The sequence below is a fragment of the Asterias rubens genome, chromosome 14 (assembly GCF_902459465.1).
Source record: "Asterias rubens chromosome 14, eAstRub1.3, whole genome shotgun sequence".
NCBI lineage: Eukaryota > Metazoa > Echinodermata > Asteroidea > Forcipulatida > Asteriidae > Asterias > Asterias rubens.
Genome location: NC_047075.1, coordinates 2,530,920 through 2,648,951, shown reverse-complemented (window position 1 = coordinate 2,648,951; position 118,032 = coordinate 2,530,920). Strand labels below are relative to the sequence as shown.

Genomic DNA, 118,032 nt, shown 5'->3' with positions numbered 1-118,032 from the left:
AATGTTTTGTCTCTCATAATGCCTTTACATTTGTAACTTGTAGATTGAGTCTTTTAGATCTTGCATTGTGCTTTTAGTTTCTTTTTAATTTTTTTTAATTGGGAGACTTTCTGGGACGATAGAGGGCAGCAGACTTACCGGGTAAATCCATTGTTCTCAGAATTATGCGCATGTTCAGAACTACGTAAACAATGGAAATTTACCCGGTATGTCTGCTGCCACCTAGCGTTGGAAAGTCTCCTATTGGGCATGTTTGTGTGTGGCTGACTGTTGATAGATCTATTGTCAGGTATCAATGCAAATCTGAGTCTGCAAGTGTCCACCTCGCAATTTATAGACAATGTGACCGATGTTTACCTTCAAACCGCCCTCTGTTGACAAAACACTGTACACATATGTTTCGCCTGTACTTTCTAGCTTGCTGCCAAAACACAAAGGTTTTGTGCAGCGGTATGCGCGCGAATCATGTTATGGTTTTTGAGTGACGTCAGAGGTCACACTGTCTATAAGCTGACCCCAAGGCGCCATATTTTTTACCGCTGAGGGCGCTCTAAATCATGTTTGTATACTTTCAGGGGTATATTCATTCATACCCAAAACAGTTATTAAAGACTGGAACACATTACCACCACAGACATCTAATCCATCACAGACAATAAGACTTTTAAAGGAGCCGTTATAATCCACCTCTAAAGCAACTTCAAACTACGGTGCAACAAAAGTGACAGAATGTCGATTAAAACTGTGCAGGACGAATCAACAACAAAATGGCGCACTTAATGGCTCTGCTTTCTGCAGAATTCTGCACTTCAGCTGTAAGCATGTAGGCATTGATACCATCAACCTGCTTAGTAGAGCAGAATTGATGCACTACCTTCCCAACTTAAATTTAATAATTGATTAATTGATTGATTGTAGATCCATTACTTGATCAATGATCGATCAATTGATATTTCTTTAGATCGATAAGTGTTTGCCAAATGTTAACTTTGGTTTTTACCTATACACTGATGTGTGTTAGCACTATATATAATCAGTACTTTCCCTGAGTACTGTGAAAAAAATATCACAGGCATATCACTTGGGTGGGATTCGAACCCACTCCCCTTGTAATTCTAGAGCAGCATGTTACCAACTAGACTACCGAGATTGCCCGGCAGCTAGGGGCAGTTCGAATCCTATGTTGCCAAATGGTTAAAATATCTTGACATTTTATTGTTTATTTGTTGCGTGATTTACATACCGATTGCGCATCAGATGAAAATGTGTTTGGAGAAATGGCCTGATGACAAACCTGCCTGTTTTTTTAACGCCACAACAAACATTGTTCAGGTGCAGACAGATTTATGAATTATTATAATTTTTTAATGAATATAAGAAATGTAAGCAGTTGAGTTTTCACCTTCATGTAATATTATCACCTTGATTATTTGTATAATTATGTTTTAATTAAAAAGACCAATGGAGAGTTTTTTGAAATTTATTACGATGAAAAAAAATAATTCACATTGCGATCTACCAACTGAGCCATAGCCCTGATGTCGCAGTCTCAAGGTTACCAGTGAGAAGCCATTTTTAAGTTAATTATTGAGTAATTGGTCCAAAACGTGGTTGTACTTTTACGCGTCTGTACTGTAATGATGACAACTCTATATTCCGTTACCCCTGTGTTTGGACGATCCTATGTCAGAACATGGAGTGTAGGAACATATCGGAACATAAGGGTGTCGGAACATGGGGGTGTCGGAACATATCGGAACATAAGGGTGTCGGAACATGGGGGTGTCGGAACATATCGGAACATAAGGGTGTCGGAACATAGGGGTGTCAGAATGTTTGGCTGTTGGAACATAAGGGATGTCGGAACATAGGGGTGGCGGAACATAGGGATGTTGAATATAGGGGTGTCAGAACGTTGGGGTGTTGGAACATAGGGGTTCAGAAAATATGAGTGTTGGAGCATAGAATGTCGGAACATAGGGGTATTGGGTCATAGGGGTGTCGGCAAATAGGAGTGTCGAAACAGGGGTGTTGGAACATAGGAGTGTACCACTGTATTTTATGTAAAGAGTATATCGATGATTAGTAATGTACCCTGTATTCAGTACTGTAGCTTTTGTCATGTCTCGCTGTACCAAATGAAATACAATTAACAAAATTATGTGCAAGTTTGAATAAAAAATGTGTAAATAAAAAAGTGGTTTTAAATTGTGAACATATATTGATGAAATAAAACTTAACAATCGTTTCATGGATATAAAATATACAACACAACTGAACTTCTCTAATACGTTGCTTTATGTAGTAATTTATTTGGGAGAAAAAAAGAAAACTAATTACCAGTCACAATCAATGTATATGGCATAACATTTTGGCCAGTAACATGTGTAAAATAAGCGAGCTGTTTTTCGTGCTTAAGCACAATTTTTGCTTAAGCAGCTCTATGAAATTGGCCCCCAGTTACAACACTGCCTCTGTGGATCAATGTAACCTTGTTTTGTGGTCTTTTTGAATCGATTAAGAAAACATATTTCCCCATTGAAAAGCACTACGACATTGGTAATTTCGGCAAAAATTACACCGAACTGCTCTAGACCTATTACCCCCTCTGTCGACCTTATCTTATCAGATTGGACTTTGAGCGGCTGTGTACATTCCGCGTCCCGTTGTCCGCCATTACAATCTTTAACCAAAATTCAACTCGTAAATTAATGTTCGCATTTTCTACAAGTATTGTGTCCAGGAGAATGTGAAGACACTTCTGGTTGGTGATTTTTTATTTTATTCGAGAACCGGTAAGTTGAACTAGTTAATTATTTCAAGGCTACTAACCGACTGTTGGTTTAAAATACAAATTCTTGTGCACTCGAGTCATGAACAAGTTTTGAAAAAACGGGCGATTTCATATGTTATTTTAAAAATAAAGATGGATGCGATAGACATAAAAGAGATAATAATGTCTTTGTTTTTTATAATCAATTAGGATTTGTGTGATTGTTTTATAAAAGGTTGTGCATAGCATGTAAGAAAATATGTTCACAGATTTCGGAACAACATGCTAAAGGTATTACGATGATTATGCTGGAAAACTTCCCTGGAAATAATACTATCTACATTTGATAAATATTATTTTATTCGTTTTATATAGCGCTTAATATGAAGTTATCTCTCAACGCTTTATATCGATAACCCGTTGAATTAGTTTTTGATGTAATATTGATCTTATAATAATATGGATTTGTGAATTGAGTAAAACAGTTAGTTAATCCAGAACTCGAAGTTTGAAAAAAGAGAGAAATGGTTCATTCTCTTGGCTCCGATGACCGATTGAGCATCTAACATGTTTCTTATTTCATGTAGGCTAGGCCTACATGTTGTAAAGTTGGTATCATAGGCTGGATTCCACTAAGCAATAATACTCATAAGGATGAGTTCTTACCAGCAATTGTGACACCACACTTTTTATCAATTAAGATGATGAGTTTTATAATTAAGATTGATCTCAGCCTCGTTTTATAGAGATGGTTAAGCGGAAAATATTGCTTAACACCTTTCTGTTAGCAAGCAGAATTAAGCAGGATGCCAGTCGTAAGTTGTACAGTGGGGCACGGTAGTTTCGCTGGTAACCTTGTTGAGCAACATTTTGTTGCACTGAGTTAAAAAAAAAAGGGCTTTAGTCGATTTTCATTTAGGTCAAGGAATGCTATGATGCAAATAAATAACAACTTGATTTTTTTTTTTTTTCATATGCATCGAACCAACACACAGCCTCTTTATACATGTTGTATAAAATAAATTTATACTAGGCATAAAATCAAACTAACTTAAAGGAACACGTTGCCTTGGATCGGTCGAGTTGGTCTATAAAAAGCGTTTGTAACCGTTTGTTACAAAATGCATGTGGTTAGAAATATATTTTAAAAGTAGAATACAATGATCCACACAAATCTGCCTCGAAATTGCGTGGTTTTTATTTGCGAACTAACACGGTCGGCCATTTATGGGAGTCAAAAATTTGACTCCCATAAATGGCCGACCGTGTTAGTCGACGAGGTAAAAAGAAAACCGTGCAATTTCGAGGCATGTTTGTTTGGATCATTGTGTTCTACTTTTAAAATATCTTTCTAACCATATGCATTTTATAACAAACGGTTAAAAACGCTTTTTATAGACCAACTCGACCGGCCCAAGGCAACGTGTTCCTTTAAAAGGAGATCGAGGTGAAATCTAAAAGGAAAATGCACCATCCTACTTTAGATAATCACTCTTAAAATTAATGGCAATCAAAACGTTTGGTTAGAAGCCTAACAGCAGCTTTCGTTAGTATTGATCATTTTGAAAAACATTTCTTTTTGAAGCAATGTGGTTTATGTAGAAGTATCAGCAGTAACGCTTTTCAGATTGGGTCTTCATTTTAAGGATATGATTCTTCACAAGTTAGTTTTATTATATCCATCTACATTTAAATAAGATTAAAACAACCCAACGGTTAAACAAAATCAAAGGTATGTCTATGCTTTGCCTTTAAGTCGTAATAGTCAGAAAGCACACAGAATAACAAAATAGTAGCCATACATAATTTCTTTTTATGAAGTCGTGCAGTTTGATTACACAAGAAAACAATAACAACGATAAGTGCCATGCCGTTAAGTTCTTTATAGTGTTAATCAGTAACCGAGTTGTTGAATTACACAAGCAAACATTCATAGCGCGTATAGACTTCAGTGTGTTATGGACTTCGCGCCAAGTGCAGACTGGTATCACAAACAAACTTAGCCAACAATATTGCGGTTATTCAGGGATCGTGTTCAAATATAGTTTGTTCAAAATTATTACTTGGTAACAAGATCTGTTTAAGTGTAGCCGCCGAATGAAGCCTAGCGTGCAGTCGCGTTTAGGGCTGTCCTTAATGTCCAATTGATGACTCATGATTTTACAAAATAGTGAGCTGTTTAACATGAACAATGTCCCTCCAGGTTTAAAGGCACTCACTTTTTGTTATATTGTCTAATGCCGTATCCTCACTTGATGTGTCCCAACATAGGCTATGCATACAAAACTAACATGTGCAATATTTGGGCTCAATTTTAAATCGAAGTTGCAAGGAAACAAAGAAGAAAAAAAAACACTTAAGTTTTAGGTTTCATGCCCTCAAACTTTGAGGTGAAAATTAACTCTTTCTCTATAAGTACATTACTTCAAATGGTTTCGTATGTTTTATAGTCAGTAGCTCCCCAGTGCTCTGTACAAATTAGTTAATGGTCAATGACTGGTCGGGAGTATACCCCCCCCCCTTTAATCTATGATATTTAAGTCTTGTTGTTGTTGCTTGGCTAGCACTATTATAGGAAAACAAATGGAAGGGTATTAGATTAGGGACACATTGATTTGATATCAATAAGCTTGCATACAAAAAACATCTTTGGTTTTTTCCCCCGGCAGGTTATACTAAAGAGGCAGCCATGTTGCGCTGGATTGCTGCCGTTATTTTATTGTTTTCAGTCGTCGGTAAGTAGCCTAGTCATGCTGAAGTAAAAGAACAACAACTTTGGATTTAAATGTAATCAGTTGAGGGGCCTTGAACCTCACCACTGCCTCCAAGAATAGAAGCAGTGTTTATTCATTCAAAAAACATCAACCAGTCGCTGAGCGCTTCACAGTATAAACATTGGTCTAAAAACATAAACACAAAACCATTAGCACTGCAGTGATAAGAAAGTTTTAAACTCTACCAACATACAAATATCGTCCTTTATTTAATTGTAAAAAGTTGAAACTTCTTCCCGACCCGATGCTACCATGAGAAATAACTTCATGGTTCTACACTTAAAATATACATCGTGCACAGTTTCAATTTCCACTATAACCAGCCTCGTATTATCGTATACCATTGACAGTGCGCCGTATCACCCGCTGCATCCGCGATCAAGCAACCATCCCGGGAAAGAAAACAAAATGGCGCGTCGAGATCGTGCACCGATGAGAACGAGGTTGTCCACTAACATTCTTTTCATGTATTCTCTTTATTTGAATGTATACAGTTGAGGGGGTCGAACCTCAGCATGATCTATACTGCTACCACTGTGCCGCCAACCCTTACTGTGAACCCAGAGACCCATCGGATCCGTCCAAAGTCATGTCAGTGACGTCAGAGAGCGAAGGTGTCTACCTCGTGAAGTGCAAAGGAATTTGCTATGTAAGTTTTATACCCATTTCCAGAGCCGTACATTTTTGAAAGAGTTGCGACAACTTGTGATTTGAAGTAATTTGTGATCCAAGGATAATAATGCATGAGTTGCGGCGCAAACAGAATGCCAGACTACTACACATTGAATTGTGCTTAGTTTGGACCGATGTGTGTCCATAAATCATGTGACCAAAGAAATCTGGTCCCTACATGCATGTCGCAACTCTCTTAATACATCCTTTTGACAAGGGGTTCTTGACTTGGGCAGCTTCATAGAGCCCCCTTCTCAAGCGACTGGAAGGGGAGACCACGCACCCTCGTGGCTTCATCACCACCCGACTCGCGAGAGTGGTCTACCCTTCTAGTCGTTCGGGATCGCAACTCTACGAAGCTGTCCAAGCCAGACTGGGCCTTGACTAAAAGTCTACTCCATATACACGGCTCTGCCCATTTCTCTTAAAAGCCTGCCCGTATCTTAGACTACATCCCAAATCTGTTGACGGTAACTATTGTTTGCTCACTCTCAAAATATTTTCATATTCCCCAGGATCGTCGCCTGAGGCACACGGTCTACGGTGAGACGCTGGTCTATCGCGGCTGCTACGAGAGGGAAACCGACTGCGTCCCTGGTTGCTTTGGTAACCCCGAACACCAGGATTGCGTCAGATGCTGCAACAAAAACATGTGCAACAGTGCACGCGCCGTGACCTTTAGTCTTCCAGTTGTTCTCCTGTGTTGGGTGGCGTCTAAACTTTGCCGCCAGTGATGAAATCAGAACTTTAAAATAATATTCGTAAACTATGAAAACTACACAAATAACAGTGAACATGGCGGTGAGCGAACAATGTTACACGTGGTTTACCGCAAAGAGTTAAAACTCTTTGAGTTTTAGGCTAAATCGTTCAGGGGCCAATTTCATAGCGCAGCTAAGCACACAAATTTGCTTAGCATGAAATGTTGGCCTCGATAAAAACAGAATTGCCAACCAAATTTCCACGTGGTTTTTAGGATAAACAAACAACAGCTGAATACAATTAACAAGTAATATGCAACAAATGGAAATGTGGTTGGTAATCCTGTTTTTATCAAGGAAGACATTTCATGCTCAGCAAATTTGTGTGCTTAGCAGCGCTATGACATTGGGCCCTGGTTGGGTGGATCAATTGCCAAGTAATTTCTATTGTTTCCATCGTTCTGATCACGAGCACATAACCAAAAACAATGGATTTACCTGTAAGTCTGCTGCCACCTGGCGCAAAAGTCACACAAGTACCGCGTAAAATAATTTTACTTTTTTTTGGGGGGGGGGGGTACCAGGCGTCTATAGGTTAATCACGTACTATATTATGTTGTTTTTTAAATAGTTTTTTATATAGTGGTGTAACTTTTATTAGCTTTGCTTTTATTTTAGAGTTACACATTGAAGTGTTTCTCTTTTTTCCCGTCGCCTTTAATGTGACGGGTTGTCCACACTCTTCAGTTTGCTTATCACAAAGTTATTTCGATCCTTAGCTTGCAAAAGTTATAATCTTCAACATTATACTTTGATTATGTAAATACTTATGATTAACGATAGGCTACAGCTTGTAGATTTGATTTAGTTGTCATCTTTCTTGGACCATCAGTTAGCATAGAATCAGCAACTAGCATTTTACCAGACCGGTGAAAAAAAAAAAAGCTTTGTAAAAAATAAGAATACAAATCTAAAAGTTTTCCCTTGAACGTATTTTAATGGTTTGTTATAAAATGATGATGTGACTTGTGTGTAAAAAGCATTACTTTGTCTACGCGTGCAAATGGAAAATTAGTTGTAACTTATTATTCTGGTGATTTTTAAACTAAAAACTCCATTATTATATCAAATGGAATGGGGGATGGGGCGGGGGGGCGGAGGGGGTGTTTATATGCATGATTGGGGAATGTTTTTTTTTTTTTCCAAATGTGATTAAACTTTGATACCAGGTTTTAAACAAATTTGAAATTGTGTTGTGTTGTTTGTTTACAATTTAAATATTTCTTCCTATGCACCAGCCTCTTCTGAAGTAAATATAAACAAGAAAACATGAAGTACATATTTTCTGAATTTGGGGGTCGTGGGTTTGAATCCCACCCGAGCATTCCTGTGTATTTTGGCTTCACACGATTCGCAAAGTATACGTAACAAAGGGTCAATGGGAAGGTCACCCAACATAACAAAAACTAAAATCAAAACAGTGTGGCGTGCCATTTTGAAACTGTCTTGATATTTTACCTGGATATTTTTGTTTCTAAAATCAAACCGATTACTGTTTAAAGCCATTGGACACTTTCGGAACAGAAAAAAAGTTCACAGATTTACAAATAACCTACAGGGTTTACAGAAGGTAATAGTGAAAGACTTCTTTTGAAATATTATTCCATGAAATTCTTTACTTTTTGAGAAAACATTAAAACAATATTATCAATTCTCGATATCGAGATTTACGGATTTATTTTAAACACAATCATGACAAGGCGAAACATGCGGAAACAAGGGAGTGGGTTTTCCCGTTATTTTCTCCCGACTCCGATGACCGATTGAGCCTAAATTTTCGCAGGTTTCTTATTTTATATTTGTGATACACGAAGTGTGGGCCTTTGGAAAATACTGTTTACCGAAAGTGTCCAATGGCTTTAAGGCTATAGCAAAATATCTGTTCTATGAGTTGACTTTGTGCCAAATTCCATGGTTGAGTCATTAAAGACACAATCTCCCCTAATAACACCTCCCCACTTTAAACACGACCGATGGATATGAATAATTTATATTGATATTGTTGTTGTTTATCGGTGGTGGTGGTGGTGGTGGTGGGGGGGGGGGGGGTGTAAAAGAAGCTTTGTATTTGAATGGAGGGGAATGTTAAAGATGCTCCCAATACGTAAACCTTTAAAAAGGTGACATTTGCAGGCGGTCCCTTGATTTAGGGTGTATTTGCAAACAATTCGCAAAACCTTGGAATTTTTCAAGTTGTAACGCATTCCAATCATAGCTCTGAAAGCAAACCGGTCCCTTAATCTTCAACTGTACAATGTTTTATTAATTACATGTCCAGGATTATGATTTAAAACATTAAAAGCAGGCTGAAATTTAGCCAACGGTGAGAATGTAGGCCCGTACAGTTTGTTGTCTTTGTTTGCTTTCAAATTCCATTCAGCAGACGACATCCTCGTCACACACAAGCACAAAAGGGCGGGCGATAATAAACAAATTAAAAGTTAACCATTAACTTACTGGTTACTGGCTGTGGTTGTTACAGCGTTGAAGCGGTCAAAGTTCAGCTTCGTTCCGCCATCTTTTTTTTTTGCTATGTAGTGGTATTTTTGGGGGCTGAGACACCAAGCAGCAACATGAAGAATTTATGCATTCTTGTTTTCTTGTTGATATGTGTGGGTAAGTTATTCAAATAATAAATTGTTTTCTTGTTTATAATTTTAATGAAAAAGGAAGATATAATGTGATATAGTCACTAAAGGCACTGCACACCTTTGGTAAATTGTCAACGCAAAATTGTTTATCTCCTGGTGATCTTAACATATTGCATAAAATAACAACACTCTGTGAACATTTCGGCTCAATTGGTCATCGAAGTACAAGAAAAAATAGTGAAAGAAAAACACCCAGATGCTAGCTAGAGAAAGGCTTCGGACCGGAAGTCTTTCTCAGATTCAAATTATTGTAGTGAGAAACAACCTCTTTGTTAGAAAGCTACGCAGCGAGGGTATTCTCAAATTGTTTTTACACTATACCGATAGTTCTCTATTGCTTGTTACCTGTAAGTTTTTATGCTTGCCTGATGTGTATTTTGAGTAATTACCTAACGTGTCCAGGGGGCGATTTTACAGAGAGTTAGGAATGTATAGTCCTAACTTAGGACTAGTCCTAGAAGATGTTAAAACCGTACGGCTAGATAAGACTAGAATTAACCCTTTGTGAAATCCCCCAGTGCATTTAAATTGACTTGATTTGATTTAAAAGTTATAGGTTACGACCGGGTTAAGTTATGCCAGGCTAAGATTTGATACACTTTAGTAAAAACCAAACGTGTCCACTGCATTTAAGCTGAATTGTTTTTAATTTTAAATACTTTAGGTTACTGTCAGGCTAAGTTCTGCTACTCCTGTACTGGGTTTGATGGCTCATCCTGTGGGAGCACGACGTTCTGGGGAGAAGACCCACGAGTTGGAAAGACAGAATGCCCAAGATTCTGCGTGGTAAGTGTAGCCTGATGGCTCCCGACCCCTAGTGAGATTGTTTTTAAAGGAACACGTTGAAAAGGAAAACCACGCAATTTCGAGGCAAACTTGTGTGGATCATTGTATTCTACTTTAAAAACATCTTTCCAACCATATGCATTTTATAACAAACGGTTACAAACGCATTTTTATAGACCAACTCGTCCGATCCAAGGCAACGTGTTCCTTTAAGCTTATCAACATTATTCTTTTTGGTTTTACCCATATACACCGATGTGTGTTTAGCTACCTTCCTGAGTTCTGTGAAAACAAAAATCACTTGCATAAAATACTCGGGTGGGATTTGAAACCACGACCTTTACAATTCAGAGTGGTGTCATATCAACTATACCACCGAGAATGTCTGGCAGCTGGAGGCAGTTCGAATCCTAGGTTTTCGGAGTGCGGTCTCCTTTTTTAAAATATGGTATTGTTATATTTTTATCATTGGGGTCTGGTTTTACACATCTCAATATGACAGTTGTTATACTCATTTGTATTAACCTTGACAGCTCCTGTCCAGCTTGTATCATTGTGTTTAAGTCTACAGATTAATAAAATAAATAAATGAATAATGTACTTTTTACAGAAAGAGATCGGCACGGATGAGCTGACAAAGAGACGCGTCACAACCAGAGGCTGCGCCGGGAACGACTGCAAAGACGGCACGGTAGGGGGGGTTCAGAAATACTGCTGTGAATTCACGGAGTTGTGCAACGGCGCAACCAAGGCGACTACTAGCTTGGCTGTCTTCGCTGCGGCCGCCATCTTTGCTCTGCTGGTCTAGTTTCCGGATGCAGTTCCAGACTGTGTAGTGATAAATGGAGTAAAAAAGGCGGTCAAACCAAGGGCGCAGTTCATTAAGCCCGTAAACACAACAAAAAACTACCTAAACACAGAAAAGAATTGCTGAACATCAATAGTTACCAGCCAAAATAAAATTAAGTTTACATTGTTGTGACGTACTGGTGCCCTATCATCTTTTGCTCAGCAGAAACATAAATGCCAAGCAGCATAGCGGCTTTATGAATTTGGCCCAGCCTGAACTATCTTTGTTGAAGCCGTCATCTTTGCTCTACTTTTCTAGTTTTCGGACGCATTTTTACACGTGTACATTTTTTATTCACTAAAAAGCAGTAGTTAGATGTGCTTTAGCTACGTATGTTACACTCCTTTGGTTTCTGTACGAATTAAAAGGGATCAGCCTTTAGCTTTATTGAAAACATAACAAGAGTTTGGGTTAAAGGCAGTGGACACTATTGGTAATTGCTCAAAATAATTATTAGCATAAAAACTTTCCTGGTGACGAGTAATGGGGAGAGGTTGATGGTATAAAACATTGTGAGAAACGGCTCCCTCTGAAGTGCCATAATTTTCGAGAAAGAATTAATTTTCCACGAATTTGATTTCGAGACCTCAAATTTAGAACTTGAGGTCTCGAAATCAACCATCTAAACGCACGCAACTTGGTGTGACAAGGGTAAAGGCTAGTCTTTTACCAATTACCAATTGTGTCCACTGCCTTTAAGAAAGATTGTTTTGGTCGTCAACTTCATTCATGAAAATCATTTCATTCGTGGGCTTAATTGTTTAATTAAGACTCTTTAAAAACACTGGACACGTTTGGTTATTACTCAAACTTTAAAATAACATGACAACCTATTTGGTTGTAACGTAGTTTTTGAAAAAGAGGTAATTTTTCAATTAAATATTTAAATCTGAGGAAGTCATCTCGTAGAAAAATACGTCATCGAAAAATTGTTGAAACTTATTTTGTAAATACTTGACTCACAGCACATCGAATCTGGATTTGGACTTATTCATTTTGCCAAAATGTCTTCCATTCTTATACACACATGTAATTACTGTAACTAAGTGGAATCGTGTTCCAGGCTTAATAATTAGTTTGGTGTTTTTTGAAGATCTAGACTAATGGGGGCGCTCCATTTTAACTCCGAAAGATGTACGTTTAAAGGCTAGGTCGTACTAATGACATCGACATTTCTTTTAAAAAATTTCTGCGAAATCCTTCTTTGTTAAAAAGAATTATGAATAATAATTTGATATGGAAGTAAGTATCCTGTGAACGAAATGTTCCTCCGGAGTTGATTGGGTCAGTTTAAGTGTATTACGGCAAATTTGAATTTTGTGAATGCTGCGGCTAGATGTTCAGTTTGTACCCATTAACCTATGCGGCACCGTAATGTAGCCCGAGCCCTAAATGTATACCTGACCTAAATGTAGCCCCAGATATATTGTATACAGCTGAAACTTTCACATGTGAATTTTATTGTATCTTTCTTGATAGTGCCTGTAAATCAGCACTACGCTGATCAAAAACAATGAAAGCCATTATACACCTTCGGTACAGAAAAAAAAGTTTTACAAATAATTTTTAGGGTTTACAGAAGGTAATGGTGAAAGACTTCTCTTGAAATACTGTTCCATGAAACGCTTTACTTTTTGAGAAAACATTAAAACAATATAAATTCTCGATAGCGAGAATTACGGATTTATGTGCAGAAACAAGGGTGGGTTTTCCCGTCATTTTCTCCCGGCTCCGATGACCAATTGAGCCTAAATTTTCACAGGTTTGTTGTTTTATATATAAGTTGTGATACACGAAGTGTGGGGCTTTGGACAATACTGTTTACCGAAAGTGTCCAATGGCTTTAAACACGTGTTTTAAGATTTGTAAATTCATAATAGTTTTTTAAAATATATATATTCAATTGGTTATTAATAAACTTTTCACTCTACAAAATTAACAATTTGGCACAAATTTGTACCTCGTTTCAAAACAAAACTAGATCAGTCTACATTTTAGCAACTTTTAATAAAAAAAAAGGCAGCTATAAGAAGTTTAGAGCTATGACTGATTGGTTGAACGTCACGTAAAAGTAAAACCTTTTATTAAACATAGTAAGAATTTGGAAAAAATCTGACAATATGTTATAAAACCAGTTGATGAAAGTGTTTATTTTCTTTAAAAAAATCACAAAAATCCGGTAATTGATCTGTTTATTGACTCCATTCTTGAATTTTTTAAACAGTGCCCTCTTGCGGCTAATTCAAAGGTAGATTTATATAATGTACATTATTTGTTTCACATTTTAAATGACATGAGTGTACATATTATTTCTGATTATTTGATCAACATTTTAATAAAATGAAATAAATACTTATGTGTTTAAAAATTATTTAAAAAACACTTTCCAAAGAATGACCTTTAAAGATGACCTTTACATCCAGAAGTCATCCATATTGACCTCCGTGGTTGACGGGTCACCGGATTTGTTGACCTTTGACCCTTTCTCGTTGGTGTCATTCTTTGTCTTCCGGCGAAGTTTTCTACATTATGAAGAAATCATGAGAAAATGTTTAGTAAGTAATTGCTGGAGCACAAACCACAAACCCTTTTACTTTTGCCGAAAAATGGGAAGTAGTTTTTCAGTCTTATAGGTGTGAAGATGATAAAACAACTTCAACTTCAACTTAGATAGGCCTACTGTAGTACGTTTTTTAAGACTATGAGTGATGGAGAACTAACCAGTCTATATTACTGACTCTACTAAACACCCACAATACTTAATTAGAAAACAGTCCCGAAGGGCAAATAAAAATTAAATTATACTCCTATCTCTATAAGTTCCTCTGCATTGTGAAGATTATAAAATAATATTTAGATGCTGTAGTAAGTTTAGTATAAAGAGCGCTGCAGCACAGTCCATTCTCTATATACCTTTATCATACTGCCTACATCTTGGTCATGTTCCTCGTATCGAATAACAATAATGAATACCACCAATCATTTTGCAAATAGGAACCACACTATTTTGTTATTCCAGCCTCGGTTGGGTAACATTGATATCAAGGGGAGAAATTAAAGATGGCTGTACCGTGATAAAGGTGACCTTATAATGGTGGTTAGCACAATTCAATTCAACGCACATTATTATGTTTCATGTTGACAATGACAACTAAACATACAGTTGAAACGAATAACAATGGGTATGAAAATATGCCACATAATTCAACAATGAAAGGTATAGAGGTTTAACATCGAGTCCTAAAAAAAGGCCAGGCCTACTAAAACCTTTGGGGGAAAGATGTTGGCCTATATAAGGGGGTCATTAACAGGCTTAAGATTATATACACAATTTATTAAGTGATAGTACAAAATACACAAATATTTAAGTGTATATAATTATTTTGCCTAATGACAATGACAATTAAACATACAGTTGAAACGAATAACAATGAGTAAAATGTTAAAAGATGGATGCCACATAATTTTCAACAATAAAGTATACAGAAATTTCATGTCATTTTTGTGGTCAATAGGGGACTTTCGGAACGCTTGGTGGCAGCAGACTTACCAGGTAAATTCCTTACCTAGTAAGTCTGCTGCCACCTAGCGTTTCAAAGTCTCCAAATGTGTCTGTGTGACAGGAGATTCTGCCCCCAATATTTGACAAACTGTGTACAAACTACCTCTGATGGCCCCCTCTTTTGAATCCTCCTCCTCAGCCCATGTTAATTTCCCATTGGGGGACCGAATCTCCGGCGGCAGATTTCCCTGAGACACCGCTTGGCCATGACACTTCCACATGAGTAGGAGTCGGAGTCTTGTCATAAAACCAGTTATTACGTAACTTTCATCCCAAGATTTTAAACTGTACCCCCCCCCCCCAAATACTCACTTGGGGCAGCAGCCACAGAAACACAGAGCATCGCTGATCAAAGCAAACCACTTGTTCAACTCCTTCTTGATTGGCCTAAGACACTTAAAGGTGTCGTCTTGGCAGTACGTCTTGACGAAAACTAGGAGCATTATTCCTGCGGTCACTCCCCCTATTGTACCGCAGAGGGCGTAAAACTTGCCCATGCTGCAAAAAAGGAATACAGGAACATGTAATTGACATTAATTGGTGCAGATCTTCGAATGTCAAAGCTCTCTGAGCGATTTCACTCAAAAGAACACCCACGAGATCAACGGCAATGTAATGCGCAGTCTGGTTTTTCGTACCATAAATGGCTCCCAATATGTTAGGAAAAGATTATTCCTGTGGTCACTCCCCCTATTGTTCGTAAAACTTGCCCTTGCCCACGCTGCAAAGTGAGCATATGTGTAAATAACTATGATAGTTTAAACTAGTTCTTGTTTAGCGCATTTAAACAAATGATAATAATGAATACTCGCGCAGGTATCTGCCAATGTTAAAGCTTGAACTTGCCTAGCCCTATATAGGACTCTTTCTCTGTACACAGGAACAGAGTCACTGTAGTACAAAACGGAAAGTGTAAGGCCGCCAGGGCTAGAACTTGCCCACCATTAAATTTTACAATGTCAGTACATTCTAAAAAAAAAACTAAAAACGAAACACCGGGTCAGAATTGACCGGTTCCGGGTCTTAGAAAACTTGCTAAGCACAAACAATTATTGCTATCAAACCAGAAACTGGTTCCCAGCCGAAACACAATGTTTACATTTGTGTATCAGTGCCCATTCATTTTGTTTACTTAGCAAAGCAATGGAGCTGCTTAAGCACAAAAGTTAAAGATAAATCTTAGCTCTTTGTGATATCGACCCCAAGCCAAATTTCATAAAGCTGTAGGGGACTTTTGGGACGCTTGGTGGCAGCAGACTTACCAGGTAAATTCCATTGTTCACGGCAGTGTGCGCATGCTAAGAGCTACGTAAACAATGAACAGTGGAAATTTACCTGGTAGGTCCGCAGCCACACAGCGTTCCAAAGTCTCCTATTAAGTGGGCCACCAGTCACAATAGTGTAAACTTAATATAATTTTGGCTGGTAACCTTTTTCTGTTAAGCAATATTTCCTTGTGCTTAGTAAGTTTTTGTGTGAAACGGTTCTCAGTTCTCACCTCTCGCCTTTAGCAACTTCAGGATCTTGGCAGCAGGTATGGTAGTCTCCATTCTCATCGGCTCTGTCGTTCACGCAGCATGAGTTATACGTATTCACCGTGCCGTCCGGTAGGGTGTCGGGACAATCGTAACTGTTGCCGGCTGCACCGACTTCTAATTCTGGGTCGATTGGACATGTTGTCGACAGAACTGTAAAATAAAGAAAAAGCACAAAACACACTTCAAAACACCATTCAGAAGTATCGCACAGTACATAAATGAATGTTTGCAGTAATTTAATTTCGAGACCTCAAAATTAGATTTTGAGGTCTCGAAATCAAGCATCTGAAAGCTCACACAACTTCGTGCGACAAAAGTGTTTTTTTTCCCTTAGATTATCTCGCAACTTCGACGACCAATTGAGCTTAAATTTTCACAGGTTTGTTATTTTATGCCTATGTTGAGATATACCAAGTGAGAAGACTGGTCTTAGACAGTTACCAATAGTGTCCGGTGTCTTTAAAAATATGCTTGACGTAAGCGTGGAACCATCCTGCCTTCGTAAGCGGAAATTCTTTGCTTACGATAAGCAGAGCCAAGAAATTTGTGTGGCAGGAGATCTTTTGCCCCCCCCCCCCCGTTTGGCAAACGGTTTACAAAACTCTTCTTAAATAGCGCCCTCTTTTGATTCTCCTACAGCGCATGTGAAACATAAGCCCTTTTCGAAACCACGGCTTCGGCTCCATAAAAAGGCCATAATCTCCGGGGACAGAACTATATACAAACCTTTTTTGGATAGCGCCCTCTTTTGAATCCTCCTCTATCAGCGCATGTTACCTTCCCATACTACTGGGAGATTTCCCCGTGACACCAAAAATAGCATGGATGCAGGAATAGCCCCCTACTTCAATGGTCCAAGAGTTTTTGTTCCCCGGATGAAAAAAAAAAACACCACAAGCTCTGATACTATAATAAATTGGGCATTAGTCGAACCCGCTAGGATAGACCCCTTGCATATAGGCCGAGTTATAGTCGGTCGCGCGATGGTCGGGCGTCGGAAATCTGGACGCGCGATCATAAAAAGACACGGTTTTTAGGCCTCAGTCTTAGGATTGCGCGCAAGAATTCCGTCGCGCGACCGACTATAAACCGGCCTTAACGCTACACTGACGCGCACGTTTTCACGCACAAAGAACACCAATCATTTGCCTCCTTTGACCCAAGTGAGGGCGCTTTTTTACCCAAGTGAGGGCGCTTTTTGAGCGTGTGACGTCACATGCAAGGAGTATCTTAGCGACTTCAAATTTGAGACAGTATTTTGTTGTGTAAAAGTGTCTGACTCTTTTACAAAGCCTTACGGATTCCCAATCGGTCTTTATAGGCATTCAAAGCTGCACAAATTAACTATATGAACGGGACCAGAATAATTCCCCAATCAAGAATGGTGTCAGACTCATTTACAAAGCCCAAGTTCGGATTCCCAATCGGCCATAGGCATTCAAAGCTGTACATATCTCTTTATGAACGTGACAAGATGATCATTCTCCCAATCAAGGATTCAAAGTATCTTGGTGTTGAATAGTAATTATGATTTTGTTACGCGTATTTCAAGTTGCATTAAATTGCATCAAGGCGTCGTGGGTTATCTTATCGGTACCCTTTTTGAGCTTTAGGTATTCCTACAACCATGTCAACCCCTTTGGAGTATGCAGCACCGGAATCCCAATGGGCGCACACGATGCTAATGGGAGACTTTTGGGACGCTTGGTGGCAGCAGACTAACCAGGAAAAATCCATTGTATTCGGTCATGTGCGCACGCTCAGAACTACGTAAACAATGGACATTTACCTAGTTAGTCTGCTGCCACCTAGCGTCCTAAAGTCTCCTATTATACACAACGATGTTTACATTGTCAACACTAAAAGGTACCAGGTGAAAGTAAGAATTGTCCTTCTGAAGGTAATTTCTATTTTATTTACTAATCTAAGGTTTACATACATCAATACCAAGAAAAAAATGTGAATTAAAAGAGAAAATACAATTTCAAAAAGTCTTTTCTTAAACACGCTCATGTTGATTTTTTTTCTGGTAATTTTTTGGCCAATCAGATAAAAACAACAATTCACTGGAGTTTCCAGTCCTCAGATTTAACACTTCATAAATTCAATATTTCAGAAAACAATGTTGCTGTTCGACTGATCTTCAAACTCATATCTTAGAATGTCAGCCTAATGAAGCTACCAACGGCTGTTGTGCACCTAAACAATTACACAATATTTGTACGCACAGATATGTTTTGTATTATAACGAAGGGAATAAAAGGGTACCGACGAGTTCTTAAACGGCCGTTTAAAACCGGCAGTGTCGTTGCCGTGTGATCGCACGGCAAAGACACTGCAATGTTTTGTTAAAAAAAGTTTACAAAAATACATTTATCGACACTTTGACAATTTTAAATACTACTTCATTGGACCATTTGCTTAAAGGCACATTTGCTTAAAGTTTGCTTCACAACACAAATCACAACACTATGCTACTATGATCATAAAATGTCAAAATTACAGTGAAGAACATTCTACAATATGTGATCATTTGCTTAAAGGCACTGGACACAAAACTCAAAATGATTTTTAGCATAAAAACTTACTTGGTAACGAGCTACTGTTGATATGAAACGGTGTTAGAAAAGGCTCCTCTGAAGTAACGTAGTTTCTTTTAATGGCAGTGGACACTATTGGTAATTGTCAAAGACTAGCCTTCACAGTTGGTGTATCTCAACATATACATAAAATAACAAACCTGTGAAAATTTGAGCTCAATCGGTCATCGAACTTGCGAGATACTAATGAAAAAAGAAAAAACACCCTTGTCACACGAAGTTGTGTGCGTTTAGATGGTTGATTTCGAGACCTCAAGTTCTAAATCTGAGGTCTCGAAATCAAAATCATGGAAAATTACTTCTTTCTCGAAAACTATGGCACTTCAGATGGAGCCGTTTCTCACAATGTTTTATACCATCAACCTCTCCCCATTACTCGTTACCAAGTAAGGTTTTATGCTAATAAATATTTTGAGTAATTACCAATAGTGTCCACTGCCTTTAAAAGAGGTAATTTCTCAATCAAATAAGACAATTCTTTAGGCCTGAAGCCCTTTATTATGCATCTGAAAGCACACACATTGTGCAGCGTTGGTGTTTTTTCTTTAACTATTCTCTTGCAACTTCGATAAACAATTGAGTCAACTTTGACAATTACCAAAGGTGTCCAATGCTTTAAATAGCACAAGCAATTTTGAGATCTACAAAAAGCATGTTCGATCTTCCATTCAACAATTAAGCAGATAAAAGTTTTCAAAATTCAAAACAAAATCGCTGACCGCTTGAAAGGTTTGAAACAAACTTCTACCTAAATTTGCTTCACAACACAAATCACAACACTTGGTAAAGCTATAACACCCATTACAAGTATTCTGCCTGCTCATTGGTTAAGAGCGCGTCACATGACATGTCTTAGTTTTGCTAGACGACGGCCGTGTGATAGTGCGTCGGTTTGCCGTGCGCTAGTCCGAAGACTAACACACGGCGTGCAGTACCCAGACGCCCGTTGCGTGTACGAGAATGATAATTAATATGAAAACATAGTCTGTAACCATTTCGGATTGCACGACACTACATGCAGCACAGTAAAAGTTTTTGCAATCTGTATTCGCGTCGTCCGTGGATTGTAGCATTCAGGTCTGTAACTTAATAATAATAGTACAGTATTTAGAAATGTTTGGGGTGTTATAAAACAAATATTGACTGCTTTTACTCGTGCAATGGTCAAAACGATGACTCCCTCGGTGATCCCCGGAGCGTTCTATTTTCCCTCGGCTTCGCCTCGGGAAAATAGAACGCTCCGGGGATCACCTCGGGAGTCATAGTTTTAACCATAGCACTCGAAGCAGTCAATATTTGTATACTATGATCATAAAATGTCAAATGACAAATTCTAGTGAAGAACATTCTACAATGATAATAAAACAGTCTTTATCTAATGATTTTATATTTCCGACGTTCGTATACTGAATGAAAATCAACTTTAGAATGATGATTTTAAAAATATACCACTGTGAAGGTTTTCGTATTGTCCCTTTTACCACCAACAAACAGTTGGCAGTTCCTTTGTCAAAGACATTTTAGCCTTTTGATTTTTAAGTTTTTCACGTTCACTTTATATAGGAGGTTGTTTTTGGTGCAGTTTTTTTTTATTTTATTTTTTAAACATTGATAATGTTAAACGCAATTAAAAATCCCACCGTTGATGAGTTGTTGATCTATGTACTTTTGTTGGACTAAAACCCCATGTCCACAGATTTATACCAAGCTTACACAGTTTGAAGATAATGATAGCAGAAAGCTTCCCTGAAAATATCAGTTGCTGAGATGCTGTAGTTTTTGAGAAATGAGTAAAACAATATCATGAAAATAATTTTCGCCTCACTGATCAAGAGACGAAAATTATTTAGCATGTAAAAACGTATTTTCATGATATTGTTTTACTAATTTCTCAAAAACTACAGCACCTCAGCATCTAATTCTTCAAGGTTAGCTTTATATTATCACTATCTTCAAATGGTGTAAGTTTAATGTAAATCTATGGCGATGTGTTTTGTGTTACAAAAAGCACCCAAATCCTTTAAGGAGAGTCTCCGGTTATTTCTTTCAGCAGCACAATCAATAACCTTTCCAGTTCAACAAGTCAGTCAATTCATGTCCCATGAACCCTAGGTTAGAGTTCGAGTTGTCGTATTTTCATGCTACATTTCTTGAGGGAGTAATAATCCCCACTCCAGTCATTCCACTTTATTAGTGTCCCTGGTCAATGGGTTGATAGTTACACAACTTGCCGTATTTTCATGCTGCATTTCTTCAGGGAGTATTTATGTCCTTTCCAGCTGAACCATTGTATTCCCAGTCCATATGTCACCTCTCCCTGTGGACTCCTTGACTCGCAACAAAGTCATCAGGGCTATGAGCTCTGCTGGCATTATTCAACTCACAAATACCTCTTATGATGTGATAGTTGAATGATGCACACTGTGGATCCATAGAGCAGTCTCGCCCACAGATCACAGGAGAAGATACAGTCTTCCACTGAAACCCATGATTAAGTAAGGCTCGGTTTTCAGCCAAGTAGAGTGTTTCGATGAACCGTTGTTGACTTGCACTCTGGCAGATTTGTACCACCAAAATCAGAACCAAGATTGTGATCATAACTTCCATGATGAATATTCCTGGAATCTATTTTCAAGTATCAGAGAGAAAATTGTAATTTTCTTTCCCTCTTTACTGTTGGTTGAAAGTTGTCCTGACACTGACAGCTACTCCTTGACACAGACGGATCAAATGAACCAAATCTTTGGTCGCCAACACTTTTAATGCAATAAGCTCCACCCACTGACGTCATCATTCCCACAGCAATGAAATATTAGCAAAACACAGCAAAACCACCCGACCACGTAATAACCTTGGCGACAGATCATGCTAACAAAATCATAGAAAACAGTAAGTCATGGAACCTACTGATTAATTTATAACCACCCACACACATCTGATGATTGCCAAAAGGTGCGAGAACGTATTACTGCTATACAACAGAGTATATTTGTGAGAAAAATATCTTCGCGGTTCCCTGCTTTAGAAAATCATTTGTTATGGACTAATGTGTCAACAGGTTTTATTGTCACTTTTTATGTTCAACTACCCCTGCCAACATGAAAAAAAAACCCATAATACCAAAACGCAGAAGCTACCCACAAAACATGTAAAAACAACTTTAGTTTTGTCCCGGTTGTCTATCTCAAAGGCACTGGACCTGTTTGATAGTTAGTTGTCAAAGACCTTTGTTTTCACTTGGTTTATCCCAACATTTGCATAAAATAACAAACCTGTGAAAATGTGGGTTACCGGGATATTTAACGTGCATCACACAACGCACGGGACCAACAGCTTAACGTCCCCTCCGAAGGACGAGTTAATAATACTGGTTAAGTGGCTTGCTTAAGGACACGAGAGTCATGACCGGGACTCGAACCCACATCCTGCTGATCAGAAACGTCGTACCCGAGCTTGAATCCGGTGATCTAACCCTAACGGCCACAACACGCCACGGGAACATTCTGTTCAATCCAACCATGGCCCAACTCTGGGTAAGAGTTTGAGTTTATTTTACTTGCCGTATTTTCATGCTGCATTTCTTGAGGGAGTAGAAGTGTCCTCTCCAGTGTGTCCACTGTATTCCCTGACTAACAGACACATAACCATGCGGGTAGTATTCACCGTTCAGATTAGCATAAAAGCAACTGGCATACCACCAGCCACCCTTGTATCTCACCGCACAGTTTTGAGCATTGCCATTGTCCTTTGTACTGAATTGACGCCCATTATGAAATGCCATTGAGTCACCTGCTGGACTCTGAGCATCATATGAACCAACATGGAGAGTGTACTTGTCACCTGTAACATTGAACTCACCATAAGAAGACCAAGATTTATTGGACTTCCAATCTTCCATATCTACTCTGAGTCGCCATTGACCCGATCCAGTAAGGTCACGCAGGATATCATTCCCTAACCAGAACTCATTCTGCAGATCACCAAACCCAGATTGGTATTCAGCCCAGGTACGGTCAAAGTTGACAGAGCCATTTTGTCTCCTCTGGAACACGATCCAGCCGCCTCCATCTGTCTCCATATCACAGTAAACCTGTAACCCACTGGTGGTCAGACTTGTAGGAAAGATGGTGTATAAACCATTGATGCGGTAATCAGCTTGATACAACTCCAAACAACTTCTAGTGCTGGGTAGTGAAAACGAAGAAGTGTCCAAGTTGTCATCATAGTAGGCACTCCCTTGAATCGCAACAAAGTCATCAGGGTTGTGAGCTCTGCTGGCATTATTTAACATACAAACATTATTTGTATGATAGTTGAATGATGCACACTGTGGATCCATAGAGCAGTCTCGCCCACAGATCACAGGAGTAGATACAGTCTTCCACTGAAACCCATGATTCAGTAAGGCTCGGTTTTCGGCCAAGTAGAACGTTTCGATAAACCGTCGTTGACTTGCACTCTGGTCGATTTGTACCATCAAACTAAGAGCCAATATTATAATGATCGTAACTTCCATGATGAATGTTTGAAGATTTTCTTTTCGAAAATGTACCAGAGAGAAAATGTTTTTGTCCCCATTAACTGTAGGTGGAAAACTGTCCCGATACTGCAGTTTGTTGTTACTATAGTCTCCCAGATCAAATGAACCAAATCTTTGTTCGCAAACAATTGCATGCATTCAGCTCCACCCAATTACGTCACCGTTTCCACAGCAACGAGATATTAAAACAAAACAGCACCAAATAAAAATAATAAGGCCAGTCTTCTAACTTGTAGATATAAACATATTATGCATATAATAACAAACTTGTGAAATAAGAAGAAACTATAAATAAATAGTAAATCTCTTAGGGTGAGTGTTGGCTCATTAAGAGTCGAAATCGAGGAGCCATCAGTTCGCGCGAGAGCAGTGATCTCGCGAGACTACTATCTCAGCGCGTGGGGCCGATTTAACGACTTGTCCACAAGTCTACGTCCTACGTCGTCGGATAGGGAACTTTACTCATCCCAAGTCATAAAATTAATCCTAAGCTAGGATGATTTTGGTGAACCGTTGCTAATATTGGCAATGATTAGCATACAATTTCATGTTCAGAAGCGAGATGTCCCCAGGGAACATTAAGTGCCTCTCGTCAACCGGCTACCAATAATTGTTGTGGTGATGATTATTTCATTAGGATGAAATTAAAGGAACATTACGAATTGGTTGTTGCTAATAAAACAGTTGCTGGCTGTGTAAGCACTTCATGTAATCCACCATGTACATAAACAAACCTGTATAAGTTTGAGATTGATCAGCCCTGCGGGTCACGAGAAAATAGTGAAAAACCGATTACACATTTTGCACGACATCGATTAACCAAAATTTAATAAAACGCTCACTGAGTGATAAACTCCAAATGGGAAATTGTTTTTATTTATTTCTCAACAAATTTGACATTTCAGACAGAAATATTTCTATCATCATCATTAGACCGATGTTAATCTGTGATCTTAGACGATTTTTGTTTTTTTTAACAAATTATGTTATATTAATAATATTCATTTTTTTTTTTTTTTTTAATGTTCCTTTAATAGATTTGGAAGCCTTTTACCCGGCATCAAAATGCTCAAACTGATTAATCGCCAAAGGAATTAGTATTCGACAGTATCACTATGGTTACATAACAGCACTTGTGTATTTACAAATTGATCGTGTGGTAGTTGGCAAGAGCTAAATTATTTCATGATTAATTATTTCTGGGTTTTTCTTCTTGCGTTGACATATCTCGAAAACGCGACCAACTTTCGAACGCAGGTTGACTTTGTTCCGTACATTTATATAGGATTAAAACAGTCGACTGGTTCCAAATACCAAAGGTATACATTACTTTTAAGTAAAGACACTGTTACAACAATTGCCAATTGACTTCGCAATGCTACTCTAAGTAGTGCAAACGGTTGCCTCAAAAATGGCTTACCCAAAAAACTCCTTGCACGACAAAGGTTTAAATGCACTGGACACCTTTGGTAAATGTCAAAGACAAGTATTCTCACTTGGTGTACCCCAACATAGGCATAAAGTAACAAATCTGTGAAAATGTTGACTAATTTAAATGAGAATAATAAAAAAACACCCTTGTTGCACAATGTGTGTGCTTTGAGATGCCTAAAAAGGCTTCAGGCCTGAAGTCTTTTAACATGTGAGTGAGTAATGACCTCTCTAAAAAAAATACGTTAAGTATGACCCTGCCTTTAAATTTATGACAATGTGTCTTAAAGTTGTGTGCTTTCAGATGCTTGATTTTGAGACCTCAAATTCTAAACCTGAGTTCTCGAAATCAAATTCGTGTAAAATCACTTCTTTCGTAAAAACTACGTTACTTCAGTGGGAGTCGTTTCTCACAATGTTTTATACTACAAACAGCTCTCCACTACCCATTACAAAGTATGGTGTTATGCTAACAATTATTTTGAGTGTTACCAATAGTGTCCAGTGCATGCCTTTAAATGCACCGGACACTGTGACTAACAGCTCCCTCTGAAGTGACGTAGTATTTGAGAAAGATGTCTTTTTCCACTCAAATAATAAAATTATTCAGTTGAAGTTTTTTATTATGCATCTGAAAGCACAAAGTAATGCAACAAGGGTGTTTTTTCTTTCATTATTCTTTTGTAACTTCGTGGACCAATTGAGCCCTAATTTTCACATGTTTGTTATTTAATGTATAAGTGGGGATACAACAGCCGTCGATTTCATAAAGAGTTAGGACTCGTCTTATCCCGAGTTAGCCTAACTTAGGATTAATCTTAAGGTCTGCATGCTACACTGCAGGGTTGGGACTCGTCCTAAGTCATAAGATTAATCCTAAGTCAGGAAGAGTTTTGTGAAATTGACGGCAGTGCCTTTAAGTTATATTTTTTGTTACTCACCCCCAATCGGAAGACTGATCATCAAACACATGAGAAGACAGATTCTCAAAAGTCCCTTCCGTTTTCTCCCGACAGCCATTGTAGTTGTTATCCTTCTCCTAACAACCTGTAGTTCATTTAAAGGAACATTACAGAATTTGCTTGCTAAAAAAAAAAGTTGCTGACAGTGTAAGTACTTTATGTAATCCACCGTTTACATAAACTGACAAACCACCAGGAGAAGTTTGAGATCGATCAGCCATCTAGGTCACGAGAAAATAGTGAAAAACCCATTGCATGACATCGATTCAAAACAAATGATTAAAACGCTCACTGGGCTGTAAACTTCAAACGGGACATTAGTTTTATTAAAAATAAAATTTCTCATCAAATATACTTACAGAAATACATACATTACAACAGTGCATTTGTAAAGCGTCTTTTCATTGAGATCAAAGCGCTGAAAAGAGTCAAACCAAATGAACTAAACTAAAACATCATTTGACCCTGTTAGTTCCATGTAAATCTGTGATCTTAAACGAGTTTTGTTGCTTACCAATTCTGTAATGTTTCTTTAAGATTCCGCACGATATCCAAGGGTTTGGTCCAGCGTCAAAATACACCCCAAGCTGTGTATAAAGTGAAACAAGAAGGGTACTTGACAAAACATTTGAGATATATCGATAGTTAAGACTGGGCTTGGTTGCGTAACGTTTTGAGGCTGGTGCTAAAAGCCAGACACTTCGTGCACCGGGTGCCACACTCTTTCACTTTGCCTAGTTAAGAATTATTCCCAATTGGTGACGGCTTTCACAGATGTGTTTGATAAGCATAATAAACAAGACCTTAGAAAGAAATCAAGAGTGCATGAAATTAATAAGACCATTAACTCAAAGAAGTGGAGATGGGCAGGTCACCTAGCAAGGAGGTATGACAACAGGGGGGCACGCAAAACAACCAATTGGACTCCAAGAAACTGGACAAGAAAAAGAGGGAGACGAAATAGAAGGTGGAGAGATAAACTAAGTACATACAGGGGCATTGCTTTGCAACAAACAGCGCAGGATAGAGTGAGATGGATAATTTGTGAAGAGGCTTTCCTCCAGCAGTGGAGTGAAATAGGCTAGACAGATAAGTAAGATGAGATGGCTTGTTCATAAAAAATAAAAATAAAAAAGTTTCGAAGCGTTTGGAGCTCGTGTTAATGCATTGGTTTAAGGTTTATGGTTACCACTGTAACATTGTAATACCGGCAATAATGTATAATGTTCTCAATCGGTCATCGTTGACTGCAGTTGGTCACAATGCAATGTTGTGCTTAGAGTATTTGGCTTATAAGCGCCAGTCAATACTCTCGCTGATCGGCCATTTTGGATCGATCTGAGATTAACGGCACTGCAACAGGGCACTCTGACAACGGCACAGCTAAACACAAACAACATATCGATTGGTTTGGGACCGTCCGTCTTCATTTACAAGAATGTGTGTGTGTTTCTTAAAGACACTTTACAGTTCTGGATATTGTCAAAGACCACGGCCAAATTTCATAGAGCTGCACAAGCACACATTGTCACATGTACAATTTGTGATTGGTATCCTGCTCATAACTGGAGTTTTAAGCAGTATCTTTTGCTTAAGCACCTCTTTGAAATTGGGCCCAGTTCTCACTTAGTGTGTCTCAACATTATGCTTAAAAATAAAAGGTCTGTGAAAATTTGAACTTAAAGGCAGTAGACACTATTATTGGTAATTACTCAAAATAATTATTAGCATAAAACCTTACTTGGTAACAATAATAGGGAGAGGTTGATGGTATAAAACATGAAGTGACATAGTTTTCCAGAAAGAAATAATTTTCCACGAATTTGATTTCAAGACCTCAGATTTAGAATTTGAGGTCTCAAAATCAAGCATGTGAAAACCATAACGTCGTGTGACAGGTTTGTTTTTATCTTTCATTTATCTCGCAACCTCGACGACCAATTGAGCTCAATTTTTCACAGGTTTGTTTATTTATGCTTATGTTGAGATACACTAAGTGAGAAGACTGGTATTTGACAATTACCAACAGTGTCCAGTGTCTTTAATTGGTCCCCGAAGTTGCAAAAAATGAATGAAAGAAAACACACCCTTGTTGCACATCTGTGCTTTCAAAAGCCTAATAATAGGCTTCAGGCCTGAAGTCTGTTTAATATGTGAAAGAGAAATTACCCCCTTCCTCAGAAACTACGTTACTTTAGAGGGAGTCGCTTCTAACAATGTTTTATACAGCTCTCCATTGCTCGTTACCAAGTAAGTTTGTATGCTAACAGTTATTTTCTTTGAATGTATACCAATAGTGTCCATCCCCAATGCCCTTAATAATATGACTTTGATACCTTTTGTAGATCAAGTATTTGGCTATTACATGAATCCCTACTCACTCTGAATGAAGATGTATGTCATTTATTTTACACGTAGAAGCTTCACAAGCATAGAATTTGTAAATCTCAGCACAAAAGTGAAATGCCTCGCCAATTAACCCAGATTTGGGTCCCAGGGGGGCCAGACCCATTTAAGGGTCAGTTTGACCCGGAATCTGTGTCAACGTGTCCTGAAATCCGAGTCAAAATCCACGCTTTTAACCAAATTTCTGGTAACAATGAGTCCGGGTCACATTGACACGGATTCAGGGTCAAACCAACCCAGAAATGGGTCTGGCCCGCTGGGACCCAAATCCGGGTAAATTTTGACCCGAGTGTAGTGTTCAAAAACCTTACAACATTGCAGTATTAAAATTGATAGAATCGTGGTTAAAATTTCAAAATATATTTGTATTTATTCCTTATTAACCCTGGGGAGACCTCTTAGTGAAACACTGTTTTTTTCAGAGGTGCCCAGCAACTACAAACAACATCAACATTTGAATTTTATTAATATGTTAGATTTTAAACGGTCAAACAATGGCCCGTCGCATGTTATGCCTATAACAATGCACATTAACTATTAGCCATGCACTTAAAGAAGCTATTTTCCCACATTGTTACAAAAGCTTGTAATTTACTTATAGCTTTCGTCTTTTTCATGATTATTCAAATTATATGACATCTGGCCTTTCATCTTTGTTGAAAGGGCAAGGCCATTTCCATTTCATTTCCATTGCGAAGTCTTGAAGCTGTGGAAAACTACTTAAGAGGCACCATGGCCAAGACCTGGGCACAATTTCATAGAGCTGCTTAAGCAAAAAGTATGCTTAAGCAATAAAATAGCTCGCTTATTTTACACATGTTACTGGCCAACATTTCATGCCATATACATTGCTTATGACTAGTATTTAGCTGTTGTTTACTTAGCATAACAATTGAGTGGAGTCTTGGCCGGTAATTTGATTTTACAAGCAATTAATTTTTTGCTTAAGCAAATGTTTTTGCTAAAGCAGCTCTCAGGGCCCAATTTCATAGCGCTGCTTAACGGTAAGCAAATTTGCGTGCTTACTGTAGCAGAAAAAAATGCTTAAGCCTTAGCGTATTCCACAGGTTAGCAGAAAAATTGGGCGGCCATATTGCGTGTTTACCGTAGATTTGCATTGTGACGTCATTTTCGTGCGGTGAGCACCGGAAGGTTAGCATGCCTTTCGTGTGCTTACGGTTAGCAGTGCTATGAAATAGAAATTGCACAGTAAGCACAAAATCGGCCGCTAAGCAGCGCTATGAAATTGGGCCCGGGGCAACATAGGTCATGCCTACCATGTAATTCCAGGCATGAAATTTGACAGTAAAATGACTTTTAATAACAGGGAGTTGGATATTATGATTCCCCAGGGAACAATTAGTGCTTCTCGGAAATGGGTACAGGTATTTTTTAATGGTGATGACTTTTAACAAGGATTATTTTAATACTTTTTAAAGCCTTTTACCAGGCATCAACATGATTATACCGATTATGGATACTATTGGTTATTACTCAAAATAATTGTTAGCATAAAAGCTTACTTGGTAACGAGCAATGGAGAGCTGTTTATAACATAAAACATTGTGAGGAACGGCTCACTCTGAAGTAACGTAATTTTTGAGAAAAGTAATTTCTCACTCAAATAAAATACTTCTCAGCTGAAGCCTTTTATTATACATCTAAAAGCATACAAAGATGATCGCAAATTCGATAACCGATTGAGCCAAAATGTTCACAGGTTAGTTATTTTATGCAATTGGGATACACCACGTGAGAATACTGGTCTTTGACAATTACAATTAGTGTTCAGTGTCTTTAAAGGGAAGGTACACGTTTGGTAATTACTTAAAACAACTTAAAAACTGACTTGGTAACGAGCATTGGAGAGCTGTTGATAGTATAAAACATTGTGGCAAACGACTCCCTCTAAAATAATGAAAGACTTTCTAGCTAGAAGTCTTTTATTCCTATCTGAAAGCACACAAATTCGTCCAAAAAGGGTGTTTTTTCTTTCATCATTTTCTCGCAACTTCGATAACCGATTGAACCCAAATGTTCACAGGTTTGTTATCTTATGCAGTTACGTGAGAATACTGGTATTTGACAATTACCAATAGTGTCCAGTGCCTTTAAACTCCAAGTCATTAGTGTTTGGCGGTATCATCATGATGAAAGAAGATTAATTTTTGTGTTTACAAAATGAGCGTCGTGTTGGCAAGAGCTGAATTATTCATTTTAATCATTAAAGTATTGCTGCGGTCTGCCCACATTGATTAATTGCTATAGTCATTAGTATTTGACAGTTAAAGGATTTTTGGGTACCTTTTCAAAATGTCCATAGATTTACATTAAACTTACAGGGTTTGAAGATAATGAGAGTGGAAAGCTTCCCTTCAAATATTACTTACTGAGGTGCTGTAGTTTTTGAGAAATGAGTAAAACAATGTCATGAAAATACGTTTGTAAAAATGATTAAAATAATTTTCGTCTCATGAGATGAAAATTATTTTCAACTATTTTGAGATGAAAATTATTTTCATGGCATTGTTTTACTAATTTCCCCAAAACTAAAGCACCTCAGCACGTAATGTTTTCAGGGAAGCTTTCTACTATCATTATCTTCAAACTGTGTAAGTTTAGTGTAAATCTGTGGATATTGTGTTTTTTGTCCTACAAAAGTTACATAGACCCTTTAAAGGCACCGGACACGTTTGGTTAAATCCGTCAAAGACCAGTGTTCTTTCTTGGTGTATCCCAACAAAAGTATGGCTCAATTGGTCACCGAAGTTGCAAGAAGAAACATCCGTGTTGCACAACTTTGTGTGCTTAAAAGGCTTCAGCTGAAGTATTTTATTATTTGAGTGAGAAATTACCTCTATCTCAACAAGAACTACAGGAAAGCCGTTTCTCACGATGTTTTTTTTTTTTTTTTTTTTTTTTTTACTATCAAAGCCTCTCCAATGCTCAATACAATGTAAGTTCTTTTGGCTAACAACTAATTTGAGTAATTTCCAATAAGGTCCAGTGTCTTTAATCATGATGAAAGAAAACTGTATTTTCGGTTTACAAAATGATTGTCGTTATATGGCTAATAGGTTTATTATTTTTTATCGTCATTAGCGCTGTCATTGACAAGTGAACCGTGAACGTACTTTCAATTCAATTCAATAGTACTTTCAGTTCAATTCAATAGTTTTTACTATCAAAGCCTCTCCAATGCTCAATACAATGTAAGTTCTTTTGGCTAACAACTATTTTGAGTAATTACCATAAGGTCCAGTGCTTTTAATCATGATGAAAGAAAACTATATTTTCGGTTTACAAAATGATTGTCGTTATAATATGGCTAATAGGTTAATTGTTTCATCGTCATTAGTGCTGTCATTGACAAGTGAACCGTGAATGTACTTTCAATTCAATTCAACATTATTTCTATTCTTTCAAAAACACAGCATTACAGAGTGCATTGCCTCTCTTAATATTCATGCATGATGATCTTTCAAACCCAAAATGACGCCATCGGCGCACACCACGCCACCACCAATACCAGCCACTCGATATCATATGCCCTTTTCGAAACCACGGCTTCGGTTTCAGGCTCCTTTTTCTCGTCTGAAGCCCTGAACGTGTACGCAAAGCACGCGCAGTTGTTAAAACAACCGCGGGCCAAGCTAGCCTGGGCCGAATCTTGAGCCGAATCTGGAGTTACGGGGTCTGGAGCCGAATCTGGAGCCGAAGCCGTGGTTTCGAAAAGTGCCCTAGTTGCATGTGGCTGCGCCGATGGCCTCGTTTTGGGTATATAGAATGGTGACGTCATGCTAGCATATTAAGAGAAGCGTATACATTGTAATAGCAAACATAGTAGTGTGTAGTACAAAGAAAAGAAACAGTATGGAGGCCGGTTTGATAAGCCGAGGCTTGCAGTAATCAGCCCGTAGACAGACAGAGACAAGATAAACGGACAAACAGAGGACGTACGAATACGAACAAAACAACTAACAAACAACAACAACGCTTAATTAACTAAAAATGGAAACCTTTGAGCTACTGTTGTTGCCCAGTTAGACGCCCTATAAGCGGTCGGAGGAAACGCTCACAATATCATGTGTTTGGAGAAAAAAAAGGAACATCCAAATAAAAGTTGATATCTAAGATACGCTTTGGTAAATTCAATGGCAATACTTTATACCTGTTTAGTTCCTTTGCTTTGTTTATTTGCTTTTGTTTACGTATGTCCCCCAATGGCTGCCCATAGGCCTCAGACACTTTGCTTGTCTGTTTGTTTGCTTTTGTTTGTATATTACCTCCCCCTATTGGCCACCAGAAGGGTTCGGAATGTTTGTTTGTTTGTTTGTTTGCCTTGGTTTTTGAATTTTTGGAATTTGTTTCTTTCCCCCAATGGCCAACATTAGAATTAGTCTGATACCCATTTCGTCGAATGGTAATCATCGTTTCTATATTACTGTTGCACACGGTGTATACGACAGAAAAGGTCGACAGTCTTTACTGAACAAATTATATTCAAATATGCCTTGGCAATATTGACTTAAAATGTAGAGAGGGAAGTATATGAAACAATGTCAACCTCGTACGCAGTGTCCTCAAGTTTCATCGATCAGCTTGGATCCTCGTAGAGCAAGGGCTGGAGGACAACAAGTAATTAATACGAGGTTGTTGACTTAAAGGTACTATCAAGGATTGTGCGTATACAAACAATTATTGTTTTTTTTTTGTCTGAAAGCTTGTGAGTAGTGCTGGCTCTGAAAAGAGCCGGTTTATAGAGTCAACATGATATGGCGACTGCGCCTTTAACAAACTGATAATTGGGAACAAATTCAACAACAAGGTAACTTTATTGAGTGGAATCCTGGAGCTAATAACTTCATGGTCGAACGCAATAGAGCTACATACTCAATCAGTGCAACATATCGACGACACCAAGAAGTTGGTTTTGCAGCGACAGAGAGCGCCTCAAATAACCCACTTTTTGATTTTGGGCACCGCAGGGTTAACTTACGAGTTTAAAGCATCATGGTTACTACAAACGGTTACATGGTTACCAAACCCATTGCTTTAACTTTGTGTGTCGCCGTGTACTTTGCAGTGCTGTGGGTTACGGCAGCCTCGTGCGGTGTACTCGTCCGGACCGTAGACCGGCAGGACCCCGCGTCTTTGGGTGATCAAACCGTTGAGGCTTTCAGAAACGCTTGCCGAACGACACGTAAGTTTTTGTTTGAATGGCTGGTACAGATCTGGGAGTTGTAAACTCTATTGATTGTCATACTTTTGTGTGCATTCTCCGTTTTAATATTGGTACCATTTAATGTGTTTTATCGTTGGTAGACGGCACCTTCGAGCCTTTTAGAAACGCCTGCCGAACTACACGTAAGTTTTAATTTTGATTTATGCTAAAGAGCTCCAGGAGTTGTCATATTTTTGTGAACAACAGGCGACTTGGTGATACAGATTATTAAGACACGTCGATACATTATACATAGAAAGTAGACTTGGTGCTAAAAGGTTAGGACAACTCGTCATCGTATTGATATTATTTAATTTTACCTTTAATATCTTTAGCTTGCTCCTTCGCCTCCGAGCCGAAATCAAACAGTTTTAGATTCATCCTGAAGCCTCTGAGCACCTCCTTCAAGTTCCGGATTAACTTCAAAGTGAAAGCGGCCGGCCATGTTGTGCTTTCACTCGGATTGGCCAGGACTCAACAATCCGGTTTTGCCTTTATAGATATAAGGTGAGAAAAAAGTGCCAAAAATGTGTATGATAATACTAATACTAGTGGTTTCTTAAAGGCACAGGACACTATTTGTAATTACTCAAAATAATGTTTTAGCTTAACATACTTACTTGGTGATGAGCAATGGAGAGCTGTTGATAGTTTAAAGGCAGTGGACACTATTGGTAATTGTCAAAGACTAGCCTTCTCACTTGGTGTATCTCAACATATGTATAAAATAACAAACCTGTGCAAATTTGAGCTCAATCGATGATCGAACTTGCGAGATAATAATGAAAGAAAAAAACATCATTGTCACACGAAGTTGTGTGCGTTTAGATGGTTGATTTCGAGACCTCAAGTTCTTAATCTGAGGTCTTGAATTCAAATTCGTGGAAAAATTACTTCTTTCTCGAAAACTATGGCACCTTAGAGGGAGCCGTTTTCACAATGTTTTATACCATCAACCTCTCCCCATTACTCGTAACCAAGAAAGGTTTTATGCTAATAATTCTTTTGAGCAATTACTAATAGTGTCCACTGCCTTTAATGACTCTTCCATTTATTACTATTTTCAGGAGTAGGATCATCCGGTCCAGGGGAAATGAATGCCGGGATTGGGGTATGCTATGACGGATGCCCGTCATCCACTTTCCTGTTCTCACACAATGAAGATGGACTGGTCTCTAGTGATGAATATCGGCCCTTCTGGATCGAGTGGATAGGGGGCGCTATCACGGTGGGCAAAGGGGGACAGAGTCAGGGTTTCACGCTGGCTGACGTCACCGCACATCTAAATGCAACGCCTGATTTTGTGCATGTTGGTATCTCTACTTGGAGCACATACCACGGGGACTGGGTGTTTTATCAATATTGTGAGTAACTATAATAAGCACCATTGACCCCAATCTGTAAGTGAAGTCGTTTCTGAGTTTGTCTCCCGGAGATTTTGTTCCCCATAATGGGAACTCAACACAGGCAGAGGGTTAAGAATGTTACACTATTGTTAAACAATAGTGTATAATTCGTTGGACAGAAAACAACAAACCAATTATTGGATGTATTTAGTTTTGGCTGACAAACAGCGAGGTCGGGGGGAGGGGGGCAAACAGCATAACATAACACACCTGCAAATAAAGTCAAACAGCGCCCTCTTTTTTATCAACAGAAAATTCTCTTTTCTTATTATACCTCATCTATAAGATCTAAAGTAGTACGAAGTAATTTTTTGACTGCCTCAACAACAAATTGATTGCTAATGAAGATATAATCACCAATGAATAACCACCCCGGATAACTTTCCGTATGGCGCCACCACCTTTTCACTCATTTTTACCGAAAAGGATATCTCAATGACGTAAATTAGATACTATATTATTTCATATCAAATGAAAAAGTGGTGGCGCCATACGGAAACTTTTCCATAATGAATGTTCACTCATAAACATTGTAAGTAGAAATGTAAAGCACCAACAGGGTTAGTCTAAAAGTTGTTTAAAATTCTACTGATAAACAATTTAGCATTATCTATTGTAAATGTTGTGTAAATAAATCACGAACGCGCGAAAGATATAATTAAATTGAGGCTCACGATCAAAAACAAAGGAGAACATTGTTTCTTGAATGTATCTTATTTCTGGACCCAGTTTTATTACGCCTTACTTTCCGTATGGCGCCACCACTTTTGTTTACTCATTTTTACAAAAAGGGATGTCTCATTGAGGTAAATTAGGTATTATTTCATATCGAATTCTACCTGCACCTGACACAAATTCCTGTTGCCTAAGTCAACACATGCGCTCACACGCAGTGCGTACATCTTCAACCATTTTGAAGGCTGCACTTTATAAGGAAGAGGAAGAAGAAGAAGAAAAAGTGGTGGCGCCATAAGGAAACTTTTCCCCGACGTATGAAACCCAATGCCACAGCACAACCGAACGTGTAAATAAAAAAAATAGGCTGGTTGCTATCAGGGTCGTACATGAATACACACATGGATACTACAGGGACCAAGACACAAGATGGCAAGCTTATTGAAGAACACAAAAAGCAAGCCTCAAAACAACACGAGAAAAAAAAGAAACTCACCTCTGTCAGTTCTCTCTCCGACAATTCCTTCATGATCAATTCTCAACATGACAGGTCGTAGGCTGTGCTTTCATTCCCTTTTAAAAATAGTGTCCACATACATGATTTACACGACATGTCCAGAGGACATTTCCTGCTTGACACACGTAGTGTTGCTTTCAACCTGTATTTGGTGCATCTATGGGCTTGATGTACAACCCTCGCCTCCTATTGTTTGTCTATTGTGTTCTGGAAATTTCAGGAATTCCTTGTAGGATTTTAGGGACACAGGTCAGAGCACACATTGAGCAAGATTGGGGGGGGGGGGGTCACTTCTGCACAATGGGTGAAGGTTTTGTTAGGGGGGGAATTCTAGTAAATCAAAACGATTGTGAGAATTCAAGTTTACGGAAAATTGTTGTTATGTTTAAAGGGAAACAAATTTAATGCACGATAAGAATCGGTAAACAAACGATGATAGCATTGCATTTATTTTGAAAATGTTTAGTTGCCCGTACGTCTGAAGTTCAGGCAACGTTTTTATCTATGCGTTCTCGCAAATTAACTGAAAATTTGCTGAGTCAATTATCATATCAAGATACGGAAGTGCCGTTGGACACGCCTCCTGCAACAAATTAGAGCGCCCCCTATTGTACAGTATAAACATCTGACACTCTGCGATGGGGATCAGTTCCCGCCATAATGAAGCAATTTTGGCGGGAAAAGTGCAGACGTATCTCGACTGATTTGATTATTAGCGGGATCCGGATACGTGTTTCATTGGGTTAGCGTTGAGTTATTTATTCCGTTGAATGTGTACACAGTTAGAATTGCTATTGAATTAGAATGACCGTGTAAAGGGAGTGCTCAATGAAGCGTCGTTTGCAGGTGTTGTTTTTTTCTAACAGAGCGCTAAAACAATCGAGGAAATCTTGTTGACGGTTTCTTATCATTTCTTATGATAATATTGGTTTCTTATAGTGCTCATATGCGCCACTCATTGACACTCAAGGCGCTTTAACAATCAGTATTTTCATGCAATGTATGTGGGACTACAACAATCTGTTTTTCTAATTCTCTTCTCAACATTCCACAATAGTTAACATTAATGTTTTAAAATGTAAATAATTAAATTCTATAAGTCCTACCAATAACAGCACTGAAGTACCACTGTGAACCACTCTACTACCAACGGCTGTTGTGCACCTAAACAATTACACAATATTTGTACGCACAGATATGTTTTGTATTATAACGAAGGGAATAAAAGGGTAGCGACGAGTTCTTAAACGGCCGTTTAAAACCGGCAGTGTCGTTGCCGTGTGATCGCACGGCAAAGACACTGCAATGTTTTGTTAAAAAAACGTTTACAAAAATACATTTATCGACACTTGACAATTTTAAATACTACTTCATTGGACCATTTGCTTAAAGGCACATTTTGCTTAAAGTTTGCTTCACAACACAAATCACAACACTATGCTACTATGATCATAAAATGTCAAAATTACAGTGAAGAACATTCTACAATATGTGATAACTTTTTATCCCACTGCAATAGTCAAACAGTCCATATCTAATATTTAATGAATTTATATTACCGATGTTTGTATACTGAATGGAAATCAACTTTAGAATGATGGTTATAAAAATATACCGCTGTGAAAGTCTTCGTATTGTCCCTTTTACCACCAACAAACAGTTGGCAGTTCCTTTGTCAAAGACATTCTAGCCTTTTGATTTTTAAGTTCATCTTTCCACGTTGACTTTATATGAATTTGTTTTTGTTGCAGTTTTTGATAACATTTTTTTCTTCCTTAAAAACAAACCCATTGATAATGTTAAACGCGATTAAAAATAATACCGTAGATGTGTTGTTGATCTCTGTGTTCGTAAGGAGAATCTTGGGGCATTTCTCAGCTGCAGCAAAAATAACCTTTCCAGTTCAACAAGTCAATCATTCTTGTCCCGTAATCCCAAGGTTAGAGTTTAAGTTGTCGTATTTTCATGCTGCATTATTTGAGGGAGTAATTAATAATCCCCACTCCAGTCATTCCATTTTATTCCCTGTCCCCGGTCAATGGGTTGATAGTTACAAAACTTGCCGTATTTTCATGCTGCATTTCTTCAGGGAGTCGTGAGCTCCTTTCCACTCGTACCATTGTATTCCCCGTGATGGGCTGACATCTTGGCTTGGATAATATTTACCGTTCAGATGAGAATGAAGGCAGTCATTAAACCACCAGGCACCTTCATAACGCTCGGCACAATTGTAACCAGACCTTGCATCATTATCCTGATCCTTTGTTGTGAATGGTAATCCATTATGATATGTCATTGCATCACCTGCTGTGCTCTGAGCATCATATGAACCAACCTGGAGAGTGTACTTGTTACCGGTAACACTGAACTCATCATAAGAAGCCCAAGCTGTGTTGGACTCCCAATCTTCCATATCTACTCTGAGTCGCCATTGACCTGACCCAGTAAGGTCACGCATGATATCATTCCCCAACCAGAACTCACTCTGCAGATCACCAAACCCAGATTGGTATTCGGCCCAGTTACGATAAAAGTCAACAGAGCCATCTTGTCTCCTCTGGAACACGATCCAGCCGCCTCCATCTGTCTTCATATCACAGTAAACCTGTAACCCACTGGTGGTCAGACTTGTAGGAAAGATGGTGTATAAACCATTAATGCGGTAACCAGCTTGATACAACTCCAGACAACTACTAGTGCTGGGTAGTGAAAATGAAGAAGTGTCCAAGTTGTTATCATAGTAGGCACTCCCTTCACTCGCAACAAAGTCATCAGGGCTGTGAGCTCTGCTGGCATCATTCAACACACAGATACCTCTTATGATGTGATAGTTAAATGATACACACTGTGGATCCATAGAGCAGTCTCGCCCACAGATCACAGGAGAAGATACAGTCTTCCACTGAAACCCATGATTAAGTAAGGCTCGGTTTTCAGCCAAGTAGAGTGTTTCGATGAACCGTTGTTGACTTGCACTCTGGTCGATTTGTACCATCAAACTAAGAGCCAATATTATAATGATCGTAGCTTCCATGATGAATGTTTGAAGATTTTCTTTTCGAAAATGTACCTGAGAGAAAATGTTTTTGTCCCGATTAACTGTAGGTGGAAAACTGTCCCGATACTGCAGTTTGTTGTTACTATAGTCTCCCAGATCAAATGAAGCAAATCTTTGCTCGCAAGCAATTGCATGCATTCAGCTCCACCCAATGACGTCACCGTTTCCACAGCAACGAGATATTAAAACAAAACAGCACCAAATAATAATAATAAGCTTGGCGACAAGTTGTATGGCGAATAGTTATTTGGTGACAAAAGCGTAGAAAACAATGGTGCCTTTCATAAGACATGAGACCTACCGATTATTTAAATACCCGGACACTATTGGTAATTGTCAAAGGCCAGTCTTCTAACTTGTAGATATAAACATATTATGCACATAATAACAAACTTGTGAAATAAGAAGAAACTATAAATAAATAGCAAATCTCTGGCATTATTTGGTCTTTGATAATTACCAAAGGTGTCCACTGTCTTTAAGTTATATTTTTTGTTACCCACCCCTAATCGGAAGACTGGTCATCAAACATATTAGAAGACAGCTTCTCAGAAGTCCTTTCCGTTTTCTCACGGCAGCCATTTTAGTTGTTATCCTTCTCCTAACAACCTGTAGTTCATTTAAAGGAACATTACAGCAGTATTTTTTGCAAAAAAAAAAAAAAAAAAATTGCTAATGACAGTGTAAGCACTTTATGTAATCCACCATACATTAACTGAAAAACCTGTAGAGGTTTGAGGTCGATCGACCATCTGGGTCACGAGAAAAAGTGAAAAGCCGATTACAAGTACACAGTTTGCATGACATCGATGCAAAAATAAAAATTAATAAAACGCTCACTGAGCGATAAACTCCAAAATGGGTGATTACTTTATTTCTCAACAAATATGACTTTTCAGATCGTCGTTTTTCTTTTTTTTTCCTTTAGAAGACGATTTACTGAGCGAAACGTCGAGTTGAAACCAACGTGCTTTTTTTTTACAGAACCACCCCAACTCATTTATCTTGAAAGGGCAAGGCCATTTCCATTTCATTTCCATTGCGAAGCCTTGAAGCTGTGGAAAACAACTTAAGAGGCACCATGGCCAAGACCTGGGCACAATTTCATAGAGCTGCTTAAGCAAAAAGTATGCTTAAGCACGAACATAGCTCGCTTATTTTACACATGTTACTGGCCAACATTTCATGCCATATACATTGCTTATGACTAGTATTTAGCTGTTGTTTACTTAGCATAACAATTGAGTGGAGTCTTGGCCGGTAATTTGATTTTACTAAGCAATGATTTTTTTGCTTAAGCAAATTTTTTTTGCTTAAGCAGCTGTCAGGGCCCAATTTCATAGCGCAGCTTAACGGTAAGCAAATTTGCGTGCTTACTGTAGCAGAAAAAAATGCTTAAGCCTTAGCGTATTCCACAGGTTAGCAGAAAAATTGGGCGGCCATATTGCGTGTTTACCGTAGATTTGCATTGTGACGTCATTTTCGTGCGGTGAGCACCGGAAGGTTAGCATGCCTTTCGTGTGCTTACGATTAGCAGTGCTATGAAATAGAAAATGCACAGTAAGCACAAAATCTGCCAGATTGAGCCAAAATTTTCACAGGTTAGTTATCTTATGCAATTGGGATACACCACGTGAGAATACCGGTCTTTGACAATTCTATAGTGTTCAGTGTCTATAAAGGGAAGGTACACGTTTGGTAATTACTTAAAACAACTTAAAAACTGACTTGGTAACGAGCATTGGAGAGCTGTTGATATTATAAAACATTGTGGCAAACGACTCCCTCTAAAATAATACAAGACTTTCTAGCTAGAAGTCTTTTATTCCTATCTGAAAGCACACAAATTCGTCCAACAAGGGAGTTTTTTCTTTCATCATTTTCTCGCAACTTCGATAACCGATTGAGCCCAAATGTTCACAGGTTTGTTATCTTATGCAGTTACGTGAGAATACTGGTATTTGACAATTACCAATAGTGTCCAGTGCCTTTAAACTCCAAGTCATTAGTGTTTGGCGGTATCATCATGATGAAAGAAGATTAGTTTTTTTGTGTTTACGAAATGAGCGTCGTGTTGGCAAGAGCTAATGTTCCTCCGGTTGTTGATTGGGTCAGTTCATTTGTTTTCGTCATTAGCGCTGTCATTGACAAGTGCACCGTGAATGTACTTTCAACTCAATTCAACATTATTTCTATTCTTTCAAAAACATATGTATCTGAACATATGCATAAAATAACAAACCAGTGACATTTTGAGCTCAATCGGTCATCGAAGTTGCGGGATACTAATAGTGAAAGAAAACAACAACATTGTCACACGAAGTTGTGTACGTTTCGATGGTTGATTTCGAGACCTCAAGTTCTAAATCTGAGGTCTTGAATTCGTGGAAAAATTACTTCTTTCTCGAAAACTATGGCACTTCAGAGGGAGCCGTTTTTCACAATGTTTTATACCATCAACCTCTCCCCATAACTCGTCACCAAGAAAGGTTTTATGCTAATAATTATTTTGAGCAATTACTAAGTGTCCACTGCCTTTAAAGGCTCTTCCATTTACTAACAAACAACAACAACGCTTAATTAACTAAAATGGAAACCTTTGAGCTACTGTTGTTGCCCAGTTATTAGACGCCCTAAGCGGTCGGAGGAAACCCTCACAATATCATGTGTTTGGAGAAAAAAAAGTAACATCCGAATGAAAGTTGATATCTTAGATACGCTTGGGTAAAGTCAATGGCAATACTTTATACCTGTTTAGTTCCTTTGCTTTGTTTATTTGCTTTTGTTACGTATGTCCCCCAATGGCTGCCCATAGGCCTCAGACACTTTGCTTGTCTGTTTGTTTGCTTTTGTTTGTATATTACCTCCCCCTATTGGCCACCAGAAGGGTTCGGAATGTTTGTTTGTTTGTTTGTTTGCCTTGGTTTTTGAATTTTTGGAATTTGTTTCTTTCCCCCAATGGCCAACATTAGAGGTCTGGGGAGGAATTAGTCTGACACCCATTTCGTCGAATGGTAATCATCGTTTCTATATTACTGTTGCACACGGTGTATACGACAGAAAAGGTCGACAGTCTTTACGGAACAAATTATATTCAAATATGCCTTGGCAATATTGACTTAAAATGTAGAGAGGGAAGTATATGAAACAATGTCAACCTCGTACGCAGTGTCCTCAAGTTTCATCGATCAGCTTGGATCCTCGTAGAGCAAGGGCTGGAGGACAACAAGTAATTAATACGAGGTTGTTGACTTAAAGGTACTATCAAGGATTGTGCGTATACAAACAATTATTGTTTTTTTTGTGTCTGAATGCTTGTGAGTAGTGCTGGCTCTGAAAAAGAGCCGGTTTATAGAGTCAACATGATATGGCGACTGCGCCTTTAACAAACTGATAATTGGGAACAAATTCAACAACAAGGTAACTTTATTGAGTGGAATCATAAATAGCTTCATGGTCGAACGCAATAGAGCTACATACTCAATCAGTGCAACATATCGACGACACCAAGAAGTTGGTTTTGCAGCGACAGAGAGCGCCTCAAATAACCCACTTTTTGATTTTGGGCACCGCAGGGTTGACTTACGAGTTTAAAGCATCATGGTTACTACAAACGGTTACATGGTTACCAAACCCATTGCTTTGACTTTGTGTCTCGCCGTGTACTTTGCAGTGCTGTGGGTTACGGCAGCCTCGTGCGGTGTACTCGTCCGGACCGTAGACCGGCAGGACCCCGCGTCTTTGGGTGATCAAACCGTTGAGGCTTTCAGAAACGCTTGCCGAACGACGCGTAAGTTTTTGTTTGAATGGCTGGTACAGAGCTGGGAGTTGTAAACTCTATTGATTGTCATACTTTTGTGTGCATTCTCCATTTTAATATTGGTACCCTTTAATGTGTTTTATCGTTGGTAGACGGCACCTTCGAGCCTTTTAGAAACGCTTGCCGAACTACACGTAAGTTTTAATTTGATTTATGCTAAAGAGCTCCAGGAGTTGTCATATTTTTGTGAAAAAATCATTCAGGCGACTTTGTGATACAGATTATGAAGACACGTCGATACATTATACATAGAAAGTAGACTTGGTGCTAAAAGGTTAGGACAACTCGTCATCTTATTGATATATTTAATTTTACCTTTAATATCTTTAGCTTGCTCCTTCGCCACCGAGCCGAAACCAAACAGTTTTAGATTCATCCTGAAGCCTCTGAGCACCTCCTTCAAGTTCCGGATAAACTTCAAAGTGAAAGCGACCGGCCATGTTGTGCTTTCACTCGGGTTGGCCAGGACTCAACAATCCGGTTTTGCCTTTATAGTTATAGGTGAGAAAAAAGTACCAAAAATGTGTATAATAATACTAATACTAGTGGTTTCTTAAGGGCACTGGACACTATTTGTAATTACTCAAAATAATGTTTTAGCTTAAAAAACTTACTTGGTGATGAGCAATGGAGAGCTGTTGATAGTTTAAAGGCAGTGGACACTATTGGTAATTACTCAAAATAATGTTTAGCTTAAAAAACTTACTTGGTGATGAGCAATGGAGAGCTGTTGATAGTTTAAAACATTCTGAGAAATGGCTCCCCGAAGTAACGTATTTTTTGAGGAGGTAATTTCTCTCTCAAACGTAAAATTCTTCAGGCCTGAAGCCTATTTTAGGTATCTTAAAGCACACACATTAATGTGCACCAGATGGTGTTTGTTTTCTTCTTTCATTATTCCTTTGACCAATTGAGTCCTAATTTGTACAGGGGTGGATTTCACAAAGGTAGTCCTAACTTAGGACTAGTCCTAAGCAATGCTAAGAGATAGGACTGGTCCTAAGTTAGGACCAGTAACTCATCCTTACTTAGGACTGGTCCTATCTCTTAGCATTGTCTAGGACTAGTCCTAAGTTAGGACTACCTTTGTGAAATCCACCCCAGATTATTGTGTAACCTTATGCATAAAGTTGGGATACGCCAAGCCCTGGCGGCCTTACACTTTCGTATTATACTACAGTATCTGTGTACAGCAACATAGGAAGAGTCATGTATAGGGCTAGCATACACCAAGTGAGGATACTGGTCTTTGACAATTACCAAAGGTGTCCAGTGCCTTTGTTCAAGTGAAGTCTTTCCCCTATAGTGGGAAATTAATATGGGCTGAAGGATGATGATTCAAAAGATGCCGCTATCTGAAGTAGTTTGTATACAGTTCGCCATATTGGGGGGGGGGGGGGCACATAATCTCTAGGGGAAAGGCGGGGGGGGGGACACCACAGAATCCCCTGCCACAAGTTTATATATTTATATTTCTCTCAAATTCCTTACTCAGTGCTAGACAGGTATAATATTAAAGGCACTGGACACTACTGGTAATTGTCAAAGACTATAGCCTTCACAGTTGGTGTATCTCAACATATGCATAAAAATAACAAACCTGTGAAATGTTGAGCTCAATCGGTCATCGAAGTTGCGAGATACTAACAATGGAAGAAAACAACAACATTGTCACACGAAGTTGTGTACGTTTCGATGGTTGATTTCGAGACCTCAAGTTCTAAATCTGAGGTCTTGAATTCAAATTCGTGGAAAATTATTTTTTTCTCGAAAACTATGGCACTTCAGAGGGAGCCGTTTTTCACAATGTTTTATACCATCAACCTCTCCCCATTACTCGTCACCAAGAAAGGTTTTATGCTAATAATTATTTTGAGCAATTACCAATAGTGTCTACTGCCTTTAAGTGCTTGTTCACATAAACAACAGTTGAGTAGCTTTTGATACTGGTCTTGTGTACCATTTATTACTATTTTCAGGAGTAGGAATGCCGGGATTGGGGCATGCTATGACGGATGCCCGTCACACACTTTCCTGTTCTCACACAATGAAGATGGACTGGCCTCTAGTGATGAATATCGGCCCTTCTGGATCGAGTGGATAGGGGGCGCTATCACGGTGGGCAAAGGGGGACAGAGTCAGGGTTTCATGCTGGCTGACGTCACCGCACATCTAAATACAATGCCTGATTTTGGCATGTTGGTATCTCTACTTGGAGCACATACCACGGGGACTGGGTGTTTTATCAATATTGTGAGTAACTATAATAAGCACCATTGACCCCAATCTGTAAGTGAAGTCGTTTCTGAGTTTGTTTCCCGGAGATTTTGTTCCCCATAATGGGAATTCAACACAGGCAGAGGGTTAAGAATGTTACACTATTGTTAACAATAGTGTATAATTCGTTGGACAGAAAACAACAAACCAATTATTGGATGTACATGTATTAGTTTTGGCTGACAAACAGCGAGGTCGGGAGGGGGGGGGGGGGGCAAACAGCATAACATACACACCTGCAAATAAAGTCAAACAGCGCCCTCTTTTTTATCAACAGAAAATTCTCTTTTCTTATTATACCTCATCTATAAGATCTAAAGTAGTACGAAGTAATTTTTTGACTGCCTCGACAACAAATTGATTGCTAATGAAGATATAATCACCAATGAATAACTACCCCTAACAAAACTGATACAAAATATTTAATTTCAAGAGGTTTCATCTGACTTTCGTTCATTTATCGAAAACTAAAATAATGAATGTTCACTCGTAAACATGTAAGTAGAAATGTAAAGCACCAACAGGGTTAGTCTTAAAGTTGTTTAAAATTCTACTGATAAACAATTTAGCACTATCTATTGTAAATGTTGTGTAAATAAATCACGAACGCGCGAAAGATATAATAAATTGAGGCTCACGATCAAAAACAAAGGAGAACATTGTTTCCTGAATGTATCTGGACCCAGTTTTATTGCGCTTACTTTCCGTATGGCGCCACCACTTTTTTTTACTCATTTTTACAAAAAGGGATGTCTCATTGAGGTAAATTAGATATTATTTCATATCGAATTCTACCTGCACCTGACACAAATTCCTGTTGCCTAGTCAACACATGCGCTCACACGCAGTGCGTACATCTTCAAACCATTTTGAAGGCTGCACTTTATAAGGAAGAGGAGAAGAAGAAGAACAAGTGGTGGCGCCATAAGAAACTGTTCCCCCGACGTATGAAACCCAATGCCACAGCACAACCGAACGTGTAAATACAAAAAAATAGGCTGGTTGCTATCAGGGTCGTACATGAATACACACATGGATACTACAGGGGACCAAGACACAAGATGGCGAGCTTATTGAAGAACACAAAAATCAGCCTCAAAACAACACGAGAAAAAAAAGAAACTCACCTCTGTCAGTTCTCTCTCCGACAATTCCTGTCATGATCAATTCTCAACATGACAGTCGTGGTCACTTCAAATATCGTAGGCTGTACTTTCATCCCTTTTAAAAATAGTGTCCACAACATGATGTACACGACAGGTCCAGTGACATTTCCTTGCTTGACACACGTAGTGTTGCTTTCTTCACAACCTGTATTTGGTGCATCTATGGCTTGATGTACAACCCTCGCCTCCTATTGTTTGTCTATTGTGTTCTGGGAATTTCAGGAATTCCTTGTAGGATTTTAGGGACACAGGTCAGAGCACACATTGAGCAAGATTGGGGGGGGGGGGTGTCACTTGCTGCACAATGGGTGGAAGGTTTTGTTAGGGGGGGGAATTCTAGTAAATCAAAACGATTGTGAGAATTCAAGTTTACGGAAAATTGTTGTTATGTTTAAAGGGAAACAAATTTAATGCCGATAAGAATCGGTAAACAAACGATGATAGCATTGCATTTATTTTGAAAATGTTTAGTTGCCCGTACGTCTGAAGTTCAGGCAACGTTTTATATCTATGCGTTCTCGCAAATTAACTGAAAATTTGCTGAGTCAATTATCATATCAAGATACGGAAGTGCCGTTGGACACGCCTCCTGCACAAATTAGAGCGCCCCCTATTGTATCAGTATAAACATCTGACACTCTGCGATGGGGATCAGTTCCCGCCATAATGAAGCAATTTTGGCGGGAAAAGTGCAGACGTATCTCGACTGATTTGATTATTAGCGGGATCCGGATACGTGTTTCATTGGGTTAGCGTTGAGTTATTTATTCCGTTGAATGTGTACACAGTTAGAATTGCTATTGAATTAGAATGACCGTGTAAAGGGAGTGCTCAATGAAGCGTCGTTTGCAGGTGTTGTTTTTTTCTAACAGAGCGCTAAAACAATCGAGGAAATCTTGTTGACGGTTTCTTATCATTTCTTATGATAATATTGGTTTCTTATAGTGCTCATATGCGCCACTCATTGACACTCAAGGCGCTTTAACAATCAGTATTTTCATGCAATGTATGTGGGACTACAACAATCTGTTTTTTCTAATTCTCTTCTCAACATTCCACAATAGTTAACATTAATGTTTTAAAATGTAAATAATTAAATTCTATAAGTCCTACCAATACAGCACTGAAGTACCACTGTGAACCACTCTACTACCAACGGCTGTTGTGCACCTAAACAATTACACAATATTTGTACGCACAGATATGTTTGTATTATAACGAAGGGAATAAAAGGGTAGCGACGAGTTCTTAAACGGCCGTTTAAAACCGGCAGTGTCGTTGCCGTGTGATCGCACGGCAAAGACACTGCAATGTTTTGTTAAAAAACGTTTACAAAAATACATTATCGACACTTGACAATTTTAAATACTACTTCATTGGACCATTTGCTTAAAGGCACATTTTGCTTAAAGTTTGCTTCACAACACAAATCACAACACTATGCTACTATGATCATAAAATGTCAAAATTACAGTGAAGAACATTCTACAATATGTGATAACTTTTTATCCCACTGCAATAGTCAAACAGTCCATATCTAATATTTAATGAATTTATATTACCGATGTTTGTATACTGAATGGAAATCAACTTTAGAATGATGGTTATAAAAATATACCGCTGTGAAAGTCTTCGTATTGTCCCTTTTACCACCAACAAACAGTTGGCAGTTCCTTTGTCAAAGACATTCTAGCCTTTTGATTTTAAGTTCATCTTTCCACGTTGACTTTATATGAATTTGTTTTTGTTGCAGTTTTTGATAACATTTTTTTCTTCCTTAAAAACAAACCCATTGATAATGTTAAACGCGATTAAAAATAATACCGTAGATGTGTTGTTGATCTCTGTGTTCGTAAGGAGAATCTTGGGGCATTTCTCAGCTGCAGCAAAAATAACCTTTCCAGTTCAACAAGTCAATCATTCTTGTCCCGTAATCCCAAGGTTAGAGTTTAAGTTGTCGTATTTTCATGCTGCATTATTTGAGGGAGTAATTAATAATCCCCACTCCAGTCATTCCATTTTATTCCCTGTCCCCGGTCAATGGGTTGATAGTTACAAAACTTGCCGTATTTTCATGCTGCATTTCTTCAGGGAGTCGTGAGCTCCTTTCCACTCGTACCATTGTATTCCCCGTGATGGGCTGACATCTTGGCTTGGATAATATTTACCGTTCAGATGAGAATGAAGGCAGTCATTAACCACCAGGCACCTTCATAACGCTCGGCACAATTGTAACCAGACCTTGCATCATTATCCTGATCCTTGTTGTGAATGGTAATCCATTATGATATGTCATTGCATCACCTGCTGTGCTCTGAGCATCATATGAACCAACCTGGAGAGTGTACTTGTTACCGGTAACACTGAACTCATCATAAGAAGCCCAAGCTGTGTTGGACTCCCAATCTTCCATATCTACTCTGAGTCGCCATTGACCTGACCAGTAAGGTCACGCATGATATCATTCCCCAACCAGAACTCACTCTGCAGATCACCAAACCCAGATTGGTATTCGGCCCAGTTACGATAAAAGTCAACAGAGCCATCTTGTCTCCTCTGGAACACGATCCAGCCGCCTCCATCTGTCTTCATATCACAGTAAACCTGTAACCCACTGGTGGTCAGACTTGTAGGAAAGATGGTGTATAAACCATTAATGCGGTAACCAGCTTGATACAACTCCAGACAACTACTAGTGCTGGGTAGTGAAAATGAAGAAGTGTCCAAGTTGTTATCATAGTAGGCACTCCCTTCACTCGCCACAAAGTCATCAGGGCTGTGAGCTCTGCTGGCATCATTCAACACACAGATACCTCTTATGATGTGATAGTTAAATGATACACACTGTGGATCCATAGAGCAGTCTCGCCCACAGATCACAGGAGAAGATACAGTCTTCCACTGAAACCCATGATTAGTAAGGCTCGGTTTCAGCCAAGTAGAGTGTTTCGATGAACCGTTGTTGACTTGCACTCTGGTCGATTTGTACCATCAAAACTAAGAGCCAATATTATAATGATCGTAGCTTCCATGATGAATGTTTGAAGATTTTCTTTTCGAAAATGTACCTGAGAGAAAATGTTTTTGTCCCGATTAACTGTAGGTGGAAACGTCCCGATACTGCAGTTTGTTGTTACTATAGTCTCCCAGATCAAATGAAGCAATCTTTGCTCGCAAGCAATTGCATGCATTCAGCTCCACCCAATGACGTCACCGTTTCCACAGCAACGAGATATTAAAACAAAACAGCACCAAATAATAATAATAAGCTTGGCGACAAGTTGTATGGCGAATAGTTATTTGGTGACAAAAGCGTAGAAAACAATGGTGCCTTTCATAAGACATGAGACCTACCGATTATTTAAATACCCGGACACTATTGGTAATTGTCAAAGGCCAGTCTTCTAACTTGTAGATATAAACATATTATGCACATAATAACAAACTTGTGAAATAAGAAGAAACTATAAATAAATAGCAATCTCTGGCATTATTTGGTCTTTGATAATTACCAAAGGTGTCCACTGTCTTTAAGTTATATTTTTTGTTACCCACCCCTAATCGGAAGACTGGTCATCAAACATATTAGAAGACAGCTTCTCAGAAGTCCTTTCCGTTTTCTCACGGCAGCCATTTTAGTTGTTATCCTTCTCCTAACAACCTGTAGTTCATTTAAAGGAACATTACAGCAGTATTTTTTGCAAAAAAAAAAAAAAAAAAATTGCTAATGACAGTGTAAGCACTTTATGTAATCCACCATACATTAACTGAAAAACCTGTAGAGGTTTGAGGTCGATCGACCATCTGGGTCACGAGAAAAGTGAAAAGCCGATTACAAGTACACAGTTTGCATGACATCGATGCAAAAATAAAAATTAATAAAACGCTCACTGAGCGATAAACTCCAAAATGGGTGATTACTTTATTTCTCAACAAATATGACTTTTCAGATCGTCGTTTTTCTTTTTTTTTTCCTTTAGAAGACGATTTACTGAGCGAAACGTCGAGTTGAAACCAACGTGCTTTTTTTTTACAGAACCACCCCAACTCATTTATCTTGAAAGGGCAAGGCCATTTCCATTTCATTTCCATTGCGAAGCCTTGAAGCTGTGGAAAACAACTTAAGAGGCACCATGGCCAAGACCTGGGCACAATTTCATAGAGCTGCTTAAGCAAAAAGTATGCTTAAGCACGAACATAGCTCGCTTATTTACACATGTTACTGGCCAACATTTCATGCCATATACATTGCTTATGACTAGTATTTAGCTGTTGTTTACTTAGCATAACAATTGAGTGGAGTCTTGGCCGGTAATTTGATTTTACTAAGCAATGATTTTTTTGCTTAAGCAAATTTTTTTTGCTTAAGCAGCTGTCAGGGCCCAATTTCATAGCGCAGCTTAACGGTAAGCAAATTTGCGTGCTTACTGTAGCAGAAAAAAATGCTTAAGCCTTAGCGTATTCCACAGGTTAGCAGAAAAATTGGGCGGCCATATTGCGTGTTTACCGTAGATTTGCATTGTGACGTCATTTTCGTGCGGTGAGCACCGGAAGGTTAGCATGCCTTTCGTGTGCTTACGATTAGCAGTGCTATGAAATAGAAAATGCACAGTAAGCACAAAATCTGCCAGATTGAGCCAAAATTTTCACAGGTTAGTTATCTTATGCAATTGGGATACACCACGTGAGAATACCGGTCTTTGACAATTCTATAGTGTTCAGTGTCTATAAAGGGAAGGTACACGTTTGGTAATTACTTAAAACAACTTAAAAACTGACTTGGTAACGAGCATTGGAGAGCTGTTGATATTATAAAACATTGTGGCAAACGACTCCCTCTAAAATAATACAAGACTTTCTAGCTAGAAGTCTTTTATTCCTATCTGAAAGCACACAAATTCGTCCAACAAGGGAGTTTTTTCTTTCATCATTTTCTCGCAACTTCGATAACCGATTGAGCCCAAATGTTCACAGGTTTGTTATCTTATGCAGTTACGTGAGAATACTGGTATTTGACAATTACCAATAGTGTCCAGTGCCTTTAAACTCCAAGTCATTAGTGTTTGGCGGTATCATCATGATGAAAGAAGATTAGTTTTTTTGTGTTTACGAAATGAGCGTCGTGTTGGCAAGAGCTAATGTTCCTCCGGTTGTTGATTGGGTCAGTTCATTTGTTTTCGTCATTAGCGCTGTCATTGACAAGTGCACCGTGAATGTACTTTCAACTCAATTCAACATTATTTCTATTCTTTCAAAAACATATGTATCTGAACATATGCATAAAATAACAAACCAGTGACATTTTGAGCTCAATCGGTCATCGAAGTTGCGGGATACTAATAGTGAAAGAAAACAACAACATTGTCACACGAAGTTGTGTACGTTTCGATGGTTGATTTCGAGACCTCAAGTTCTAAATCTGAGGTCTTGAATTCGTGGAAAAATTACTTCTTTCTCGAAAACTATGGCACTTCAGAGGGAGCCGTTTTTCACAATGTTTTATACCATCAACCTCTCCCCATAACTCGTCACCAAGAAAGGTTTTATGCTAATAATTATTTTGAGCAATTACTAAGTGTCCACTGCCTTTAAAGGCTCTTCCATTTACTAACAAACAACAACAACGCTTAATTAACTAAAAATGGAAACCTTTGAGCTACTGTTGTTGCCCAGTTATTAGACGCCCTAAGCGGTCGGAGGAAACCCTCACAATATCATGTGTTTGGAGAAAAAAAAGTAACATCCGAATGAAAGTTGATATCTTAGATACGCTTGGGTAAAGTCAATGGCAATACTTTATACCTGTTTAGTTCCTTTGCTTTGTTTATTTGCTTTTGTTTACGTATGTCCCCCAATGGCTGCCCATAGGCCTCAGACACTTTGCTTGTCTGTTTGTTTGCTTTTGTTTGTATATTACCTCCCCTATTGGCCACCAGAAGGGTTCGGAATGTTTGTTTGTTTGTTTGTTTGCCTTGGTTTTTGAATTTTTGGAATTTGTTTCTTTCCCCCAATGGCCAACATTAGAGGTCTGGGGAGGAATTAGTCTGACACCCATTTCGTCGAATGGTAATCATCGTTTCTATATTACTGTTGCACACGGTGTATACGACAGAAAAGGTCGACAGTCTTTACGGAACAAATTATATTCAAATATGCCTTGGCAATATTGACTTAAAATGTAGAGAGGGAAGTATATGAAACAATGTCAACCTCGTACGCAGTGTCCTCAAGTTTCATCGATCAGCTTGGATCCTCGTAGAGCAAGGGCTGGAGGACAACAAGTAATTAATACGAGGTTGTTGACTTAAAGGTACTATCAAGGATTGTGCGTATACAAACAATTATTGTTTTTTTTGTGTCTGAATGCTTGTGAGTAGTGCTGGCTCTGAAAAAGAGCCGGTTTATAGAGTCAACATGATATGGCGACTGCGCCTTTAACAAACTGATAATTGGGAACAAATTCAACAACAAGGTAACTTTATTGAGTGGAATCATAAATAGCTTCATGGTCGAACGCAATAGAGCTACATACTCAATCAGTGCAACATATCGACGACACCAAGAAGTTGGTTTTGCAGCGACAGAGAGCGCCTCAAATAACCCACTTTTTGATTTTGGGCACCGCAGGGTTGACTTACGAGTTTAAAGCATCATGGTTACTACAAACGGTTACATGGTTACCAAACCCATTGCTTTGACTTTGTGTCTCGCCGTGTACTTTGCAGTGCTGTGGGTTACGGCAGCCTCGTGCGGTGTACTCGTCCGGACCGTAGACCGGCAGGACCCCGCGTCTTTGGGTGATCAAACCGTTGAGGCTTTCAGAAACGCTTGCCGAACGACGCGTAAGTTTTTGTTTGAATGGCTGGTACAGAGCTGGGAGTTGTAAACTCTATTGATTGTCATACTTTTGTGTGCATTCTCCATTTTAATATTGGTACCCTTTAATGTGTTTTATCGTTGGTAGACGGCACCTTCGAGCCTTTTAGAAACGCTTGCCGAACTACACGTAAGTTTTAATTTTGATTTATGCTAAAGAGCTCCAGGAGTTGTCATATTTTTGTGAAAAAATCATTCAGGCGACTTTGTGATACAGATTATTAAGACACGTCGATACATTATACATAGAAAGTAGACTTGGTGCTAAAAGGTTAGGACAACTCGTCATCTTATTGATATATTTAATTTTACCTTTAATATCTTTAGCTTGCTCCTTCGCCACCGAGCCGAAACCAAACAGTTTTAGATTCATCCTGAAGCCTCTGAGCACCTCCTTCAAGTTCCGGATAAACTTCAAAGTGAAAGCGACCGGCCATGTTGTGCTTTCACTCGGGTTGGCCAGGACTCAACAATCCGGTTTTGCCTTTATAGTTATAGGTGAGAAAAAAGTACCAAAAATGTGTATAATAATACTAATACTAGTGGTTTCTTAAGGGCACTGGACACTATTTGTAATTACTCAAAATAATGTTTTAGCTTAAAAAACTTACTTGGTGATGAGCAATGGAGAGCTGTTGATAGTTTAAAGGCAGTGGACACTATTGGTAATTACTCAAAATAATGTTTTAGCTTAAAAAACTTACTTGGTGATGAGCAATGGAGAGCTGTTGATAGTTTAAAACATTCTGAGAAATGGCTCCCCGAAGTAACGTATTTTTTGAGGAGGTAATTTCTCTCTCAAACGTAAAATTCTTCAGGCCTGAAGCCTATTTTAGGTATCTTAAAGCACACACATTAATGTGCACCAGATGGTGTTTGTTTTCTTCTTTCATTATTCCTTTGACCAATTGAGTCCTAATTTGTACAGGGGTGGATTTCACAAAGGTAGTCCTAACTTAGGACTAGTCCTAAGCAATGCTAAGAGATAGGACTGGTCCTAAGTTAGGACCAGTAACTCATCCTTACTTAGGACTGGTCCTATCTCTTAGCATTGTCTAGGACTAGTCCTAAGTTAGGACTACCTTTGTGAAATCCACCCCAGATTATTGTGTAACCTTATGCATAAAGTTGGGATACGCCAAGCCCTGGCGGCCTTACACTTTCGTATTATACTACATTATCTGTGTACAGCAACATAGGAAGAGTCATGTATAGGGCTAGCATACACCAAGTGAGGATACCGGTCTTTGACAATTACCAAAGGTGTCCAGTGCCTTTGTTCAAGTGAAGTCTGTCCCCTATAGTGGGAAATTAATATGGGCTGAAGGATGATGATTCAAAAGATGCCGCTATCTGAAGTAGTTTGTATACAGTTCGCCATATTGGGGGGGGGGGGGGCACATAATCTCTAGGGGAAAGGCGGGGGGGGGGACACCACAGAATCCCCTGCCACAAGTTTATATATTTATCTTTCTCTCAAATTCCTTACTCAGTGCTAGACAGGTATAATATTAAAGGCACTGGACACTATTGGTAATTGTCAAAGACTATAGCCTTCACAGTTGGTGTATCTCAACATATGCATAAAAATAACAAACCTGTGAAATGTTGAGCTCAATCGGTCATCGAAGTTGCGAGATACTAACAATGGAAGAAAACAACAACATTGTCACACGAAGTTGTGTACGTTTCGATGGTTGATTTCGAGACCTCAAGTTCTAAATCTGAGGTCTTGAATTCAAATTCGTGGAAAATTATTTTTTTCTCGAAAACTATGGCACTTCAGAGGGAGCCGTTTTTCACAATGTTTTATACCATCAACCTCTCCCCATTACTCGTCACCAAGAAAGGTTTTATGCTAATAATTATTTTGAGCAATTACCAATAGTGTCTACTGCCTTTAAGTGCTTGTTCACATAAACAACAGTTGAGTAGCTTTTGATACTGGTCTTGTGTACCATTTATTACTATTTTCAGGAGTAGGAATGCCGGGATTGGGGCATGCTATGACGGATGCCCGTCACACACTTTCCTGTTCTCACACAATGAAGATGGACTGGCCTCTAGTGATGAATATCGGCCCTTCTGGATCGAGTGGATAGGGGGCGCTATCACGGTGGGCAAAGGGGGACAGAGTCAGGGTTTCATGCTGGCTGACGTCACCGCACATCTAAATACAATGCCTGATTTTGTGCATGTTGGTATCTCTACTTGGAGCACATACCACGGGGACTGGGTGTTTTATCAATATTGTGAGTAACTATAATAAGCACCATTGACCCCAATCTGTAAGTGAAGTCGTTTCTGAGTTTGTTTCCCGGAGATTTTGTTCCCCATAATGGGAATTCAACACAGGCAGAGGGTTAAGAATGTTACACTATTGTTAAACAATAGTGTATAATTCGTTGGACAGAAAACAACAAACCAATTATTGGATGTACATGTATTTAGTTTTGGCTGACAAACAGCGAGGTCGGGAGGGGGGGGGGGGGGCAAACAGCATAACATAACACACCTGCAAATAAAGTCAAACAGCGCCCTCTTTTTTATCAACAGAAAATTCTCTTTTCTTATTATACCTCATCTATAAGATCTAAAGTAGTACGAAGTAATTTTTTGACTGCCTCGACAACAAATTGATTGCTAATGAAGATATAATCACCAATGAATAACTACCCCTAACAAAACTGATACAAAATATTTAATTTCAAGAGGTTTCATCTGACTTTCGTTCATTTATCGAAAACTAAAATAATGAATGTTCACTCGTAAACATTGTAAGTAGAAATGTAAAGCACCAACAGGGTTAGTCTTAAAGTTGTTTAAAATTCTACTGATAAACAATTTAGCACTATCTATTGTAAATGTTGTGTAAATAAATCACGAACGCGCGAAAGATATAATTAAATTGAGGCTCACGATCAAAAACAAAGGAGAACATTGTTTCCTGAATGTATCTGGACCCAGTTTTATTGCGCCTTACTTTCCGTATGGCGCCACCACTTTTTTTTACTCATTTTTACAAAAAGGGATGTCTCATTGAGGTAAATTAGATATTATTTCATATCGAATTCTACCTGCACCTGACACAAATTCCTGTTGCCTAAGTCAACACATGCGCTCACACGCAGTGCGTACATCTTCAACCATTTTGAAGGCTGCACTTTATAAGGAAGAGGAAGAAGAAGAAGAACAAGTGGTGGCGCCATAAGGAAACTTTTCCCCGACGTATGAAACCCAATGCCACAGCACAACCGAACGTGTAAATAAAAAAAATAGGCTGGTTGCTATCAGGGTCGTACATGAATACACACATGGATACTACAGGGACCAAGACACAAGATGGCGAGCTTATTGAAGAACACAAAAAGCAAGCCTCAAAACAACACGAGAAAAAAAAGAAACTCACCTCTGTCAGTTCTCTCTCCGACAATTCCTTCATGATCAATTCTCAACATGACAGGTCGTGTCACTTCAAATATCGTAGGCTGTACTTTCATTCCCTTTTAAAAATAGTGTCCACATACATGATTTACACGACATGTCCAGTTGACATTTCCTGCTTGACACACGTAGTGTTGCTTTCAACCTGTATTTGGTGCATCTATGGGCTTGATGTACAACCCTCGCCTCCTATTGTTTGTCTATTGTGTTCTGGGAATTTCAGGAATTCCTTGTAGGATTTTAGGGACACAGGTCAGAGCACACATTGAGCAAGATTGGGGGGGGGGGTGTCACTTCTGCACAATGGGTGAAGGTTTTGTTAGGGGGGGGGGAATTCTAATAAATCAAAACGATTGTGAGAGTTCAAGTTTACGGAAAATTGTTGTTATGTTTAAAGGGAAACAAATTTAATGCACGATAAGAATCGGTAAACAAACGATGATAGCATTGCATTTATTTTGAAAATGTTTAGTTGCCCGTACGTCTGAAGTTCAGGCAACGTTTTTATCTATGCGTTCTCGCAAATTAACTGAAAATTTGCTGAGTCGATTATCATATCAAGATACGGAAGTGCCGTTGGACACGCCTCCTGCAACAAATTAGAGCGCCCCCTATTGTACAGTATAAACATCTGACACTCTGCGATGGGGATCAGTTCCCGCCATAATGAAGCAATTTTGGCGGAAAAAGTGCAGACGTATCTCGACTGATTTGATTATTAGCGGGATCCGGATACGTGTTTCATTGGGTTAGCGTTGAGTTATTTATTCCGTTGAATGTGTACACAGTTGGAATTGCTATTGAATTAGAATGACCGTGTAAAGGGAGTGCTCAATGAAGCGTCGTTTGCAGGTGTTGTTTTTTTCTAACAGAGCGCTAAAACAATCTAGGAAATCTTGTTGACGGTTTCTTATCATTTCTTATGATAATATTGGTTTCTTATAGTGCTCATATGCGCCACTCATTGACACTCAAGGCGCTTTAACAATCAGTATTTTCATGCAATGTATGTGGGACTACAACAATCTGTTTTTCTCATTCTCTTCTCAACATTCCACAATAGTTAACATTAATGTTTTAAAATGTAAATAATTAAATTCTATAAGTCCTACCAATAACAGCACTGAAGTACCACTGTGAACCACTCTACTACCAACGGCTGTTGTGCACCTAAACAATTACACAATATTTGTACGCACAGATATGTTTTGTATTATAACGAAGGGAATAAAAGGGTAGCGACGAGTTCTTAAACGGCCGTTTAAAACCGGCAGTGTCGTTGCCGTGTGATCGCACGGCAAAGACACTGCAATGTTTTGTTAAAAAAATGTTTACAAAAATACATTTATCGACACTTTGACAATTTTAAATACTACTTCATTGGACCATTTGCTTAAAGGCACATTTGCTTAAAGTTTGCTTCACAACACAAATCACAACACTATGCTACTATGATCATAAAATGTCAAAATTACAGTGAAGAACATTCTACAATATGTGATAACTTTTTATCCCACTGCAATAGTCAAACAGTCCATATCTAATATCTAATGAATTTATATTACCGATGTTTGTATACTGAATGGAAATCAACTTTAGAATGATGGTTATAAAAATATACCACTGTGAAAGTCTTCGTATTGTCCCTTTTACCACCAACAAACAGTTGGCAGTTCCTTTGTCAAAGACATTTTAGCCTTTTGATTTTTAAGTTCATCTTTCCACGTTGACTTTATATGAATTTGTTTTTGTTGCAGTTTTTGATAACATTTTTTTCTTCCTGAAAAACAAACCCATTGATAATGTTAAACGCGATTAAAAATAATACCGTAGATGTGTTGTTGATCTCTGTGTTCGTAAGGAGAATCTCGGGGCATTTCTCAGCTGCAGCAAAAATAACCTTTCCAGTTCAACAAGTCAATCATTCTTGTCCCGTAAACCCAAGGTTAGAGTTTAAGTTGTCGTATTTTCATGCTGCATTATTTGAGGGAGTAATTAATAATCCCCACTCCTGTCATTCCATTTTATTCCCTGTCCTTGGTCAATGGGTTGATAGTTACAAAACTTGCCGTATTTTCATGCTGCATTTCTTCAGGGAGTAGTTATGTCCTTTCCACTCGTACCATTGTATTCCCAGTCCATATGACACCTCTCCCTGTGGATAGTATTTACCGTTCAGATGAGCAGCAAAGCAGCAATGAAACCACCAGGCACCTTCATGATGCTTGGCCCAATTGTAACCAGACCTTGCATCATTATCCTGATCCTTTGTTGTGAATGGTAATCCATTATGATATGTCATTGCATCACCTGCTGTGCTCTGAGCATCATATGAACCAACCTGGAGAGTGTACTTGTTACCGGTAACACTGAACTCATCATAAGAAGCCCAAGCTGTGTTGGACTCCCAATCTTCCATATCTACTCTGAGTCGCCATTGACCTGACCCAGTAAGGTCACGCATGATATCATTCCCCAACCAGAACTCACTCTGCAGATCACCAAACCCAGATTGGTATTCGGCCCAGTTACGATAAAAGTCAACAGAGCCATCTTGTCTCCTCTGGAACACGATCCAGCCGCCTCCATCTGTCTCCATATCACAGTAAACCTGTAACCCACTGGTGGTCAGACTTGTAGGAAAGATGGTGTATAAACCATTAATGCGGTAACCAGCTTGATACAACTCCAGACAACTACTAGTGCTGGGTAGTGAAAATGAAGAAGTGTCCAAGTTGTTATCATAGTAGGCACTCCCTTCACTCGCAACAAAGTCATCAGGGCTGTGAGCTCTGCTGGCATCATTCAACACACAGATACCTCTTATGATGTGATAGTTGAATGATACACACTGTGGATCCATAGAGCAGTCTCGCCCACAGATCACAGGAGAAGATACAGTCTTCCACTGAAACCCATGATTAAGTAAGGCTCGGTTTTCAGCCAAGTAGAGTGTTTCGATGAACCGTTGTTGACTTGCACTCTGGTCGATTTGTACCATCAAACTAAGAGCCAATATTATAATGATCGTAGCTTCCATGATGAATGTTTGAAGATTTTCTTTTCGAAAATGTACCTGAGAGAAAATGTTTTTGTCCCGATTAACTGTAGGTGGAAAACTGTCCCGATACTGCAGTTTGTTGTTACTATAGTCTCCCAGATCAAATGAAGCAAATCTTTGCTCGCAAGCAATTGCATGCATTCAGCTCCACCCAATGACGTCACCGTTTCCACAGCAACGAGATATTAAAACAAAACAGCACCAAATAATAATAATAAGCTTGGCGACAAGTTGTATGGCGAATAGTTATTTGGTGACAAAAGCGTAGAAAACAATGGTGCCTTTCATAAGACATGAGACCTACCGATTATTTAAATACCCGGACACTATTGGTAATTGTCAAAGGCCAGTCTTCTAACTTGTAGATATAAACATATTATGCACATAATAACAAACTTGTGAAATAAGAAGAAACTATAAATAAATAGCAAATCTCTGGCATTATTTGGTCTTTGATAATTACCAAAGGTGTCCACTGTCTTTAAGTTATATTTTTTGTTACCCACCCCCAATCGGAAGACTGGTCATCAAACATATTAGAAGACAGCTTCTCAGAAGTCCTTTCCGTTTTCTCACGGCAGCCATTTTAGTTGTTATCCTTCTCCTAACAACCTGTAGTTCATTTAAAGGAACATTACAGCAGTAGTTTTTGCCAAAAAAAAAAAAAAAATTGCTAATGACAGTGTAAGCACTTTATGTAATCCACCATACATTAACTGAAAAACCTGTAGAGGTTTGAGGTCGATCGGCCATCTGGGTCACGAGAAAAAGTGAAAAGCTGATACCAAGTACACAGTTTGCATGACATCGATGCAAAAATAAAAATTAATAAAACGCTCACTGAGAGCGATAAACTCCAAAATGGGTGATTACTTTATTTCTCAACAAATATGACTTTTCAGATCGTCTTTTTTCTTTTTTTATTCCTTTAGAAGACGATTTACTGAGCGAAACGTCGAGTTGAAACCAACGTGTTTTTTTTTACAGAACCACCCCAACTCATTTATCTTGAAAGGGCAAGGCCATTTCCATTTCATTTCCATTGCGAAGCCTTGAAGCTGTGGAAAACTACTTAAGAGGCACCATGGCCAAGACCTGGGCACAATTTCATAGAGCTGCTTAAGCAAAAAGTATGCTTAAGCACGAACATAGCTCGCTTATTTTACACATGTTACTGGCCAACATTTCATGCCATATACATTGCTTATGACTAGTATTTAGCTGTTGTTTACTTAGCATAACAATATTGAGTGGAGTCTTGGCCGGTAATTTGATTTTACTAAGCAATGATTTTTTTGCTTAAGCAAATTTTTTTTGCTTAAGCAGCTGTCAGGGCCCAATTTCATAGCGCTGCTTAACGGTAAGCAAATTTGCGTGCTTACTGTAGCAGAAAAAAATGCTTAAGCCTTAGCGTATTCCACAGGTTAGCAGAAAAATTGGGCGGCCATATTGCGTGTTTACCGTAGATTTGCATTGTGACGTCATTTTCGTGCGGTGAGCACCGGAAGGTTAGCATGCCTTTCGTGTGCTTACGGTTAGCAGTGCTATGAAATAGAAAATGCACAGTAAGCACAAAATCTGCCAGATTGAGCCAAAATTTTCACAGGTTAGTTATCTTATGCAATTGGGATACACCACGTGAGAATACTGGTCTTTGACAATTACTATTAGTGTTCAGTGTCTATAAAGGGAAGGTACACGTTTGGTAATTACTTAAAACAACTTAAAAACTGACTTGGTAACGAGCATTGGAGAGCTGTTGATATTATAAAACATTGTGGCAAACGACTCCCTCTAAAATAATACAAGACTTTCTAGCTAGAAGTCTTTTATTCCTATCTGAAAGCACACAAATTCGTCCAACAAGGGTGTTTTTTCTTTCATCATTTTCTCGCAACTTCGATAACCGATTGAGCCCAAATGTTCACAGGTTTGTTATCTTATGCAGTTACGTGAGAATACTGGTATTTGACAATTACCAATAGTGTCCAGTGCCTTTAAACTCCAAGTCATTAGTGTTTGGCGGTATCATCATGATGAAAGAAGATTAGTTTTTTGTGTTTACAAAATGAGCGTCGTGTTGGCAAGAGCTAATGTTCCTCCGGAGTTGATTGGGTCAGTTCATTTGTTTTCGTCATTAGTGCTGTCATTGACAAGTGCACCGTGAATGTACTTTCAACTCAATTCAACATTATTTCTATTCTTTCAAAAACATATGTATCTCAACATATGCATAAAATAACAAACCAGTGACATTTTGAGCTCAATCGGTCATCGAAGTTGCGGGATACTAATAATGAAAGAAATCAACAACATTGCCACACGAAGTTGTGTACGTTTCGATGGTTGATTTCGAGACCTCAAGTTCTAAATCTGAGGTCTTGAATTCAAATTCGTGGAAAATTATTTTTTTCCCGAAAACTATGGCACTTCAGAGGGAGCCGTTTTTCACAATGTTTTATACCATCAACCTCTCCCCATTACTCGTCACCAAGAAAGGTTTTATGCTAATAATTATTTTGAGCAATTACCAATAGTGTCCACTGCCTTTAAAGGCTCTTCCATTTATTACTATTTTCAGGAGTAGGATCATCCGGTCCAGGGGAAATGAATGCCGGGATTGGGGCATGCTATGACGGATGCCCGTCATCCACTTTCCTGTTCTCACACAATGAAGATGGACTGGTCTCTAGTGATGAATATCGGCCCTTCTGGGTTGAGTGGATAGGGGGCGCTATCACGGTGGGCAAAGGGGGACAGAGTCAGGGTTTCATGCTGGCTGACGTCACCGCACATCTAAATGCAACGCCTGATTTTGTGCATGTTGGTATCTCTACTTGGAACACATACCACGGGGACTGGGTGTTTTATCAATATTGTGAGTAACTATAATAAGCACCATTGACCCCAATCTGTAAATGAAGTCGTTTCTGAGTTTGTTCCCCGGAGATTTTGTCCCCCATAATGGGAATTCAACACAGGCAGAGGGTTAAGAATGTTACACTATTGTTAAACAATAGTGTATAATTCGTTGGACAGAAAACAACAAACCAATTATTGGATGTACATGTATTTAGTTTTGGCTGACAAACAGCGAGGTCGGGAGGGGGGGGGGGCAAACAGCATAACATAACACACCTGCAAATAAAGTCAAACAGCGCCCTCTTTTTTATCAACAGAAAATTCTCTTTTCTTATTATACCTCATCTATAAGATCTAAAGTAGTACGAAGTAATTTTTTGACTGCCTCAACAACAAATTGATTGCTAATGAAGATATAATCACCAATGAATAACTACCCCCTAACAAAACTGATACAAAATATTTAATTTCAAGAGGTTTCATCTGACTTTAGTTCATTTATCGAAAACTAAAATAATGAATGTTCACTCATAAACATTGTAAGTAGAAATGTAAAGCACCAACAGGGTTAGTCTAAAAGTTGTTTAAAATTCTACTGATAAACAATTTAACATTATCTATTGTAAATGTTGTGTAAATAAATCACGAACGCGCGAAAGATATAATTAAATTGAGGCTCACGATCAAAAACAAAGGAGAACATTGTTTCCTGAATGTATCTTATTTCTGGACCCAGTTTTATTGCGCCTTACTTTCCGTATGGCGCCGCCACTTTTGTTTACTCATTTTTACAAAAAGGGATGTCTCATTGAGGTAAATTAGATATTATTTCATATCGAATTCTACCTGCACCTGACACAAATTCCTGTTGCCTAAGTCAACACATGCGCTCACACGCAGTGCGTACATCTTCAACCATTTTGAAGGCTGCACTTTATAAGGAAGAGGAAGAAGAAGAAGAAAAAGTGGTGGCGCCATAAGGAAACTTTTCCCCGACGTATGAAACCCAATGCCACAGCACAACCGAACGTGTAAATACAAAAAATAGGCTGGTTGCTATCAGGGTCGTACATGAATACACACATGGATACTACAGGGACCAAGACACAAGATGGCGAGCTTGTTGAAGAACACAAAAAGCAAGCCTCAAAACAACACGAGAAAAAAAAGAAACTCACCTCTGTCAGTTCTCTCTCCGACAACTCCTTCATGATCAATTCTCAACATGACAGGTCGTGTCACTTCAAATATCGTAGGCTGTACTTTCATTCCTTTTTGAAATAATAGTGTCCACATACATAATTTACAAGACATGTCCAGTTGACAATTCCTGCTTGACACACGTAGTGTTGCTTTCAACCTGTATTTGGTGCATCTAATGGGCTTGATGTACAATCCTCGCCTCCTATTGTTTGTCTATTGTGTTCTGGGAATTTCAGGAATTCTTTGTAGGATTTTAGGGACACAGGTCAGAGCACACATTGAGCAAGATTGGTGGGGGGGGGGGAGGGACACTTCTGCACAATGGGTGAAGGTTTTGTCAAGAGTGTGTAGTTCTAATAAATCAAAACGATAGTGAGAATTCAAGTTTACGGAAAATTGTTGTTATGTTTAAAGGGAAACAAATTTAATGCACGATAAGAATTGGTAAACAAACGATGATAGCACTGCATTTATTTTGAAAATGTTTAGTTGCCCGTACGTCTGAAGTTCAGGCAACGTTTTTATCTATGCGTTCTCGCAAATTAACTGAAAATTTGCTGAGTCGATTATCGTATCAAGATACGGAAGTGCCGTTGGACACGCCTCCTGCAACAAATTAGAGCGCCCCCTATTGTACAGTATAAACATCTGACACTCTACGATGGGGATCAGTTCCCGCCATAATGAAGCAATTTTGGCCGGAAAAGTGCAGACGTATCTCGACTGATTTGATTATTAGCGGGATCCGGATACGCGTTTCATTGGGTTAGCGTTGAGTTATTTATTCCGTTGAATGTGTACACAGTTGGAATTGCTATTGAATTAGAATGACCGTGTAAAGGGAGTGCTCAATGAAGCGTCGTTTGCAGGTGTTGTTTTTTTTCTAACAGAGCGCTAAAACAATCGAGGAAATCTTGTTGACGGTTTCTTATCATTTCTTATGATAATATTGGTTTCTTATAGTGCTCATATGCGCCACTCATTGACACTCAAGGCGCTTTAACAATCAGTATTTTCATGCAATGTATGTGGGACTACGTCTGAATTATGAGACCTAGACCTCACATGGCAACATGATAATGAGTATGCAGCCGATCAAATCAGGAACACTGGGGCGAACCCCTTCTCTTTTCGATAAGTGCAATGTGTTCTTTTACGTACATCACACAACGCACAGGACCAACGGATGTGCGTCCCATCCGAAGGACGAATATATTCCCTCAAACCCGTTCTTCCTAGAACCTAACAAGGATGTAGTAGTATTTTTCTCTCAGCTGGCTCGAATTTTGTATATACATTATTATTGTTTTTATGCAAGTCGCCAGACACACAAGGTATGAAGGCCACCTCAAGGTGTGGGCTACAACACACTTTTTTTCCAGGGGCCGTTGTCGCCTACTTCTGGGACTGAAACAGGGTGACCCCCTTTACAGTCCATATACGGATGTAGGCTTTGGCATCATCCATCAGAAGCCTGGCTGGTGAGTAGAAAGCATTACCTCCCCAACTTTTACGAAGTGATCATGGTCAAGTGTATTGCTTTTGAAATATTAATTCATTCACACAAACTTCTGTCTGTTTTCTTCTCTGTTAACAATGTTTATTTACACTTTTTCTGTAAGGTAAATCTGTGTACTATTATTTACATTATGTGGATTCTCTAGAAAAATCGCATAATACATATTCATATAAGGCGAAGGAATATACAAATCATCCAATATTTACAACAATTTACAACGATTATAATGTACAACCACCAGTTAGAAAAATTGTCATAAAGTTTCATAGACCAGTGCCCAACTTCATTCAGCTGTGCAGAAGCAGAAAATACTGCTTGGCAAAATTTCTTTGATAAGCAAATTATGAGTGGGACACCAGTTAAAACACGTTTAAAATAATGTAATTTTTGCTGGTTACCTGTTTCTGTTAAGCAACACGTTTCTGTGCTTAGCAAGCTTTTATGCTAACACTAACATGCTTTATTGGGTCAAGTGCTTAGTTTCGAAAAGCACTGTAAGATTCATCTTCACAATGGGAGACTTTTGGGACGCTTGGTGGCAGCAGACTTACCAGGGAAAATCCTTTGTTCTCGGTAATGTTCCCTTATCCAGCGTACAAAGTCTGCTACATGCCTCAGCACCAGGGTCAACACATAGGAGATATTACATTATTTCCAGTGAAATCACTTGGCCTGTGTAAGACCAGGGCCCAATTTCATAGAGAGCTGCTAAGCACAAACAATTGCTGAGCCCGGAATTTCTTCCTGGATAAAAACAGGATTACCGACTAAATTTCAATTTTATAAGTTGCATATTGCTTGTTCTGGTATTCAGCAGCTGTTGTTTGTTTATCCTGAAAATCACGTTGGAAATTTGGTTGGCATTCTTGTTTTTATCAAGGAAGAAAATTCATGCTGAGCAAATTTGTGTGCTTAGCAGCTCATGAAACTGGGCTCAGTGCTTGCTATTATCCAAGGGACCAGACTAGTTAATATCCAAGTTGCGAGTAAAACCTGTCTCGTGTGAAAAGACCTAGACGTGTTTCGTGCCGCTACCACCAAAACTGCCGTTTCTCCTCAAGTACCACCATTGGGACAACGAGGTGTTCGTGGTCGTCGCATAGGGGCTCGATCTGGTTCATTTTGGTCAACTCGAGCCTTCTCTGGATCTTGCGCTTTGACCTGTAGGCAAAAACACACCAAAATGTCAAGCATCCTACATGTACAAAACAAAATTAAAACAACATTAGATGCATGTACATGAGTACGTACATCGTACTCATCGGACCAATCTAACACAGATATAGAAAGTTCTAGACCCATCTTACTTGAAACAGTCGCAGAAGCAAATGGCATCCAGACACGTGTCTTTCCAATGTATGGCGTTCCGTTGTAGCGCCCCCACGCATGGGTAGGTATCTGAGCGGCAGTACGTGAAGACGAAGATGAAAATGAGGAGACAGCCTGTTGCTATGCCAATGTAGATACCAGTGTCTTTCATTGTATTCCATCTGCAGACAAAATGGAAAGAAAAATGAAACATTTCAAATCAACCCCAACCAATAAATCACACCGTGGTCAAATTGTTAGACTGCAGGACTTAAAGTCACAAGGTTGTGGGTTCGAATCCCCCGGCTAACCGTTGATTTCACAGAGACTATTGTCGTCTATAGTTACTTAATCACAATTTCTTGATTTGTGCACTACATAATCATAGACGTTAAGCCAATGTTTGTATGAGAAAGATTGTCTGTTGCCAGCTTGGTGTTTATATCACATGTATCCCTTTGTGGGAGTTTGATGAGTTCCCTTGATGGGAATATCATTCAGACAAACAAGCAAACAAACAAAGTATCTAAACAAAATCCACCATCATTTTAAAGAACTTTCAGGATGTTTGATAGTGAAACCAAGCTTTCTGTTTGTTCTCACCCATACACATAGGTTCACAATGCATCCATCGCTTTGGAACCCCTTTCCCGGTGCATGTTTCCCTCTATCCTCAAATCTAGATTGTTTTAAAAGGATGATCAATCGGTACGGTCTGGTAGTTATGCGTCATTGTGTCCAATGACACAAATGGATTTACCATGCTTATGCAAATGTAAAACCATGCTTATCTTTACTATAGCCAGGGGACCAGCCTACACAGTAAGATGCTATCCGACTTGTCGAAACTCTGGGATAATATAATGGAGGTTTCGCGTGCGAACGGATACGGTTAGTGCGACGGATACGTCATCATTATGACGTCATACGCTACTCACTATCCGCTATACGTGCAGACAACACTGATGATAATATGGAGGTTTTGAACGCGAACGAATATGCATACGCATACGTTTAGCTATCCGTAACCTACTGACTTGTAGCAATCAGGATGTCAATGTCGTCTGCACGTATAGCGGATAGCGAGTAGCGTATGACGTCATAATGATGACGTATCCGTCGCACTAACTGTATCCGTTCGCATGCGAAACCCCCTAGTACGCTTGCTACACGTAAGTAGGCTACGGATAGCTAAACGTATGCGTATGCGTATCCGTACGCGTATGCGTATCCGTTCGCGTGCGAAACCTCCCTATTGACGACATTCCAATAAAGTATGATGACTACTTCCTTAGATGTGTTGATCCTTGTTCACCCTTGCCTCTCTTGAGGTCGTCATGTTGAGATAACTATCTCAGGATGTCAATAAGTCAGGTGGACTTTCCAAACCCCCGTAGATCTCGAATGAAATCTAAAATCACCCATACTCCAATGCACAGCAAGATTGTGGCTCGGCTTAAACCATGAGGGAGAAACCAGTGCTTACGATAGCATAGAAATCACCGCTTAAAGGTAATATTCTCAAAGACCAGTCTTCTCACTTGTTGTATCTCAACATTTGCATCAACTAACAAACCTGTGAAAATTTGAATTCAATTGATCGTTGAAGTTGCGAATAAAACACCCTTGTGTGCTTTCAGATGCTTGGATTCGAGACCTCAGCTGAGGTCTCGAAATCAGTTCAAATTAGTGGAAAATTACATTTTTCTCAAAAACTACGTTACTCCAGAGGGAGCCATTTCTCACAATGTTTTATACTATCAATATTACCAATAGTGTCCAGTGCCTTAAAGCTGGGAATTGTAACTGATAGCGCAGAATTTCCTTGGGAAGCAAAATCAAGCAAATGGGCCGGGGTACACGCATCAAAGCGACTTAAGCACGGGTCAACATTGAGCAATATTGATTCACTGTTCAACTCCGACGGACACACAACTTCCCGCGCAGACGAATTTAGAAGTCTGAAAAAAAAATGCACGGACCGGTAGGGTAAACAATTAGTGTGTGTCTAACTCAATTTGTTGGTATTGACTGAGCGTTGTATTGGTCCATTGCAAACAAAGTAACGTTCGTTGTCTTGAAACAGTTCTTCTTACTGTGTGCCTGGGCGAACACGTGATGAATGTGATTAATGTATGCGCATGCAGTCTCTGTCGTGTTTAGAGAGGAAAGTGGATTGAATCTTTAAAGGTGCTTGATGGCTGTGAGTTTTCCCTCTCCAGCGAAAAATTATCAAGACCCTGTTGAGACCCAGGCCTCCGACCCATTTTGCATATAGAACCTAGGAGGTTCAGGTGCCTTCATCTATCCTCTAGACCAAGATGAGACTCAGACCTACAAATTTATATCCTACAACTTTAGACCCATACCTACAACCTTAGCACCCAGGAGGTTCAGAGGGCTTAGTCCCCTGGACCTGAAGGAGACCCAGACCCACAACCCATTTATCGTTCTTAGCGCCAAGCAGGTTCAGGGGCTTCCCCCTGTAAGATTAGACCCACGCTCACAACAATAGACCTTTCACAGTGTGGTCATCATTACTCCATTGCAACTCATTGTAACCAAACTGAGGCTGGACGAAATATTAGTCTGGTGCCATGTTTGCGCAATGACTATTAGCATTTATAACTGTTATTAGAAACAGGGAATATGACCAAGACTGTGACCGGATGATAACGGTCTATTGGAAGAGAGTCTTCAGACTTTTCGGTAGAAATGCAATACAACGAAAAACATTGAAAACAAAATTATCCTATAAATGTTGCTGCTGTTGTTGAAACTGCACAAAAGTACATTAGTTGGATAGAAAGAACACCTGTACAATACTTTTTGTTTTGTTTGTGTATATTCCACGGTTCTCAGAATATGCAGACGAGCCACAGCACTTACTGCACTTAATGGATACAAGGTCGTATTCCTAATTCTGCCTTGGATTCAGTATTAATTCCATTTTCTCTTGAAACACCTGGCAAGCCAGAGGAAAGAGAGAAGAGAGAGAGAGAGGTAGAAAGAAGAAAGAGCGGGAAAATGGAGGTCGAACGACAGGGTCACCACGGCAACGTCGTCCACGATAAAGCCTCCTGCTCTCGATTGATTACGCCCATTAGAGTCCGACATTAAGCTGAGTCTTTAAAGGGAAGGTACACGTTTGATAATTACTCAAAACAGATGTTATCTGACTTGGTAACGAGCATTAGAGAGCTGTTTATAGTATAAAACATTGTGAGAAACGGCTCCCTCTGAAGTAACGTAGTTTTTGAGAAAGAGGTAAACTTCTAGCTAGAAGTCTTATTCAAATCTGAAAGCAAACAAAATAATTCGTCTTACAAGGGTGTTTTTTCTTTCATAATTTTCTCGCAACTCCGACGACCAATCGAGCCCAAATTTTCATAGGTTTGTTATTTTATGCATATGTTGAGATACACCAAGTGAGAAGACTGGTCTTTGACAATTACCAATAGTGTCCAGTGTCTTTTATTGCGTACAATAACTCGCTTAAAAGCTTAAGGGTGAAAACCAGATTTCATTTAAAACCAAAAGAGACATGTACATTTATCAACATCACCCACGTCCCTAGTTATAGTCTGAGTGGTTTTTTATCAAGACTTAATAAATCAGCACTGTCGCTACAACTGACTCGTTCTGTACAAAACCACTTTTTGTTAATTCTCAGTTATTGGTTTCATAAATAAAAAACTCCTCTTTCTAATATCGTGCACATGATAACTTATCGTAGGCCTGTGTATACTGTTACACGAAAAATCGTAAATTTAACTTATCATGTACGTACACGGTGGGTTGTGGACTAACGTGTTTGTACATTTGATTATGTAGATAGATAGATAGATAGATAGATAGAAAGAAAACATTGTTTTAAAAACTTTCCTCGCAACACAAAGGCTGAATTACAACAATTTTACATAAATTTAAAAATTGAAATTAATTTGGAGGTAAATTGGTAATACAAAAATATGAGGAATAGCTAAACCACTCCTCTAAAGTTTACACATTGAACATTGCACATTGAAATTGAGTTAATCTTACTCTACGATGGTGTGACAATAAAACAAAACAGCAACCAAGAAGTGAAAATGTTATAATCAAGAAAAACAAGCGAAAGACCAATTAAAATCCAAACATCAATTAGATAAAAGGTGTACACATAAGATCCGCAATCCACCTGTTATTACGAATGCACTCAAGTCGTTATAACTACCCCCCCTACCCCCCCCCCCCAACAAAAAATAAAAAACATGAGAAACTTTAATTGCAGATTCTGGAGCCGTACTTTTAACAAATGCAACACAACTGATTCCATCAACTGATTCCATAAAAAGGCTCCAGCCATCCCAGTTAGGTCAAATTCCGTTTTGCGAACAGACAGAGTCCTCATTAGAATATAGACCAATTAAGGTGTTGGTTTGGACGTCAATAGTTTGGTGATCTTAAAGGTGTCTTGCGGATGATGGGAGTAAGGTTCACATTGTCTCAGGTGTGACACTCCACTGCTTGCATCCACAACTTGATTTGCAATCTGTGTACTATCCTTGCCAAGGGGCTGGAAAGGATTGGGAGGGGGGGGGGGGTTGTGTGCCGACTCTGTCTTTCTCAGGACGTGTTCAAACCCTATCTGACTGATGTATCAAGGCTTAATGGTAATTTTCTTTGCTGATAGAGTAGAGGAATTAGATACGATAAGCTGAGGGTGTGAGTGCACCCCAGGCAAGTCTTAGACCGTCTTATAGAGTACAGAGAAGATAATTCTGAAGATTGAGCCGGATTTGTTTGGGGTTTCGTGACGGCGTGGATAAGAAGAATTAACTAGAAATAAATAGTAAACTTGTGGGCACAACCCCGTATTAAATTCATCTTGTGTGAGTTTTGGCTCTGGAAGGAGCCGGATGGCATGTATATGGTGTGGGGTGGTGGAAGGGGGGGGGGGGTGAGCGAAGGAGGCACCAGGATCAATTTGCGGCAAGTTTTCCGAGGGCCATAGGGATATAGGAAAATGGGTTTGTTTGAAACCTGGGGACAAAATGTTGGTTTCCTTTTAGGCACGGGTTGGTCATTGTGGTGTCATTAATTTTGTTTTGCTTAAAAAGGACCGTTGCATATGACGTCACAATCCCAAACAGTCCCCCCACTGAGACCAAGAAAAAGATACAATAGGATACTTTTGGGTCGCTTGGTGGCAGCAGACTTACCAGGTAAATTCCATTGTTCTCGGTAATGTGCGCTTGCTCAGAACTACGTAAACAGTGGACATTTACCTGGTAAGTCTGCTGCCACCTAGCGTTCCAAAGTCTCACATTGGATGAGAGTCATGCGCAGTGCGTATACGCGTGCACGAGTTCCGTAGACATGTCCATAGTCGGAAAGCTATGGAAACCACAAATGCAAAACAAAAACACACGACCACAGTTTTTTATAATGTCACTATTAAAAGAATAGTGTGTAATATGTTGGAAACAAAGCAAGCAATCATGTTAAACATTTTGCCCCAAAATCCATTTCAACTCGACTCCAGGTAAAATCAGCCATCCGTGATCGCCAAAAAAGGAAAAACAAAAATTATAATAATAATTGTGGGTACAAATAACTGTTAATATAAGTGCAGCCCTATATAATGTGTAAGCTATAAGGATGTACGATGTTTAAACAGTTTATGAGAGGTAAACCAGTCATTTCAATCAATAACCTGGGCACATGATCATACATTCTCAAAAAAGTATCAAGTAAAACGTAAAAAAGAAGGAATTTTGCGCTTTTGAATTTTTTGAAAAATTCCCAGCATATATTCCGAATAAGGGCCACTGGGAGGCTGGAACACGCTGAACAGCTATTCTGAGTTTGTGAATGGGGAACACGAGACCGTGGCGTGATGTCTGTCATGACAACAATACATGAGGTTCCCTTTTAGCGCGAAAGTGCCAGAGCAGACAGTGCTGATTTCCCCCAGCGTGGCGAGCAGACGACCCGTTGCTACGGGGACTCGCGCCCAAATTGATACCAATCTTGACGATGTTGTCTGTATTGTAAGAGGAGTATTACCATGGTGAGACAGGATGGGGGAAAAGGGTAAAAATTATAGAGGGGATAGAATTACAGAATTTACTTTGGAAAAAAGTACAAATATTTTCGTACGCATGCTTGTGGGTGAATGCGGACCAGGCGATTTGGGATCAGAGGTGTGCACAATAACCTCTATATTAGTGCGTTACACCATAGAGCAAGGACACTGCCAGCTAGGAACGGTGGCTAAAGACAGCGCTGTGGTGAAAATTACTCTGCGAATGAATCAATAGTTAAAATTCTCATGTTCACTGACTTTATAAGAGAATACGCCTGGAAAAACTATGTTCAAGTTTTATTGGTCAGGGCAAGGTCGTTAACCAACTGGATTTTTTACAACTTAGACCGGTCCGCTGTCTCGGGGGAATTGCACTTGCTCGTACACAAACTCATTCTGTCGTGTGGTGTGGTTGTTTGGTACCTGCAACTATTCCTTTATGTATTTAAACTATTCCTATAGTTTATTTGAACTTTCCTCCACCTTGTTTGAACATTCCTATAGTTGATAAAACTATTCCTCTAGATCAATGGAACTATCTCAAACCCCCAATCGTCTAGACAGCTGTTTAATCTGGTTGAAGCTGTTCCTTTAACGTTTTGTTGAAACTATTCCTCGTGTTTATTTAAACTAGAAAACATGAACTCGTTTAATTTTCCAAAACCGATGACATTTACCTTTAAAATCGATCTGGTTTTGCTCGAGAGCCCTTTTTTTCGCCATGAATAATTGAGCATTGTGGTGCAATCTATTTACTGTTATCGTTGCCTGCTACAACAAAGCAGTCATGCTCGGCTTGAGTTCCCGCCAAATTCATTGAACGATCGTATCATCGCAGAAAAAAACAAATGCAAGGAAATAATTGTTTCCATGAATAATACATGTGCACTTCTCTCTCTGTATTATTTCCATCGAGGTCGAACTGCTTGCTGTACGCTGAGACCTGACAGAGAGCTGGGTAGGAGTTGACTTGTGTGTCTTTGAACCTGCAGCGAAACTAGGGTAACAATTTTGGGTGCATAAGGGTGGAGCACCATTGTTTATAGGGGCCCATTGGAACTGTAGTTTCCGTTGACATGTGTGCAAGCCCCTTTTCAGTGCACTTGTTTTAACCAATACTATTTTGTTATTGAGATAATCTGGCACGAAGGAAACAAATACAGGCAGAATAGAGTTTCAACATTTTCAAAATGGCTGACATTTTGAGCATCAACAATGAGCGGCCTTCATTGACCTCTTTTTAGATATTGGACAATGGACATTCACATAGAATGTTACAGTGGATGTCTACCTTGTACATATTATATTGGACACTGGTCATCGTGTACAAACCTAGACGTGAATGCCCATCGTCCAATACCGATAAAAGCAACGTTCATATTCGTTGTACAAACCTATGTAATGTGAATGTCCATTGTCCAATATCGATGTACAAGGTAGATATTCACTGTCAAAATATATGTGAATGTCCGATGTCCAATATCAAGCTAGCTTTCAGTGTGGACATTCCGTACAGACATATACGTGAATGTCCAATGTCCAATTTCGAAAAAAGTGACATTGATATTCGCTGTACAAACCAATGTGAATGTCCAATGTTCAATATTGATAAAAAACACATCGACATTCGCTGTACAAACCTATGTGAACGTCCAATGTCCAATATCAAACTAGCTTTCAGTAACTCACTTTTCATTGTCTGCTGATTCGCCTGCCTCGCAGCACTGTCTGTGGTGTCCCGTTGCGTCTATCCGGCCACTATTACAACACTCTATGAAGGTATTGGGCGTGCCGTCTTCGTTAAACGCTGGGCAGTAGTAAGCATTTCCTGGTGATTCCTTTGGGATGCTAGTGTCTGTGATGCAGAAGGTACCTGAGGAAACAAGCTCCGCTGAGGTGGTCTTGACTATGGAAGTAAAGAAAGGAGAAGATGTCACATAAAGAGCGGTGCACACAAAGGGCAGAGGGGTAGGACAGCTGCAAAATTCTTATTCCCCACACACAAAAACACGGTGCTCTACATACCCTCTGTGCAATTATGAAAAATAAACCCATATTTGTCAACACTGTTTCGGGACGTGTGTAAGTACACATAGTGTTTCAAAACTCTATCTTGTGTGGACCTCTTTCGCTCTCAGGTCCAAAAGTATGAAACGCTTGCCAAAAGATAGAAGGCAATGCCTTAATATTATTGCTCTCCCACGTTATGTTACGGCCGCGTTGCGATACGTTACGTCACGTTACGTCACGTTACGTTACGTTTCGTTTTCGTCATCATCCTAACAACTTATGATTGCAACGCGAGTATTATGTATATAATGCATGAATCTTTTCTCAGATTCAAATGCTTTTGGTGAAAACAAATACCCAAAGCGAATTACTACGAAGGGAATCCTTTCTGAAACATGTTTATTCTACCAACTGCATAGTGCTCCTCACCACTTAATTTGGTATGGTAATTAATGCTTGGAATATTCACCAATCTACAGACAATTTGAACTCTGTTTACAATAAGTGTGACCTTGTACATTCTTTGGCTAGTCTGGCAGGCAAGATACTGCACTAATTGAATGGGAAAGTTTACATTTTGTGTCATAATTTCCACATAAATCCAAGAGTTCCGAAAGTAGAAGCGTATATAAGTTTTGAGATATGCCCCTTTCATCATATCAAAAATTGATAAGAACTGGACAGTGCATTCTACATAAAGTAATATAATATTTTATGTTTCCTTCCATTGGGCTTTGTACAAATCGTGCCTGCAGGAAGTCCAGGCTTGGTGGCTCATTTGTAAACATGTGATGTCACAGGTCACAACGTCTATCCCTCCTTTAAGCGAACCAAGGTCTCATTCTGATGCATAGATAACGTCAAGAAAAGTACGACGTGATATTATCTTTAGAAACAGGATCCTCGGTAATGCATGTTTCAAAGGTCGGGTTCAAAATGATTTCATGCGGAATTTATTGCATACATATTATTTCTTTGAAATCACCGCAGGGTGAAATATTATAAGCCATTAAGCCATCCTCACAAGATAATTAATTTTAGACATTAATACACGGATGATATCCCACTAATTGGTTTTGATTATGTTTTATGTTTAATGTTGTAGTATAATTTTACGTTCGACGTGAGTGATATTTTGTCTCTAGGGTTACATGGGCGATGGTGGTTCTCAAAACACAACCGTAAAGGAACCGCCTCCACCGCTGATGTTTGTGTATACGATTATTATTTAAAGGCCCTGGACACTATTGGTAATTACTCAATACAATTGTTAGCATAAAAACTGACTTGGTAACGAGCAATGGGGAGCTAGTATAAAACCATGTGAGAAACGGCTCCCTCTGAAGTAACGTAGTTCTTTTAGACTGAGGGAATTCAAACAATAAAATACTTTAACTGAAGCCCATTTTATGGCATCTGAAAGCACACAAAGTTGTGGAACTAGGATTTTTTCCCCCATTATGTTCTTACAACTACGATGACCAATGATTGAGCCCAAAATTTCACAGGTTTGTTATTGTATGCCTAATGTTTGGATGCAGCAATTGAGAATACTGGTATTTGACAATTACCAAAGGTGTCCAGTGTCTTTACAAAACAACCCAATCCGTTCCACACTATTTTCGAATTAACATACTTGTCTTCTAAAATAGATCTTCTTATCATCGTTCATCCTCCCCCTGGAGCTAGGATTACGTCTGAGTTGTTCCCAATAAACCAGAGACAAATAAAGGACAAGCTTTTTTTTTTTGCCCTAATCCGGTTGTCGTTCCGTGGGGGTCCGGATCGCGTGGAACCCCGGACCACGTGGGGCTTTCAACCCCCGGAGCGTTTGTTTGCTGTTCAGAAACCGCTCCCGCTAAATATTTGACAAAATGCGGATGGCACGTGCGTTCTCTTTGCTCCAATTCTGTTCAATCTTGTTTTTCTTTTTTGGTGGTTGGCATTGTACACAAGATCGAAATGAGTGAAGAGAGGGGCTGAGCCCGGGGATAAAGGGGTGAGTAAACATGACGCAAGGGCAAACTTAGGTCAGACTAGTGGATGCCATGTTTGTTTAGTGTCCTGACTTCTATACGAAGACAGAGGTGCTTTTTCGCGGTCGTGACCATTAACTGTTTCGGTTGAGATGGCCATTGGTTAATCACTGCATGGCTAAAGACTGAAAAACAGATAATGGTTACAGCCGCGAGAAACGCACCCATGACAAACTGTCAAAACCTTAAACCCCAAAACACAAAAACAACACATTAGCTCAGGAGCTGCCATGTTTGTTTAGTATTCAGACTTTACGTAAACTGACAAACTGTCAAATCCTTTGACGCGTGAAGAGAACAAACTCGCGCACATTAGTTGGCTTGGGCCCAATTTCAATAAACAAACAACAGCTGCATACCAGTATCAAGCAATATGCAACAAAATAATGGAAATTTGGTTTGTAATCCTGTTTTTATCAAGGAATAAATTTCATGCTAAGCTATTTTTTGTGCTTAGCAGCCCTATAAAATTGGGCCCTGTTCAACTACGAGGCAATACTTGCACAGTCCTTTTCTGAGATTTTAGTGAGATTAAAACCAACAAAATTCACATCACTACGTTCCTTTCGGCCGGCCAAATACAAACCTAACATGATATCGTTTCGACACTCTTCAAACTATTTGTTCAGGCTATCTACATAAAACAGAAACCCATCTTCAGCTTCCCCAGAAAGATCCAAGACGACCAGGCAATGTAAACAATATCGCAGGCAGTTGCAACAAAGTCGGGCTCTCAAACAAAACAGTCTATATTAACAAAACCCCTCAATATTAATAGCAATATGGAAACGGGCCTCGGCACCACGTGGTGTGCCCTTAAGGACCATTGAAAACGAAGTGGCAAAGGTGCCGAGTGTTTTTTCATTATTGCACGGTGTGTGGCGAGCTCGAGAGGTGGCTTTATATTCACACACTTTGAGGTGGTAGGTTGTTTTTCAATTAAAATCGTTTCTTTATTGTTCCTTCTTTACTAAAAAATGTACAATAGCACATTCATGTCTGCAATTGATTAAAGCTCCAGAACAGGGCAGAAGACATATTTAAACAGAAGCTATATAAACAGAAAAAGGCCTTTGTAACAAAAAATGAGTTGACGACAACCTCGAAAAATGCATATAAATATATATAGACATTGCGTGTTCGTGAACAAACACGCTGCTGTTCATTTGTTTGGCCTATGTTAATGTGAACAAATAACTCGGAGAGCTGAAGGTATGAATTTAAAGTCCTCTTAAAACAGTATCATGGAAAACATGCACAAAGCAATTGGAGTAAAAATAGATGCAATACGTTGAATAAAGCTGTTGGAATGGCTTTAGATCTTAGCAAACGTGGGTGAGAAAAAGCAGAAAGTCTGTCGTCGAGTTCACCACCAAACTCCTTCTAACTCAGGACTAATCTTAGGACTTAGGACGAGTTAAGTTCCTTAACCATAGACGTTGAGACGCATTAAACCCATACTGAGTAACTCGTCCTAACTTACTCGAGATAGGATTAATCCGCTTTCCGTTAATCTACACAAAAAAAAAAAAAAAAAAAAAAAAATCGCGTGACGTCATTCATACAGCACACCGAACGGTGTGAGTATAAGCGTGACCTTCCTCGATGCAGTAGCAGCTGCAAGTAGCGTTTTACGCGCCGAAGTGATACCCAATTTTGTAGCAATTAATTTTCGCGCCATATAACTGTTATCACAAGAGACATATTACGGTGATGGGGTTTTCAGAAAAATCTTTCAAATTTTTTTCAATTCATGATTTATTATATAAATTAGCCTTTTTGTTCTTTTGATGGCAATTTTAGAGATGTGTGGCTCTAAACACAGGACTAAGTTTTCGGTTTTGCGACACAGCTTGAGAACAAAAAGTAAACAAAAAAAGGTATAAAAAAAAACCTTAAAAGAAACAGCCCAAACAATACATCATTTGGAATGGGTCAGTTTGAACCAGAAGGGGTCAAGAAGAGGATTTGAACTCTCAGTTTGTGTCAATTTGAAACAAAATCCAGAAAGGTTGACCGAGATTGACCAAATCTTTCCAACAAACAGTTTTTATTGCCTTTAATTTAAAGAGTGGTATTACCAAAGGTATATCTTCCGTAAGACATGAATAGTATAAATGAAGAAATTAATAATAATAATAATATAATATAATAATAATAAGACTTGTAATGCGCACATATCCACCCTGCTGGGTGTTCAAGGCGCAGAATTGAAATGCGAGGAAGACGAAAGATTTGGGGTATTCTTGTGATTCGTTTTGCGACCATTAAGTGGAATCCATGTCAGTCACCAAACGGTTTTGTCCAAACGAAAAGAAAAAAAAAGGCCATTTTATCTCAAGTTTGTTTCAAGCAAAAAAAAAAAAAATTATCAGCGTCATTCACCGCAGGGACAGAAGCACAGTTCTACATGAATCTATCAAATGTTATCCCCAATAACTAACACGACATAAAGATTTAATATCAGATGACATATGGATCGATGAAGAAAAGTAGACAACCATTTTAAAATTGGATCAAATTGTTGGAATTCTCTCCGTGGATGTGTCTAGGCAGGTGGGTCGATTTCTTCACACCGGCTTGCGGATCCGTGGCGACTCCTTAGAGAAAGAGATGAGGAACTCGAAATATTATTGAGAAACTTGATGATTATAAGAAGCTGATGTTGTGACGAGAGGTTGTCGGTTCTGCTGTAACCGAATATAATAATCACAAACAAAAGATTAAGCCGTAAAAAGCTATTTCTTATGTAAGCGAATGCCGGTGTCAGATGCAATTGTGTCCGCCATGCAATACTGTCCGCTCAGGATACTTTTGCATATGCAATCGTGTCCGGGGCTATGCAAAAACCGTCCGGTGGATATGTACATGCCTGTACATGCACATGTGCGCGCGTAAGCGAGCGTGCATGCACTGAACCTACGTATATGCAGCTATGAATATTCACGTATTTTATGATTGCAGCGAATACCCAACGGCCGAACATCTCCCATGTCAGTCATGACATGCACTTAGCTTATAAAAAAATGGCGAACGTGTTCCGTCTACCAAGGGCGTTTAATTTACTGCAAGGACGGTTTTGCACGGGGGCGAACACACCTGCATATGCAAATGTGTCCGGACGGACACAATTGCATTATGCAGCAGCGTCCGAGCGGACACGATTGCATATGCAAAACCGTCCGGCGGACATGATTGCATATGCAATAATGTCCTCCGAATAGTATGGCACATAGGACATAATTGCATGCGACACCGGCACAAGAATAATCATCTCTTTGCCAAACTTATCCGTACACGATAAATCAAAACATAATCGTGTACGAACATAAGTAAGAGCATAAATTAAAGCTTCCCTTCACTCAGTGGTATAAATGGGTACCTGCGATGGTAGAGGTTGATACTGTGTTTGAAAAAGACTTTGAAGCTCCAAATAGACGATGTGACCCGTGACATCACATGTTTACAAAAGAGCCACAGAGCCTGGACTTCCTGCAGACAAAATTTGTACACAGCCTAATGGAAGAAATCATAACACCTTACATTTGGTGGAGATTGCACTGTCTAGTTCTTATCAACTTTTGATATGATACAAGTGGTTACATCTTAAACCTTGTCCAGCTTTTACTTTCATAATTCTTGGATTAATGTGGAAATTATGAAACAAAATGTCAACTTTCCCACATACCAGTGCATTATTGTGCCTGCCAGAATACTCAAAGTATGTACAAGGTCACACTTATTGTAAACAAAGTTCACGTGGTCTAAAGCCCGGGTAGTATACTCTACATGGAGCTGAGAAGGATACAGTCATGTTATTGGCCCAATGATCAGGGCAATAATTTAAAGCGCATTGATACGTTATTATATATTTAAAGAAAACGCTCTTTATAAGATCTAGTTATTTGTAATGTTTATTAATAGAGTGGAATAAATTGTATAATATTTGTGTTGTTTTGTATTTAGAGCATGAGGCTTAGATCAACGTGAAACAGCTCTCGACAATCATGACATGAAAACTTAATGACCGTTATATATGCAGTCATCTTGTGTTTGACATCGAAGAAACCATTTCAACGACGAGCTCACTTTAAGACCACCACAACGAAGCAAAACACTCCCGGGCTCTGCAGCCCGATTAGACCCACGGTCCACTTCGCTCGCTCGCTGGTAGAAAAAAATATATAACATGTTTCCGTTCTGAAAGCGAAAACATCACAACATTTGCGAGGAAAATGTTGTCAGGGCACACTCTCTCAAAGGTGGCTCGAAGATCTGACTGTCTAGATCAAGGGAGCACTTAATACAGTGTTACACACCGGCTTCGTACTATAATGACAAGTCACCTACGATCTTAGTCGCTGGTAAGCTACTTGGTTCTGATTGTTTGGCTATAAGAACGCATACCAGTTAGTTCAGTGCTTGTGCGAGCTCGACCAATCAGAAATAGGTGCAGTTGAACCCAGAGCCTGTGCGCACCACATAAGTGGGTGAAGACAGGGTGCCAGGCTTTTTTGCTCGGCAAAGAGGGAATGCAGCAAGGCACAGTCTTCTCTTTTTTTTATATTTTTTTTTAGAGATACCACTTAGTTATCGAGCGTGCGAGCTTGACCAATCAGATCCATTTGCGATTGAACCCGGAGCCTGGTTATTAAACAAACACTACAGAAGTGGCGAAGACAGGGTGCCAGTCTTTTTCCTCGGCAATGTGAAATGCAGCAAGGCACACTTTTCTCGGGTGTTTTTAAAATCGAGCGGTAACCAATAGCGTTGACATCGATCGTGCGTGAGGATGGTTTCGTTTAGATGGGATAACGGGAGACTCTTTTAAACCAATCGTTAAAAGGAATAGTGAGAATAAATACCCGGTTTATTTGGAAGCCTCTTGATGATTCTACTCAGTCGATTTGAATAAAAGATATGATCTCTCCTGTTTTTTATTGTATGTTTTTCTTTAAAAAACACGCAGACCAAACCGCAAAACAAAATTACCACAGTAAACATCAAAACAATAACCAAATTGATCTTATGTGAACTCAAATTTTGTCCAAAGGACTGAGGATTTGGAACCTCCATTTGGAGAGAAGTTTTTGCACTGACATATTATTATTTCGGTCTGCTATCAATCAATTAAACGTCGAGTCCAAACCAGCTCTATTCAGAGCCAACACTCAAAAATTTGAGCTCAATCGGTCGTCGAAGTTGCGAGATATTATTGAAAGACAAACACTTCCTTGTCGCACCATGGTCGCACGAAGTTGTGTGCTTTCAGATGCTTGATTTCGAGACCTCAAATTCTAAATCTGAGGTGTCGAAATCAACTTCGTGGAAAATTACTTCTTTCACGAAAACTACGTTACATCAGAGGGAGCCGTTTCTCACAATGTTTTATACTATCAACCTCTCCCCATTACTTGTTACCAAGTAAGGTTTTATGCTACAAATTAGGTTGAGTAACTACCAGTAGTGTCCACCGCCTTTAACTATTTATCTATAGTTTTTTCCCTACAATACCTTTAGAAATGAAAAAAGAAGTAAAATTACTGAACTGACAATCTCAACATGACGTATCACCTAGTGGAGCGATTGAGGCACCTGCTCCCCAGACTGTATTCATGACACACGCTGATTCAAAATTGTCGATGAGTGGTGAGTTGCCCCCGGGTTATTTTGAGTTTTTCATTTTCCAACAAAAGTGGGCTTTACGCAAAACAAATTTCAGAACAGGAATACAATCTTGACAAATCAACACTGCGTGCTGTTGGCTGCTTTCTGTGCAAATTTACACTATTTTGAGTTTTTCATTTTACAACAAAAGTGGGCTTTACGCAAAACAAATTTCAGAGGCAGAATACAATCTACAATAAATCAACATTGCACTTTTTTTTATGCAAGTCGCCAGACACACAAGGCCCTGAAGGCCACTTCAAGGTGTGGGCTACAATTATTTTATTCCCCAGGCCTTTGCCACCTACTCCTAGGGCTGAAACAGGGTTACCCCTTTTACAGTCCATACGGTTGTAGGCTTGGGTATCATTTTGTTTCTGTCGGCCCAAATTCATACTATTTCGAATTTTTCACTTACAAAAAGTGTGCATTCTAAATCCAGATCACGCGCATGCTATCTTTACAAACTGTTCAATCTTTACAACCCCTTTATAAAAAATTAGGCTTCAACTGGATTGAAATAGATTAAAGTTCACCCGACCTCCAGAGAGAAAATAAAATAAAATGCTGCACTTTTATGTCAGTGTGTGTGGATAAATAAAATAAAATGAAAACAATGAAATAAGAGACGGGTCGAGACGTGTGGCTTGATTTTGTCTAATACTAGAGACTGACAATTCGGGTTCTCGGTCACGTTCCGACCACTGTGGAGGAGCAGATATTGGGAGCAGAGTGAAAAGCTAAAAGCGGCTTGACGTACAAATGGAAACGCATTGGTAGACATAAATATGGACGTATATGTTGGGGAGGGTTAGACTTGATTCAAGTCCCGTTCTCGTGCGAGAGGTACCATAAGCATACCCGCCGCCGTCAAAATGGAGCTATTGTGGTTAGAGCATCACAAAGCAATAGTTTTCTGAGATTGGCACGGGATTTGGGACTTGAGTCAAGTCTAAGGGAGGGTAGGGTTGGGAGAGATGTAACTACTGGGTGTGTTCGTTTAGCTTCCCTGGGTCGACCCCGGTGTGTGGCGTTTTTTTTTTTCCCAGGACGAACGTGTGCAGATAATTACCCACGTTCGTCCTTGTTAAAAACCGCCACACACCGGGGTCGACCCAGGGAAGCTTAACGAATGCACCCAATGTGAGGGTTTTGCTGCAAGGAAGACACAATACATCATATATTTTGGCTGGGAGAAATATCATTTCCATCTCTTCGGGTTTTGCTTTAATATAAAGGCAGTGGACACTATTGGTAATTAATCAAAATAATTAATAGCATAAAACATTACTTGGTAACGAGTAATGGGGAGAGGTTGATAGTATAAAACATTGTGAACAACGGCTCCCTCTGAAGTGACTTGGGTTGGTTGGTGTCTGTTTGCAAATGCTACGGCCAGAGATACAGTTGGTACCTGTTACCTCACTAAACGTGGACGATTTGACATATAGGCCCCTACTTGTGAAATACATTGACTTGTTATGGCTGTTTTCTTAGAAAGTATACACTGTTTCCAGCCGAAGCTTCAACATTTGACCTTAGGTTTAGGTCACGGTTTGTTGTTTTCACAGTAACGTCGTAAAACAGGCAACAATAAATACATGTACCAAATAATACAGTCAAGCCAAGAGGAAATAATTTGGCCTATCGATCTTTGATGCTTAATTCTTAACGTCGTGCCCCAAAACAATCGATCCCGCTCGTTATTTCTAACAAGCCAAGGTTGTGTCACGGCGGACAAGGTTACTGCTACATGGAGTCGTCCACATTGTTTAAAAGGGGTGTGCAGAGTTTCACGAGTGTGGGCGGACGAATTTTGAATCTGAGAAAGGCCAGGAATAAAGCGTTTCTCCGGAATCTGATACATGCCTATAAATTAAATATTTCTCCGCAACTGTCTTCACTGAGTGTTGTTTCTAACAATGTTTTATAGTATATCAAAAGCTTCCCAGTGCTCTTTACCAAGTACGTTTTTATGCCTAAAATACAAATAGCCTTGTATCCAGTGCCTTTAACGACCTTAGTTCTGAGCAGAGGTAAATTCCCCTAACACCTTTAATCTCTTGGATGTATGCCAGTAACAAAACAATCCTCTAACGACTTATAAGTAAGTTCTGGAGAGTGTAATGACTAAGTGTATGATTCGTAACGAGTCCAATTCCTTGTTGACCTAGACTGGACTATTCCACATAACTAATAGGGGCGTCAGGTAATGTTGTCGAGTATCACCAGAGGTATACCAGAGGCTCCCTTTAATGGATATACATTTATATATCGCAGTTGCCAATTGACTTATCATTCTGGTTCCTTGTTACCTTAGACTGGACTATTCCACTTATCTAATAGGGGCATCAGGTAATGTTTGTCGAGTATCACCAGAGGTATACCAGAGGCTCCCTTTAATGGATATACAGGTATATATATCGGTGGCCAATTGACTTATCATTCTTGTTCCTTGTTACCCTAGACTGGACTATTCCACTTAACTAATAGGGGCATCAGGTAATTTTTGTCGAGTATCACCAGAGGTATACCAGAGGCTCCCTTTAATGGATATACATGTTTATATATCGGTGGCCATTGACATATCATTTTTTTTCCTTGTTATCCTAAACTGGACTATTCCACTTAACTAATAGGGGCGTCAGGTAATTTTTGTCGAGTATCACCAGAGGTATACCAGAGGCTCCCTTTAATTGATATACATGTATATATATCGGTGGCCAATTGACTTATCATTCTTGTTCCTTGTTACCCTAGACTGGACTATTCCACTTAACGAATAGGGGCATCAGGTAATGTTTGTCGAGTATCACCAGAGGTATACCAGAGGCTCCCTTTAATGGATATACATGTATATATATCGGTGGCCAATTGACTTGTTATCCTAGACTGGACTATTCCACTTAACTAATTGGGGCGTCAGGTATTTTTGATGAGTGACCACCAGACATACCCTCCCTTAATAATGGGTATATATCTCGCTTACAAATTGACATATCATTCGTTTTACTTTATCAGAGAAATCTCCAGAAAAACACATATCGTATAGCTCTCAGTTGGGATTAAATGATAACTTATTGCGCGCCAACACATTGATTTGAAAGTCTTCCATGGAGTTCAGATTGCAACACATTACACCGGCCAGTCGCGTGTGCAGTCGGCAATTCCATCTATTCCCCGTATAGCCTTCCTCTCAAATCGTTTACCGGAATGAATTCAATTCACCTCCGGGCGGAAAGACGGTCGTAAATTTGGGTTTCGCACGTGGAAATCTATAGGAGCGTAATGAAGGCAAGGCTACAGGTAAAAACAAGAGAGCATGGGATTGATATTGTTTTAGCCCCGGGCAAAAACTATGGGGAAATTACATCACGTAAGGTGGGAAGTCTGATAGCGAGCTGTAATTTCAAACAAAAAGAGAGATAAAGCAAGAAAATGGATATTTTGCCCAAAAGGAAATCGAGTATAGGTCAGCGGTTGTGAAGACATTACTATTTAAAGGTGCATGAACGATGGTACATCATTTTCTCCAAGCTCTTATGCTGAGGGATGGTACATCATTGGTTTTGGAAGAGTACATTCATTCCTATCCTTTATTACCTTTATTAATAAACATATAATAAAGGGAAGGTACATAACAACATTACCTCGATGTAAAAAAAAAAATGCTTTTTACAATCGAAAACTGCTAACTGGCTTCGAATAAATAAGTTCGATTGCCCTCAATTGCAAGAGTGGTTATTAAATGTAAACCTTTGACGATGCTGTTTTTAAAAACGATTCCCCTTTTCTCGCCCAGAGAAGTGATTAACGCAACAGCAAGCAATTTAAGAAATTGGACACTATTGATAATTACTCGAAATAATATACTAGCATAAAAACATACTTGGTAGCGAGCAATGGACAGCTGTTGATAGAATCAAACATAAGTAACGTAGTCTTTGAGAAAGTGGCAGTTTCTCACTCAAACATTGACATACTTCAGGTCTGTAGCCTTTTTGTGGAGGCATGTGTGCCAAAAGTGCTTTTTTCCTTCCTTTAACATTATTCTCTTGTATTTCTTCGACGACCAATTGAGTCAAAACTTTGTTATTTCATGCAATTATTATCTTAGAATACACCTGTGAGAATATACTGGTCTTTGACAATTACTGAAGGTGTCTGGTGCCTTTAACGATTATGTTTGTTAGCAATTGCCTTTATTTGCTCCCAGAAAAGTGATAAACGTAACAGCAAGCATTCAGATGGAAACCCATTAAGTCACGGCGTACGCTTCCATCAACCTCGCATGAAGCTATGGACATGCCTAGCTCTTCAAAAACCCCATGTACAACCTTCAAGCGCCTGTGGGAAGGACGCGGGCTGAAAAAGGACGCTGGCTGAAAAAAGGACAAATAAATTGGAAAGAAATGGGGTTCTTCTATTTGATGAGGCGTTCGGTGGCCATTTTGAATAATGCCAGTTAAGGCTGAGGGCAGAAAATCAGGTCAGTCCAGCTTAAAATCAATGTCAACATAAATCACTGCGTATAACGGCACAGGAACCAATACATTAAAGGGTGAATTGATTTCAATTCTTGACTTCCCTGATGCAAACTGAAGGCTGGTGAAATTTTGTCAGGGCTGGTGCACCAGGACGTCAGATTCAGACGAAACAGGACAGACCTCAAAAGGTTAATTTACTGTGTTCGTTCTTGCAAAAGTGATTTCGTTTTTTTTTTAAGAAGATAATAATTGTGGCTTCTTATAGCGCACATATCCGTCACTCAGTGACGCTCCTGGCGCTGTAACATACAGTATTTTCTACACACCAGTATTTCCTACACACCAGTGAAGTCAATTTTAACACCTCTGAGTTTTTGAAATGTATCCTGTCGTTAGATCAAGGTACTTAGCAGCACTATATCCATATTCAGCGGGCACGCTTACAATTCTTAACTCCCTGGGGAGCATAAAACCCAAAGCTGCTTAAATTATCGCCAAGGGGTTAACCCAACACAATACTGTCTCAGCCCTCTAAGGTTCCAACGACAGAGGAACAAGACTTTGAAGGTTGATTTCATCGGTTTTACTCAAGGAAAAGTGATTTCATTCCCGTCATCGCAGTTACCCCCAAGCACACCAACGACCAACAATTATTAAAAAGGTCATCAAACAACACGATCATCTTTAGGTGTATAACGATGAAATAGGTTAATACTTGGTAAAACTTATATATCCTGCAACCTATGAAAACAAAAATATATCTTATTAATACTCGAATGGAATATTACTGGTGGTAACAATGAGTGAAAAAGTGGCGGTGAGATACGGACATTTTGCCCGTGATTTCTAGCGAGTGTACTACGATCCTAATTTAATACCAACTTCTCAAAGTAACTTTAATATTTTCAAAGCCAAAGTGATCGAAGGTGCACCGTCCTCCGTCAACTTTTTCCCAGGGTGCCACGACTCCTAGCTTAGGGGCCACTGTCCACTAAATTATTACGGCTTGCAGAAAAACTGCAAAAGTGTCACACAGTCTCCCAGTTTGTGTGTACTACGTTTACTGTTCATCGAGGCTATCTTCTTACAAACTGACACCATAATGTATGATTTCTAGCTACTGTCCACTTATTAGCTTTTAGAAAAAAATATCGAAATATCTGTGCATCGGGGATATCTTGTGACACACTGACAGCATAAATGAATTTATAACTACTAGCAGTTTGCACTTTACCACTGTCACACGAAACCTGCATGCTTTTCAAAGACTGTGGGGTTTTGAAATTGACACCATGGATTTAGTATCTTTACATTAATATCAGAGGTACAACTGCTCTTTTTATAAATTTCTTTTTTTTTCAGCTGACGCAAAATAAATTCACGAATATCAGATAGTTTGCACTGTGCACTTAACCTAATCCATAAACCATAGCTATTTTATTTTTGATTTGTTTTAATTCTTCGGACAATACAAACATTATAAAAGCAAGCAGAGGCCGTCCAGGGAAAGGCAAAAGTCACAAAAAACTGTCATAAAAACAGATGTGCCCTCCCAGACCTTGCTCGTAAAAAGGTAAACATTTATACACTATTCATAACACAGAACTCTAATAATTGTTGTGAAAATTGCAATTAAAGTATTACCCAAACGATATATATAAGAATCACCTCATCAAAAGTAAGGCCCATATAACAGCACTTACATCTCTATAGTTAAGAACAATAAAATCGTCGCGTCATTTCCCAGTTTGGTCTTCTTGAACTACTGTTCATTAAAATTATATTTTAACCCCCAGCCGACACCATGAATGAAATTATGAATTCTAGCAAATAGTTCACAATTTGCACTTAACTTCTGTCACCAACCATTTCCTACATTGCCTCCACGTCTATTAAATTATTATTATTTATTATATAGGTTGGCATGCACTTTCCAACTGTACAGCTAATTCTATGTTCTCACTTAAAGTACTGTATTGACAGTTCAACGGGGAAAGCTTTAAATCCCAGCTGACTCCGAATGAATGAATTTATGGATTCTAGCAAAAGACTGCACTTTCCTACATTCTTTCAATTATATTTCAGACACTTTCTGTTCAAAAAAATTCGCAGCTCACAAAAAAAGAAAGAATCTCAGACGTTATTGCCACTCTTCAACAACTGACACAAATGTCTGGCCACGTTCCCCCGCCAAATCTTATTAAGCAAGCACATTTGTTACGTTTCGTTCAGGGGCGTTAATAATGACAGTTGATGAAAACTCGTAGAGCCTTTACAAAACCGCTGCCTAGACTCAGGCTCTGGCTTATGGATATATATCTCGTAAACGTCAATACGGGGGCTTTATACAGGTAGACGTAGCTTAGCCGCAACCTGAGTGCGTAAGCTGTAGTTTCGAAAAGGGCGATAGTTTTGTCAGAGGCGTTAATAATGACAGTTAATGAAGACTCTTATATGCCCTTTGCGAAACCACAAATTTGAATCAGGCTCTGGCTTATGGATCCGGCGGCTATATCTCACTAACGTATTCCTGCAGTACATGGCTTCACACGGGTAGACGTAGCCTAAGCTCAAGCCCGTGAGCTGTAGTTTCAAAAAGGGAGATAATTCAGTCAGAGCTGCTTGTCATCCGTTTTGTCAGGTCCTCTACAACATACAGAGTGTAATGGGAGTTCAATTTGTAGGTCGCTTAAACATGAACATGCCTATATATATTTTCATGGAAATCTGGAGATAAGTGTTATGTTCCAGATAACCCTCGGGTTGTAAAACAACCGTGGGGTTGCAGTGAGGTTTAAAATCCCCGGGAATTTCCAAGAGTGATATAAGTGTAATAATATACTGAAACGGAGTAATATGTAATTATAAGTAATTTGCATTTTACTCAATCGTATAGTTGTTCTTGAAAACAACATCATTTCAAGCGGAAACATTTCTCGAGGTGATTGGAATTCATTCCAAATCACTTTTGACATTTTCAAAATTAGTTCCTGCACAAAACGGCTCACCGACCAGGCACAGAAGCGACTGTTATAATAATCATTGTATAATTAGCTGCAATGCATGGCAGATGGCTGATCAGAATGTAAAAAGGCGTCAAGTAATCGACTCGACAAAGACTTTTTTAATGACAAAGAAACCTCATTAAAATGTTGGATGTTTTGCCGTAACAACTGTTGCTCCGAAAGGGTAATTCGTCACTTTATAAACCGTATGGTGTTTTCGAAACTAAGGCGTAGGCTTTGGCTCCAGCTCAGGCAGTCCGTCTGCGTTCAAAGTCCAATACCGAAAGCGCACGTTGGTTCCCAATGCTCGCGCAAACACCCCTACGATGATATATGAGGTACTTCTATTGTAGTTCTATAACTCCTTTTTCTGAAGAAATTTTCTTGTGGGGTACTTCTAGAACAAAGAAAACAGTGTGTGGTAGTATTGTTATTGTTTAGTTGACCTGGTATTTGGGGTAATTCATTCTTGCTATGTTTGTGTATTTGTTTTTCCCCACATTTTTTCTCTGCATTTTTTTGTATTCCTTGTAATGCGCAGTAAAGTATATTTATTATAGGTCACTGCGCAATATAAATGTCAGTATTATTATGATTCTTATTATTTCCATTGTTGCTCAGTCTATTATTACCGTTTCTGAAGAAATTCTCTGTGGTACCACTAGATCAAGGAAAATCTTGTGGGGTACTATTTTTTGATCGATAATAAAACAATATATCAAAAATACATGTAAATTATGAATAAACTTATTTTTAAACAAGTTTGAATAGCATTTCCATTACAAAATTGTGTTGCTCAAGTAGCTTTTAAAGTTAAATCGGCTGCATGAAACTAGGTCATTTTACTATAGAACTCACAATATAACAACTTCTCCATATCAAATGTGTAGGCCTATACGGCGTAAACAGGCATGAACCAAATCTAACATTGACCCATCTATAGGAAACGCACCATTGTGCAGTGTGTTGTATAGGATCACTCTCAACTCGGAAATTGGGTTCCAGAAGTAGTGAATAGGATTGGAAGATGCTACGGAAAAGGCACGATCACCAATTTGTGTCAGTGGATGGATTGTACTAAGCATCATCGACCGCTATATCAGGGCACAACTTCATAGAGCTGCTAAGCACAACAACTTGCTTAGCATGACATTTTGCCTTGATGAAAAAACAGGATGTTCAACCAAATTTCCACGTGATTTTCAGGGGAAGCAAACAACAGCTGAATACCATTAACAAGCAATATGCAGCAAATGGAAATTTGGTCGGTAATCCTGTTTTTTTACAATGAAGAAATTTAATGCTAAGCAAATTTCGTGCTCAGCAGCTCTATGAAATTGGGCCCAGGTGATAAACGTTGGGAAAAGTGCAACTCTCAGCCAATAATAGCCTTTTACGCGTGCACGTTTCATCAAAGATGGCGGCCAATGACGTCATGTGCAATCCATATTTAACTGGCACAGGCTTTTAGAAAGTGTATAGCAACAATGTGATTTAGGTTTTACATTCAAATTCAATGTTAAAGACACTGGACACATTTGATAATTACTCAAAGTACTTTGGTAACGAGCAACGGAGAACTGGTGATAAAAATACAACATTGTAAGAAACGGCTCCCTCTGAAGTAACGTAGTTTTTTGAGAAATAGGTAAATTCTCAAAACAAATTTTGGAATCTGAAAAAGACTTCAGACCTGAAGCCTTTATAATCTAAGGAACTGGACACGTTTGGTTATTGTCAAAGACCATTATTCTCACTTGGTGAATCCCAACATTTGCATAAACACGAACCTGTAAAACTTTGGGCTTAATTGGTCATCGAAATGGCAAGAGAACACTGAAGAAAAAAACCCACATCTTTTGCATTACTGTGTGTGCTTTCAGATGCATAATAAAGGGCTTCAGTTGAAGCCTTTTATTATTTTGAGTGGGAAATTTTCAATTTCTCTATGTTCAGAGGGAACCGTTTCTCAAATTGTTGTAAACAGCTCTCCATTCCTCCTTACCAAATAAGTTTTAATGCTAACAATTGTTTCGAGAAGTAATTACCAGCCATCGATTTCACCAAACTCTCCTTAACTTAGGATTAATCTTAGGACTTAGGGCGAGTTAAGTTCCGTATCCACAGACGTTTAGGACGCATTGAACCCACCTTACTCGTCCTAACTCGAGATGGGATTAATCCTAGCGAGTCGTGAAATCGGCTGCAGTGCCTTTAAGCCATGAGTTTGGAACACCATGTGTGCCTTTATGCCAGGAGTTTGGAACACAATGTGTCCCTTTAAACCAGGAGTTTGGAACACAATGTGTGCCTTTAAGCCAGGAGTTTGGAACACCATGTGGTTTTGGTGACTAGCATCAAGCACGGTGAAGCATACGGTTGTTAAGATCGACGGAAGCCAAGGACTCGCAGCCATTATATCGCCTTACATCCACCTGCCCCCATAGATCTATATATGAAACCTATAGGAATTCTATATAGGACAGGGTTGACGAGTGTGGGCGGTACGCGGGGGGGGGGGGGGGTCAGGTTGGGGTCATTTAAGACCATAGAGCTATAGTGCGTGTATAACGGGGTGTTAGCGCTCTAGTCAATATATTTAGCTCTATGCTTATAGATACAGAGTTTTTTAAAAACATTTTAATAATAATAATATGGCTTCTTTATATAGCGCTCATATACATCACTCGGTGACGCTCATGGCGCTTTAACATTCAGTATTTTCCTGCAAGGTAATGTGGGACTACGTTTGAATTATGAGACCTACTCCTCTTACATAGCACCATGTAATGGTTTACAAGGTGCTGTGGCGCAATATGCTACCAATCAAACCATGCAGGAACACCGGGGCAAAACCCCTTCTCTTTTCGATAAGTGCACTGTTTTTTTTTTACGTGCGTTACACAACACACGGAACCAACGGCTTTTACGTCCCACCCGAAGGACGAAGCATCATGATTCAGTGTCTTGCTAAGGACACAGGTGACATGACCGAGACTCAAACCCACACTCTGCTTATCAGGAACACCAGACTTTGAATCTTGTGCTCTTAATATCTAGGCCATAAAACGCCCACAGGTTTTTATCGTGAATTCACATCTGGAAAAGATCTTATGGTATGATTGGTATATGAGGATAAAAAACACATAAATAAAAAATCTGCTTGAAGGAGAACGAGTGCGTCTCAAAATTGAATTTGACCTTGGGGCGCCTCCTTAAAAATGCATCTCTTGAAACTATCCATCCCAAATGACTACTTCGGAGCGTAACAACTCTCCAATGTTGTGTTTCCTCGGTGATCAAACACAGCCTTCGAAGCTAGCTACAAATATTTGCTCCTCAAATCAAACAAAGGTGGAATACGTCTTAGGAATACATTGTCTTAGATTTGCGCGTCCTCATTTCATCAAGCCAAAATGTTTTTGCTCAAGGCGTTCACACGACTATTCATCAGAGTTAATATACCTTAACCCTGCAATTCCCCACCCATGTTAAATACTACTCTACTGACACACTGCAGATGCATTACCCTGGGTGTTGATTTTATACTTTTGTTTTCACACTGCGAACCGGTGGGCCATCGGAGCGTTATAATCCTTTTCCCTTTGTAGACGCATACCCCCCCCCCCCCCACACACACACCTGAAATCCCCCAAAGATTCCCAAAAACACAACAAAGACACAATATGAGGGGGTTCACAATTGGAGAGCCAAATGTTTAAACACTGTGGTCAATCGAAAAAAAACTATCCTGGAAATATCGTGTTCCCCGTATCCACATAACAATTTTATACTGGCGATCTACATACACTCACAACATACCAGACTATTCTAATACCCAGCCTCGTTTCGGTTACATTGGATTTGAAGGTAGAGCAATTGTTAACCAAGCCCGACATGGTGCAGAGGGTATCCTCCAATGTCCTCATAATGGTCCCATACTTTAATCCCAAAATGTTCCCACATAATTTTACGCACTATTTTCCTCTTGTACAAAAGTATACCCCCTGAAATCCTCGAAAGAATTCCTGAGATTTCAAGCACACGCTGAAGGCACAATGAGGGGGGCGGGCACCCATACCAAATCCCAATTGAAATATTACTAAATTTAGATAACAATGGCATATTTCAACTTAGTAAAACAGTAAACAAAACTGGAAATCAAAGCTTACCGAAATTCATGACCAATGCAAAAACGACTTGTAATCCCCACATGGTTGTTTTATTAAACTCTCTGGAGTTCGTGCGTACTGCTGACATCCTCGTTTTATCCACGGGGGGTAAACGCTCGAGCGTACGGCATCGACTTCACAGCTGAGCACGGTCAGAGAGCCAACACTCCTCGGTGTTTTCGGTATTAGGTTTATCTCTCCCAGAACAGTTATGCTATAGCTAACACTGTCGTCACGCCAGCACGGGGTAAGAAAATGCTCCACATGAGATTGAGTTTGAGTGCGTTCACAACGTGGCTCAAGAAAATCAATCGTACATAGCCGTGGGGCTAGCCTGGTTCTCTCCAGTCATCCAACTCGTTCCCCTCCCATCCAATCCATCATTAAATATTGCTAACTGCATACGTTGCGGGGTCGACCTATATGTATGATTTATAGACCCGATACGCGGCCGGGTGCACCTGCGTTATTAACCGATGCTGAGACGGTAATATACAGGGTCCAATTTTCATAGAGCTGCTTAAAGACACTGGGACAAAGAATTGTCAAAGACCAGTCTTCTCACTTGGTGAATCTCAACACGCATAAAATAAAACAAACCTGTGAAAAGTTGAGCTCAATTGGTCGTCGAAGTTGCGAGATAATAATGAAAGAAAAAACACCCTTGTCACACGAAGTTGTGTGCGTTTAGATGGTTGATTTCGAGACCTCAAAATTCCAAAGCTGCGGTCTCGAAATCAAATTCGTGGAAAATTACTTCTTTCTAGAAAACTACTCCACTTCAGAGGGAACCGTTTCTCCAAATGTTTCATACTACCAACCTCTCCCCATTACTCGTTACCAAGTAAGTTTTTATGCTAATAATTATTTTGAGTAATTACCAATAGTGTCCACTCCCTTTAAGATAGCCAAAAGCGTGTACATCTATGTAGCCCAAACCTTGTACCTTAAGATAGACCAAAGCGTGTACTTATGTAGCCCAGACACAGCACCTAAATTAGCCCAAAGCGTGTAGCCCAAAGCGTGTACATCTATGTAGCCCAAACCTAGTACCTAAGTGTAGCCCCAAAGCGTGTAGCCCAAAGCTTGTACCTTAATGTAGCCCCAAGCTTGTTTCTAAATATAGCCCACAAGCGTGTACCTAAATGTGGTCCAAAGGTTGTAGCTAAATGTGACCAGGGCTATAAATCGGTTTTCTATTTAGGGTAGGGTTTAGGGCTGCTTTTTTGTTCAGTGTACATTTAGGTGCATGTCATGGTTGAGTGTACAGTTTAAGCCGGGTTACCCTGCAAGATGACACTGCAAGGTATAAACAAACATTGTCGAGTTTCCTGTATACAATACAAGTGAGCAACAACAATACTGTACAAGTTTACAATTTTATGGATAAGGGGCCAGACTGTTTCGGTTACGTTCTTTTAAATTCTGGAAACCAACATCGTCAAGTTCCCTATGTACTGGTGAGCAATAGCAATCTTAGTCATGGTATGGTTAATGGGCCAGACTAGTTGAACAGACTCAGACTCGTTTTGGTTACCTTAATTATTTTGAATGTAGGGGGAAGGGGGATGGCTGCTTCTAAACAGGCATGGTGTATTATTATATATAGGACAAGTGCTATGGGTCTTGATATTGAGTACAGCCATCCATATACCTCAGCCAACCGTTGTTGATATGTGATGCCGCATATAGCTTGGGGCCATAATACATTATTATTACCCACGGTCTTCATGATGAACAGCGTAAATCGCTCCCCATGGTATGCCGTGTTTGGGTTCCAATTCCCCTGCGGGGGTTTCACTGATGACGGGGGGAACCCCCGGTCGACAATTTTTGACTTCGAGCGCTAATCAAACACACGGGATGCGTCGGTCCTCCAACTTTAATTAAGAACTTCATTTGTTTTCTGAGACTGTGAAGAGTGCATGACGTGGGACTGGGGTCAGGGAATGTAAGACACATGTTGGTGAAATATAAAGGGGTTAGTGTGCAACATCTTAAGATGCTGGCAAGGATACGACGGGAGAAGTCCTCAACTTTTAGTCAGGATTTTGTAAAAGGGTGTCCGAATGAATTTGCTTGAAATTTAAAAACCGGGTGTTCAAATTGTTCACACTTATACAATAACTTAAATTTGGGGGCACAGAAACTGATAACTTTTTACATTATAATAATCGATTTGTTATGTCAATATATGTATATAGCGCTTTATCGCAGCCCGAAGGGCGTATCATAAACGCGCTTCTAAAAACATTATTCCCCCGGTCACTGGCAATTATTTTATTCCTTGAACCATCTCAGCTCCCTGGGGGGGGGGGGGGGGGGTGGGTGTATACAGCCGGCACTTCGAGTTATTTTAACTAATCATTCAAGAATGTTGAATGTTCTTCCAAATGCTTTTTTTGTTTTTGTTTGAAGCAGATGCCCTACTTCTTACTAGTGTGAGTTTTGATTGCCATAAAATTTCAGAGTCATTACCCGAACGTACACACACACCCATTAAGGTCATGCAAACACGAGGGCAACTTTTTCAGGCAATTTGGAGGCAACAACTTGCACTTTTGTTTACGCAAGTCGCCAGACTCACGAGGCCTGAGGGCCACTGCAAGGTGTAGGCTACAATTTTTTCTTCCAGAGGCCGTTGCCACCTACTCCTATAGGGCTGACACAGGGTTACCCCTTTCACAGTCCATACGGGTGTAGGCTTGGGTATCATCAGTCTGAAGCCTGCATTGAATGCAAAAGGAAGACTTCTGCATGCAACACAACAGACGGTCTTGTATCTGTCACTCACACTCCCCAAAAAACTAATGAGAAAACGGGAATGTGAGAATATTTTCTTGTCGGAGATTGCCTGGAGCTGCTTGGCTGTAAATTGCCTCGTCGTGTGACATGGCCTTGGCACTCTAAAAAAAAACACGGGTCATAATCGACCTAGATTCCACGTACACTGAACAGAAAGGGGGTGTTAAAATTGACACCATGTGTGTTGTCGCATACAGGTACCAATATGGTGGTAAAATAACACCAAAGTAATTGGTAATTAAAATAAAATTTCTTCAAGATTTTATTACAATATTGTTTGCTTATTCGTACATTTATTTAAAAAAAACGTTATATCTTCCATTCTTTATTTCTTTGAGTTATTATTATTATTCAAAACAATTGTTGGTGTTCTTGTCGAAGAACATGGAGCAGTCACGTCCGCATTCCCCAAATTGCAAATCAAATGATCTCATTAAGAAGTGCTGACAAGAATCGGCCATTTAGTCCATTAAGTACATCCTCCAATCTAGCAAGACACTCAATACATCAATTTGCATTAGTGTGAGGCCAAATTAATTGAGTGAACAAAGTACATACAATAATGGACGGTGCAGCGACCCTTTAGCTTAGTAAATTGTCACGACGTATGTTAAGAAGAGTAGGTTTTAAATTGAAACCTTGCATGAGAGAAATAGAAGAAGTCAGCTTTGTTTCGTGTTTTATGTTTCAATTTTGTGGGAAATAATGTCTCCGTTGAGTAAAATTTGAAACATCATATATAGTTTAAATCTTAGTATGAAAGCTATTGTGAAGTCTATATACTTCAGCAATTTTTGATCTATGAAATATTTCCCTCTGAAATGATGTCAAATTCAAGAAAACCGTATTATATCTGATAAACCTGAAGAAAAAAAACCCACCAACAACAACAAACGCAACAGTGATTTCGAATCCACCAACAGTAGGCATGTAAGGAAAATTTAGGGAATAATATACATACTAAAAATATCCAATGCCAAGGATATAAAACAAACATGCAAGGCATTATTTTGTAAATGACTCATGCAGGCTCGTAACCAGGGAGGGGGAGACACGCCCCCCCCCAAAAGGAAAACAAGTCTGCCCAAAATAAAAACGCATAAAAAAACCTTAAAAAAAAAAAAAAAAAAAAATCCGCCCCCAATAATAAAAAAAGTACCCCAAAACCGTCCAATTTGTTTTTTCAAAATGAAAAAAAGCTGCCCCAAAAATAAACCACAACAAATTTAAAAATACAATATGCCCCCTAAAAAATAAAAAAAAAAGCCCTTAAAAAAAATTAAAACGCCCCCCCCCCAAAAAAAAATAAAATAAAAATAAAGACACATTCGCCACCCCCCCCCCCTTCCACACACAAAATAATTCCTGGTTACGGGCCTGATTATAATCACTCAGTGAAATCTGTCCCTTTCACTCGGTTTGGCCGCCTCGAGAAAATAATGGAGTAATCCAGAATTCACCTGGTGCTTATATTAAGCGACAATGCATTTACACCAATCGATTGTTTTAATCTAAGGCTCTTGTAAAGAACCCGCTGATAATGAAACTCTTCTGCAGTTTGCAGTGAGTTTAATAATCAAAGCATACGGAAGTAGCCTATGATTAAAGGAACGCGTTGCCTTGGATCGGTCGAGTTGGTCTTTGAAAAGCGTTTGTAACCGTTTGCTATAAAATGCATATGACTAGAAAGATATTTTAAAAGTAGAATACAATGATCCACACAAGTATCACTCGAAATTGCTTGGTTTTCCTTTTACCTCGTCGACTAACACGGTCGGCCATTTATGGGAGTCAAATTTTTGACTCCCATAAATGGCCGACCGTGTTAGTTCGCAAAGTAAAAGGAAAACCCTGCAATTTCGAGGCAAATTTGTGTGGATCATTGTATTCTACTTTTGAATCATCTTTCTAACCAAATGCATTTTATAACAAACGGTTACAAACGCTTTTCAGAGACCAACTCGACCGATCCAAGACAACGTGTTCCTTTAAAGGCAAAGCATTCCTTGGTTTTTGGACCGTTCGATTTTTTTTTTTTTACTCCTGTATAAATGTAGACGTATACAACAAAACTAATGTAGCCGCGTTTTGAGATCGCTGAAACCAGGAGTGAATGACAACGAAGGAAAAAAGCACCTAAATAGAACGCAGTCTGAGAAACCTTTCTCACAGCAACGCTTCTAAGGTTCAAAATTTGGGGCATAAAAACTTACATTTTTTGTTTACCACAATACTTCGAAGTGAAAATTACTGTTATTAACTCCCAGTGTTAGTTCACGAGGTAAAAGGAAACCCACACAATTTTGAGGCATATTAAATATGTGTGGATCATTATTTTATTCTACTTTTAAAGCATTATTTCAGAACGAGCTCTAGTTATAGCCCGAACCGCCCAATCCAAGGCAACGATCCCCTTTAAGGCCACATGAAACTTTCAAACCTTTACGTGGACCCGTCTTCCATCATTAACGACTCCACTTCTTCCTTGTTGCTTTATTTGTCTGTCCCCTGCTGTGGGGCATTTCAATATTGAATGTTTCAATTTCCCTGCAATATTGACACAGTTCCTCCAGTGACGAGGTTTTCTGTTTGGATTGTGTATCCTTCAATTAGAGAGTCGACTGGAGTTTTAAAGTCAAGGTGTAGACACGAATTTTAAGGAAGATAAGGTGATGGTACCTGGAGGATAATGTCTTAGTGGGTGTGGTGTGGTGGAGAAGCACTAAGGAGCGAGGGGATAGGGGTCAGGATCAACTTCCCAAGATTATAGCACTGACCCAATGCCATGAGACAGACGCTTTACTAGTCTTAAACCAAATACAAGACAAAAATGTGGAAGATTAATGACGGTATACCATAGGGGATCATGTCTTTAGTTGATGGGTGTGGTACATTGGGAAGGGCTATTAGTGGCATATAATGACCGCTTGACCATTCCAACGACCTTGGGGACCCATAGGCGTTTTCCTCCCCGACTCCCACGCAGCAATTTTACGCATGATAAATTGTAGATATTGATTTGATTTCAATGCATATAACAGGCCTGCGAATTACTCTAAAACCACGGAGGACGTGACCTCTGTTGCATGCCCCTGTCCTGCCTTGGTGCCCCTTCAAAAGTGTCGATCGACTTAAAGTTTCTCCAATTGAAGTGGTATTCGCAAAATGAAAATGGCCTTGCTCTCTCTCAAGGATGAACAATTTATTGACTTTCCGTTTCAATATTAGCTTTGTACTCATCGCAAATAGAATGTGTTATTCCTTTGCATTATACGTACTTCATTGGTATTCACTTCCGTGCATCATGCTGGAGGGAAGTATGGTGGCCCTAAAGGCACATCACACATAAACAGTATGTGATGTCGCAGATATTATCACAACAAATCTCTGCAGATATTTGTGGTGTGTGATGTCCCCTCAGGGTCACCATAGGGAATCTGAAATTTGTAATGCAGTTTCTGTAAAAAGATTTGTTTCTGGATTCGTAAGCACGTCTTGTGTCATGTCCGGAAGACATGTGTTCACTGTGGCCCTTTTCGAAACCACGGCTTCGGCTTCGGGTTCGGCTTCAGGCTCCGTCCTCCTCTGAAGCCCAGAGCACGCACGCAAAGCATTCCGCGCGGGGCCAAGCTAGCCTGAGCAGAATGTGGAGCCGAAGCCGTGGATTCGAAAAGGGTCTATGTCTCACATAAATAATCACCGATAGAGAATCAATCTCCCAGATGTTAAAGTGTTCCCAACTTGCAATAATTAATATGGATTGTCATTGGTTACGTCATTATGACGTATAATGCTGATGGTTTGCTCAGAATTATTTCTACTCCTACAAAGCCCCCGCCCTCAAAAAACCTTTGAAGACCCCCCCGCCCCCCCCCCCAAAAAAAAAAACAGCATTTGTTAAATCCAATTAAAAATGAAGGATACTAAAAATTAATGAGCCCTCGAATCTCAAAATAGTCTTTAATCATGGCGCTTGCACACCTAACAAAAGTGGACCACTAGGCTTTGCTCGTGATATTTATAATAACATAATATTGCAGCTGGATGCATGGCTACTTAACTTTCAAGCCTGAGATCACGCCATCAGTTTTTCTGGCGGGAAATCGATCCTCAAGTAAAAAAAAAAGCAACGGTCATAAATTCAAACGAACTCAATAAGACGTGATTTATAACTCAGATTGTGACACAAATGGTTTGGCAGTGTCTTTTCATCAAAATGGTGTTTAAAGCCATTATACACTTTCGGTAAAGAAAAAAGAAAAGAAAAAAAAAATCACAGATTTACAAATAATTTACAGGGTTTACAGAAGGTAATGGTGAAAGACTTCTCTTGAAATATTGTTCCAGGAAAGCTTTACTTTTTGAGAAAACATTAAAACAATATCAATTCTCGATAGCGAGAATTACGGATTTATTTAAAACACATGTCCATATGACACGGCGAAACGCGCGGAAACAAAGAGTGGGTTTTTCCATTATTTTCTCCTGACTCCGATGACCGATTGAGCCTAAATTTTCACAGGTTTGTTATTTTATATATAAGTTGTGATACACGAAGTGTGGGACTTGGACAATACTGTTTACCGGAAGTGTATAATGGATTTAAAGGGAAGGTGTACGTTTGGTATTTCACTCTTAAAATCAATGGCAATAAAAACACGAAGTACAGGACCATTCGGCAGTAAAGCATTTTGAGAAACATCTTTAATTTCGAAGTATACTTCGGTTATGGAAAAAAATATTTCACTTTTTATCCCCAACAAGTTGAGTATAATTTTGTTTGAGCGCAGCTTCTTTTTGTACTTCAAAGTGTTAATAGTGTTAAAGCAAATAAGTGAAATTTACATATTTCATGTGGAGGGTTATTAACTTTGTATCAGTCTTAACTGCTAAGCAAAGTGTGGTGTCACAATTAAAGGAACACGTTGCCTTGGATCGGACGAGTTGGTCTATAAAAAGCGTTTGTAACCGTTTGTTATAAAATGCAAAATTGTTGGAAACATGTTTTAAAAGTAGAATACAATGCCACACAAATTTGCCTCGAAATTGCGTGGTTTTCCTTTTACTTTGTGAACTAACACGGTCGGCCATTTATGGGAGTCAAAAAATTGACTCCCATAAATGGCCGGCCGTGTTAGTCGACGAGGTAAAAGGAAAACCGTGCAATTTAGAGGCATGTTATTGTGGATCATTGCATTCTACTTCTCTATTCTATCTTTCTACCCATATGCGTTTTACAACAAACGATTACAAACGCTTTTCAAAGACCAACTCGACCGATCCAAGGTAACGTGTTCCTTTAAATTATCTGTGGTTATTACGACTGGTTTTACAATGAATCTAATAGTGCTCTGTGACGCCAAGACCTGATTTGATCATGACTACACAGCCCCTTTAAATCAACAAAAATCTTGGATGGGAAGGACAAAGATGTTGTCAACCCAAAACCGAAAACCCATGAGAAATACTGATGCAGAAATAGACGGACACCTTGAGAAAAAAAAGTATGATTAAATTGATTAGCGCTGATCTTTCGCGGTCGCTTAGATTTTGTTTCATCCCCTTGAGCCGCGAACACGCCAACGTTTTGACGTTGATTGTCATTATCAGAATTAGACTGGCCCTAGTCCGCTGAGCTGATTGACCCTTGGGATGAAAGTGCTTCTGTAGGTTTCTTAATTGATAAAGCCAGACGGTGGGCAGGTAGTCACGACTTTTAGAATGAGTTCAATGACTTTGATCTTTGGTTCACTCTCTTATATCTCTACGGTAAAGGCATGCGATAGTTGAGTGTCACAGGACTCTACATAATCTTCACTCCTTTTTGTTATGGGTGGTGTTCTCGAGAGACCAGTCGGGGCCGTTTTCACAAAGTGCTAAGATTGATCTTAACTTCAAATCAATCTCTGTTGCTAAGTAAAGTGTAATGTCAATGCAAATCACTATACAACGGTAATGCTGACAACTTGTCTTGTGATGAATTGTATTGCGAAGTGAAATCGAGCCCAGGGCCTGGGGTTGGGTGGGGTGGACGACCTCGAGATGAGCAATTCAATCTGACAAGTCTCTGACAAAATTCACTTGATGGGGACTTTCATTAACCCTTACGATGAGCTAGTCACGGTGCAGCTATGTAAGTATAGACCTTTATCATGGTGTGGTCATCTAGATTTTACTCCATCATCCAACTCATTGTAACCAAACCGAGGCTGGACGAAATAATAGTATGGTGCCATGTTTGCGCAATGAATGTTAGTATTCATTGCTGTTATGTAAACAGGGAATATTACCAAGATGGTGGCAGCGTGATTAGGCCTAGGCTAGACATTAAAGTTACACTGAAACTGAGGCTGGAAAGAACAAAAGTACATATTATTATATTTTATTTTCAGTAAGAAAATTCAGTGTGTTAATTGAGGTCGCTTTTCCATTCAATTCAACGGTGTACTAGTGTAAAGTTTTCAATAAACATATCATAGGTAAAACCTCTTTGTACAATTTCGTCCTGTTTTATGGCATCAAGGCTTATCTCTGATACTTACTTTTCTCAAATTAATGTCAGGTTTCGAGTGAAGCTGTTTTGCCAGGAAATTCAGTGCCGTAGCCTGTTTGTTTAAAAATTCAGGGTCGTATGCCTGTTGTTTGTGGCTTAAACCTGTCCATTTCAACCCGCCCGTCGTTTTTCACACCCGCAGAACTCGAGCACTTATCTTTCGTTGAAAGGCAATACATCATGTCAATAAAATGTATACACTCAGTTTTCATATCACAAAACGCAGGAGCTTGGGGCAACAATCGATCCCACCGCTGCCACCAAACAACCAAATCATAAAAGACGCATTATTTACGCCATTATGCACATCGTCGTACAAGGACTTCTGTCCCTATATGCGTCAAATAGAACACATCAAGAAATTTGAAAAATTATAGATGCCAAGATGTCAAGTGCCTATAAATATATGCATTAGTGGAGGGGGAAGTGAGTGACATGGTGTTCTTTTAAAATTAAATTTTAATTTGCCCGTAGTCATACACCCTCACATCAGGAGTTTTGCAAATTTCTGTTCAGGGAGAAAATACGAGAAAATGTAGATTCGTGGAAAGAATGTACATGTATACGAGCCGAAGGTGAGATATATTAGGAACGAATCTACACTTTCGAGTCTATTTCCCCCAAATCACTGCCACCAAAAACAATCGTAACTTTGTCAATTGACGTTTGGTCTATTTATAACTACTTTGCAAAAATGTGTAAGCATTATTTAGAAAGACGGTCATTTTCAAGTTGAACTATCAGTCACTTTAGTTTGTTACAAAACTCTGCAGTTTCATCAATAGAGTGACGTCACAGAAGTAGTTTCAAATTTGAAGATTATGGATAATAATATAAACTCTTCGCACACCGGATCGGATGACTGTAGATTATAGTAGTAAAGTGTAGATTCGTAAAAATACTCTACATTTTCATCAATGGAGTGACGTCACCGGTGTACATGTACTTTGCCTTGAAGTTAGACTGGTACCCTCAAGTGGTCAAGTCATTCATTTCATTAACAATCCCATAGGGCCCCCTGGTAAAACTACGGCGACTTTTGTGTAAAACAAAGTAATAACAACGTGGGAGCTTAAAGGTGCAACTGCAGCATCCAGCACGAATGGATGTTGTTTGTGGGGCAAACAAATAGAGCTGTGTGTTTACTTATGGACTCAGATTGATATTGGTGTGGGTTTATTATGGATGAAAGGACGAGGTGGTCAGCTTGGGGCCTTATCACAAAACTTGTTTTTAATTCCAGGCTTTTGTTGTTTACGCTGGTCAAACTCGACCTGCTGCTTTCCACTCTGGCCCATCACTATGGAATGAACCCCAATCTCCGACAATTAATCAGAACATATCTCCACACAGCTTCAAACCTCATTTTAAAATATAATAAATGTTGTGCCTAAAATGTTCATCTTGTTAACTCATTGTTAGCCCACTTGCTTCTGCAAATTAAAACGTAAATTTGGAAAAAGTTTTGTACTTAAGCTCTTAAAAATTATATTTTTACTATCATGTTTTCATTGATGTGTCTCTTACGGTAGCGTGCAGCAGCTAAAATAAAAATATATTTTCGTTGCAAATAAGTCATATACATACAATTCGTTCCCATTTCCTTTATTTTTTGTATTCTTTTTATTTTATAATTTGCCTTTTCTCTTACATCGATCACTCCTAAGTTCTTTGGACAAAACCTAATTTTGGTGTGATTCGAACCAACGACCTTTGCATTGCTACAGCAGATACCACAATACCACCAAGTAGGTATAGGCAGTTCGAACCGGTTACCGCCACAACGAGATGTTAATTTTGCGGCTGGGACAAAGGATATCCGGAGAGCCATTTAGCCCGTGGCGATCAAAACTAACCAAGACTTGACACTAATGTTCTTTAAAGTGTGTCACGTTGGAGCAAACAACCATTACATTTTATTTGATCTGTTCCCTTCAAGAAAATGCCTATAGTCTTGTATCAAGGCCTTCGTAGCTTGGAGAGCCGCTGTCCCAAGCGACTGGGAGGGGAGACCCGGCACGCCTTTGTCAATCGACTCGCGCTCGTGGTCTCCTGTTCCAGTCGTTCTGCTGTTTACGAAACGAAGGCCTTGATTAAGGCGCAGGCCCGTATGCTTCGTTTTCAAAAGGACAATGGGCACAAAGGAATTTTATCCTCCCATGATAAGGGGCCATTCATAGAAGTCAATGGTAAAAAAAAAACGATCTTTTTTCGAAATTGTGGGTGAGTGTTTGGGTCAAAAGAAATAACTGAAAATCAAAAATTCATTTTTGCTTTAGTATCAGGCCTCATGAAGGCTACACCATACGTTATACTTGCTGCACTTTCTATGGTGTGAAAAACCAATACAGTGTTCAAATATTGGCAAAGCGGTTTGTGGCTGTCAATGTTCCCGTGTGTCTGGGAAAGGAAGACGAAGTAGAAGGAAAAAAAGAAGGAGCAATTATGTACAAAATAAACTTAATTCGAAGCAATCGCTGCGACCAAAGAGACATGTCCTTTCGCGTTTGGCTAGCCAAGAGGAAGCGTGTTAATAAGATTGCAAATTTAATTTATTAAAGGAGAATTCCCTGTTCAAGTTCAAAGTACTGAGATCATGCATATGTGGGGGGGGGGGGCAGTTACAAATCCTTAAAGAAAGTGGAGGAATCTTACAAATTCGGAGTGATTTGTACACAGACATTCGAATTTTGATGTCGCATTTGTAACGAAATTAAAGTTTGGCAATAGTTGCCAGATATTACGGCTAAAGTTAGGACGCCAGGTGAACGATGAAATCTAAAACAATAATTATATGAGTTATTGTACTCTGACTTCCACAAACCAATTTTGTACCCCATCCCTCCGGCGTGCAAAACAAGAACGTGTAATAAAAGCTATGTCAATAATCTCTTTTAAAATAAATCATGTTCCGTCCCTTCGTCTTGAAACTGCAGGTTAGGCTATAAACGCATGGCAGTATTCAAACTAAGTTGTTGAGATGTCACTTAAAACCGTCAAACATTTTTTAGAACATCTCTGAGCTTTAAAAATAGAATGATGGAGATGATTTCTATCTCGAGACTAAAATGAGCGTGAACCATGTCACCAAATCTTAGGGGAAATAAACGTTCTGTGACCCGCTGCAAAGATGTCTCCGCGCGGTCTTTTGTTTGTTGGACAATTGCACGTGCAATGCACGGCGCAGGGGAATTTTAAGCGAGAAAATGCGCTCATGATTGACGTAACTGGAACTTTAAATTAAAGGAATTGTGCAGTTTGTAGTCTGTAGGGAAATTATTTTGAAGTGTAATCTAACAAATCAAAATGTGGAAAGGTGATGTGAGGTAAAGAGTGTTTTGGGCAGTGACCCGATGAACTACTCCTGTGTTGGCTATGCTTTCACAAAGCACATATTAAGATTAATTTTAAAGGTATTGTCGTAACACCTTGGTGATTTGTGTTGTAAAATCACACATTGCTTATAGTTGATTTGCCTGTTATGGTCCTTATTTATGAAATCAGCAGCTGATATGTTATTCAGGTAAGTGCCGACTTCATAAATAAAATGAATATTTAATGATCCGCAGCCACTTCGCACTTTAATGTAGACATACAGCACAGTGAACAGAGCATTACATATTTAATACTCACTTCCGACCAATCATAACACATGGAAAGCTTATCCATCGATGCACGTTTATCCAATGAAATCATTGTATAGTATCTTATGAAATAGTTGTCCAATGAAATAACTAGCCTCCAAGACCAGTGCCTTTTTTTTTTATTTATAGGAAACCAGTCTACTAGAAGTACATGTACATGTATATTGGCCGCAAGAGGGCGAACTATATTCACAGTTACATGTGCCGTGACTTTGGATTACCGCGCCCACTCATGGGTTTTGTTAAGTACATGCAAGTCTTATAAAACAAATTAGAACCAAGAAACTTGTTCAGGTAATAATTTAACCGCTTCACTTACGATTTGTTGCAACATATTTATGCGCTCCATAACAGTGAATAATGTATGAGTTATTATGTTATGTACAAATATTGTATCTCGTATCACCTGTGGTTATTCCCAGCGCTTTGAACCGACCACGGGAAAATAGGGCAATTTGTAATACAATTAAAGGTAAACAGACCTACAATTTTAAGTTTAACTCTTCTACAAATAGGACCCAATTTCATATACATAGAGCACAAATTCTGAAGTCCGGAATTCTACTGTTTTAATCTAATAACACAATTCCTATTATGAAAGGGTAATTTCAATATTCTTTTTAACCCCCCCCCCCCCCCCCAAACAGGAGTCTTCTGTACAAGCAACATTCTCAATTAAAACTGCTGCCATTGCTTGTTTTTCTACCTAAATTTTTCACAAACATTTTGACAAAATCTCTGACAAGTCCAAACAACAAATAAAATCAAAAGAAACTCAAATCAGTGTTATTTCCTCTCGACAGGTTTTTTATTATCTCATTATTCAGTTTTTTATAAACAGTGCGAGTCCCTAACATTTGCAACTCGTATCTCATTAACACAAGTCTCCAACATTATCAGAGACAAGATAAAACCCACGCAACGTCCCACCTTAAAAGCTGTCTCCAGAAAGTACTTGGATTGTGAAGTATGTTTTGTATAGCTGTAATTGGTATGCTAGTTTGAAGATGATGATGATTTTGTTTAACGGTATCGTTTGAGGGAGAGGGTGTTTCGTCTCTTCCAGCAAGCACGGCGTGAACCACCGATGGTCTGTTTGTACAGATGTCCCTTGCCAATACCTCTGCTCTTCTTGCCTGTAAAGAAAACAAAAGACGAAGATTAGTGGAGCTGCAAATATTTGCATCTTGTATTCGTGAAGATATTAAAAAAACATTCAACATATTAACAGGGGAAAAGATTTCCCAAATCAAGAAAAATGTCTATATTTTATTTTGTACTAGTAAGTAAAGAAGTCTCCTAAATTCCGAAAATCTACTCCACGTTTAGTAAAATATGTGGGGTCTGACAAGTTAAAAAAAAAACCTAGTCTACCCAGCAAGTAGTTGTTAACAAATCAAGCATGCAACTGTCCGTCAAAACGCCATGGGACATGAAACCCACAATGGTACCCTAGAAAATGTTGAGGTTTATTATGCTCTTAAAGGTGCATTGTTAGCATGTACTAGGCTTATTTTACATGACTGTAGTTGTACACTGTTGTTGCCAGGCTTAAAAAAAAAAAAAAGAGTTGCATGCCTGACAAATATAAATTGATACCTCACTATGCAATGCCACAAATCCCATACAGGGAAACTTTGTACAACAATCACAGAGATATTTATTCATTATACACTGAACAAAAATTGGGACAATTACACTGAATAAAGTTTACACAATCGGAGATCTTTTGTACAACAATTAGTGAGATTTTCAAATTTGTAAATCAGCGAACAGAAAGTTTTTTTTAGGGTGCGTTCGATTAGCTTCCCCGGGTCGACCCCAGTCTGTCCCCGGTACGTTCAAATAGCTTTTACGCCATTCCAGGGGCTCACCCAGGTCAGCCCTAAGTGCCCTGCTTGTGGAATGGGTCACTTGGGCCTGGCCCGAGGTGCATGACGTCACCACGAGAGGGTGAGTGATCGTTCGATTAGCTCTTGTCAGGGGCTCACCCGAGTGAGCACCGTCGGGGTTGACACAGGCAAGCTACCCGAATGCACCCTCAGAATCAGGGAAACATGGTGGCTGAGGCTTAATTTAACATAATTCCTATAGTCAAAGCAATTTTTAATACTCAACATCAAACCCCAACACAAACAAACGGCATTCAATTTCTTATAATATCAACCACACCCCCCCCCACACTGTAAGACCTGCTTAAGCATAAAGCCTTACTTGGTAATGAGTAATGAGGAGCTGTTGATAGTATAAAACATTGCAATAAACGGCTCCCTCAGAAGTAACTTAGTTTTCGAGAAAGAGGTAATTTTCCACAAATTTGATTTCGAGACCTCAGAATTAGATTTCGAGGTCTCGAATTTAAGCATCTGAATGCACACAACTTTGTGTGACAATGGTGTTTTTTCTTTCATTATTATCTGACAACTTCGACAAACAATTGAACTCAAATTTTTACAGGTTTGTTATCTTATGCATATGTTGAGTAAAACCAAGAGAGAAGACTGGTCTTTGACAATTACCAATAGTGTCCAGTGTCTTTAAAGTAACAAGTACAAATTAGTGTGTAAAAATGATCAATTTATCACTGAAATAAATGGCGCAGGAAAGGGTTAAACATTTGGGTTCTGAGGTGGACTTACCGGCTGATGTGAGCCCACGGAGTTCACGATGCTTGTGAACTGGGTTGCTTATCCATTGGGCGTCTGGGTTACGTCTGATGACCTTGTGGAAGGGATCCACCATGATGATCTCAAAGTATTTGTAGGTGGAGTCCTCGCAGAGCCAGTAGCTGTTCAGGACACGGAGGGCGCCGCAACGACGTCCAGCACGCTCCTGATGAGTTATACCAAAAGATACCAGTTGTAAACAATTTATTTTTAGAGAACATCGTATATAATCCCCTTTCACTGGTTGGTCTTAAAAATCTTTCTTAAGTGTATCAGTTTATGCCGATTCAAACTGCAGCGCTATCGAAAACGATAACGATCACTACACATTTTATTGGTTGAATTGCTCCACGCAGAATTTGCACACGCTCATTCAACCAATTAAATGCATATTTGTGTCGTGATTGTTATCGTTGCAATGTGACTCGGCCTTAATACACTTCTTCAGAGCGGCATTTTTCAAAAACTCAGCTTGGGTTCTGTCATCAATTATTAAGCAGGTGCTCTTCGGAAGTTCCCCAATTCAGAGACAGAGCCTAAAGCCTGGTTCGAAACACAAATGCAATAAAAATTTTGATGCCACAAAATCGCCACAAAATCGCAACAAAATGAACTATTATAATCCTTATGAATTGACTTGTGCTGAACTCCTGCTAAACATTTGTTGAAAAACAGCCATGTGAGGTCAAAACTGGCTTTGCATTATTATAACGGTGATTAACTGGGCTTAAGCCGAGATATTAAAAAAAAGCCCAAAAGAGTCTTCAATGCCCTTTTATTGAAACTCCTTTGGCAATTTTGAAATGTTGTGGAGCAAAGGACGTAGCTGATTACTTATATCAGGCATGACACTTCGCCCTCAGGAAAAAAGTTGGGACAATTCAATCAAATACAAGAGGATGACCTACATACAGTATAATGTTCACGTATAGCCTTTTATAGATTTTTTAGACTTATTCAATAAACAATTTTGCTGACTTTTATCCTGGGGCAAAAAAGTCACAAATCAAATTAAAGTAGGAAGATACTAGACTTTCTTTGTACAATTTTGTCGACTGTCACTTCATGTAGATCGTCTGCATAATAATTTAAGTGCTAACAAACTTGCAGATCAGAGCGAATTGCAGCTAATATGCAAACGTTTTTGTTAAGTCATGCCATGCCAATTCACAAAAATCTTCTAAAACCAGAAATGTTTTTATTTATGTTCAGCATGTTATGTTAATTTTCATTTATGCTTAGCCAAAACTTAAAATTTTGTTGTTCAAGAACGCCCTACAGTTTTGATTAGCCCTTGAAAGAACCCTGGGCCCAGTGCACCGATACTTTAGGCTGCGCCCATGGCGCACGTGTGGGCAAGAACACGCGAGCCTCTCCAATGCCATTCTGCACAACTCTGCCCCGCGCGCCAAGCAAACGCGCTTGCATGTCGGACTTAATAGTCTCAGACTTTTGGTTGTGCAATGGGTTGTGATTGGTCAATACGCAATGGGATCTGTCTGGGATAACTTTCCGTATGGCGCCACCACTTTTTCACTCATTTTTACAAAAAGGGATATATCAATCAGGTAAATAAGTTCCTATATTATTTTATATCAAATGAAAAAGTGGTGGCGCCATCTGGAAACTTTTCCTGTCTATTCCCTAGAGCTGCTTGAGCACATCAAAATTATGCTTAGTAAAATAAGGTTACAAGCCAAAATAGCATGTCACATGTACAATTGTGACGGGTATACTGCTAGTTTTTGCTCATCAGAGATTTTGTACGCAGGAAATTAGATCAGTCATTTTCCGGGCACATCAAACACCGCTGCTACCGGACAATATTTCAAACGCTTACCTCAGCAACTGACTGAAGACTACGCTGGAACTTCAGCTGGTTCACACCCTGGTTGGTTGGCTTACCGTAGGTGGCACCTTTGGGTACGGGCCTCTTACGTCCACCACGGCGCACGCGCACACGGTAGATGACGTATCCTAAGAGTGGGGAAAGAAAAAACAAAACAATACTTAGCCGAGGTTGGGAGAACAACTTCTGAAACTTGAGACGATTTATAGCAGGCCTAATAATGAACCCTGGCACCCACAGCAAATTTCCTATTGCCCTGTGATTTTGCTGCGGTGCCACGCACTCATCAGTCCTCGAGATAGTTGCCCGTAAGAGGCCTTGACTTTCATTCTCAAAGGGGGTAAAAGGAAGGGGAAAGAGAAAAAGGACTATCAAGCAGATAGAAAACGATTCATGAAACTCGAGACACAAAGACAAATTTCTGAAAAAGTAGTAAACATTTTGAGCAACATGCCCCGAGGTCTTGTGGCATTTCCCAAAAAATGTATATTGTTTATAATTGCCATAACATAGTGTTTACCGACCTCATACAAATTGAACCTAAGCATTAATGCCATAATCTGTTGATTGAATCTTTACCTTGCTTTGCCCGGTAACCCATACGTCTGGCCTTGTCGGGACGTGTTGGTCGGGATGCACGGTGAACCGATGACAACTGGCGCAGGTTCCATGTGCGTACACGGGAGAGAAAGCGCATCACATCGCACTGCTTCTTCCTATACAACTCTTGCATGTACTTGTATGCCCCCATCTTGACTTAAAGGGGCTTGTCCTGTGGAAGAAATTGAAAATAATAAACGATTACCGATAAGATTTTGAAAAGGCTGAGGGGGAGGCGCCCTTTAAAATGTAAGATTGAAGTTTCACAAACATTAGTCATTTGGAGTTTGCCACACGCAACACATCTGGACCCATTTCTCTGAAGTTAAGCAATTGGTAAATTAAGCGCTTTTCCATCGGGCGGGACGGTGGTTTACATCAACTGAATGTGTTCAAATACCTGTGGGCAGAGCGGATTCATAAAGAAAACAATGAAATGTTGGCAGTTGGCACCCTCGCTCCGTCCACAGCCTGGCCTGCTGTTAACGTCGTGATTTGAATGGTGTGATTGGGAATTTAATAACAGGAAAATACATTTGGAGGAAGTTGAACATTTTTAGCAATAAACATTTAAAAATGTTTAATTTTTGAAATATCAAAAACAAGAGAAAGCTTAAAAGAGGTAAGTGTTCACACATTAGCTGGTTTAAACCATCGACCCAGATCCACTCGTAAGGAAAACGGCTTTAAAATTTAAATGGGTTCAGCAGGCATGGGCATGGCAGGTGGCCAAGGATTTACCTTTTTTGGCTTGTCCACACAACAGAGAGTGTGAAAAAGACAAGTCCGAAGAAGATAGTGTGACTGAATCAGAATGTAGCTTTGAGTTTGAACCATTTTGATCTTAGTTCTATTTTGTAACAAACACTTTCACATTTTTACAAAATTACAATTACATTTTCAATTTTGTCATTTTATTTTTGATTTAAATTATAATTTCGCATCTAAAAAATTCAAAATGTATTTAACTTATTTTCTTTTCTCATTGTCTCATCACAACAGACACAGTAACAACATTGCTTTTATTATGAAAGTCATCACGAGATGGTATGGGATGGCATGAAAGTGGCGGTCGCAACATCATTATCAACAAATTCAGGATTTCTTATTGTTGGGCCACATCATTTTATTTATTTGAGTTCGGCTTACATGCATTGTACCTCTTGTACAATAACCATTTGTATGACAGTGTAGCCAGGTAGCAATTCTAATTTGAATCCTTAATTAAAATGTAAACTACGAAATTTTGGCGTTGTGTTAAACAGTAACACGTTACGTTGTATTCCGTGCACGCAGGCGTAATCCATGTTTCTGTTTTACGTCGAGGAAAAGTGATGACAGAACTTCCAAATTTTAACCACTTTGTACAAACTAAAGTATACAAATAATGACATTCCAATAATCTTCATATATATCGTAATGTTAATTTGGGTCTGAAAAGATACGATGGATATAAATTAAGTGTGATTTATACGGAAAACAAAATGCCTCTCACCCCTAAAATGCATACAAGAAACAGAACACACTGAGAAAAGAACGCCCTCTATCGAGATTTTCAATCATCTACTACAATTAGTCTGGTTACTATTTCCACGAGAGAAAGTTAACAGAAAATACATTGCACAGCATGGGGTTTCTGACTTGAAAAAAAGTTTGACGCACTCGCTGGCAGGGTGTATTTGACACAAAGATCTTTAATGTGGGTTCAACCATTAAATTATAAAACGAGGTTGTTCAATCCGATATTTCCCGAAATTAATCCGAAAACTTCCGGAAAGATTATTACCCACAAGTCTTTGATTCAAGATGGCAGCCTCCACGTCGTCTACATTTATTTTTTGCTAGTTTCCGCTTTAAATTAAACAACTTAAAAAAAGCCGTCGAAACTAAAACAGTCTACTTCGGTTTGCTGAATTGAAAGGTTGTCTCTTCGATCTACACGTTATTTGTTGGATTTCCTGTGCATCATAGCGGACCTTGAGTCCTTGACCAGCATAGTTTATTTTGTAAAATTTGTTGGTGTTGGTTTTGGATTTTGCATTCAATTCGCACTACTCGCAGATATGCGAATGTATGCACCAACACCAACTCGACCTTCAATCAATAACTACCTAGCTAGAAAACTAGCTGACTTTATTTAATGAAACTGCAACTTAACATTTGATTGAATGAAGCTGACCCAGTTTGCATTTGGTCTTCTTGTTATTGAAAATGAAATGTTCTCCATTTTTACTGGACTGGCTTGCTTGAGTGGATGAGTCACTGTACTACGTACGTTACTACGTAGTATACAAACATGACAAACAATATGATCATTGCTTTTTCAGAGCTTCTTTAGTGACCATCCTGACCATGCGATGGAGGAAAATGCTATTAAAATAACAGTCCTCTCAAGCAAAAGCATGACAAGAGATCAAGATGCCAATATGACTATAATACATGTATGACTATGAGCGAGTGCTAGTGTGTGTTTACAATTATTGTTGAGAGACAGTTGGAAACCAGACTCCTGTCCAGAGCTCAGTTTGTTGGAGTATATAAAGCAACAGCAATTCGAGGAAGATTTAATGTGACAATTCGAAAAACATCATCCTCCTGTAACCTTGGATACAAACTGAATGGTAATTGACTGGTAAAAAACGCCTGTATCAAATTGATTTATGCATCTGTAGGACAGTTGAAGTTAAATCCACACAAGAATCAACATGAATTGGATGTGGTTTTTAGCTTTTATAATTCTCATTGCCATTTGTGGGGCGTTGCGCCATGTCGTCCTGCGAGGGCGTCCTAAGGAGACAACGGGACATAATCCAACATTTGTGCAGTTCCAGAGGAAGTACTTCATCGCGTACTTTCTTGCCCTCGCCTCGGATTGGCTCCAGGGACCCTATCTGTATAAACTTTACTACCATTATGGATTCTTGGAACCACAGATTGCCGTGCTGTACGTGTGCGGGTTTGCTTCAAGTGTTGTTCTGGGTACGGCAACTAGTACAATGGCAAATCACTACGGCCGTAAGAAACTCTGCATTACGTTTTCAATTGTCTACTCAATTTCGTGCCTAACGAAACTCTCCCGTAATTACGGTCTCCTTATTCTTGGGAGAATATTAGGCGGGATGTCAACGTCGCTCCTGTTTACAGCGTACGAAGCATGGTACATCCACGAACATGTTGAGTCGAACGACTTCCCGAAGGAATGGGTCTCAATAACCTTCTCCAAAGCGACATTTTGGAACGGCGTTCTGGCCATTGTCGCAGGTGTCGTGTCGTGGCTTTTTGCGGAGTTGTTGGACCTGGGGCCCGTCTCCCCCTTCATGATTGCGATACCTTTGCTGTTGACGTCCGGCGCTGTCATCGCGTCGTCCTGGGACGAGAACACAGGCAGCAAGAAGGTCAAAATTTCAAAGTCCTGCATGGAGGGGTTGAGGCATATCGTGAACTCCAGACGCATGCTGCTCATCGGCATCATGCAGTCCCTCTTCGAGAGTGTAATGTTCATCTTCATCTTCATCTGGACCCCCGTCCTTGACGTTCAACCCTATCCTCCTCTTGGGATCATCTTCTCCAGCTTTATGGCCTGCATAATGATCGGCTCCTACCTCTTTGAGATTCTGAGTAGGGAGCCATTTCGGATTCCAGCCTACACCATCGTCAATGGCTCGATCCTCCTGGGGCTCATTGCAATCTCAGCCTGCGTCTGCTCGACAAAATCCTACCATGATTATCGAGCTGTTTCCTACATGTCGTTCTTGCTGCTCGAGGTCGCTTGCGGGTTGTACTTCCCATCCATGGGGTTCCTTCGCGGACGTATCCTCCCGGAAGCTCACCGCGCGGGGATCATGAACTGGTTCCGCGTCCCATTGAACCTCATTGCGTGCATACTTCTGATGGTACTGCACGGAGACTCCTCCAGCACTGGTACCCAGCACATGTTCATCATCTGCTCGTTGTTGTTGGCGTTGGCGCTGTTCTGTGGGATCCGTTTTGCGAATATGGTCAAGGACGATGAGAACTTGAAAGTGGAGACTTTGGACGCTGGAAACAAAACTGAAAATGGGAGCGTTGAGGCGGTGGTAGTCCGTTAGGGTCATGCATGTCACTTTAGGCAATTTACAGGCAACCAGTTTCAGGCCATTTCAAAGAAGAAAAGCCATTGTAGACTTCATTGTTAAAATTTTAAGGGGGATCAAACATTGTTTGAAGAATGACTGAAGTGCTACCAAAATGATCCTGTAGCCTACACTGCAGTTGGTTGCCTCCAAGTTGCCTGTAACAGGCCTGGAATTTCATCTTTTAGAGGGCAAGGCCATTTTCATTTTGAAAAGGGCACTTCAATAGGAGACTTTCCAACGCTAGGTGGCAGCAGACATACCGGGTAAATTTCCATTGTTTACGTAGTTCTGAACATGCGCATAATTCTGAGAACAATGGATTTACCCAGTAAGTCTGCTGCCCTCTATCGTCCCAGAAAGTCTCCCATTGGAAAATCTTAAAGTCTATGGGAATTTCTGAAAGGGCACCAAGGCCAAGACAAGGGCAACGGAGTCCATGGCCTTTGTCGCCTCCATGGAATTCCAGGCCTGCTGTAAATGTTGCCTCATAGACAAGCTCGAAATCCATAGTTGACTGTGCGTAAAGCATAGAACTTTCGCAATGCGCAGAACTAAACATTTTATACACGTGCCAGGCAGTAATTCTAGAACCTGTATTGCAAGCTTTGTTTAGAAATCTGTTGAAACTAGTGTTCTTGGCATGTAATGTATTTTCCAGTTTTAAGGATTGCGCACTTTTGGTCACAAAAAATGATACCCACATTTATCTGATACTTGAAGACAAAAGATGCATTTGTTACAATTGTTTACATTTTACGGGGATGGTTCATGGGGAAGTTTTACACTTTTTTTATGTGGTACATGGGTGTATGTATTTATAAAATTCAGTTCTTGGATGGTGTACTGTGTACAGGGTAGTGGTCTTGGATTTTTAGTTGGCCCAATATTTTGCTGAATGACATGCTGAATGTCATAAAAGTTGTTTTTCTCTGCAAGAATATTGACAGATGCTTTCAAAAAGAAAATGACCATAAATAGTACATGTATAATGTGTATGCGATGGTGTACAAATGAGCACTGATGCTAAAAAATCAGTACCTAAACCTCATCAGAAAACATTGCAAAAATCAGAGGCAATCTAAAAAGAGAGAATCCATTCACATTTGAATGTTCACATTTCTTGGGGGTCGAAAGACATTCTTTGCAAAACTGGTCAACTGTGCTGCCAAAGTGGTCCTGTAACATGCACTGCAGTTGGTTGCCTCCAAGTTGCCTCATGTGACAAGGCTCTTTAAGTAAAACTGCAACCGTGTCACATTTTGTTAACTGACACACATTTCTGAAATCTTACTTATACATTGTAGTGCGTTTGATTATTGTGTGTATTTATAAAAGTGTATTGTTAAATGGTTAAAGATCAACTTGAACAAAATCACGCAATCTAATTTGACTATTTATTTCTTGTTTAGTTTTGTGATCATAATTGTGAATTTGTGAGGTCGTCCTCCCTGTAATTTCGGAACAGTGTAGTGTTTTGATTGTAATGTTATCATTGCACACCCATTTACCTTTCTACAGTTTCATTCAAGTGTATCTTTAAGACCCTTGAGGTAAAATGTTTCTTAGTGCCATTTCAAATGTATTAGTCCCTCTTGTACAATGTACAGTACATATATATTAGTTCACAATTT

At 39.3% G+C, this 118,032-nt stretch overlaps 10 protein-coding genes and 2 long non-coding RNA genes across 13 annotated transcripts; 4 read left to right on the top strand and 8 right to left on the bottom strand.

Moving 5' to 3' along the window:
• Positions 1 to 2,383: 2,383 nt before the first annotated feature.
• On the top strand, positions 2,384 to 6,989 carry LOC117299074. The gene is made up of 4 exons (XM_033782490.1): positions 2,384 to 2,795; positions 5,443 to 5,508; positions 6,042 to 6,196; positions 6,735 to 6,989. Exons 2-4 carry the CDS (start codon positions 5,463 to 5,465, stop codon positions 6,951 to 6,953), a joined length of 420 nt encoding a protein of 139 aa, XP_033638381.1. The 5' UTR covers positions 2,384 to 2,795; positions 5,443 to 5,462; the 3' UTR covers positions 6,954 to 6,989.
• A 2,537-nt stretch (positions 6,990 to 9,526) lies between these two features.
• LOC117299244 lies at positions 9,527 to 11,731 on the top strand. Its single transcript, XM_033782723.1, has 3 exons — positions 9,527 to 9,596; positions 10,296 to 10,417; positions 11,028 to 11,731. The coding sequence occupies exons 1-3, from the start codon at positions 9,554 to 9,556 to the stop codon at positions 11,223 to 11,225; spliced, it is 363 nt and encodes a 120-aa protein (XP_033638614.1). The 5' UTR covers positions 9,527 to 9,553; the 3' UTR covers positions 11,226 to 11,731.
• Positions 11,195 to 33,934, bottom strand: LOC117299242. 2 transcript variants are annotated; one of them, XM_033782721.1, is made up of 7 exons: positions 33,851 to 33,934; positions 26,415 to 26,487; positions 25,880 to 25,985; positions 16,328 to 16,517; positions 15,142 to 15,327; positions 13,666 to 13,789; positions 11,195 to 11,245 (listed from the first exon to the last, which is right to left on the bottom strand). In XM_033782721.1, exons 3-6 carry the CDS (start codon positions 25,956 to 25,958, stop codon positions 13,681 to 13,683), a joined length of 564 nt encoding a protein of 187 aa, XP_033638612.1. In that variant the 5' UTR covers positions 25,959 to 25,985; positions 26,415 to 26,487; positions 33,851 to 33,934; the 3' UTR covers positions 11,195 to 11,245; positions 13,666 to 13,680. The 2 variants fall into 2 exon arrangements, with proteins under 2 accessions (XP_033638612.1, XP_033638611.1); XM_033782720.1 differs by lacking the exon at positions 11,195 to 11,245 and having other exon boundaries at positions 13,050 to 13,789.
• Positions 22,391 to 23,658, bottom strand: LOC117299241 (ficolin-1-A-like). Its single transcript, XM_033782719.1, has one exon. It carries the CDS (start codon positions 23,643 to 23,645, stop codon positions 22,515 to 22,517), a length of 1,131 nt encoding a protein of 376 aa, XP_033638610.1. The 5' UTR covers positions 23,646 to 23,658; the 3' UTR covers positions 22,391 to 22,514.
• On the top strand, positions 33,398 to 34,922 carry LOC117299246. Its single transcript, XR_004520048.1, has 3 exons — positions 33,398 to 33,509; positions 33,866 to 34,037; positions 34,619 to 34,922. It is a non-coding gene; the product is annotated as an uncharacterized LOC117299246 (long non-coding RNA).
• A 2,243-nt stretch (positions 34,923 to 37,165) lies between these two features.
• LOC117299555 (ryncolin-1-like) lies at positions 37,166 to 39,162 on the bottom strand. Its single transcript, XM_033783106.1, has one exon. It carries the CDS (start codon positions 39,160 to 39,162, stop codon positions 38,179 to 38,181), a length of 984 nt encoding a protein of 327 aa, XP_033638997.1. The 3' UTR covers positions 37,166 to 38,178.
• Positions 39,163 to 48,864: 9,702 nt separating this feature from the next.
• Positions 48,865 to 49,305, bottom strand: LOC117299553 (veficolin-1-like). The gene has a single exon (XM_033783104.1). It carries the CDS (start codon positions 49,303 to 49,305, stop codon positions 48,865 to 48,867), a length of 441 nt encoding a protein of 146 aa, XP_033638995.1.
• A 4,334-nt stretch (positions 49,306 to 53,639) lies between these two features.
• Positions 53,640 to 64,040, bottom strand: LOC117299245. Its single transcript, XR_004520047.1, has 3 exons — positions 63,871 to 64,040; positions 60,337 to 60,442; positions 53,640 to 53,809 (listed from the first exon to the last, which is right to left on the bottom strand). It is a non-coding gene; the product is annotated as an uncharacterized LOC117299245 (long non-coding RNA).
• On the bottom strand, positions 58,505 to 60,227 carry LOC117299239 (ficolin-2-like). Its single transcript, XM_033782718.1, has one exon. It carries the CDS (start codon positions 59,969 to 59,971, stop codon positions 58,826 to 58,828), a length of 1,146 nt encoding a protein of 381 aa, XP_033638609.1. The 5' UTR covers positions 59,972 to 60,227; the 3' UTR covers positions 58,505 to 58,825.
• Positions 64,041 to 66,263: 2,223 nt separating the features above from the next.
• On the bottom strand, positions 66,264 to 75,067 carry LOC117299552. Its single transcript, XM_033783103.1, has 4 exons — positions 75,052 to 75,067; positions 74,482 to 74,698; positions 66,722 to 66,904; positions 66,264 to 66,575 (listed from the first exon to the last, which is right to left on the bottom strand). Exons 1-4 carry the CDS (start codon positions 75,065 to 75,067, stop codon positions 66,446 to 66,448), a joined length of 546 nt encoding a protein of 181 aa, XP_033638994.1. The 3' UTR covers positions 66,264 to 66,445.
• A 32,884-nt stretch (positions 75,068 to 107,951) lies between these two features.
• LOC117299484 (60S ribosomal protein L15-like) lies at positions 107,952 to 113,866 on the bottom strand. The gene is made up of 5 exons (XM_033783026.1): positions 113,782 to 113,866; positions 112,266 to 112,458; positions 111,678 to 111,814; positions 109,811 to 110,003; positions 107,952 to 108,307 (listed from the first exon to the last, which is right to left on the bottom strand). Exons 2-5 carry the CDS (start codon positions 112,435 to 112,437, stop codon positions 108,195 to 108,197), a joined length of 615 nt encoding a protein of 204 aa, XP_033638917.1. The 5' UTR covers positions 112,438 to 112,458; positions 113,782 to 113,866; the 3' UTR covers positions 107,952 to 108,194.
• A 235-nt stretch (positions 113,867 to 114,101) lies between these two features.
• Positions 114,102 to 116,605, top strand: LOC117299458 (molybdate-anion transporter-like). Its single transcript, XM_033782996.1, has one exon. The coding sequence runs from the start codon at positions 114,992 to 114,994 to the stop codon at positions 116,372 to 116,374; it is 1,383 nt and encodes a 460-aa protein (XP_033638887.1). The 5' UTR covers positions 114,102 to 114,991; the 3' UTR covers positions 116,375 to 116,605.
• Positions 116,606 to 118,032: the final 1,427 nt, after the last annotated feature.

Coding starts and splice junctions, on each gene's coding strand:
- LOC117299074 (XM_033782490.1), top strand. CDS start 5,463: ATGTTGCGCTGGATTGCTGCCGTTATTTTATTGTTTTCAGTCGTCG. Junction 5,509..6,041: donor TTTATTGTTTTCAGTCGTCG/GTAAGTAGCCTA, acceptor GAATGTATACAG/TTGAGGGGGTCGAACCTCAG. Junction 6,197..6,734: donor AGTGCAAAGGAATTTGCTAT/GTAAGTTTTATA, acceptor CATATTCCCCAG/GATCGTCGCCTGAGGCACAC.
- LOC117299244 (XM_033782723.1), top strand. CDS start 9,554: ATGAAGAATTTATGCATTCTTGTTTTCTTGTTGATATGTGTGG. Junction 9,597..10,295: donor TTTCTTGTTGATATGTGTGG/GTAAGTTATTCA, acceptor TAAATACTTTAG/GTTACTGTCAGGCTAAGTTC. Junction 10,418..11,027: donor AATGCCCAAGATTCTGCGTG/GTAAGTGTAGCC, acceptor TACTTTTTACAG/AAAGAGATCGGCACGGATGA.
- LOC117299241 (XM_033782719.1), bottom strand. CDS start 23,645: ATGCATGCAATTGTTTGCGAACAAAGATTTGGTTCATTTGATCTGGGA.
- LOC117299242 (XM_033782721.1), bottom strand. CDS start 25,958: ATGGCTGTCGGGAGAAAACGGAAGGGACTTTTGAGAATCTGTCTTCTC. Junction 16,518..25,879: donor GATCAGTCTTCCGATTGGGG/GTGAGTAACAAA, acceptor TTTATTTTACAG/TTCTGTCGACAACATGTCCA. Junction 15,328..16,327: donor GAAGTTGCTAAAGGCGAGAG/GTGAGAACTGAG, acceptor CCTTTTTTGCAG/CATGGGCAAGTTTTACGCCC.
- LOC117299555 (XM_033783106.1), bottom strand. CDS start 39,162: ATGGAAGCTACGATCATTATAATATTGGCTCTTAGTTTGATGGTACAA.
- LOC117299553 (XM_033783104.1), bottom strand. CDS start 49,305: ATGGATCCACAGTGTGTATCATTTAACTATCACATCATAAGAGGTATC.
- LOC117299239 (XM_033782718.1), bottom strand. CDS start 59,971: ATGCATGCAATTGCTTGCGAGCAAAGATTTGCTTCATTTGATCTGGGA.
- LOC117299552 (XM_033783103.1), bottom strand. Junction 66,905..74,481: donor GAATCAGCAGACAATGAAAA/GTGAGTTACTGA, acceptor TTTTGTCTGCAG/ATGGAATACAATGAAAGACA. Junction 66,576..66,721: donor TGCTTCTGCGACTGTTTCAA/GTAAGATGGGTC, acceptor TTTTGCCTACAG/GTCAAAGCGCAAGATCCAGA.
- LOC117299484 (XM_033783026.1), bottom strand. CDS start 112,437: ATGGGGGCATACAAGTACATGCAAGAGTTGTATAGGAAGAAGCAGTGC. Junction 111,815..112,265: donor GGGTTACCGGGCAAAGCAAG/GTAAAGATTCAA, acceptor CCCCACTCTTAG/GATACGTCATCTACCGTGTG. Junction 110,004..111,677: donor GTCTTCAGTCAGTTGCTGAG/GTAAGCGTTTGA, acceptor ATAACTCATCAG/GAGCGTGCTGGACGTCGTTG.
- LOC117299458 (XM_033782996.1), top strand. CDS start 114,992: ATGAATTGGATGTGGTTTTTAGCTTTTATAATTCTCATTGCCATTTGT.